The sequence below is a fragment of the Anopheles stephensi genome, chromosome 2 (genome assembly GCF_013141755.1).
Source record: "Anopheles stephensi strain Indian chromosome 2, UCI_ANSTEP_V1.0, whole genome shotgun sequence".
NCBI lineage: Eukaryota > Metazoa > Arthropoda > Insecta > Diptera > Culicidae > Anopheles > Anopheles stephensi.
This window is the reverse complement of record NC_050202.1, coordinates 80,583,233-80,705,128: the sequence shown is the minus strand read 5'-3', so window position 1 is coordinate 80,705,128 and position 121,896 is coordinate 80,583,233. Positions and strand designations below refer to the sequence as shown.

General features: G+C 48.5%; 11 protein-coding genes across 36 annotated transcripts; 3 read left to right on the top strand and 8 right to left on the bottom strand.

Moving 5' to 3' along the window:
- Positions 1–1,254: 1,254 nt before the first annotated feature.
- LOC118505505 lies at positions 1,255–26,353 on the top strand. Of its 7 annotated transcripts, none has more exons than XM_036041381.1 (4): positions 1,255–2,153; positions 3,818–4,171; positions 21,814–25,020; positions 25,430–26,353. In XM_036041381.1, exons 2-3 carry the CDS (start codon positions 3,938–3,940, stop codon positions 24,937–24,939), a joined length of 3,360 nt encoding a protein of 1,119 aa, XP_035897274.1. In that variant the 5' UTR covers positions 1,255–2,153; positions 3,818–3,937; the 3' UTR covers positions 24,940–25,020; positions 25,430–26,353. The 7 variants fall into 7 exon arrangements, with proteins under 7 accessions (XP_035897274.1, XP_035897273.1, XP_035897271.1 ...); XM_036041380.1 differs by having other exon boundaries at positions 3,815–4,171; XM_036041378.1 differs by having other exon boundaries at positions 1,255–2,233.
- On the bottom strand, positions 17,075–28,222 carry LOC118505513 (actin-histidine N-methyltransferase). 2 transcript variants are annotated; one of them, XM_036041413.1, is made up of 4 exons: positions 27,579–28,222; positions 26,395–27,476; positions 18,106–18,393; positions 17,075–18,026 (listed from the first exon to the last, which is right to left on the bottom strand). In XM_036041413.1, exons 2-4 carry the CDS (start codon positions 27,096–27,098, stop codon positions 17,504–17,506), a joined length of 1,515 nt encoding a protein of 504 aa, XP_035897306.1. In that variant the 5' UTR covers positions 27,099–27,476; positions 27,579–28,222; the 3' UTR covers positions 17,075–17,503. The 2 variants fall into 2 exon arrangements, with proteins under 2 accessions (XP_035897306.1, XP_035897305.1); XM_036041412.1 differs by having other exon boundaries at positions 26,395–28,222.
- Positions 28,223–28,835: 613 nt separating this feature from the next.
- LOC118505516 (beta-1,3-galactosyltransferase 5) lies at positions 28,836–30,910 on the top strand. Its single transcript, XM_036041416.1, has 2 exons — positions 28,836–29,374; positions 29,440–30,910. Exons 1-2 carry the CDS (start codon positions 29,101–29,103, stop codon positions 30,345–30,347), a joined length of 1,182 nt encoding a protein of 393 aa, XP_035897309.1. The 5' UTR covers positions 28,836–29,100; the 3' UTR covers positions 30,348–30,910.
- Positions 30,763–32,876, bottom strand: LOC118505515 (acid phosphatase type 7). Its single transcript, XM_036041415.1, has 3 exons — positions 31,923–32,876; positions 31,429–31,849; positions 30,763–31,260 (listed from the first exon to the last, which is right to left on the bottom strand). Exons 1-3 carry the CDS (start codon positions 32,546–32,548, stop codon positions 30,940–30,942), a joined length of 1,368 nt encoding a protein of 455 aa, XP_035897308.1. The 5' UTR covers positions 32,549–32,876; the 3' UTR covers positions 30,763–30,939.
- Positions 32,877–33,103: 227 nt separating this feature from the next.
- On the bottom strand, positions 33,104–55,574 carry LOC118505502 (dynein heavy chain, cytoplasmic). 7 transcript variants are annotated; one of them, XM_036041363.1, is made up of 10 exons: positions 55,144–55,574; positions 53,085–54,712; positions 52,512–53,021; positions 52,090–52,128; positions 47,113–51,351; positions 46,538–46,564; positions 41,719–44,739; positions 41,407–41,647; positions 41,042–41,243; positions 33,104–37,295 (listed from the first exon to the last, which is right to left on the bottom strand). In XM_036041363.1, the coding sequence occupies exons 1-10, from the start codon at positions 55,409–55,411 to the stop codon at positions 33,398–33,400; spliced, it is 14,073 nt and encodes a 4,690-aa protein (XP_035897256.1). In that variant the 5' UTR covers positions 55,412–55,574; the 3' UTR covers positions 33,104–33,397. The 7 variants fall into 7 exon arrangements, with proteins under 7 accessions (XP_035897256.1, XP_035897257.1, XP_035897258.1 ...); XM_036041364.1 differs by lacking the exon at positions 41,042–41,243 and adding an exon at positions 39,893–40,091; XM_036041365.1 differs by lacking the exon at positions 46,538–46,564.
- An 833-nt stretch (positions 55,575–56,407) lies between these two features.
- On the top strand, positions 56,408–59,444 carry LOC118505508 (probable leucine--tRNA ligase, mitochondrial). The gene is made up of 4 exons (XM_036041393.1): positions 56,408–56,558; positions 56,621–58,433; positions 58,499–58,983; positions 59,047–59,444. Exons 1-4 carry the CDS (start codon positions 56,478–56,480, stop codon positions 59,335–59,337), a joined length of 2,670 nt encoding a protein of 889 aa, XP_035897286.1. The 5' UTR covers positions 56,408–56,477; the 3' UTR covers positions 59,338–59,444.
- A 42-nt stretch (positions 59,445–59,486) lies between these two features.
- Positions 59,487–65,464, bottom strand: LOC118505504. Of its 3 annotated transcripts, none has more exons than XM_036041372.1 (2): positions 64,353–65,464; positions 59,487–64,211 (listed from the first exon to the last, which is right to left on the bottom strand). In XM_036041372.1, exon 2 carries the CDS (start codon positions 63,977–63,979, stop codon positions 59,747–59,749), a length of 4,233 nt encoding a protein of 1,410 aa, XP_035897265.1. In that variant the 5' UTR covers positions 63,980–64,211; positions 64,353–65,464; the 3' UTR covers positions 59,487–59,746. The 3 variants fall into 3 exon arrangements, with proteins under 3 accessions (XP_035897265.1, XP_035897266.1, XP_035897267.1); XM_036041373.1 differs by having other exon boundaries at positions 64,509–65,464; XM_036041374.1 differs by having other exon boundaries at positions 65,222–65,464.
- A 5,424-nt stretch (positions 65,465–70,888) lies between these two features.
- Positions 70,889–89,497, bottom strand: LOC118505521. 11 transcript variants are annotated; one of them, XM_036041425.1, is made up of 4 exons: positions 89,428–89,497; positions 87,185–87,412; positions 71,931–72,545; positions 70,889–71,800 (listed from the first exon to the last, which is right to left on the bottom strand). In XM_036041425.1, exons 2-4 carry the CDS (start codon positions 87,191–87,193, stop codon positions 71,612–71,614), a joined length of 813 nt encoding a protein of 270 aa, XP_035897318.1. In that variant the 5' UTR covers positions 87,194–87,412; positions 89,428–89,497; the 3' UTR covers positions 70,889–71,611. The 11 variants fall into 11 exon arrangements, with proteins under 11 accessions (XP_035897318.1, XP_035897321.1, XP_035897322.1 ...); XM_036041428.1 differs by having other exon boundaries at positions 89,414–89,485; XM_036041429.1 differs by lacking the exon at positions 89,428–89,497 and adding an exon at positions 89,102–89,293.
- A 2,423-nt stretch (positions 89,498–91,920) lies between these two features.
- On the bottom strand, positions 91,921–94,889 carry LOC118505514 (ammonium transporter Rh type A). Its single transcript, XM_036041414.1, has 5 exons — positions 94,599–94,889; positions 93,724–94,511; positions 92,843–93,061; positions 92,672–92,765; positions 91,921–92,272 (listed from the first exon to the last, which is right to left on the bottom strand). Exons 1-5 carry the CDS (start codon positions 94,774–94,776, stop codon positions 92,142–92,144), a joined length of 1,410 nt encoding a protein of 469 aa, XP_035897307.1. The 5' UTR covers positions 94,777–94,889; the 3' UTR covers positions 91,921–92,141.
- Positions 94,890–96,127: 1,238 nt separating this feature from the next.
- Positions 96,128–97,661, bottom strand: LOC118505525. Its single transcript, XM_036041437.1, has 3 exons — positions 97,418–97,661; positions 96,549–96,632; positions 96,128–96,479 (listed from the first exon to the last, which is right to left on the bottom strand). The coding sequence occupies exons 1-3, from the start codon at positions 97,461–97,463 to the stop codon at positions 96,316–96,318; spliced, it is 294 nt and encodes a 97-aa protein (XP_035897330.1). The 5' UTR covers positions 97,464–97,661; the 3' UTR covers positions 96,128–96,315.
- Positions 97,468–112,176, bottom strand: LOC118505526 (dynein heavy chain 3, axonemal). The gene is given in 17 exon segments (XM_036041438.1): positions 97,468–98,280; positions 98,386–98,424; positions 98,572–99,195; positions 99,261–99,600; positions 99,663–102,194; positions 102,264–102,393; positions 102,454–105,190; positions 105,263–105,467; positions 105,543–106,096; positions 106,154–107,443; positions 107,509–108,729; positions 108,798–109,326; positions 109,392–110,353; positions 110,420–111,143; positions 111,206–111,303; positions 111,373–111,923; positions 111,987–112,176. Coding segments are annotated over 17 exon segments (12,972 nt in total). The 5' UTR covers positions 112,117–112,176; the 3' UTR covers positions 97,468–97,974.
- Between the last annotated feature and the right edge of the window lie 9,720 nt (positions 112,177–121,896).

The following is a 121,896-nucleotide window of genomic DNA, read 5'->3' as shown; positions in this document are numbered from 1 at the left end:
GTGGCAAAGGGACACATTTCGACTCATTTTTATTTCCCGGAGATTCTCATTTCCTACGCGGTGGATTAAAATAAATATCCACACACACACATTTATTAATCATTACCAAAGGTGTGAAGCGGATTTTTTTTGTGTGTTGGTGTTGAGGTTCGGGAATTCCATTTTGTTTGCATCTCGGTGGCATTTTATTTGCACTCATTCCGTCGAAAGCAATTATTTAAATGACGAGCCGGTCGAATCAGTTAACCCAACCAGTATTCCGCGGCAGGGTGGCGTTCGATATGGCCCGATAAGAAAATGTACGAATAAAATGAATGAGGTTTTCCCACACCAACCCCCCACCTCCACCAGTTTCAACTTTTGATTTTTAATTTAACGGATGCAGTCTCGATGGAATAATGAGCCGAATGATGGATCCCGATAAGTCTTTTAAACCATTGTTGGTTTAATTATTGGAGGTAAATAATAAAATCAATAGCAAAATGTCGTCTCATGTGGAGCTCTGCTGTTCTATTCGAAAGATGTAGAAAAGATAAGCAACAATTAAAGTTGAAAAACGAAAACACAGCAAAGCACTGGTTGAACTCGCCGCTGGATAAGCAACTCAAGCCACAAAACTTAACTGTTTTGATCGAAAACTCCAAAGCTGAGTGTTGGACGAGATTTTTCCCCCTTTCGTCATACCTTCTATATCCCATCGCCTGCGCAAGCATTGAGCCACACGTCAAATAAAATTTGGCACTCTCGCTCTGCCTCACCCCGACTGATAACAAAACCCCGGGCCCGGGCGGGGAAAAGTTTTGTCTAGTGGAAAACGAATAAAACAACCGGCCGGCCAACCCATCAACTCCCGCAACGCGAAGAAGTACAAATTTAGCTTGAGCACAAAACTTACAGAAAAACGCAAAAGGAACCGTACGGCTCTCGGTGGATTTAAATTAATCGTAACGAGTCCCATGGGAGGAGTGCGGAGGGGTGGGGGGGGGGGTGATCCGGGTGAATCCGGTCGATCGGGACGGGTCAAGTCTTCGGTTTCGGAAGTTGTGCACTGTTTTATCTTGTTTTGCGAAACCGAACCAGCTTAAGAATAACTTTCGCAAAACAACCAAGGCAGCCGCAAAGTTGCCGTTTCGTTTGTTATTGCGAGTTGCTTCTATCTTGTGCCGGACAGCGAATAATATCAGCTTGCAGTATGGCGGCGTTTCGCGAATGTTTTGGGCTTACATTTTTCGTTTTTAATTTAAAGCATTTTTTCATGGGTGCACTGGTGGAAGCCGTTCTAACAAGCGTGGCGCCGTTAAAGGAGGAAAACTGGCCAACCTTTCGAAGTTGCGTGTGCGGTTTTGCGGAAGAAACACACACACACACAAAAGTTGGCTAAGCTGTTTTTGAGCACAAAATCAGCTGACGTCGCGCTAATGATGGATACTATCGCAACTAGGGAAGAAAGGTGAGGGGAGGAGAAGAATAAAAATAAGGAAAAATTAAACATCATCACTACATAAAGCGGAAGGATCTACAAACGCTTCCTTTTTTTTTGAAGCCTTATTTTTTAGCGCCCACAATCGGGGACGTGATTCTTCAGGCTTCAGCAGGAAGAAAAGGTTGCTTATGATTCATTTGGAAGCCGGCGAACAGCATCCAACGAACCGAAACCGAGGCCGGCGTCACACGCGACCCGAACCCCATCGGTATGCTGGCACGAGCACGTCCACGACTAAGTGTTTCGCAGCATCTCCGCACAGTGCTGTCGGTGGATGGATGCTGGAGCGAATTCATTAGTTCATTCCCAAACATTTCGCTCCGTTCGCTTGGAAGTTCATCCCAGCCACCATGGCAACGGTTGCGCCGGCATTCCGTCGCTCTCTCTCTCGCTCTCGCTTCTTTCTATCGCGTGCACTTTCGCTCGCTCTTCTATTCACACACACGCATCGGGGAAGAAGCTTTCCCATCATCGCATGCTTCATCCCATGCAGCTAAAGCGAGCGGTGGGAGCACCGAAGACTCCGAAAAGCCGACCGCAGCTGGACGGACCCCGTTCGCCGGATGGACGCACAAGTTTCAGTCTGTTGTTACGCTCGGCCGTAGAAAGTGGTCGATTTGGCAGGGCTTTGCTCCGGCAATCAGACGTCCCCGCGCGTCAAACAGCCAGTGTAGGCGGCAAAACATAACACCCGGCACCGTGGACCGCTGCTGAACTCGGGCGCGGTTTAACGGTCGTCAACACGACGACGTAAATTTTGTGTTTTAGTGTGTGTGTGTGTGTGTGTGTGTGTGTTTTTTAAATATAATTAGAGGTTGACATTTTTGTCAGTGTAAAAGTGGGATAAAATTGCAAACAATCGTCCATTTCACATAAAGTGGCTCGCGAGGCGGACGGTTTCGTGTTGGTCGGTTGACGTTTGGCTCGTTTAGATTATTTTCCGTCGAATTAAATTCTCTTTTTGAATCGTACCGTTCCTTTTGCTTCTTGGTGCGGCCCCAAAAAAAACAGAGTCAAGTGTCCACGTGGAGAGTATGTAGTTTCACCACCGGGGCGTCAAAAGTTGCACGTGCAGATTCAAAATTTCAAAGACAAAAAAAAACACACACACACAACCACTTTCGGGACATCAAAGGAAAAAGTTTTCCCCCGCAGAGTGATATGGCAACGAATGTGTGTGTGTTTGTTGTTTGTGAAGTGTTGTGAATAAGAACTTTAGCAGAGCTTTAATTTTATTTTCCTCTCGACACCTTTCGAAGCCTCGTGTACTACTAGGGTGGGTGAAAGGAGCAGTCAGTGGAATGAAAGAACCGTCGTAACACATTTGTAAGGCTTCGCTAAAACTGTCAGTTTAAAAATACACTAACAATGGATGTGGCTTCTTTGATGCGACACAATGAAATATGTTTGCCCTTGTTGTTTGAACAGTGCGGTGCGGAAACCTAACAGGGAAAACATTTTCATCCCAAAACCAATCATATCAAATCATATCACCCCGTTCGGGGATACAGATTCAATCAAATTTTTTCGTTAGCATTTTGTCTCGAATCACAACAACCACTCATCGTGCTAAACTAAAACCCTCTAAATATGAAACGCGAAACTCTATATTTGTCGATTTTGCCCGCACCCGACCGTTTTGGCGCGTGGTACCAATTATTGGAATAATTAGAGTGCATCGTTGCTGTGGGTGCACCCTAACGACCGTAGTACTACTGGGAGGAAAAAATCAAACCGGCGATAGGGAAATGGTTGAGGTGCTCCCACGCCTCACCTCACGATTGCGGTAAGAACCTGCTCCGTTCGAGGATCCGCTTGGACACCTTCGGCACTGTGCGTCAACCGTGATGCAAGGGGGGGCCATCATGCATATTAGCTGTCCGTCCGGCTAGGGTGAAAACAGAAAACGAAAAAGAAACTCCATCGAATGAAAGTGGCAGGCGCAAAAAGGTGTAGAAACAAAAAAAAAGAATCAACACACACACACGCACGCATTCGCCGCGGACAATTTGGAGAGCATCAACAAGTGAAAACGCATCCACTCGATTGATGCTGGAACAAATGGTTGTTTATCGCGGCGTGAGCCAATCGACCGTGGCGAATATAGTGAAGAAAGATTGACGTGTTGAAGTGTGTTGTCATAGTGACTTCTAATAGAGGAACGGAACATGGGATGGAGAGAGAGAGAGAGAGCGGGAGAGCGAGAGGGCAAAAGTGATCGAGTGTGATTAGCGTGTTTTGTTTTAAAGTTTAATCCTTCCTCTTCACTGGAGAGGGCTTTAGACAGGAGTTTCTAAATCTAATCTTTCGCCCAAAACCCATATCCCTTAGCAGTAGCAGTCCATGTTCGATGGGTTAATTATCTGAAGGAGCTTTGAAGTGTGACGTTTTAAAAGTTTGCTTAGTGAAGATTTGGAACAGTGACAGTTGGTGTGAGTGCTCAAGTCGATCAAAATGATTCCACATCGAACTGTTCTGGAGCGTGCAGCAGGAATAAAGTGCAAACGATCGACGTCGGTTAGTGCACCGTTGACAGCGATGGTGCTACTGTTTGCGACCATCCTGATCGGTTGTGCCGATGGACACAACATGGTGGTAGACAAAATGGCAGACACCCCGAGCAGTAGTGAAGAGACAGCAGCAGCAGCAGCAGCAGCAACAGCAGAAGGAGAGCAACTGATGCCACAGGTAGGATGGAATACGATCTTCATTACAGCAATGTTGTTAATAATTCTACTCAGCGCGCGTTTATTATCCCGGAAGTGGTTTTGTAACGCGGAAATAAAAACTCGCTAGCGATATTAGCGCTTCCCGCGGGAAACTCGTTCCCGACCAAATAACCCACTTGATCCGCCAGTTGATTATCGTCGGAAAGGTGAACTTTTTAACGCAACCATTTTACTGGTAGCAACCGGCAGCCCCGACGAACGAAACTTACCTCGAATGGAGTTGATATTTAATGCACGTAGAAGACAACACGGTCGTGCTGGGCGATCGATCGGTTTCCGTATGAAAAATGTATGACCAATCGAAGTGATGGGGTGGGGAGGATCGGAGGAGCAGCAGAATACTCCCGTGGGAGTCATCGATGGAAAACAATCTCTGCAGGACATAGTGGAGTGGGCAAACGGCAGGAAAGACGTTGGAAAAACCGATGGAATAAATCGGATCCTCCTGGAAACACCCAAATAGACACGGGTCAGGGGTTTTAATTGGATGAACATGGGAAGGTTGGGCATTGAATTTTTAATAATGCGGTCTATTTATTTGCAACCCGGCTGGAACGGGTTGGGGGAAAAATGCTGATATAAAATAAGCACATTATACATACATTGCATGTCCAGTACACGGCAAGTGAGATGCAGTTTGAGCTACAGCCTTGAAGGTTCTGCCTAGCAAGCGTTTTGAAGTGGGGTTTGCTTCAGAATGTTTAACATTTTCTCAATTGTGTTCGACAAATTTTGTTGTTCCATCGGAAGGTTATTTTCTCAAAATTTGAGTTAAAAAAATCATGTTTGGTTTCAAGAATGTAATTACATCCCATTCCAAGGCCAGTCAACCGAAGTGAGTACAAATTAATAATGCCTCCGTGTAGTTGAAGATGCTGACAGAGAAAAGTTGGCGCTCCTCCCCTACCCGGTGGGAAATAATAATTTGATCAACAAAGGCAACGATCGTGCTGTAGTAAATATGCTCCATCCACTCTAGCTCCCGTGAGGTATAAAGTTTCATCCTAGGAATCCTAGCCGACCTCTCCCAGACGAGACAAGTCCTCAAGAGTGAGCGGATTGAATATTATGCCTAGGCAGAACCGAGCAACCAGCAGCAGCAGCAGAAATCCTTCATCTCCCAGCCCTGAATCCGAGACAGATTCTGTCTATAAAACATGTATCAAATTTTCACGTAAATAAAAACGGAACAAGCTCGCATCTCAACGGGCTGAACCACGGCTGCCTCTAGCACGGTAGAAAAGGTTACAGAGATAAGATGAAAATTTAGTACAACTTGCGGGGCGCCGTATGTTCGTCGTGAAGAAAGTGAGCCGTGTGTGTGTGTGTGTGTGTGTGTGTGTGTGTGTGTGTGTGTGTGTGTGTGTGTGTTGATTTCCACCTTTTTCTCGCTCGCCTACCGTCGCACACCAGACACAAAACTAACGGAGTAGTGCCAATCCGGGTACAGAAGGGACACACCACGAGCATAAGCTAAAGCGATATTGATATGAATATTTTAATATGCTCCCTTTTTGCTCACCAGTGGCAGCGCGTTCATCGTCGACCGGGGAATTTTGCACAGCAAAGGTGCCTCACCGATCCTGGTCCGGCTACACATCCGGCCCATCCGGCAGCACACATTTATCGCTACCCGCTGCTAACTTCACTGTTCACGGAAGGCGCTTGCTTCGAGCGAGTTTGGCTCCAGAGACCGCTACCGGCAAGTCCCGAACGCTCGCCAGCTTGCAGCCAACGCTAACGTTCGCCCTGGACGCCCTGGGTGCGGAGAAGTGATGATGATGATCAAATGAACGCCAGTGATTTGGAATATGTATCAAAGCCGGCAAAGCGCATAGCATTTGCATTATGTTTCGGGGGTTTCTTGCGCACCAGATAAAAGAATTCTGTCCCCCTTCCCCCCTCCCCCAGGGGAGATTTTACAGATTCAGAGAGCGATTTTATTTTCTTCTTCTCATCCACTGTTGCGCCTCAGGGACATCCAGTTACCGAACCGAGATGAAGGTAGACGGCTTTAGGGCGAATGGTTGGAATTTCTGTCAGAATGTAAAGCATCGGAAATGGAACAACAGCAGACACATCACACAGAAAAGAAAAAGACTTCGACATTTCCATTTTCAAATGCCTAGTCTCTCGTTCTCTCTCTCGCTCTCGCTCCTACCGTTTGTTTCAATGATTTTTCAATTGATATCTTTTTTGTTTTGCTCCTGAAAAAAAGGACCTCTCACTCTGCCCTTCGCGCTGGTGAGCTGACTTCAAAGGGAGGGAGGCAAATTGGGTTTTATTTTTATCGGCATCGCGTACCTGCCGCCAGGTACGGCACCATGTACGCTCGGGGGAATAATTGTAATTGTTCGCGAAATGTTGATCGTACTGATGTGAAAGCTATTTCAATATACATGCACCGGCTGAATGAAGCTGAGAGTGTGCACGCGTCGGTAGGCATATGGAAATAATCTGGAGTAATGTCTTCTTTCGAGTTGAGTGTACATTAATTCTTGCAAGTATTGTTGAGAGTTTGCTAAGCAATGGTAGAGGTACAGCTTTTCCCCGAATATACTATGTAGATCAGATTATAAGATCATTATCGAGCGGACTGCAAAAAAACAAAATCAATTAGATTAATCACAATACTAGCTAAAGGTCAGCTATTATGAGACAGTATACCCTAATGAATCTTTCCGCGAATTCCTATACACCAGCATGGCAGTACTTGGAAACTTATTGTCTCTGGCCGACCGTCACAAAGGTGATAGGAATTATGATTAAGAAGAGAGCACCGCACAGTAACAGCAATAATCCTGTGGATTGAATTATTTCACGAAAGCATCGGATTTAGATCAAATTATTGGTAAGAGACTGTACGGACCCGAGATGGCTACTTAACTCATCAGCAGATCATTATACTTACCTGTCAGGCGGCGGTCTTGGCCTGCTGCAACAATCCTCGATACCGCTCACGGTTTAGCGCCTTTACGGGCTGGGTCGTCCGGTGTCATTCTCATGACGTGACAAGCCCACCGGAGCCTGGCGAGTCTAATTCGCTGCACGATGGAGAGACCAGACCACCTCCATGGTCCTTCCACACAGACGGGGCCAAACATCCTTCTGAGCATCTTCCGCGACAGATATTTAGAGAGGGAGCAGTTTTCTCAGGCTGTAGTATGACTTGTTGTCGGTGGGCTGACTTTTGATCCCCGATAGGTGAAGTTTTCGACGGCTTCGAAGGTGCGGTCATCTATCTGTACATCACCACTGCGTAAATCAGTGTTTGTTAGCAGGGCCGCTGGTAGTGCGCCACCATCACTTTGGTTTTCGCCTCGGTAATCTCCAATCCGAGGTTCTGTGCCGCACGCGCGATCCTTTGATAAGCTTCTGCTACATAGGAGAGCCTCAAACCTCAACACAAATGTCTCACCAATGATGTTATGTCTATGTCAAGTTTCCACCTCCGAGTCGCGAATGGCTCTCTCTAGCGCCAGATTGAAGAGGAGACAGGCAAGCCCATCTCCCTGGCGCAGGCCCTTGGTGGTAGCAAAGGGCCCTGAGAGTTTTCCATCCACCTTCACCTGGCATGTGATGTTGGCCATTGTCATTCTTACAAGCCTGGCAAGCTTGGCCGGGATTCCAAAAGAGCTCATTGCGTCGTACAGTTTTACCCTGGCTATGCTGTCATATCTCCAAGATTTGTCTCCATCTTCTCCAAGATTTGCCGGATCGTGAAGATCTGGTCAGTGGTTGATTTTCCGTTCCGGAATCCTCTCTGAAAGTTTCCGACTATCTTTGCGACGAATGGGACAAGTCGTTCTTGTAAGATTAGGGAGAAGACCTTGTCGGCGGTATTCAACACCGTAATACCCCCTGTAATTGCAGCACTCTAGCCGATCTCCCCTCTTGTATATGGGATAGATGATACCAAAATTCAAATCACAAGGCATCGATTCGCTATCCCATCATTATGTCGTTCAACGCAGCTATTAGATTACCAACGTTGAAGGTTCGTTCTTGAAGGTCCGTAAAAGCCGAAGCTACTACGATTTTGCAACAACAAAAAATGCTGTGAGTTTTGTATGGAGATCTGTCAAAAACCGACAGCATTTCTTCGCAAAATCTAGTTTGCGCTGCGATGTTTGCGCTGCGAGTTGCGCTTCGTGCCGGTCCGGCCTAACGTTGAGTAGAGCTTAAAGTATTCCTTAAACAGCTTTCATCTAATATTGTTCTCAGAGTACTTACAGTGTAATATGCAATATTTTGCAGCCTGTATAGTGAATTGTTTAACTGTTGATATCGAACTGTATCCATGTTTCCAAAAATGGAGCCTTGTCGCTGTTCTGTTGTTTGATAAGTTTTGCACAATTGCCACAGTTTTGTGCTAAAGTTTCACAGTTTCCATTCAAACAAACGCAGTGTAGTGTCGAGTTGCAACAAAGCTAATAAAATTCTCGTTAGTAACCGGAAGATGCAATATTAATCTATGCAGCATCAATCTTATTAAACCCCTCGCTGCAAAACTCAATACATTTGAGCGCCGGTGATCTCGATACAATACCCCGGCGAAAGAAGCATTCCCGACCGCCTTTCTTGAGCCTCACCGGCACCACGCGTACCCTCAATATTAAGCCCCCTTTCCTCGAGCCTGGCTCGACCCCCTGGCCCGCTGACGCACATCCTGGGGCGATGCTAAAAAACATGGGCGAGCCTTACGGCGAAAGATTCGTACACGTATCGTATCGTTTGCCTTTTATCACTGTTCGACACTCAATATCATTGGCATCTCTTGATCACGTCAGTTCAGTTGCGTTCGGGGTTTGCTCCCGTTTTTTTTCTTCTGCTCCATGTTCTCCTCCTCATCCCATCACCACAGCCCACCCGTTCCTCGTTTCCGTCGTGTTCCTTTATCCTTTCGCAACAACGCGACGCAAGCTAGAGTTGCACACGGCTGCTTCTGTCAGCTATTCTTCGATCGATCACACTCGGGCTTGCGATTTTCTCCCGTAGACGAGTTGGTTGTCGGCTTCTGGTTCGACTCATTTTTAGTTTGCCATGTATGAATGCAGCACGTGTGTTTCTTCTTGCTGCACGGTCATGCATGCTGACGCGCCGTGCATGCAGTCTGGCATGCAACATGCGCCGCATGCATCATGCATCAAATGCTCCGCACATACTCCGCAGCATCCACGCGCTTCACGCGCTTGCCTTCGATTTCCCTCTCCGCGGCTGATTTTCACTGGGTGTCTCTGTCAGCTGGCGAGGAGGACTTCGTTTCCTTCCCGATGCACACCAAGCTTTGAGATGCATAGAATGTGAGTGGGGGGCGGGGGGGGGAGGGGGAGTGCTGGCTTAAGGGGGAGAAAAACTAACCGATTCCAAAACAACATACACCCACCGGAACGGAGCCACAGTATCGCAAAGGGACGCTCCGGCAAGGGCGAAAGAAAAGATTTCTCTTTTTACTTCCACCGAGCTTGATGGAAGCATACCGGAGCAGGAAGATATCACCGGGCGACGTTCGTTCGCAGAGATTTCCTACGCTTCAATGAACCGGTTCGAGTGGAATGCATGTGCCCTTCCCCTACAGGGGCACAGGGAAAATTAACGCGAATGAAAAGAAGGCTTGTGCAAACCGGGTGTGGAAATGGGAAAAAAAGAAAACTCTCCTTTTCGATACACACACACACACACACACACAGTCCTTTACCCGAGAAAGGGAGTTGCCCCCCCCCCCCCCCCCATTCCCTTATTTGGGGGTGTCCGCTCAATGAAGGTTTTTCGCCGAAGGACCAGACGTACGCCGAGTGCAATCGCAGTGGCGAATGAGTGATTAAACAGAATTGATAAGCTTCTTACTTTCCATCTCGTTGCATTCGCGTGCAGCTAATGCTGGGCGAATTGATCTCTGCGGAATTGATCGATGATGTTTCGTTGCATCGGTGCATCAGAAACTGGCATCGATGCTGCTGTTGGTGTGCGCACGGAAAAGGTTGTACTTCATTCGGAGAAAACATATATTCTCACATCCAGCAGCGTGATTTCACGTTTGATGTTTATAACAAAAGATAAAGATAAAAGATAAAAATGTTCGCCAGGCTTGTTTGCTGCTGCTGTTCAACACCACCACACGAGTTTCACTCGTTGTTCCACAAGTTGGCTGAACAAAGGGTTAAACAACATCTACAAACATCCAAACCCCACTGACACACATCTATTTTCTAGACTGGACGATTAAACGCATAATTTCTAATTGAATGTTTTGCGACAGGAAGCTTAAAGCCAATCGTTGTCGACCCTTCATGGCTGCTGAATGACCGACCGAAGGAAAACGTTCTCAGTTTACGGCGCTTTATTACGTTTTCATCATATTGGTTTTGACACCGGCTGATGCATTCAATTTTTACCCGGGCGTTTGGCCGCATAAATTAAACCACAATCAGCATCCGGCATCGATCCGGCAGCTCTGGCCTCCCGGTACGCTCGGCCGTGTCATAATGTACGAAATGTTAGCGCAATGCTGTCGAATAGTTTTATCGGTTCGGCGGCGCTCACACGAATGTGTCAACATTAATCAGCATTGCTCACCCCAACAAAAAAAACCCCGATCGGCAGTGTCCCTTTCCACGTTGTCCACGGATGCAACCCGAACCGATTGGGGAAAAAATGTGTTGTCGTACTTCTTGGACAAAAAAAAAACGACCTCACATCCTAACAATCGGAACATGCAAGTTGTTAAAACCGAACGATAAAACGAACATATTGGCTCCGGGAAGGATGGCGGCACCAAAAAAAGGGGGCAGGTTACAATATAGCGAAAACAATGCGGACAAGTGGACAACATGGATGCGCATCCAGCTGCTACAAAACAGCTCAATCAAACGTCCGCCGGCAGCGCTGGTGGATGGACAAACTACAAATGACAGTAAAACGTGTAAAAATAAAAGACTAATGGTGCATTCGCTGGCAGCGAGAGGAAAACAATAGATAGTGTCCGCATCGAGCTTGGGGGGGGTGGAAGGTGGAACTGGTGCGGCAGATGAGTTGAGTTGGCAAACCCGAACGGTACAACACAGTGTTGGTCGGTTGGTTTGCCGACGAAGCAATAGCTAATGAAAAATGTTTTAAAATGTTGGCTTCTGGGTGAGTTTTCTGACACAACTTAGCGGCTTGGGTGATCCTCATGAGGGTGGGTCTTGTCCCGATAATCGAAATTTTCATCAAGTCAAGGGCTTGCGCCAGAGAGATGAGCTTACCTGTCTCCTTTTCAACCTGACGATAGAGAGAGCCATCCGCGACTCGGAGGTGGAAACTTGGGGACCATCTTCTATAAGTCAATCCAGATCCTGGCATACGCTGATGACATAGACATCATTGGTTTGAGTCTCTCCTATGTAGCAGAAGCTTATCAAAGGATCGAGCGTGCGGCACAGAACCTCGGGATGGAGATTAACGAGGCGAAAACCAAAATGATGGTGGCGCACTACCAGCGGCCCTGCTAACAAACACTGATTTACGCAGGGGTGATGTACAGATAGATGACCGCACCTTCGAAGTCGTCCAAAACTTCACCTATCTGGAGTCAAAAGTCAGTCCACCGACAACAACATTGATGTTGAGTTACACGCACTGGGTGCTGGCTGCCAACCGGTCACACTACAGCCTGAGGAAACTTCTCCACTCCAAATACCTGTCGCGACGGACGACTCACTGTCGCGTACTCACATACGACAGGCGTACTCACATACGCCTCTGAGACATGGACTCTGTCCAAAACTGACGAAGCCGTCTTAGCCGCGTTCGAGAGGAAGATGCTCAGAAGGATTTTTGGCCCCGTCTGTGTGGAAGGACAATGGAGGAGCCGCTACAACGACGAGCTCTACGAGCTGTACGATGATCTCACTATCGTACAGCACATTGGACTCGCCAGGCTCCGGTGGGCTGGTCACGTCATGAGAATCACACCGGACGACCCAGCCCGTAAAGTCCTTTTAGGCCGTCCACATGGACGCGGAGGAGGCGTGGTAGGCCCAAATTGAGATGGAGTGATGGCGTTGATGCGTCCGCCAGAACGGCCGGGATAACGGATTGGCACACGACGGCGGCGCTAAACCGTGAGCGGTATCGAGGATTGTTGCAGCAGGCCAAGACCGCAAAGCGGTTGTAGCGCCTGATAAGTAAGTAAGTAAGCTAACATATTCATCTGGAAATGCGCCTCGGTCGCTGAGCTTGGACAGATTTAATGTCCGTTTCCAAACTGCCGCACGTAGGATTGATTATCCAGCCAAGGGTAAAATAAGTCAAGGAAACCAGTAATGGCAGACCAAGGTCTCTCTATCAACTTCTACTTCTTCTTTGGCCTAACGATCCTCCTGGGTCATGCCTGCCGTTTCTGGCTTACTAGACTTAAAACCTGCCACGTAATTGGATAGTCAAGTCCTCACTATGGGGGGAGAACACGGTCCGAATGGGATTTGAACCCCGGTCTTGCCGTATATGAAGGCCGGCGCTGCTGTTGCCTCACCACCGGGCACTGGAAAACCAACAGAATCGTCAGCAGTTGATTGTTTCAACAGTTCTTCAGCGGCTTTCGCGGCTTAAATGTGGTTTAAAATTCCTTCAAATCTTTTCTATATTATTTTAAATGTATTTTTGTTCGTTATTACCAAAACATCCCCACAGCATGTTGCTGAGCTGGGGATCGTTATCGCTAGCATTTTCCAATCTCTTGTTACTCCCCCGGTCATACGATGTACGCTGCCAATACGATGCCAAATTAATTCCTAAAACGGTCTCTAACCCAAACACCCTCCAACGGTTTGTCACGCACCTCACACAATTTTTTGATCCAATTACACCATCTCCCCCAAAGCGCAGATTGAACCAATTTTCCGTACGCCACTGTACGGTGCGATGCGAAGATCGATGTTGCGTCCAGAGGACATCGGGTTCCAGGGTGGAGCGCAAAATGAAAAGTGTTTTTCAGTGCTGAGTCAGACTCGCACAGACCGCCCCTCCCCGTACGCCCCCCGTGACGTGCTCGCATCATGTTTGCACAGCTGCCAGGGAGACAGTAATAACTGTTAATCAAATTGTGTGTTCTAACGAGTGAAAAACGTAATCTACGCCACTTGATAGCGCACCGTACAGACGTACCCCGGTTGGATTTTGCACCCGGTTGCCCCTTGGCACGTGTAGCGGCGTGGTGAAAAAGGTGAAAATGCTCGCTGTCCGATTACCGATGCCCACGGATAGGTGAACCATTAAACTGCCACCACTCGAAGTGAGGTTCTGTTTGTTTTGCTGGTTTGTTCTTTTTCGCGCGCTGTTATGTTTCCAAATGGTACGTACACCCGTACACAGAGGTGAGCAGCCGTGTTCACTGCTCCTGTGTGGCATTTATTTTGATGATTATTGCATGCCGGTCAGCGAAGCATACGGCATGCCAGGCTCGGTTAAAACTTCAGTGATGAAAAAGTTCCGATGAAGGGACGAGTTAATACATGCGTGGGATGGGGGTTGGAAGGTGAACCACAGGACCCACCGAGAATACCGTGTCAATAATTTTGCCCAAGCCTATCGACTGGCCGGTGGCAAAAGGATAAGGCGCTTGTAACGGGCGCTGCTTTCCTTTTAATCCAATTTCCGGCAAAAGACTCGAGAAGACCCCCCCCCCTAGAATATTTTGTGTAAAGCACTGTGGCCTGTCATTTTTATTACACAGTGGGATTTTTGTATGGTCATAACTCGTTTTGGTAAAAGACTCGAGAAGCCCCCCCCCCCCTGACAAAATTTGTTAGGCACTATATGATATACGCCAAAAAGTATGCAATCTGCAGTACACGTTGCGAGAGCTTCACAGTGAGCTTTCAGTGTGCTTTCAGTGTGGTCAAAATTGGTTGAAGAAAGTCGAATAAAATATTGTTATTATTTGATTAAAATCCCCTCTCCGCTAACCCTACCATTCATTTTGGGTTACAGGAGCTTCGTACTAGTTTTCAGTCGCACTAGGGGTGAACAATCGGGCCTAAAACATGCACGGCGTTCTCGGACGGTAACGGAACAGTAATTCAATGAATACTTGTTACCTTGCATTGATATTCAGCAAAGGAGGAAACATAAGAATATCATAATCTCAAACCACTTGTTAAAATGTATTGTATCAAGTTCTACTCGCTGTCTATTAACAGTATTAAGGAACAATGCACAATGTTTACATCAAATGAGTTTTGACCGTTCAGAAATCCTACTGTACATCAAAAATGACAGGCCACAGTGCTGCACACAAAAGATTCTAGGGGGGGCCTTCTCGAGTCTTTAACCGTGATTTGAAATGCCTTTTTTCCTCCTTTTCTGAATATCTATGCCCGTTAACAAGTATCCATCGAACCATTGTTCCGTTACAGTCCGGGAACACAGTGTATGTTGTAAGCCTGATTGGTCCCTCCTAACGTGACCAAAAATTATTACGTAGCTCCTGTAATCCAATATAAATGGTCACCATTTAGGGGAGGGGGATTTAATCTAATAATAAGCAATATTTCATTCGACTTTATTCAACCAATTTTGACCACAGTGAGAGCACACTGTGAAGCAGTCGCAACATGTATTGCGGATTGCATACATTCAGGCGTAAATCCTACAGTGCCAAATTTTGTCAGGGGAGGGGGGGCCCTCTCGAGTCTTTTACCCAATTTCCCGATATACATAATCCCCCCCCCCCCCTTCCCCCTTCCGATTCAAGGGTGTTCTCAGGAAAATGGTCTCGCTCCGAAAGCTACGCCACTGTTAGAAATCACTTCACTGGATTTCTGGCTGGATAAGGAGCATCAAAATTAAAACGCCTCTTTCGCCGGCCACTTGGGTGCGCGTGTTGACACAGGATCGCTGCTTTTTTCGACCCGCCAAACGCCCGCTAGTGCCCGCTAGCTATCACAAAATCTAATTTTCACCAATCTACCAACGACCAAACAGCAAGAGCCAGAGCAACATCACGGCACTGGACACACACTCACACACACACGTTCGGGAACTAGCTTTCGGGCCGATGATGCGTTTCGCCAGACGCCAGGATGATATTAAACTGTTCGATTATTGGCATCACCACATTGGGAGCATCGTATTGGCCTCAAGCACTTGTGGAAGGCAGTGATTATCGCTGCCGTAGTGCAATGTGCGGGTGAGGAAAGCCATCGTTTTCCAATTTATTTATTCATCTGCGCTCTTATTGTGCCGTCACTAATCGCACGGTACGGCTAACAGCTGTGTAATTGGAATCGAAAATATTACCATTGCAGCTAAAGAGCGGCCGCCGTGACATGTGACGGTTTAATTGGTCAATGCACTTTCTGGCTTAGTTTTCGGCCATTTAAATTAGAGTTGTGAGCGCTGAACTAAACGTCAAGCAGTAGCACCTAAAATGACTAACAAAGGGGGTTTTTTTATACTTATTGCAATAATTAATTAACGAACGACAAAAACACCTGTCTGATAGCAGGTGTGAACACACACTCTGTAACGCTTCACCCCGTCACATTAGTCAATGTGTGGCACAGATTAAACTCATTACCGACACTGTCACTCACCGGACAAAAAAAACCGATTTAAATAGCTTCCGAAGCTCGGTTGGTTTCGGTTGCTAAAAATGTTCCAAAACTAAATGTTTGAATAAAGCTCATCCCTCATCTCTCTCTTTCTCTCTGTGTGTGCCCCGGCACACCACATTTCAATCCATTTTCATTGCTCACCATTTACACCGCTCGAGTGGTGCCGCCCCGAATGCAATGCAATTGTCTCCCATTTGGGGTTTTCCGTCGCGTTCCCCCCCCCCCCCCTTCCCCAATCGACGGTACGATATACTGCCACCGCATGAACGTGTGACCGCAACAGTGGTTATCACTGTGCGGTGATGGGTTTTCGACCTTGCGAACCTTCTAACCCCACCGTCGGCCGAACCCCATTGTGCAGCAAGGACCGTGCCGTGGGGGGGGGGATACATGATACATGGGGCCACCCGATTGCACCGAGGCTTGCATAAATCAGCGGCAATAAATCGGTTCGCGTTTGTAACGCTTTTTTCTGTACCGATCCTGCCCCATATCCTGTTGCGGGCGCTAAACCGGCAAATGCACAGTGCAAAAGTGCGAGCCTTACGGTTACAGAACTGACAATCCCCACTAAAACAGCCACCAACCCTTTTTTTTTTTTTGGTGATACTTTTGGAGCTCCGTTTTTGGATTTAGTTAGCGCTTGGAAGATACAGCGTTGTAAAATGTGTAGAATTAAAATATTGGCTGGCGAGCTATTTTATGTGCTCGGTGGTCATTTGACAGCATTGCCCTGTTCCAGGTTGATTGGATCTTGGAATTGGAGAGGAGATCGGTAAGTGCTTGAACTGAAGCGAAATCATCTACAACTTTTCCCATCGGTTGGACGTCCGGTGTCAATCTCGTAACGTGACTAGATCCTTGCATGTCGTTTTCGGTGCAAAAAGAAATCGTTTTCGGTGCAATTCACTGCCCTTACCTGCCAGTGCTTGACTTACCCACCAGCACAGGGACAGCGATTCGATGCGATGCGAATTGAATTATCGCTGTAGGTGGCAAGCGCATTATTTAATTAGCAGTCACCCCATTTTTTCCAACCCATTCTCCGCTGGGAGCTATTTGATATCAATGTGATAGTTTTATAAATCGTAGCAAGCAAAAAACTGGAAGGGACAGAGTGTTATTGATATAGTGTGTGTTTGATTGTACCTGCTTGATCGCAATGAAGCTGGATAAATCCGGATCCGGCAGCCCGAAAACATGCCATCCATCATTTAATGGAGACCATTTCTTTCAATTTAAAAAAGAAAATTAACACAACTTTGTACAAAGGACAGTTGCGTTTAATGTAACAATTTCACCTGCTAAAAACCCGATCGTGTAGGGTTTTAAACGTTTCTGCAAATTATCGTAAGCGTATACAAAAGGTGCCGAAAGAGGAAACAAAAAAAAACCATAATTTTTAACTTTACGCAACACTCCGAAGTGACAAAGGAAATGATTGCTTTCATTTGTTTGATAGAGTTTTGTTAGCATTGCTTTTTTGTTTTGCTACAATGCAAAATAATACTATTTTATTCCGCCGAAAGCTTACAATGAACGACAATTAGGTAAACATTGGGTAGAGTTTGAAATGTGAAACCAATCCGCGGTACCGCACGTTGTTATCGTTGCCGCGAGTCAACTGTTTGGTGTCGTTAACTGGTAAATGTTAGCCCCATGCGCTTGAAACACAACGTCGCGCTGACTGGAAGTAGCTATTCACCGTCTGTTGAAATTGCCTGCTCACCTGCAGTGTCCTTGCCAGACGTTGCCCAGCTGCGTATCGTTTGCTTCTCCGCGATCCGGTACTCGATCAGCAGCCGACGGATGTGATGCATCTGTCGATTCGCTTGCAGCAGCGTTTCATCTTGCTCGATCGTGGTAGGATAGCAGTTCAGCAAATCCGTTATCATCGCCCTTATCGTTCGATCAGTCCCTTCGCACAGTTTGTCGGGCAGATCAGAGCGATACGAGCAGCACAGCTTTTGCCGTTCCGTTGCATCCAGCGCAATGTAGTGGTCCAGCTCCTGCTCTGCCATGGCCTGTACACGTGCTATCGCCACAAGTTCGGGTGAGATCGGTTCCGGCAGCTGGCTGCCAGTGGCCAAACCAAACGCGAACATACCCGACGACGGTATGCCGAGCAGTTCAAGTAGGTGCGCTTGTTTCTCGACCATCGATCGTGGCACTGTAAAGCGTTTTGTTAGGCTCGTGTAAGGATTACGCGGACAGACGAAGCTGGAACGGGCCGAAACAGAACAGTTTGCATATTAAGATACTCCTCGCCGCCACCAGTACACAACCCCGCCCGACGTACCCATTGTGCACGAGAAATTCAGCATCGGTTCGCTTGCCGTACACGATAAAGATGGGAACCGGCGACGTGGCGCTCATTTCCCGCGTTAGCGCGCACTCCAACTGCCCGTCGGTAGCGTTGTAGCAGGTTTCGGCAACGCACCGGTCCTCTTGCTCCCGCGCGTCGGGGTACGCGTGGTTTGCCATGTCCCAGAACGGAATCAGTGCGAGGGTAAAGTCCATCCCGTCGAACCCTGCCAGATTGACCGGTACTTTGTTCTGTCGGGTCATCACCGTCGAAACAGCCCAGCTGTGGAAAAGGGGGGGTGGGGGGGGGGGGGAGAAGGAGAAACACGCGGCTCATTAATCTAGTGAATACGTTTCATTACACATAATTAGGGAAACATTACTCGAATGCTTTACTCCAAGCCCCGGGCGAGAGAACTTAGAACTTAGAGTTCTAAGTTCAAGAATTAGCTTGCACCAGGTTCCGGTGCAATATCAAAAAGATCTGGACGAGCTTGAGCTTGACCAGCCGAGAGAATAGATCAGCGCCGATCGTTTCGCAATAAAACTTTCACACCGAACCGAGAAGAGATGAGGCGCCATATTGTGTGGTATGACTTGGCATGCACTGCAACCTGCGGCCATAAAGTATATTTTCTCCTGTCTGCATTGCTACTACTTCACAAAGCCAGAAGCGAGATATGCAACAGGGACCAAACGTTCTTGCCATTCCATTCGGAACGGCCCGGCCAGTGCCGGTGGAGAGGCTATTGGCTAGGCAATTTATATCCGATTTTGCTTCCTAGCAACGCCAACGGTGGTAGATAATGTGGAAAGAAGGATAGAGCAACACGTAGCAAACAGAGGGAGAGAGAGAGAGAGAGAGACATGCTAGGCACAGGGTTAAATCAATTCTTGCTCCGGTATCGGAATCGCTAACGCATCGATTGAGCTCTAGCCAAAGCCCGGCTCTACCTTCAAGTACGTGGTTGATGCAAATTTCTTGGAAAGCTACCCCGACACCGAAATAGCCTTTTTGCTGAGATGCAAACCAGCACGACGACGACGACGACGACCGGCTTGGCTTGCACAGTTGCCCCGGAAAACTCCGCTGCACGTACGAGGTGTGCACCGGTGCAATCGATTGACAGCCACTAGCAAACATCCGCACAGCGTTGAGCTTAAAATATCCTGCAAATTAATGGTCAGTTTAAAGCGTAAAGCAGCACAAGGATTCTTATCATTCTCCTTTAAGTTCAACCTCTCTAGCTGGCCGAGGTTTCGAATACCGTGCACCGTACCGTTGGTTCCAAGCAGGCACGAAAATCCTTTTTTGAACAAAAAAAAAAATACAGTAAGAGGGCAAATATGAAATACAAATATGTTCAGGAAAAGTTTCGCCGAATGCCCTATCCCTATCCTCACGGCAGTCCGCATCGGGGATTCGAGCTTCGTGTTTTACTACGGTAGAGCATAAAATGTGAACCTATTGCTAGGCAAGCAAAAAAAAAAGGAAAATCTTTGTGAAAACAACAGATCCACGCTTAGGCGAAAGGTTTTGGAAAAAGGGCAACCAATACAGGGGTGGAGGCGATCAGCATATTTACTACGAGCTCGGTTCGCAGTGCCCTGGGTGGCTAAGCGCTAAGTCAAATGGAAAGAAAAACGCCGGCATTATCTTCTTCACGCCGCGTCCTTGTGCTCAAACGGGGGGGATGGACGAGGGGGGGGGGGGGATGAAAGAAAAGAATGCCCACAATGCGCCTGTATTTACTTCGGGGGGGAGGAAAACATATAACCCTTTTTTTCGGCCTCTTCGGCCTCTTCGAACGACCCGAAAGACGGCGATCCCACGACAACCATGATGACATTTGACGACGATGATGACGATGATGATGGTAGTAGTGGCATGGGGAAAAATCGCCACTAACCCCCTATACTACCCCCCATTTCCCACCAAGCAAGTATCGAATGGAAGAATGTCCTTTTTCTTGCCCGACCCGAACGCGTCCACCGTATTTGAATGCGTTGCGAAGAACATTGCTTCGGACAGGCAGAAGAGATGCAAATCGGACGAGATCAGTCGAGAGTGCGTGTCGGGTTCGGGGTAAATTGCCAAAACGCATGACTGCATTTTATGAGGGTTGTCCGATTTATGAGACGTCCAGCTACGATCCTTGGCACACCAAACACACACACGCATAGCACAGAGCAGGATTTCGGCCAGCTGGCTAATGAAAATGAGGCAAACAGCTGTTACCTTCTATCGCACCGAACCAGGTCCCCGGGATTGTTATCGGAATGGGGAGCTGGTGGATTTGAATTTAATAACTCAAAGTTGCTCCATTGCTGGACGACGGTAGCACTTTCTCCCCTGACTAGAACTCGTTCCTTAGAACACACACACGAACAAGCACAATTCATAGCGAATAGGGAGGAGAGACATGTGTGCCGTAGCTTCGGTTTCGGTCGATGTTTGGCCCTTCCATATCAAAAGGGGATGGACCATCAGGCTAGGGGCGATGCGACCCAGCATTGTTTCTGAAATCGGTTGCTGCAAGTGGTGACATTTGTTTTTCATTTTAAAAACACAACGCCCCATTTATTACGCCGCCGCTCACTGACGACAGCACTGAGAACACGGGCTCCTGGAGATTAAATGGCACTGTGCTGTCCATAAATAGCATTGTCCGAAAACATGTCCGTAAGGCATTAAAGTCAACAACAACAGCACAGCCCCCCCGCCGTTCTCAGGATTTTGTTCTAGCGGACGGGGACAAGCACACTTTGAACACCTTTTTTTTTACTGCTCCGGCCTTCGATTGTGAACCCCGTACGGAAATTCATTCAGAAAAAAGGTTTAATTTTAAATGAATGGCTACCTGACCCGGTTGCTGCTGACCACTTTCTTGACATTTCTCGAAAAATAGCTGAAAATGGATCTGGTTTCGTTATTTTGGGGAGGGGGGTTTGCCCAAAACCCATAAGGCATTGACGTGTTAATTGCTTTTCTATGTCTTTAGCAACATCCACACGTGCTGCACGAATTGTAAGAGCGTCATTTTGGATGTGGAAATTCGTACGGAACAAGTTCCAGCATTCCCCGGGATCCTTAAAACCAGCTTCTCGCTTCTCGGAAAGAAGATTGATACCCATTCTACATGGTTGCGATTGTTTCTATGAAAGTGGATACTATTGCAGAACATACTATGCTTTTCAGCATAGAAACATGTGAACGGTTGCGTTCAATAGCAGCACACTCTAGCATTTGCGGATCCAAACGAAACGATTCGTCAAACCTGCTCGTCGGGCGTTGCTGGATAAACACGCCAATTCCGTGTATTAAGCGTGGAAATGTAAGGCCGGAGCGTGATACCGGAAGAGTAACTCCGGGAAGCACAATCATTTTGCCATTTGATTAGATCACCTGGTACGGAATGCGATCGAATGCTGGTGGCAACGAATCGCTAATGAACCAAAAACTTGAAGAAAGCTTAAAATAGAAAGTATGCCTCATTTGACGTTATGTTTTCCTGCATTGGTTATCAATAAGGGCTAAAAGTTGTAAGCATTAGCTCCCCCATTTTCGATCATTACAATGGCACTAAAAATAGTGAATGCATACTTTCAGGCGCTATACAGCTTAAACGGGAATAATGTTTAGGTTAAAATTATCTTTAAAAAGTAAATCATATTAAAACTATTCGTGTTTTCTTTTCCACAGGCACTCTCGCTAACAACGCTACTTGCGGAGGATCCAACGGCTGCAGCATTGCAACCGGGTCACACCGATGCATCCCTGCAGCCACTGTCAGAGCACAACCCGTCCCCCTCTTCACCGGGCGCGCCCGGTACAGATGGACGGCGGCGGCGTCGATTGGGCAGAAAGCGTAAGCGTCGTCCACTGCAGGACGACTACTGGCCACCGGCCGTGCCGGACGAAAACGACACCGAATCGAACGGTTTCTCCCCCACTGCCACCAGCGCCGGGCGTGCGTCCGATCGGAAGCGTCTACCGTACGCCGGCGGGGCGGCAGCCTCTCGCTGGGAGGAAACGGCAAGACCAGCTCTTCGGTCGAACGGAAACCACTGGACGCACAATCCTTACACGGACGCAATCAGCGTAGATCAACCGCAAACCTCGGTGCGACGGCTCCCAGGAGGGCAGTCGAAAGCGGCAACGGCCGGAAATTTGTCACCTATTGATCCGAATAGGTCTCGACGAATTGCCGACGGGCGACCGACGGAACAGCCGCCGACCAATGGCAAAGCGTACCGGAAACCGTACTCGCAGGCGCGCCGCGCCGAGGAACCGTACGCATCCGGCGACGGTGGATCGAGCGAAGCGGGAAAGGTCTCAACGTCGGCCACCGATCTAAAGGCGCTGCTAAAACAATCGGACGGGCTTAGCCTCAGTGAGATACTGCAGCAGCGTAACATTTCCCTGCAGGATCTCATCAAAGGCAAGCAGATGGCACTGGCCGCCCTTACGCAGAGCCCGCTGGAGGCAACCGCGATGACAGCGATGGGAGACGAACCGTCCACGACCCTATCGCCGACGCTTTCGAGCGTACGGTTTCGGGTGCACGATGACAGCGGTACCGTGCGGCCCGAACTTTCCGCAGACATCACGACCGTAACGACCTCGTCCACGACCACGGTGATGCCGGCTAACGACGTGCTAACGACGTCCGGCTTTAACGGTCATCCGCCGAGTGCGGTGGAGGATGAATCGAACAATGCGGTCGGTGACGATATGGGCCAGGTGGGAAACATTTTTCCGACCGTTGAAATCAAACAGCTTGCGCTCAACCCGGTACTTCCCGTGCACAAGGAGGACCAGCGTGTCCGTCCGATAAAGGGTGTCGCCTCCCGGATACGACCCGACCTAAGCAACACACACATCCGGACCGAACCGGGCCAGGCAGCACAGGTTCGGCTTCCCCTTGCGACCACAACCACCGCCAGTCCTACGATAGGTGCAACGAATCCTTCGCTTCTGCTGATGACATCGACCACGAGGGAAAAGTGGACACCGTCCGCCGCGCTTGTCGGACAGCGCCAAAAGTTTCAAACCACCGGCACGCGGCAGGTCCACTCCGGAAGGTACGGTTTCGGTACGACATTACCCTCCGGCTTTAGCTCACCCGGAGCGGACAGTGATAATTCTGTTCCGCTCACGCTGACGACGACAGTGGCTGGAACGACGACAGAACCACCGTCGGCTAGACGGCTCGTAGGACTTAAGCTTAGCTCAGCCGAGGCCACCTCCATCCTGCCGGAAGCGGAAGCAATGGTAGAGTTATCGCCCGACCGTCCACTGCACCAGCATCTGCTGCGTGTTCCGAAACTGAAGCCCAGACTCGCCATCAAACCGAAGCTAACGAACGTTGTCCCGCCGACACTACCGGCCGAAACACCATCCTCCACACTGCCACCAGCATCATCTCCGACGAAAGCTGCCGCAGAAAGGGATCGCTTTAATCTAGCCGACGTCGAGCTGGGTGATGACGGTGCTGGGGAAGGATCCGTCTCCACGTCCCCTAGCAGCAACAATAAGCAGGGTCGCCAGCAACGATTGAACGATGATTTGGACGACAGTGACGAGCCCGGTTTGAACATTATCGAAAAGTTTACCTCGTTTGCGGATTCGGCCGCACCGGCGACGCAGGAAGACCGTGACTCGGAGCAGGCGGCAGTAGCCGATCTGATTGGACGAATCAGCGAACACACGCAGCGCTCATTTACGGACAGCCTGGAGGACCTGTACCGTGACGTCACCGAAAGCAATCCATCGCTGTTCAACGATCTCTCGCCAATTGCCAGCGCCGACGATCGGCGCGAGCTGCTCGAACTGATGGAGGACCGCCGGATTGGGTCGCGTCTGGCCAAGGTGCTGTCCCAGCGTAACATGACGCTCGAGCAGCTGCTAGAGCATCGCCGTCGCGGTTCCAGCCAGCTGCATCTGGCGGAGATCGCCAACGGCAAGGTGAAACCGATCGACGATAAGATCGACATCGTGACGGCATTCGAGCACTTTCCGCGCTTCAACATCGGCAATCTGCGCAGCATCCGGCCCGATGACATCAAGCTGGACTCGCAAGGTTTCAGCTACTTCACCTCCATCATCAACATCCGGCCCGCGGACGAGGCGTACAAGGAGGCGCGTGCGCTGCAGGATCGCCACCGACCGAAGCGACCGGCGAGCAATCATCGCGGTGAGACGCATTTTTTAGTGAAGGGCGGATCGAAGGATAGGCTGCTCGTGCCTTCGAGAATGTCCGCCGGTATGGAACATGCGTACGGCAGCAACAGCGAAACCTATGACCACCAGCCCGATCCGAGCGAGGTGGGCGATCTGCTCGATCTGGAGCTGTCCGGCCACGGGTTTCAACATCACCGCAGTGCGTCGGTAACGATCGAAAGTACCTCGATGCCTGTCGGTGTCCGGTCGGCCATCGTTGCCAGTTCGGCGATCGTGGGCGTTTCGCTCGCGATCTTCATAGCCATATTCGTGGCCTGCCGGTTACGGCAGCGACGTCGCCAGAAGCTCAACTACACCGAAAACTTCAACATGGCGAAGGGTCGTCTGCCCATTCTGCATGGCAGCGATCAGGAAACGGTGCGGAAGAGCTGCACGCCGTCGGTATCCGGACGTTCGAGCAGCTTGGGGGAGCAAGTGGTGTTCACCACGCATCGAGCACTGGCCGGATCCGGTGGCGCGACCGGTGGCAATAGTGCACCGGGCACGTCATCGTCAACGACCGGGCAGGGCAGACAGCGGGCCATGATGGATCCCAATTCGGTCGAGGTGCAAGATTATCTTTGGGATCGGAAACCGTTCCAGTAAACGGTGGATAAGCACCGACGATGTTTCGTAACCGCATTCGACACGGTTGTGATGACACGCGTTTTTTTATCTCTCTGTTAGGTAAGTTGAGTCACACTAAAGTTAAATAAACTTTTAGGAATATTTTAAATTCCGCTCTTCAATTGGCTTTAACACATATAAACCTGGCTAAGCCAAATTTCGCATTGCACTAACACCACCGATTCATTGAACTGTGAACATAAAACGGGAGAAAGCAACCCGTCTGCATCGGACGTGCAATCGCATTCGCAAGCCAAAAGTTTAAACAAACTTTACCCATAACCACCGCCAGATTCGGATTATGGGGCTAATTTCAGGGGCGAAACTTTTGCCAAAGGATGCAATTTAATTACAACCTCTTCGCGTGCCAAGCATGCGACAGGGGCGTGAAGCACGCCGGGTGTTGGTGAAAAACTTGTCCCAAACCCCGTTCCCTAACCGCGTACTGCTTTTTCTCACACTTCCACAGATTGATCCTATCCAACCGAACCGAGCGGGAACCGAGGCATCATATGCAGCAAGATCTCCCCGAACACCAATCCGGGAATCGAGTTCGATCGGAACGACGGCAGCCAGGTGCGTGGTGCGTGGGACCGTGAGACGGCGTGTTAAATGATAACGATGTGACAAACGAACGTGTGGCTTCCAGTTGCAAACATCTGGCTTGAGAGCGGGGCGAAAGGAATGGTCTTCGTGAGCAAGCCGATTCCTTGAAGCAGATCGAACAAAACGTTGGATGCACTCGATTCAACAAATACGACGGACGGCAACGGTTTCTAACGAACTGCCATCTACAAACCCCGCACCGGAAGAGGGAAGTTTGAATCCCGAAAAGAAAACGGAACAAAAACCAGTTCCAGATCTGACTTGTAAGGACCAAAAACCCGGTGGAAACTTTTGACAAAAGTTCGTTAAACAAGGCACTAAAGCAAAACTAGTAATAGAGGGAGAGAGAGAGTGAAACGTGTAGGGATGGTAAAGACAAAAATCATTCTTCACATATGAATATGATAACAGTGTAAAGGGAGAGAAGAAAGAGGGAGAGGGAAAACAATCTTGTAAGATAGACAAAACCCCAAATGTGCAATATTACGTTCGCAAGGAAGAATAATAAATTAATGTAAAGCAACGTTAGTTTAAAGCGTAGCAAAGTTGCAAAAGCGATCGCAATTAAACGGACGGCGTCAGCTGCTAGTTGTAATTTATAAACTTAAACCTAGTGTAACTTTCAAGGTAGGTGATGTAGCGTACGGAGTCGATTTGCGCTGACGAGAAAACAAAAAGCAAAGGAACAGAGTGCAACGGTGTAGCGTTTGGTAGCAGATCCTAACCGATAGGGAACAGCAGTCCGAACAGTGTCGTTAATCACAATAAATTCAAATATCTTAAACGAGCCAAGGAAGGGCGTGTGTGTGTGTGTTTCGTAGTACTCACCGGAACACGTCGTACGTAAAGCAGTCCCGCAGTTCGTCCACCCTGTCCTGAACGTAGTTCCGAATGAAAATGTACTGACGTGCAATTTGCTTGCATAGCTTCAATGCCGGCAGACTCGCTTCCGTTTCGTGCAGCTCAGCCATGTCCTCTGGCGTGTAGTAGAGCGGCGTCGTGTAGCGATCGGGCAGCACGTCCAGATACGGTTTCCAGAAGCTGTTCGCCCCGAACCGCTCTATAATGAGGGCGAGTGCAAGCATAACGTTACCCTGTTCGCTCATCTTTGCGTTCGGCATCATCGCGAGCAGCTTCCGGTACCGTGGCTCATTTGGGACGTAGAAAAACAGCTTGCGCGGTACGGTAACGATACGTTGGCCGGCTGGGATGTGACCGGTAGATTCTAGCCCGAGCCCACCATACTCGGTATGTTCGGCGACGCGCACGTTCCCTACCTTGCAGCCCTGCTCGATCGCCCACCGGGTGAAGTGGTGCACGTTCTCCATCCTCGATTGACCATTCGTGGTGCGCAGCTTCGGTTCGATGCGTCGGATACGGTCCAGCACGCCGACCATATTCCGGTGCTGGGCGAGCCACTCGGCGTGGTTGCACGGCTGCCCGAAACTGAAATGCAAAAGATCCTGGACGAGTCCGTTCAGTTCTTTCGCCTTCCCTTTGGGCAGCCCTTTACCCCGCGCTCCGTTGTTCATGGTTTCGTGCGTGCGTGCGTGCGTGCGTTCGTACGAGTGATAAGATTCTAGTCTAAGCCGTTTCGATCAAGGTGGCTGTCACGTGCCGGCCGATGGTGTTATATTCTGCCGTTATATTGCTTGTCACGGTGATTTATGTATTTTTGAAAGTTTCACCGCTTCCCTCGGGGTGGTGGTGTGACTAGTCCGCCGTTTTTGGGGAGCAGATATTTATCACTTACGCACGACGTTCACGTTCCACCCCCCGGTGATGAGGGGATAGCATTTGGAGGGACAGTCGTGAAGTTGTGAACCGTTGGCAGCGGGTGGAGTAGTGTCTTTTGATGAGATCTCAGTAAATCCGAACCAAGTCGCTGCTTGCTATGATGGTCGGCCGTACTAAAATAGATTCGAAAAATGGGTCGTGCGCCGTAGATTGACTTGCTTGCTCGCTGATGCAGAACACGACCACGATCTACATGTACCGCGGGGCGTACGTACGGGAGAGTTTTTGCACGGCTTTCCTGGCAGTTATGCGGTCCGGTCGTGGCATAAATTCCTCACGGTCCTGTCTTCGAGCAACACTCGACAATATCGTAATTTTCCGATCAACACACCGAATAAATGAATCTTCCCGATGTTCAAACGATGAATGGATGGGATGGCGATACCACCAGGCTCCTACCTCGGTAAATTGCCCGCTCGTGTACGGGATCACACACACACCCCCGTCTATGTTACCGAGTGGTATTTTGACTATTCGAAAAACTACTCAAACATGCCCATCATCCTGACAAGGTCGGTACGTAAACAACACGTAAATTACTGGCAACACCACCGGAATACCACACAAATCACCGGCGTACTTGCTGCTGTTGCTGGTTACTGCATGCGGATTGCTTCATGCGGGGTTTCTGTATTACTTTCCTGCAAACCTTCGCTTTCACACACGATGTGAGTATTTTCACTTGATGCTATTTATCTTTCGGCACGAGGCACACTTGAAAAATCACGACAATTTGCTTAAATAACACCTTAAAATTGCAATTTTTCCAAGATGCACAGTGACAATGCGGCATGAACTCTCACTTCTTCGCATTCTTGCAGGGGCTGTCACCGGCCACCGCCGGTGGAAGTGTCACGTTGTAGTTATGAAAAAGCTCTAAATAGCGAAAGGAGACAACAAATTATTTGAAAACCCACGTTTCGTTATGTTAAAAAAAATTTTGATAATTTGTCACACAAATTATCGTGGTTTTTGGAGAAAATAACACTTTTTCAGCAAATAAGTTTAGCACCCCTGGTGTTGATGGTGTTTGACAGCAGCAACACACATAAATAATCAGTTTGACAGCTGGGCTCATGGTTTTGTGCAAGGTGTATGTATTTAGAAGGTGGATTTTTATCGATTTGACAGGGCGACATTTTAGTCGAGTTATGTCAGAGTTTGTTTACAAAAACATATGGTATGGGGCTACCAACATGAACAAACAGCCTCGATTCTCAGTCCTTTGAGCAATTTCGCTAATTTATGGGTCATCTTCGCATATTAAGTGTTGTCCCACAGACGATTGACGATATTTGGTTGCATTTTTCGTCAAAAAATCGCAAGCGATACCATCACCGGCGCCTCCTCCGACGCTGCCGTCACTCTTCTCAATACCCTTCCCCTTGATCACCACGGAACTGTTATGTCAGGTCGAGAAATGTCAATTTGCTCTAAACAACTCTACCTTCTATATCTACATACCTTGGTTTTGTGTGAACTGTGCTGAAGGATTGATTTGTTTACACATTCCTTTTGCACATCAGTTACCCACAAAAAGTGCCATCAGCAAAGGCTGTAAAACAAAAACTAGCTTAATGTAATCTCATGTAACTCATACGCGACTCCCTTCCTGCCCGAAGTGCCACACTACAAGGAAAACGCTCGGTTAAGAGTGTTTTGTGTTTGCCCGTGGCCGATGTTGATGGATTCTCCCCGTGCGAGTTGTGTGCTTTCCACTTGTTGCTGCACAGCGCGATGAGGAAGTTTCAACGGTTTGTCGTCTCCGTGGTTGCGTTTGGCGTGCTGTATGGCGTTTATCGGTACTCGTTTCGTACCGATAGTGAAGGACACTATCTATTTCTGCTGCCAGGCGAGAGTGGAAGGTTACCGGGCGTCGAGCAGCAGGCGGTGGCGAGCAGCGAACGAGAAAGAGCGGTAGATCCTTTCCGGTTGGCAAACTTTACCGGATTCGAGTATGTCATTGCCAACGATATCTGCAAGGAAAATAATAGTTTTTCAGAGTTATTAGGTAAGTTTTGTAGTGGTGCGCTAGTGCCTGTAACACCATTCACGGAGGTTTCTTGTTTGTTGCAGGCGTGGTACTGGTAACATCCTACGTGGGACACACTGAGCTTCGTTCCGCACATCGACAAGCCATATCGCAGCAGAAGCTCCTCTCCATGGGGCTGTTGCGAATATTCTCGCTCGGCGTTATTCCACCGACCGAACGATTCATCCGCCAGGTGTCCATCGAAGCCGAACAGCGGCTGCACGGCGATCTGATCCAGGGTAACTTCATCGAAGCGTACCGCAATCTCACCTACAAGCACCTAATGAGCTTGCAGTGGGCAACGCAGCACTGCCGCGGTGCCAAATACCTGCTCAAGATGGACGACGATATTGTGTTCGATCCGTTCTACATCCAGAACTATCTGTCCGATCTGAACCAGGGCGATGAACAGCAGCATACCCACCTGCTGGCGGGATACGTGTTTCGCAATAAGAAAGTGATCCGTTTGCAGGCAAACAAGTGGTATGTGTCGCGGGGCGAGTTCGCGGCCGACGTATACCCACCGTACCTGTCCGGCTGGTTGTACATTGCGAATCGAAAGACGGCCCGCGCATTGGTTGCTGAGTCGCAAACGGGTAGCGGCGGGTTCTTCTGGATCGATGATACGTTCATCACGGGTGTGCTAGCACAACGACTGCAAATACCGCTGACCGCACTGAACCGATGGTACAGTTCGAACTCCGAGTTTCTCGATTGCTGCATAAGGGACATGAAGCGGTATGCGTACCAGTGCGATTACTACGTCGGACCGAACGGTGGCAACGGGAAGCTTATAATGGAGTTCATTCAGGAGCTAGAACGATGCTACGACAATGCGTGCTATCAGCGGCCACCGGGCAAATCGCTTACTGCGACGTGCGTGGCCGAGTACAAGCAGCAGATAAGCCCCGATCACGGTACCGCCATGATAAGTCAGATGAAGCTGAAGTAGGACGTAAGGAATCGTGTGTCCACGGGGTCTGGCACGATACGATACACAAGGTTACCAATCGAAAACACTAGCCAACCCCCACAGTATGTGCCAACGAAAGCAACGAAACCTCCCTCATGACCATTCCAATTCCCATTCACCATTTTGCCATCGACATTTTGTACACGCGTCCGTCCTTAACCGTGCACTCACGACTTAGTATACACACACACGAACGTACTGCCATTAGCTTCATTTTTTTTTACAAACACTTACCATTCGTGTATTAATATAGCAGTAGCAACAGGGGCAATAGTTTGTAGGATTAGTAGCATAAAAAAGTGATTATTTTACCTTCCATACTCGATCACAAACTCTGCGCGCCCCGAATACAACCGATCTGTGATACCTCGGGATTGCACGCACAATGTCCGGATGAATCTCCCTCAGCACAGCGCACAACGAAAGTACATTCCTCTCCGGTGCGTGTGTGTGTGTTTATTGCGTGGTTTCAAGTATTACTTCCGATCCACTAAATAAATTGGTTGAAATATTTACTTCAAAAGAAGAGGTATTTAAATGTATGGTGTAGAAGTGTGTGTGCGTTAGCAGCCTACTTCGTGCTCGTAGATCGTTGCCGTTCCTGTTCGTCACGTTCCAGCAGCTGTTTGTAGGGCAAATGTTCATCCTTGATGATGGTAAAGGAATCAATCACAGCGCCTGCTTTGTCGACGGAAATCTGCTCGAAGTACAGATGCGATCCGTTGATGGCCTTCATGCGTGTGTATCCGTAATCGCGGCTGTGAATGGCACTCCATTCCGGGATCTTGTGGATGAACGGTTCGCGGCCCTCCTTGCAACCGGCCGAACCGGTCACGAGATGGACTGGGGCGCGTGGATTCCGGTACGGTTCCTCGTACGAACCGTTGTACACCTACACGCGAAGGAAGGTAAGAAGCATTTAGTTAAGGGGTGCTGCACAGTTTGCACCGTGTTGCCATCAGCCCACGGCCAACCGGGTCAACCGGGACTGTCCGCACTGGCACGATAGTACGATAAGGCCAGCACTTGCACGAACAGCGGCAGCTGGAACGCCTTTTACCTTGTAGTCGTAGATCGGAAACAGTCGCTCGTACGAATGCTCGTGCGCCCAAATTTCCACATCGACGCCATGCTCGTAAAAGAGATCTTCCAGCCCGAACCAGTGCATGAACGGTAGCCCAACGCGCACGAGCGTTTCGCTGTGCGTGCAATCGTTATCGTTATCGTTGCTGCAGTACATCGGTCGGTGACCGTACGTGATGATCCAGGGGCGCTCACGGCGGTTCTCCGGCCGGTTCGCTTCCTCCAGGTCGCGACGCAACCACTCGTACTGGTTCACCAGCGTCTTGAGCCCGTAGTTCATGAAGTAGTACACCTCGGTCGAGAAGCCGATAAAATGCACCGGCCCAAGGTTGAAGCTGTACATCATGTTTTCCGTACCGCCGGGCATACTGAACCGGGCCCGGTAATTGGAGAAATTGCTGCAAAAGGAAGGAACCGTTTGGCGTGGCGATTAGTAGCGGTCGAATCGAACGCCGGGTACAAGCTGCTCACTATTTCTCCTCGTGATTGCCCGCACACACCATGTACGGTGTGTAGGCGGCAATGGACTGTATCTGGTTCATGAACTGGTCCCCGACGAGCGCATCGTTCGTGTTCATGTCGTACGCAAAATCGCCCACGTGCAGTATCGCATCGTACAGGTGGCGCTGGGTGTCCTCCTGCAGGCGTGCCATCGATTGTGCGTTCTCGTTGCCCATGTCACCGAAGATGGCGAACGACGGTGACCAGTCCGAACCGGCCGGCGTCGTGTGGAAGTAAAACTCGGGCGACCATCCCCACTGGCTGCCGCAGTGGTACTCGTACCGGGACGAGGGCTGCAGATCGCGCAACACCACCCGGTGAATGTACTGCGTGTGTTTGCCCGCACCACCGTCGACGAATTGCTTCTCCGTTCCGGTGGCGCTCAAAATCAAACCACCGATCCCGTACTCGACGATCGACTCGTTCGTGGCCGTCATGGTGCTCCAGGTGACGACGATTTCCAGCGGTGTTTCACCGAAGGACAGATGGACCTGTTCCGGTTGGTAGTAAAATACCTGCCCATTGCAGGCGGTTGCTACGAGCAGCAGCAGCACCGGCAGGCCTTTCAACGGCCCAACGCCTCCTGCGAGCCTCATTTCCTTTGTTTTACGTAATACTGCGTAGCTGGCAGTGACAAACAAAACTTTACAACTAGGCACTCGGTGTGGTCAGTTCTCGCTATGATTTAGCACTATCTCACGGCTGGCCATCGGTTTCGCCGTCCCTTAGAAAGAAAAACGAATCTTCTAAATATCAACAAATAAATGCGTTACCACACCAGCAATCACTCCCGATGCGTGATAAGCCAGCGACTGCTTTGTTTCGGAGATTCAATCGGGTTGGGTTGTAATCGCCTTTGTTTTTGCGTTGCTTTCGTCACAAATGCATCAAAACAATTTGTTGACCTATTTTCACTGCGCAAGTGACGTCAAACGTCAAGTTCAAATTCATTTGACAGCTGCTTTTTCGTACCGACCGTGACCGTTAAATTTAAATTAACGTATCAAAATTTCGAACTTTACCAGGAAGCGTGATGTTTACAAATATTATTCTAGTATATTTATATTAGAATATTTTAATATTATTATATATAAAATTTCGAATTTTATCAGAAAGCGTGATATTTAGAAATGTTATTCGTAACTACTACGTAAACGGTTTAAGTTTGCATGTGAAATATATTTGAGTATGAGTGAATTGATTAAGCGTGCCCGTTTTGTGTCCTTAGAACGAGAGCACTACAATTTTGCTAGCGTACGATAGTCATCATATGCACTACTGCTGCGCTGTGTAATATAAGCGCACTTCAAGATGCAGAAATGCGGTACAAACGAAGACAAATATAGCATGATTCCCAATAACCTTTGCACCATTAGTTTTGCCCAATACACACGATATCATGAGACACACGATTAAAGCAGGAGGAAATGTGTCCTTCCTGATGTTTAGTTTAGTGCGGTCGATGCAAGCACAGCAACGCCACGCTCGTAGAAGCTGTGCGGATCCTGGCCCGGCGCGACTGTCATATCGACCGTGAACAGCAGCTCCACGCGCGTCGAGTTGAGATAGACCGGCAGCGTGAGCTTGGTGGCGCGAGCAGCTTCCGAATCAATGCGTGTCCATTTCAGCAGCGTCAGCGGCAATTCCGTCATAATGGCGGACGTGAGCAGCAGCTGATTGTTCTTGCATTGAGCGCCCTGTAGCTTCAGCCCCGACACGCCAAAGCTGCTATCCTTCAGATTGTCGAAGCTGTCCGAACCGCCTTCCGTGATCGTAACGGTGAGCGTCAGCTCTTCCAGCGACCAGCTGTTCGCCTGTGCCACACACTGCCGCGTGGCGGTGATGTACGCTTCCGGGTTGAACAGTCCACCCAACCAGACGGGGAAGCTTTGCAGCTCCTTGGCGCCCGCCTGCGACACCAGCGTCGACACCTTCTGCAGCTGCTGCACACGCTGACTGAAGTCCGTTATCCACTGGATGACGGTACAGCCAGCCGGCACGGTGTAGCGGCGCCATCCGGCCGGCAGAATACCGCGCACCAGCTCGCTCAGCATCGTCCGATGGTAGTTGGTCTGCTTCTTCTCACCCTGGCAGATGAACACCACGTCCTGCAGATCGCTGACGACCGTTTGCAGCAGCTTCGCGCCACTGGAAACCTCCCGCTCGAAGTAGCGATACAGCGGATCCTTGATGTTTTCCACGGTACGCTTGAGCGTTGCCAGCGTCTTGGGCAGCAGCTCCAGCCAGGTCAGCGCACTGTTGTGCAGCGTCTTCATCCACGACGGGCGCCCATCCTCCTGGCGCGTCTGCATCGTATCGAGACTTTCGTCGTTGCTGTACGCCAGCTCGTCATCGTCCTCTAGCTGCTGCATCTTGAGCAGCTTGCTGATCAGATCGGTGCCGCGCGTTGTCAGCAGCACCTTCTCGGCATTGTTCGGCAGGCCGAGCCAGGACGGGGTTTGCCGGTCGGCCAGCGCCTCGATCCACTTGAGGAAGTGATCGCGGCGCGTCCCATCGGGCATGGTGATGTGCCGCTGCCCGTTTGGTCCACCGGCCACCCCGTCCACGTTGGCGACGAGTGCAAACTCAGCCTCGAAGCTGTGGGCCGTGAACAGCTTCGACAGGAAGGAAGCCAGCAGCCGCTGATCGAAATCGTTATCGATCTTGCCACCGTAGATGCTCTGCGACAGCAGCGTAACCAGCGCATCCCACGGGACCTTCTCCGGCGGGAGATTTGTGCGGCCCATCGCGGTCGCATCGATCCACGTGTCGAGCGTGTCGCAGGCGACGCGCAGATCCGACTCGTTAAACTCGTACTTCTTCGCCCAGCCAAGCGGCACGTAGCGCAGTCGTTCCTGCACGATGGCGTGGAACCACGACAGCAGGAAGTACAGCCGGGCGCGTTCGCTCGGCTGCTTCATCATACGTGCGGCCGGCACGGTTGAGAAGGTGCGCAGCAAATTCGCCCGAATGCCTGGCGGTGGTTCGTACACGAAGATGCGACCCGCTCGGAGCAGATTCACCGGCACCTTCGGATTGATCTCCATCGTGAGGAACAGGCGGAATCCGGAGTGTGGTTGCAGCGAGTGAAGCTTCTTCTCCAGCTGCACCAACCACTGGGGCGCCAGGTGGACGTTCTTCAGCAGCACCCAACGGCCCGACTTGCACGCCATGTTGATGGCCCGCTCCGCTTGATTGAAACCTTCCGCCGAACCGATCGCGATGCTCGATATCTGTTTGTTCAGCTCCGCGGCCAAATCGTCAACGCGCGACGACGCATCGTACCCGGTGACCGAGCACAGCAGTGCCGGCGTGTTGCTGTTCAGCTCCTGCTCCACGCAGGTGGCAAAGTCCAACTCCTTCTCGGCCGCGGGCATAAAGTCCTCCCCGAGCACGGTCGACACGAACAGGTGGGCCGCGGCGATAACGCGATCCGGTCGGAAGGCTTGAATCAGCAGCAGCTGATGCATGGTCGCCGAAATCGAGGACAGGGCCTTCGACTCATCCCACAGCACGGGCACGTTCTGCTCCGGCGAGCCCTGCTGCAGCCAGGCGGTGAGCTCGGGCATGGATTTGATTTTGTCCAGCAGCTTGCGGAAGATGGGCAGCCGGGTGGCCAGCCGCGTGACCGACTCGAGCTGCTCCGCACTCACACCGTCCACGTGGCTGGCAGACGCCACCAGTCCTTCCTTGTTGCGCAGGAAGAAATTGAACTCCTGGTCGAGGTTCGGTTCCGACGTGCCCTTCAGATGGATGCGACACAGCAGGATGGCGAAGGTAAGCCGATCCGCGTGCAGCATACCGCGCGCTACCCGATCGTAACACACCCGGTACAGATCGGACGTGATGATCAGCAGCCGGGCAGTGTGGTCCGATTTGCCCTCCAGCTTCGGATTGTTGTGCAGCACCGTGCTGAATATGTCCAGGAACATCTTCAGCGAGTACTGGTACAGGAAGTGCACCTGGTTCAGGCTGTCCATCGTGAAGTAGATGTTCGAGCAGGCCTGCGACAGGGACAGGTACTGCTGCGAAACCGTTTCAATCTCACCGATCACCTTATCCGTTTCCTCCACCTTCTGCCCAATGTCGGCCGCTTCCTTCTTGAGCGTTTCCAGCGTGGTGATGACCGAATCGTCGTCCAGAATCTTACCCTTGGCGTCGTTCAACGCCTGCAGCAAACTCTTCTCCAGCTGGCGCAGCCGCAGATGGAACTCGCCCTGCAGCTTCAGCAGATCCGACCGCTTCTCGTCAATGTCGGGCCGCTCGGCCTTGAGCACCTGGTTGAGACACTGCGACTGTAGCGAGCTGCGCGTCACGGTAAAGTTAACGAACGTCACGCGGGAACAGATGTCCGGTGGGAACTCGACCGTCGGATCGCGCGTCGACAGGAAGATAACGAACGACGGCGACAGATCGATGTCCTGGTCGCCGAGCGTGATCAGCACGCGGCCCCCGGTACGGCGCAACTCCCGATTCAGCACCGGATTCAGGATCGGATCGTAGTTCTCGACGTCCTGCACAAGCAACGGATTACCGAACCGCAGGGCCGATTCCAGATTTTTACGGAACGAATCATCCAGGAAGCTCGTCTTGGTGATCTTCTTATCCCTGAACTCGTTCATAATGAACTCCGTTGCCTGCCCGGAAGGATCTATGATCAGCGGGTAGCGGTTGAAGCGCTTCAACATGATCGCATTCTCCGTGCACAGGTCGTCGGTCGGCAGCGCGTTCGCCTGCCAGCGCAAACGTTCGTCCGGATTGGACAGATACTCGGTACGGGCAATGTCCGCCCGGAACTGGATGTTTGCCGCCTGCAGATGCTGGCACCAGGTCGAGAAGAGATTGCTTCGATAGTGCTGATCGAAGTAGCCGCCGTACGCGATAAACGCAGCCGACAGCAGCACGTCCCCGACGATGGTGGACATCTGCGAGCGGAACGTTTCGCTCGTGGCCTCCCAGCGTTCCCGCTCGATCACCAAACTCTTCAGCAGCGCGATCGACCGGTCCACCTTCGCCTGCACGTTCTCCAGATCGGTCTTGATCGCTTGGGCCTGCGAGATGAGCTGCGCGTACTCCTCCTTGTACGCGGCAATACTCTGCTCGAGCTGGGCGATCAGCTCCTTCACCTCCCTGCCGTGCTTGATGTTCGTGTCCGCCTGGCGCTCCAGCGAGCTCAGCTCGTCACGCAGCGGCTCGACGCGCTTCAGCATGTCGGCGTACTCGACCTGTGCGATCGCCCACTTCACCATCGGCCCGCAAGCCATCGACGCCCGGTTCACCTTCTCGAAGTTGTAGTCCGGGTTGCTCAGATACTTCGACTTCATCTTTTCACGCACCTCATCGCTGCCGGTGGGTATTGGAGGAGACGCCGAAAATACGATAAACAAAAGTCGGTATTAGAGTTTTGCCACGGGAAAGCGAAAAGCGCAACGGAAAGCGTGATTGAAGCAGTTTAATGCATGCACAAGGTTAGGGTAACATCATTTTCAAAGCATTACGTATGTACAGTCGCCAACCATGAGATCTCGACCGGAATGGCAACCGGACGAGACCTTTGGCGAGCGATTTAGCGATTATGCGTTAGTCAGTGCCGCCGTGCGCCAATCAGCCGATCGGTGTAAAGAAAGCAATATTTGTTTGTTAAATCATGCAGCCTATTTACAGGCGTAAGTAAAAGCCTCTCAGCAAACATTAACTCACTTAAAGTAGTTGCTGTTGGAATGAAACGGAAAGAAACGGTATCTCTTAATAAAACCAAACCGACGACCGAACGCTACAATCGCCGTGTTTCATCATGGTAGTGTAATGAGAATTAAGCAAACAAACTGATAATTGATCGTTGCCAATTAACGCATAAAACAAATGGACTCAGTCAGATAGGAATCGATTTCTCTCTCTCGCTGGTCTTGGTTTAACAACCTATTAAGGCGCTTTTAGACGACAGCAGGTTTCAGTCATGGCTAATTTTCAAATCACATTTCAGCTGAGTGAAACTCAAGTTTTATTTTTATTCATAAAGAAAGGCCTGGCCGTATTGCTGATGAAACTCAAGTTAACACGTCTAAACCAAGGTGGATATGGATATAGGAGGCAGAGTTGTTTTAGAGTAAATTGACATTTCTCAAACCTGACATGTATTGAGAAGAGTGAAAGTAGCGTCGGAGGAGGCGCCGGTGGTGATATCGCTTGCGATTTTTTGATGAAAAACTGTCTTAAAACTTCTGTGGGACAACAGTTGATATGCGAAGATGACCCATAATCTAGCGAAACTACTCAAAGGACTGAGAATCGAGGCAGTTTGTTCATGTTGGTAGCCCCATACCGTATGGTTTTCGTAAACAATCTCTGCCATTTCTCGACTAAAAAGGGTGGGCTGTCAAATCGATAAAAATTCACCTTCTAAACGCCATAAAGCCAGGCTACATGATGCGAGATGCCAAAAAGATTTCGCTAAAAAGGGGGGAATTAGCGAAATTTTTCCGTCAAAATCATCTCGGTTCATCTACCCGCGTTGTTTAGAGCACTTCATGCTATCTCTCTCTTCAACCGAAAACTTCCATGGCAACGCATGGAAAGTGACAGAGAGTGCTAGAGAGAAGCGAAATCTTTCCGAGATTTCAGCTCGAGGAGGCGAAATCATTTTGACGGATTGATTTCGCATAACCCCCCCTTTTCAGCGAAATCGTTTTGGCATCTCGCATCATGTAGCCTGGCTTATACACCTTGGTCTAAACGCGTTGGTCCTGCGGTGACCGAAACGACGCTGTCGTCTAAAAGCGCTTTTAGGTCATACAAGCCATTTTTGGTTAACTGGATTGTACGATACGATGTAGTTGGATACGTGGGAACGGTTGCGATGAGATTTGAACGCCGGTGCTGCCCTTGGCGCCTCTACCACCGGGCCGTCCCAAATTGATTTGCAGCAGCTATTTACTAACTTTGGGGCAGTTACGGTGGCCAAGGCGACAGCGGCACCGGTCTTCACACGGGGCAGGCCCGGAGTTCAAATCCCATCCAGACCGCCTCACTCCGAACGTAAGATTGACTACTTTACTACGGGTAAAATTAAGTCACAGAAAGCCAGAAATGGCAGGCCGAGAGACCTCCTGAGGTTGTAGTGCCAAGGAAGAAGAAGAAGAAGGATTTTATGAACGGTCCGGATGAAATTTGAACCCCGGTCCTGCCCTTGGCGCCTCTACCACCGGGCCGTCCCAAATTGATTTGCAGCAGCTATTTACTAACTTTGGGGCTAATACGGTGGCCGAGGCGACAGCGGCGCCGGTTTTCACACGGGGCAGGGCCGGGGTTCAAATCCCATCCAGGCCTTCCCGTACCCAGGGCTGACTACTCTTTTTTTTATTCATAAAGAACGGCCTGGCCGAATTGCTAGGGTTGATTACTTTACTACGGGTAAAATTAAGTCACAGAAAGCCAGAAATGTGGCAGGTCGAGAGACCTCTTGAGGTTGTAGTGCCAAGGAAGAAGAAGAAGATTCACTGACCAAACAAAGTCCATGTTTTAAGGCATTAGGTCATAGGCGCACGCCAGCAGCGCCTGGTTGGTAAGGACTGATGAGGAGATGGAGGGGGAGATTCGGGGGCGGGAGGCTTTTCTAAATACAGTCTCTACATCCCTCTACAACTACTACGGAGCGAAGTGCAAATCCTCGGACGGTGAAAGATTGCACACTATTGCTACAGGTGGAGAGCAGTGTGAAAAGGGGGTCAACCGGCTCGACATTGCTGCACAAATGGGAAACACATTCAGTTCGTGCGGGAAAAGCTAATACATTTTCAAAAACTAAATACAAAAGTAAAACAACAGGAAGGGAAAACGGATAAAACCAAAACGGGGGAGAGAGCAAATAGAAGAACAAAAAAAAACCCAAAGGGTGCGAATGAAAGAGAGAGGAGGTTCAGGTTGTTGTTGTTCATGCTTACGTTATGTCTTCGGTACTGAAATTCGACACAATCAAGTTGATAAAGTTTTCCCGCATGATAACGGCGCGAATGGATTTCCAGTCCGATGCGTTCTCGCCTAGCAGCAGACAGATCGATTCCAGCGCCAACTTTACCACCGCCGGTGGATTCGCCATCGAACGTACCTCGACGAGATGCTGCTTCTTGATCGACTTTACCGCTGCACAGTGGGGGAGCGCAGCGAGGTAGCATAGAGGGGGGGTTCGAGGGGTTTTTTTTCCAACAAATTAGTGGATTACGAACATGGTGATGTGTGTTAGCAATAGATGACGTTATACGTCAGGTACGACAACGTGTGGGGAGATTATTTTTTTTAGAAGAACGCATAACATGTTAAGAACGTTAAGATTAGAAGAGAGAGAGAGAGAGAGAAAAAGAAAGAAAGATAAAGAGAACATTTAATTCACATTATTCGGAAACATTATTCGGTCCACATTTACGGACGAATCAGCATTTTCTCGCCTGGAATTTAAAACATATTGAACAAGTGTTGCTCCATGTCCGAACATATAAGACTTCCGGCGTGTTAAACATGTTGCCCTGCAACCAGCCCCCCCAGCCCAGTACACGTCTGTCGTTTGCCAGTTATCCAGTTTAGAGGTTCGTATTATGTGTAGCACAGTGCGAACGATAAATAAATCACATCCGAGAAGAACGTTTGCGGCACACGAATCGACTCCGATCGTTGGCCGTCCCGATCGGATGCTGCAAACGTTCGCCCATCGTGTGAAGAAGGAAGGCTAGTGAAAGGGACAAGCTGTTAAACATGGATCACAACACAAATAGCGAGGCTTGTGTGTGGCGCAGCGAAACATTCCGACAAACAACTCAATTGCAATGTTTGAATTTGGTGTCCCCCTTTGTTGCTGCCAAACGCTTTCCCCCTTGTTGTTGTTTGCCAGGTTTTTCAGCATTGCGCCACTGCGGAATTTAGTCACGAAGAGGAGCCCCGCGCAAACACGGTTAACGGTGATGAGTTCGAAGGCAGAATATATATATGTGGTGACAGGCAAAATGCAGCATATTGAGCAGATGGAGCGCTTTCGCTTTTCCGGACGCGCACCATGAAAAGACGCGCTTGTTTTGGCCGATTCCAGCTGAGATAATTACGTAATGTGCGATGTGTCCAGCTTGACAATCGACGCGATGAAGCTGTCCTTCACCATGATCGCACGAATGGCCTTCCAGTCGCCGCCCCGATCGTCCTCGCCGAGCAGCAGACACACTGACTCAAGCGCCATCTTGACCGGCAGGGGCGGATTCGCCATCGTGCGCACCTCGGCAAGCTGCTTCTTCTTAATATTGCCCACCGCTTTTTTTGGCAGGCGCGGTTAATCGTGGCAACAACAACAAAAAGAAACATAAAACACGTTACAAAACGGGGTAAGAGTACGACTCCGATAGCACGTGGCGCTAGAACCTAAGAAGGGAGGAAAAAGAGAGAGAGAGATCGCCCCGAAAGCCACCCCACTTACCGGCCTGCGCGTCGATGACGGCCGGTTCGACCTGCGCCAAATCCGCCACCACGTCCTTGCGCTTCTCCTCGATCTTGACCGTCTGCTCGTCGAGCTGCTGCTGAATTTCCTGCGACTGCACCTTCTTGATTTCGGCCTCCTGCTGATCCTTGAACATTTGCTTCAGCTTCGCGTTGGCTGCCTCATTCTTCGCCTGCAGCTCTTGCGATTTCACTGCCAACGATTTTTGCATTTCCTCCACCTGCAACCGTGGAAGTGTGTGTGTGTGTGTGATTCGTATTATCAACTATTCTGGCCCGTCTCGGCGCTTACCTGCTCGACCGTTTCGGCGATCTTGTTCAGCCCGACGTTCAGATGCAGCTGCTGTTCCTCCAGATCGCTGCGCTTCTCCGAGTACAGCTTCACAAAGTGATGGATAAAGTCCAGATAGTGGCGGGGCGTGATGGCCATCGTGCGGCTGCCCCGCTTTGCCAACCGTGCGTTCGCCTTGTGCAGCGTCTGGTGCACGTACACGCAGCTGTTGATAACCGCGTCGCGATGCGACGGTGTGTTCGAGACGAGTGGACAAACGGCGGGGAAAAAGTCCGGCGCCGACCAGGTCGGTTTCTCCAGATCGACCCGGATGGTAAACTCTTTGCCGACCTGGAACAGGGCCGAATCGGACCAATCGCCGAACCAGTTCAGCACGCAACGGTTAAACAGTGCGGGCGAGGTGGCGGCCCGATCCTTCAAACCGTCGGTGGACGGGTTCATGGTGAAGACGACGTGCAGGTTGCGCATCACCTGCTGCGTGAACCACTTGTACAGTTCGTCGCTCGAGTCCAGCATAAGCCCTTCGCGCTGTGCGCCCTCCTTGCACTGCGTCATGAGCGTCGTGTACTCGTCGCCCTCGAACAAACCGGGCACCTCGCCGTTCGCCAGCAGCGTGTTCATACGCTCGAGGAAGCCCGAATCGAGCACGTTCGATTCGTCCAGGATGAAGGCAATCTTTTCGTCCTTACACCCGGCCCGCCGCAGCACGCACCGCAGATCCTCGTCAAAGTCCTCGCTCGTGTACTTGTTGTGCACCTTGATCTGGAAGATGGACAGCCCGTTCATCCAGGCGACGAAGCGCGACAGTGTCGTCTTACCGGCGCCCGACACACCGATCAGCAGCAGATGGCCCTGCGGCTGGCGGAAGATCCGATCGATGCGCAGCACGTGCTCGAGCACCTCGTCAAACAGGACGAGCGGCACGTCGAGCTCCTCCTCGTAGAACACCTTCAGCCGCGCCTTCACGTAATCGCGCAGCTCGTCCCGATTCACCGGCATGTAGTCCTTCGACAGCCAGTTGCTGTACAGGATCGGCCGGGCGAGCGCCTTGTCACGGTCCACGCTCGGGAAGTGTTTCGTCGCGACCAGATCGATGTTCTCGTTCGTCCAGCGCCGTTCCGACTCTTCCACCAGGCGGTCCTGGAACAGGCGCAGCGCTTCGTGCGCCCACAACCGCACCAGACCCTCGACCGGCAGATTGTCCAGCGGCCGGATTGCCTCACAGATGCCACGCACCCAGCGCGTCATCTCGCGCGGCGAGTACACGTAGTGCGGTTGCATGTCCTGCGTGAAGCGATCCTGCGACGCGAGATAAAACTCGACCATCGCGTTCGTGAGCGGTTCGGCGTAACCGCGCAGATTCGGCATCAAGCGCAGCATCGCGCGGCTGAACGTGCCGTAAATTTGCTTCAGCGAAGTTTCGCCCGGATAGTCCACGTAGATGATCGGTACGTGGCGCAGGAACCGATGGCTTAGCGGTTTGCGACCCGGATCGGTCGGTGGGTTGCAGGCACCGACGAACTGGATGCGCTCGAGCGACACCCACGACTGGTCGGCCGCACGGTAGAAACCCTTATGCTCCACCAGCTGGCGCAGGAAGGAAATGACGCGCTGCGTACCGTACGAGTCCATGTCGGGCAGGTTGATTTCGTCGCAGAACAGCACCAACCATTTGCCGAGCTGTACCGGGGCAAGCACAACGCCGTTCGGCGTCTTGCGGTACTCGCAGTAATGGTCGAACGTTTTCAGCAACAGTTCCGGCGTGGTGGCGGACGAGAAGTTTAACCCAACCACCTCCATGTCCGGTAGGGCACGCAGGGCGGAGAACAGTGTCATCGTTTTGCCGGAACCGGGCGGACCGCACAGCACGAGCGGCTTATGTTCGGCCAGCCACGTGTACAGCAGCGACTCGTGCCGGACCGTATCGAGCGTCGGCACCACCACGTCCGGGGCGGCCACCTTGTGCGTTTCGATCTCGATCACCGGCACCTTGTTCGACCACGGTACCCAATCGCCCTGGATGTTGACCTCGTAGTCGATGATCGGATTGCCGCCCTGGGCGGGCAGCGTCACCGTGGTGATGCTGCGCAGAAAATCACCCAAATCCGACCGGACCTTCAGCTTCGAATCGCCCGCGAACGACCACAGCATCGAGTAGATGAGCAGCTTCGGAATGTACTGTTCCAGCTGTTCCGGCGGCACAGGGAAATCGGGATGCTGCTGGTTGAACGTCAGCACGTTCCGTGCGCCCTGATTCAGCATCGAAAACAGTGAACTGAGTGCCCGCAGCCGGGTAAAGTCCATGATGTGCTCCTGGCCCATCGCGTACTCGAGACAACGCACCACCAACCCGTCCGAGCTGAAGTACGGCTGCAGCAGGGCAGCAATTTCGCGCTGCGTTTGTAGCGCCGGCGTTACCTCATCCTCCTTCTCCGCGCTCTTCGCCTGCCCACCGAAGCTTTCCTCCTCGCCGTCCTCGAGCGGGATGTGGCGCAAGCGGGACATGTAGTTTTCGAAGATCATCTCCGTCGAAAGCACGTCCTCCGAGAACCACACCATACCGCAGCGCGAAACGGTGGCCAGCGTGGCGTACTTCAGGTCCTGCACCTCGAACATGATGCGCACGTTCGGGGGCAGCGATAGCCGCTCGCCGTTCGGTAGCGTTAGCAGCTTGTTATCGTCCAGCACGGAGTTAAGATTTTCCACCCATTCCGGATCGACGTCACCGTCGAAGATGATCCACTGGCGCTTGTTAATCTCGCCCCGCACATTGTCGATGATTTTGCGCAAAATGTGCGTAAACAAACCGTCCGTCCATTCGCGCGTGTTCGGATCGAGCACACCGTACAGCGCCTCCTTCGAGATCGCTTTCGGATCGATCACGTGCGCAACGCCCTCCGTCCCCTCGAACCGTTCCAGCGCCTTCAACAGCACCTTCCAGGCGGATGATTTACCCGACCCGGATGGACCCACCATCATCAGACCGTGGTTAAGGTTCGAGATTTGATACAGTTGCAGCACCTGAAACGCGTGGAAACGATGGCAAAACGATTAGGAAATGGAAAATTCAAGCTACACACGTACATTCAGCCACACGCATACGCACATCGATCCTCATTTTTACACGGTGGCACACAGTGAATTAGTGATGGGCATAACCACTCAGTAAAACCACTCAGTAAGTAAAGCGTGAATTAAATCAGAGTGAATGAGTTATAATAGTGAGTTACATCTTAAACTCACTCTTTAAGAGTTGATTCATAAATAATGATTTAACTCTCCGTGCCGACTAGCCATTCACTCACTGCGTTTTAACTCACTCACCTCGTTTTTACTCACTCACCTCCTTTTTACTCACTCATCTTGTGTTTATTCACTAGAGAGTTAAATATCGTTTTGGCATGATGGGACCGGTTTCAAATCCCATTAAGAGACCGATTCAATACGCAGGATTTTTAATTATTGCCCTGATACGTGTATTTAAAATCGACTAGCCCCAAAATAATACGTACAGGTTGCTTGAGGGTTATATTGTTATAAGAAAAAGACAGTGAACTTTGGGGTGTGTCCGAAATAGTTTTACAAAGCATAGTTAGAGAGTTTGCTTTCCTTCTTCTTCCATCTCGGCATAGCGACCTGTTAAAGTCATGCCTGGCCATTTCTGGCTACTAGATTGTCTGATTGGGGCGGTCCGGTGGCCGAGGCGACAGCGGCGCCGGTCTTCACACGGCAGGGCCGGGGTTCAAATCCCATCCAGACCGCCTCCCCGTACGAAAGGCTGACTACTTTTCTACGGGTAAAATTAAGTCACAGAAAGCCAGAAATGGCAGGCCGAGACCTCTCGAGGTTGTAGTGCCACAGAAGAAGAAGAAGAAGATTGTCTGATACCGCATAATTGGATAGTCAGTTTCCATCATGTTAAAAGTGGCGCATTGGTCGTGATCACACGATGATTTAAGAAAATACAATACGGTAACGAGCCGTAAAGATAGATTGTTCATAAATAAATTATTTTACAAGAGACTATGTAAATTTTTCGCTTGTGTGTACGGCCGATCTTAAATGTTCAGCTATACAGCTCGTCATTTATTATACGACATCGAAGCGATCTTTGGGCAAAGCTTTGTTAATGCAAAGCAAAATGTCAATCAAGCAAAAAAAAAATGTTAATGAGCATCGGAATGAACTCGGAATGAATTAACAGAAAGCCAGAAATGGCAGGCCGAGACCTCTTGAGGTCAATTTTGAAACGAAGATTGGTTGTTGGTAGAACAATCTATTAACATTCTTAACCATTCGTGACCAATGCGATATGCCAATACGATATTTAACTCTCTAGTGAGTAAAAACAAGATGAGTGAGTAAAAACGAGGTGAGTGAGTTCAAACGAGGTGAGTGAGTAAAAAGGAGGTGAGTGAGTTAAAACGAGGTGAGTGAATGGCTAGTCGACACGGAGAGTCAAATCATAGGTGAGTTAAAATAACTCTTTGTGATGATTTAAATCATCTAATTCATTGATAAGATTTAAGTCATTCACTCATTCTGATTCAGCTTGCACATCACTACAGTGAATGAATGAGCTTGAAGCTACCCCAAAACGAGTGAGTATTCGCAAAGCTGATTAGCTCCGTATCTTGGCACAACTAATCCACTGTGTAAAAATGGTTAGAAGGATGTTGGAAAAAGGAATGACGATTAAAAGCAAAAACCAAACAACTCAATAGCAAAGAGGAGCAACACAAAAGCAACAAAGGACTGCAAGGAACTCATCAACAAGCGGGGGTGGTATTTAGTTTGGCTTACGATTAATTGCACTCACTTTGTCGACCCACGTTTCGCCAAATCCCTGTATTAGTTTATGTTTTGTCGGCATGTGTGGGGCACAGATTTGTATCGTGTTTTTTGGTTTGGTTTGGTTGCGTTGATGCGTTTTGCATAAGTAAAGCATCGGATTAGGCAAGAAAGAAAGGCACGTTAGTATACCGTCGTATGGAGGGCCGTTCCGCCGCAAGGCCGACAGGATGTTAGTAGGCATCAACGAATATTATACGTTCGTTTGGCGAAATATTTCCCCCTAATTTATGGCTAAAACTAACTGATGGACCCTAAGGGTGGTTTATAGGGGTCGAAAACCAATCGTCCACTTGGTTAAGGCAAATAGGCGTCTGATTGAAATCCGCCTACTGCCTGAAACCACGAGGACGCTTGCTTTTCATCTGTTCTTTTGCACTCTTGTGTTACATCCCGAACCGAGTCAATTGAAGGATTAAGGTAACAATTTGCGCAAGATTCGGTCCGGAAATCATTCATCAGTCCCGTTCAAAAGCCACGTTCCAGATCCCTTAACCTCTCCGGCTTTACAAACATCTTCACGATCGCGCGATTCGGTCTTACCTTCTCCATCCAGGCACCGCCCTGCTCATCGCCCTCGCCGCACACCAGATACTCCTCCGAGCACACCTTGCGGATCTCGTCCTTCAGTCCCTTCATTTCGGCCCGCGTATAGCCCACGTTCGGGAACACATCGCTCAGCAGCGAGAACAGCAGTGGTATGTCCTCCGCCACCAACTTCGGCACCATCGTTTCACACACCGACTGGATAAGAATCTCCTGCTCGGGCAAATTTTCCGCTATCGACGCCTCGTCAATGTTTTCCTCGCCCTGCTGCTTCTTCGTGTCCTTGATCTTCATAATACGATCCCGCTTCACGTTGCCCGCCGACACGAGCACCGATTTGAGGGCGCGCAGTCCGAAATCGTAGTGCGACTGGTTGGACAGCTGCTCGTCGCACAGCTTAAAGAACGGCACGATCTTGCACGCGAGCTTCTCCGCGGTGCGGAAACCCTGGCTGAACAGCATCACCTCCGCGATCAGCTGCCGGTCCGGTGTGGTCATCGCCAGCGACCGGAACAGCTTCTTCAGATTGTCCGGCAGGTTCGAGCGGCCCGCATAGCCCGGATTCATCGTGATAAAGATGGCCATATCGGTGGACACGCGCACCTGCTTGCCGACCAGCTCGACCGTAATGCTTTGCGCGTCCCGGTTCGCGTCCTGCTGCGATTTGAGCGCCTCCTGGATGGTTTGGATCTGCTGCGATACCGCCGACAGCATGCGCTCCTCGAGCCGGTTAAACTCGTCGAAGCAGCCCCAGGCGCCCACCTGACACAGGCCGACGAAGATGCGGCCCATCGCCTGGAAGTCGAACGTTTCGTCGCAGTTGAAGACGAGCACGAAGCGGCCGAGCTGGTTGCCGAGCGCCTTCACCGATTCCGTCTTGCCGGTACCGGCCGGCCCGAACGGTGATCCGCCGAGCCGCGCCTCCAGCGCCTGCGTCATCGTCAGGTAGCAGCGATCGGTGAGCGGCGTCTGCACCAACCGATCCTGCACGCCCAGATACTCGAAGCCGTAGTAGAAGCGCGCGTTCGCCATGTGGATCGTTAGCTGCTGCAGCACCTCGGTCTGGCGCGGATCGAAGTAGAAGCGCATCTCGCACAGCCAGTGGAACGATTTCGGATTGTTCACGCCGTGCGCGATCAGCCGGCGCGTCACGGTGCGCTTGTGCACGAACTCGTTGATCAGATGCTCGAGCTTTTTGCGGCGCAGCGGCGGCTGCTCCTGCAGCACCGAATCGGCCAACACGTTCAGCGTTGCCTCGACGGTCGTGAGCACACGGTGCAGCGGTGTCCTGTCCTTGCCATTCCCACCATTGCCATTGCCCTCGGACGTTTGCTGCAGCGCGTTTTCCACATCCTCCGACCAGAGGATTTGGGCCGCAAGGACGACGATCTGCGCCTGGTACTTGTCGCACCATTCCATGTACTTTTGCGTGTCGATCACGTCCTTGAACTGCTTGATGTCTTGCACGGCCTGCGCGAGGTAGGAGGCGAGCGTGAAACGCATCTCCTTCTCCACCAGCGACAGCCACTCGTTGATCTTCGGATGTTCGACCGTCGAGACGGGCTTGATGAAGCGCACTTCCTCACCTTCGCGCGACGCTATGCCCAGTATGACGGTATTATCCTCGTTCAGCAGAATGGACGCTACGCCAGCAAACATTTTCTTGAAGTGCTTCTGCAGCCGTGCCACGTTCTTGCTGTTGCCGATAATTTCCAGCAAATCTTCGTCACCCACGAAGTAGAACCGCGGGAAGGAGGTACGCTCGCGTTCGAGATACTCGCCGAGCGCTTTCTGGATTTTGCCCAACAGATCGGCGAGACGCTCGAGCGAGCGCTGCACTGCCGGGATGTTCAGCACGTCCATCACTTTGGGCGATTTGGCGACCTTCTTCATCAGGCCCAGAAACTCCGAGCTGATGCTCTGGAAGCGGGACGTTTCGACCGGGAGCAGCGTTTTAATGTCGGCGCTGCCGGAGAATATACCCTCCAGATATACCCAGCGCCGCTGCACATCGATCCACACATCGAACAGGGAGTTGATGCGGTTCAGCTTCTCCTCCCAGGTCAGCGCTTCCTCCTCGAACACCTTGTAGTACGGCGAGAGCTTCATCGCAGCGACCGAGTTGATGTGTTCCTTCACCTTGTTGAACAGATCGTCCCAGCCGCGGATGATGCGACACTTGTTCTGATAGTTGATCAGATCCAGCTCGTAGTTTTGCCAGCTTTCGCGCACCTGCTTCAGGAACTCCTCCAGCGCCATCTCACCCTGGGCCACCAGTATGATGTCCTTGACGATCGATTCATTCTTCAGCAGATTAACGTCCCACACCTGGCCGAGCGTCAGGTCGGACAGTATCCAGCTGACGCGCAGCTGCTTCGTGAGCTGCTTCCAGTGCCGCTCCTTCAGCGCGTCCGATTTCAGCTCCACAATCATCATGTTCACCTTGATGTAGCTCTGCAGCAGCTTCTTCACGTACTCGTAGCTTTCGTACATGCGCAGCCGGGCGGGCAGCTCCTTCAGCTGATTCATCATCGCTTCCAGCGACTGGCGCAGCTTGCGCGGCTGCACCGACAGCCACGGTTTTTCGCGCGTTTCATCAATCTGTGCCCACACCTTGGACAGTTCGCTCCAGACGCCGCGCAGATCCTGCAATTCCTCCAGCACCACCGACATACGCTCCGTGCTGTTGTTCGGAATGGCCGACTCCTGCAGCTCGAGTGCTTCCTTCGCCTTCGCAACGTTGTCCCGTTCCTCCTTAAGCCGCGAGAACTTGGTCTCGAAGATGTGCAGCTGCTGCAGTGCATCGTCCGGGCGCGTGCGCCCACCGGTCGGTTTGTTCTTCTCCCAATCGTTCAGGAAGTCGACCGTGCGCGTCTCGACCGCCTTATCTTCGGCCACAATCTTTGCCTGCAGGCTGGCGACCTGCGTCTGGATCGCGGAATCCTTGCGCTTCATTATCTCGTTGAAGGCAGACCATTCGCCCTCGATGTTGTCCACGTGCAGCCAGTTGTTCGGAAACTGGAAGCGCTGCCGCTCGAGGATGCGCTGCGCTTCGCGGTACACCTCCACCTGCTTGTCCCAAACGAGCATTTCCTTCTTCAGCGACTGCACGTACGTGATGAAGCAGACCGCGTCCGATGTACTAGCGGCCTCGATGCTCTGCTGCTCCAGATCGCTGCGACTCTTGGACACCTTCGTGTGGAACGTGCTCATCTCATTGCCCAGCAGCTGGCCGAACTTGCTGAGCGCCTCCTTGTGCCAGGAGTCGTACTTGAGCGTTACCTTCGCCTGCACCTTAGCGTAATCGATCACGATCGGCCCGTACGCGCGTCTCGTGTCCGACGTGTCGAACGTGGTGCGCGACTTCTTGATGTCGTTCAAGCACTTGATCCACAGATTGATGTCCTCCCCGAGCCGGCCGTACAGCATGTCGGCCTGCAGATCCCACAGGCTCTGGTAGCGCAACCACTCGTCCACGTAGCTACGCACATCGCCGATCTGATTCTCGATCGCCGCATACGCACCCTCCAGCGGGTCCGGCTTGTTCGGCAGCTTCGTCAGCAGGTTGCGGTACGTCTGCGAAACCGGCTTGTCCAGCCCGACCTGGTACCGCGAGCTTTGCAGCCGCGTCTGGGACGTCACAATCGCTTCCCACGCAAACAGCTGCTGCATGATCTGGAACCGTGCTTCCTCGATCGACGGGTACAGATACATCTGCTGGTTGGTGATGCGAATCTCGTGAATCGCTCGCTGAATCTGCGGATCACCGCCGGGGCGAATGGTGGGCTGCGTTGGAGCGTCCGTGTCCATCGACAGGTCGAGCTCCTTCTTGTTGCCGGTAAGCGCATCGGTCCACGCCTGTATGCCGGCCTGCAAACGCATCGCCAACTTCTTCTCCACCTCCTCGTCCAGCCGTGCGACCCACACGTGCAGATTCGAGTACTGCTTCAGCGACAAATCATCCACGGCATGCTGAATCTTGGACAGAATGTCCGCAAAGGTAGCCGCACTGTACGGGCACGTTTCCAGCGAACGCACATCCACATCCAGCTGCTCCTCCACCACCAGCAGATCCTCCACCTTCTCCTGGAACGAGACCACATTCTCCGAGAGGCGCTGCACGTACGGATCCAGCTTGTAGCTCTCCCAAACGAGCGCAATGCCCTCGGAGATGAGCGACAGTACCTCCTTGCGCAGGCCAGCCACCAGCGGGATGATGCTGGCCCGATCCTCAATCTACAGTTGGGCGGGAAGAGAAAAATTTAATTTTAGAAACCGAAACAAAGTTTTAAAAAGCCATAAAGCGCAATCTCTTTTTGGAACATTTCAATAAAATAGTAATGTAAAACAAACAACTGGATGTAGTCGATTCGTGCAACAATAATGCATTACTGTAACAGAGAAAGCAACACAATGAGAAACAAAACTAAACTTCTAAAATACTGAAGGGATTTTGGCAAATTTTGACAATGAATGATTTTCCTCATCATTTGGGGGGTAAAATTTCAATTAAAAAGGGAAAAAATGCAAACTTAACTTGCAATATCGCAACATAAGTCGGGGTACACAAGAACATAAGAGTAAAAAGTAAGTTGGAAGCAAAGTAAAACACTAAATACACTGTGTTCTGAAGTGAAAGAATCGGTTGGCTGTTTTTCTACCTTGAGCTAAGACAAGTTATAGAACTTAGTCTATCCTTGCATTGAACTATATTAGCTCGAGATAGAAAAAACCCCCGTACGATCATTTCGAAACACACTGTAGCCGCACTTCATTCCGCAAAAAAGCGCAAAAGGAAGCAATAACTGAAAAACGACAACCATTCAATACGTTCGATACGATAGAGAGAGAGAGAGCATTGCGAGCAAACGGAACAGGTAAAGCGAAACGAGTAAGAAGAGCAAGGAAAGCAAAGCCTCCAGAAAGGCGAATAAAAGGCTAGGAAAACTGGTTTTTTTTTTGGCGGTTCGCTACCTTAAATACGGAATTTTGTGCTAATGTCCTATTGTTTAGCTGCATGGAAGAACAAATTAAGGATACGAGATTCTTACTGTGTGATTGACAACGGTAGAGATACGGTGGCTGTGTGTCTGTCTGTGTGAGGTTTTGTTCCGGTTTTTCTTTTGTTTTGGTGCGGAAAAGCACAACACTTCATCACATTTGTGAGAAGCAAAATTTAGCGCTCGGTTTGGCCAAACATGGGTGTATGTGTGTAATTATCATGAGATGGACGCCATACCACCATTTCAAGCGTGGCGGTTGCTGTATGGCTTACGGGCGAAGAATGCTTCACTTCGCCCGCGGGTTGGCAACGGGTTGAAGACTTTTCCTTTTGTTGTTATATAGAATAAATTATAAAATGGTTGTCGAACAGGACCCCCCCCCCCCACACTTACCTTCTCTAGTGTCCGCTCGTACGTGCGGATGCTTTCGATCAGCGAGATCGCGAACGGGTACAGCTGGTTCGCCTGGTGCGCCTTGTTCACGATCGCCAGCGGTACGCGGAAGCCCAAACTCTTCAGATTACGCACCTCCTTGTAGAGGGTGATTATTTCCGGCAGGAAGTTCACACGCAACCGCAAAGTATTGCCCCGTCCCGTACGGGAGCGTGTGGCTTCGATCGAGAAGATGCGCCCGGTGATGCCGGTGTTGCGTTCCTGCACCTTGCGGGCCCAGTCCTGGAACACTTCGGCGGTGGACAGCTTCGCCCGGAAGCTGTCCCCATCGGCCTTCAGCTTTTGACCGTCGATGTGCGATTCCCAGCCACGGCCAAGCACATCCTCGACGCGCTTCAGATACATCGTCAGCTGATTATCGATTTGCCGCGCCCAGATGATCGAACCGGCTACGGGCGGCAGATCGCGCACCACCGACAACCGGCAGCTCTTGCTTTGCGGGTATTGCACCTGCAAACACGGATCGAAGCGATTATTAAGAGACCGACGATTTAGCGTTAAACGCTTCCGTACCTTAAACTTCTCGTGCAGCGCCTCAATGTCGTCCTTGACGCGCTGTATCAGCTGCGTCTGGTACTCGCGGATCGCGCCCCGAATGTGGGGCCGCACGAACAGCGCATTGAAGCGCGAGAAGATGCGGAACATTTCGTTCGCATTCTTCGCCGTACCGAGCTGATCGCGCAGGTGGGCCGTAATGCGGGCCTCCACCCGATCGATGCGCTCCTCGTACCGCTTGATCGCTGCGTCCCACGCTTCGGAGCCCTCCTTCGAGATGTCCAGACACTCGATCTCCTTCACGTTCTCGTACGCCAGATTCACCTCCTCGATCGCGTTTGCGTCGGCCGTATCGAGGCTGTACGGCTGCTTGCCCTCGCCCCCTACCCCACCATCACCGGCCGCCGAAAGGGCGGACGATGGTTGACGAGCCGGACGCAGCACACGCACAATCACCGTGCGCAGCTGCTCGTGCTGCCGGCGGAACTTACGCATATGCTCCATGCGCTGCTGCAGGATCTTGTGCGCCGGCGAAATGCGCCACACCATCTTGATGTGTTCGTCGCGCTTGCGCTTCACTATTTCGCGCAGCGTTCCGAGCAGCTTGTCGTACTCGTCGTCCCAGCAGCTAAACACCTCGAAGCACTGGTTCATTACCCGCTCGAACTCATCGAACGGAATGTGCATCAGGCGCCGCGTACCGAGCACCTTCAGCAGCTGCTGGCTAAGATCGCGCGAGATGGCCTCGATCAAGCGCAGACAGCGCTGGATCGGGTACTTGGTGTTACGGATCTTGCGCAGATGGTTAAAGATCGAATGGACCGCCTGCCGGATCTTGTCGAGCTCGGTGGCCGAAAGCAGATCGTTGATCGGGAAGTCCTTCATCAGCGGATTGTAGTCGGCCACCATCGCCAGCGTCTGCTTCAGCCCGGTGTCCGTATCGAACGAGACGGTCGCGTGGAACCGCTTGCCGTGCTTCAGGATGTTCAGCGTCAGCGCCACTTCCGGCGATTCGCGCTTCTCCTGAATACGATGCAATGCCCGCTCGAGATTGAGCCAGAACGAAATCTCCTGCAGAGCGGTGCCGGAAGATGGATCGCGGTCCAGCTTCGTCACCTTCTGGATCTCCTTGATCCACCGATTCACGCCGTTCTGCAGCGTGTTCAGGAAGGTCGAATCTTGCACCTTATCGCCAAAGTCGGTAATCTTGGCCTTGCGCTGCTCGTCGGCACATTTCTTCACGACCTGCGCCACCGTGCTGTTGATGTTGAGCGTCACCTCCGGTATGTCGATGTTTTGCTGCAGATGCAGCAGTCCCATCTCCAGCTCGGCCAGCTTCTTTTCCACCGACGGTGCCATCTTGTCGCCATCGCGATCGGCACGGCCCGATTCCTTCACGTAGCTCTTGAAGTACGGTGCAAGCGTTTTGCTGATGTACGCGTGCAGCGTCTCGTACGGCGAGCCCTCGGAGAAATTGATCAGCCGCACCTGCGAGTGTATCGACTTGTCCGCTTCGATCAGTCCGCCACGCTTGATGCACACCAACGATGCCATACGCTGGTTGGTGAAGTGCACATCATTGCCGAAGTAGTACGTAATGGAGTCTTTTTCTTCCTCACCTTCGGTCGGTGGCTCATTCTCGTCATCTTCGGAGAGGAAATGGATCGAAGAGAAAGAGAGAGAGAGAGAGAGAGAGAGAGAGAAAAATCAATCAACTGCACTGAGGGGGATGGTTGTCGAAGGTGTGCAACGCAGCAAGCCATTCGAAAGATCATGGCAATCTATGACTAGATGATGGTTTGAGGTTTTAGTTTCAGTAATAACGCATATGAAAAAAAATCTTTGCTGTCCAGTAAAATTTTCCTACTGTCCGCCAATAGCTACGTCTGCAAGAAGGTAGCGCTGTAAAAAATTTGCGGCATACATCAACGGTTGTGAGTCACCGCATCAATCAATTAACTTTCATTCATTCCCCGTCTCGCTCACTCGCATGACACGCCCAGCCAGACTACGTATGGAAGCAAAGATTTGATGACGTGATGCACATACCACCTGTATCATCCTCCCACATTCCTACCTTTGAAACAGTTCCGCTGGATGTACAGTGACTGCGTTTGCGGATCCGAGATGAACTTTCGAATGCAGTCCTGGTTGACGCTATCCTCGAGGGCAGCGTTCAGCGGACCGAACGATTTCATATCGTCCTCCGGCAGCAGCACCGTAATCGCCTTGCGGAGATAGTTGGAAAAATTATCGAAATCGATAATGGCTACGGTCTCCGCCTCCACGGATGGTGGCTGCTCGCTGCCCATGCTGGGCATCGTTGCCTCGAGCGAATCACCCATCGCGCGGTTTTAACGACTGATCAACGTAGCCGAAAGAACTTGTTTGCACTTCTCACACACACACACAATTTGCTTTTTAAACACACTTTTCTCAGTTAAAATTGATAAATTTCCGAACGCGCAGACACGTCCGCACGTCGCAAAAATGGAATCAAAGTGAAAAAAGATGGCGGCCTTGGGATGCGGCTTGCGTGACAGGCCCGATTGTTCATATAACCTTGGCGAAGAGTCGGAATCGGAAGGTGCCGGCTGCGTTCCTCGTACCGGTAAAGAATGATGCACAAAAGGAGCCAGATATTGAATGATTTATTGCACAAATAAAATTGCATAAGCAAATTTGACGTTATTATTGGCGTTTTAACTGTAAAACAAAATTTGTTCGTTCATTGGATTATTGTGAAACGATGAATTTAAAATGTGAATCAGCCAAGTTGGTATAGTAAACGCGTAATTTGACAATTGTTCGCGTCGGAAAATATTGAAAAAATATTCCAAATTGGTATACTGCTAAGGAAGAATGCACTTTTATTTTATTCCTTTCGTTTTTATTGTGATCATTTTTTTCCATTGATTGAACACATTGTTGAACCGCTAGACCATTGAAATTGAAATCAACGACCGAGTGTTTGTTTGCAAAAAAGCTATTTTCTTTCATAATTCTCCCATTATTTGCCCAAAATTGGTACTAAGAAACGTCGTTTTGAATTACAAAATTCTTCAAAACAAATCATTGATTCTTCTGATAGCGCTCCAAGGTGTTTTCGGAAAAGTTTATTGGTTTCAATTTTAGGGTGTTTTGCAATGCCGGTAGAAATATTTTCCTTGTAGCTTTTTGTTGATTGTTGATCGTTCCATTTCACGAGGGAGCGAGATGCACGACGCTGTGTACAACAACAATCGATCAAACTGAACAGCTGATGCCGGTTTCCACGTGGTTATTGGTCGTTTTGTTGTGATTCTCTCATTCGCTTTTTCAAAAATCGATCAAGCAATCCATTTGACGTTTGTCTCGAGTTATGTCATCTTGCGAAAAAGTTTGTTGTGATTTGGCGTGTGATTGTAAAATATGCGTTTTCCTCACATATCATGTTTAGGACGATGGCTAAAAGGGCAAAGACAATTTTGTTCCACCGTGCGAGAGTTGACGGTAACTATTTGCTTCGGCAGCAAATGTAGCTGAATGCTTTAATGCTACCCTTCGCTTTACAGACCTGCCGGGAGTTAACAGCCGAAATGAAGCACGAGATGGAACAGAAGTGGCATAACAAGCTGGGTGATTATCGGTTCGACCCGGTCGAGGCTAACAAACCGAAGCGCTATGTGCTGGCTATGTTTCCTTACCCTTCCGGTAACCTGCACATGGGCCACGTCCGCGTGTACACAATCAGCGACGCAATGGCCCGGTTTTACCGGCTTAACGGTGCTAACGTGCTGCATCCGATGGGTTGGGATGCGTTCGGGCTGCCGGCGGAAAACGCCGCCATACAGCGTCGCATACCGGCAGACACGTGGACCCACCGGAATATAGCCGAAATGCGCAAACAGCTCGAAATGCTTGCGTTCAGTTTTGATTGGGAGCGAGAATTTGCCACCTGCCAGCCGGAATACTATCGCTGGACACAGCAACTGTTTTTGATGCTGTTCAGCGATGGGCTGGCGTATCAACGGGAGGCGCTGGTAAATTGGGATCCGGTCGATGAAACGGTGCTAGCAGACGAACAGGTCGACGATAACGGTTGCTCCTGGCGGTCCGGTGCGAAGGTAGAGAAAAAGGTGCTGCGGCAATGGTTCATCCGAACGACGGCATTTGCCAAACCACTGCTGGAGGGTTTAAATGATCCTGGGCTAGAAGATTGGAAGGATATCATAAAGCTGCAGCGTCACTGGATCGGCGAGTGTGAGGGTTACGCGTTCGAGCTGCCGTTGGATGGAAACCATAAGGTGAAAACTGTTTCCGTGTGGACCCGTGACCCGGAAGAACTTAAAAAGAGCCTTTTCGTTGCTGTTCATCCCGATAATCTCTTGAACAGTTTTAAACGCAACGAATACGTGCTAGAAAATGTCACCATTAAGAATCCTTTTACGAAAGAGGCACTTCCGGTGCTTGTAACGGAACAGGTACCTTACCCGGAAGGATGCGACACTTACCTAGCAGTTGATAGCGAGCAAAATCGTACACTAGCCAGCAGGACTGGCTTAAATTTAGCATTCGAAACAACATCAAAGGAAGAAAGCAACGCTTCCGCTAAGGACATTCTTGAACAAGCGCTCAGCAAAGGAATCGGTGGACATCCCGTCAGCTCCAAGTTACGCGATTGGCTTATTTCACGGCAGCGGTTTTGGGGTACTCCGATACCGATTATTCACTGTCCCAGCTGTGGTCCGGTTCCGGTACCGGAGCAAGATCTTCCGATACGATTGCCCACGGATTCCGTCGGAGTTCCGTTGGCACAGAACGTCCAATGGCTAAGCGTAGCATGCCCGTCCTGCCAGCGGACGGACTGTCGCCGGGAATCCGACACCATGGACACGTTTGTCGACAGTTCCTGGTACTTTCTGCGCTTCATCGATACGCACAACAAGCGGGTGATGTTTGATCGTGCACTAGCCCACCGCTTGATGCCGGTGGATCTTTACGTCGGTGGTAAGGAACACGCCGTGCTGCACCTTTACTATGCCCGCTTCGTGGCTCACTATCTGCATAGTAAGGGGCTGCTTCCCAGCCCGGAACCATTCAAGCGACTGCTCGTACAGGGTATGGTGATGGGTCGGTCGTATCGGGTGGGTAGCAGCGGGAAGTACATTCCAGCGGCGGAGGTTGAAGTGGTCGACGAGAAGCACAACCAAGCGATCGAACGTGCGACCGGCGAACCGGTCACTATGCTGTGGGAGAAGATGTCCAAATCGAAGCTAAACGGTGTCGACCCGCTGGACGTTTTGAGGGAGCATGGTTGCGACACGCTGCGGCTGATCCTGCTAGCGGACGTGGCACCGACTTCCCATCGTAACTGGTCCGAAGCAAGTAGGTAACAACGCGCCAGCCGATTGCAATACAAATTCTACACAGAGCCCGCCTTTCCTTTGCAGCTTTCCCGGGTATTTTGAACTGGCAGAATCGACTCTGGATGACGTTGCACGATTTCCGGGAGCTGAGAGGAAAAATCGATCCCGCAACCACCAAACCTCCAGCAACGGAAGCGTTCACCGATCACGAGCACAAACTGTGGGACGCTCGAAACTATTTTACCGCTGGTGTGACCTTCAATTATCGGCATTCGCATCAGCTGAGTGTGGGCATTTCGAAGATGCAAGGGCTGACGAACGCTATCCGGCGTGTACCGCCGGATGTGGTCATGTTCGGGCGACAGTACGAACGAGCCCTTGCCGCACAGATCATCATGCTCGCCCCAATGGCACCGCATTTTGCCGCGGAACTGTGGGAGCAGCTCGCAACGGCACCGAACCGAGCGGCGCGGGAAGATACGAGCGGTGAGCTGCGATGGGACGGTACGGTGTTCGATCAACGGTGGCCCGAGATCGATGACGAGTTCCCGCTCGATCTTACATTTAAGGTACGCTTTCGGTGCACGTTTTCTTTCTATTGCTTACTTTAATATTTCTGCTCCTCGTTGCAGATAAACGGTGCCGAATGTTGCATACTGAAAATCCCTGCCAAGCGCTTCAACCAGCTCACGCACCAACAATCGCTCGATCTTGCCCTGCGCCAGGAACCGATTGTGAAGCTGATCGGCAAGCGACCACTGCGGACGAGCGATTTCGTGCTGTATCCAAGCTGCGAAGCCATACTGAACGTAGAGCTCGATCGGGCGGTTCTCGAGGACGGTGACGACACGCAACCCAGCAAAAAGGAGAAGAAGGACAAGAGGGCGAAAAAGAAAAAGTCTCTGCAGGTGCTCCATCTGTAATGGGCTGGTGATGTGATAAGCGAAGGAAACCCGCCACACGCGTACGAAGCGCATTTTGTCGTGTGCTTTTATTTTGCATTTTACACAATAAAGACTTGTTCGTAAATGTCGCGTTCAATGTTGGCTGGCGGGATGAAGGGGAATCGGAAGAGTGTGTAAAGTAAAGTGTGTGCCACTTGCTATGCTACTATTGCACAATGAGCTGGTTCAATCAATTTACTAGAAAATCTGGCCCGCTTCGCTTCCCTTTTCGAAGACGCAAAAAGGAGGGAGGTAAAGAATAGCGAACGACTTAGCGATTACGATTACAATCGGGACGAATGTCTGGTGGCCGGGAGTCTGGGGGGCAGGGCACGTCCAGCTGAGCTGATGACACCATTCCGAACAGGCGGCTGAACACGGTGGTCCGTTACTTGAGCAGATCCACCAGCATCCCCTTGACGTACACGTCGATCTGCGAGTAGTCGATCAGCGTGTTGCGGATCATCTCGAGCAGCAGCACCGGCCACATCGTTTCGAGCCGCTGCAGCTTCTCTACCGCGTTGCACGTGTTTTCCAGCATCTTGGCGAAGTACGCTTTGCCCTTGGCCCGCATCACCGTATCGTCCTGGGTGGTGCTGTGCTTCTTCCACTGCAGGGCCTCCTTGCCGACGATGTTCTTGAGCGATGGGTCCGCCTGCATCAGCCACTCCTTGGCGGTCATCTTGGAGGCGTGCGCCGTCTCCTCGAGCCGCAACCGCTGCAGCAGCGGCTGCAGAAGCCCTTCCGGGAGGGACCACAGCACCAGATCGGACAGGCCGGCGTACGTGGCCTCGGCCGTTTGCACCTCCTCGGGCGTCACCTCGGCCCCGTTCACCTGCTTGAGGCCCCAGTGCGATAGCCGGTAGATGGCGTAGCTGCGCCAGGCCCGGGTCGCCAACGGGTTGCCCTCCGGGTCGATCGTCAGCGACGCGATGCCCTGGCTTTCGGCGAGCGCATTGATCTGCCCGAGGCAGGTAATGTTCGTCTCGCGGAAGATGAAGTTTTCCGCGTTCACGAACCGCACCTTGATCCGGCACAGGATCGCCGTGATGCTGTTGAAGTTGATGTAGCTAAACTTGACCGTGTGGACGTCGCACGCCTTCTGCACGTTCCACTGCTTGTCGATGAACCGGAGCGCACCGAGCCCGTACACGTTCAGGTACCGGCCACAGATCTCGATCAGATAGTCGCCGCCCTGCTCCCGTTCGCGTTCGCCCGATTTGCCCGACTTGCCGGTGCCGGAGCTGACGGTGGGTGGTCCGTAATTGCTGCTCGGGATTCCGGCATACGCTGCAGCGGCACCACCGGCGGCAGCGGAAAGCGTTCCACCGTTCGTGCCATTGGCTAGGTTGGACGAATTGGCCAGGCTGGTTGCGGTGGCGGGCAGTGTTGTGTTGCGTGCGGTTTGCGTCCGCGAGAATGTCCCGGTACCGTACCGCTTGATGGGGGTGGTAAGCTTCGTTTTGTGCGCTCGTCCCCGTTCCGTAGTTAGGGATGAGGTGTGTCCATTCGAACTACCTGCACCACCACCACCACCACCACCACCGGCCGAACTACTCCCGCCCGAATCCGTGGTAGATCCGGTGGAGTCGGAATTGGAGGAAGCGATTGTGATAACCGACTCGGAGGCACTTTTGTTCGATACCGTCGATAGGGTGGACAGTTTATCGAGATTTGCTTCATCCGGTGCTTGAGACGAGTCGGGCGGCTGTTCGTCCACCACCAACGGCAACTTTAATTCCTCACCACGCAAAGTACTTTCCTCCTGTACGGGGAGGTCAGCAGACGGTTCAGGATCAGCTCGCTTGTCGGTCGCCTCCTCTACCGCATCGGCAACTACAGACAGTACGGGCACCGGATCGGTGTCGGACTCTTTCTCCGGAGTAGAGTTCGCACTGCACGCCACCAGAGTGGTCTGTTTATCCATCTCCTTCTCGAGATTGAGCTGTTCGTCGTTGTCGGAGCTAAAGCCGCTGGAAACACTCGAATCTGCGTGCGTACCGACACCGGACGTAACTGAACCATCACCATCACCAGCACCCGGCTTGGCGGCGGTCTGTTCCAGAAACGGTGCAAGAATCGGTGGCAATCGGAAGTACTCTTCTCCACCCTGCTCGGAAACTTGCGAGCTAGAGTTATCCTGCGAGGAGGATCTCACCAACGGCTTCCGGCCCGCCGTTCTCTTCCCATTCGCCACCCGAAGCGGTCGTGCCCCAGTGCCATTACCCTGTGCCGTCCCATTCCCTGCGTTTCCCTTGCGTGTCAATTTCTCCCCACCAGCAATGCCGGCAGCCGTACCTTGCTCCGTCAGCAGAGTGCTACTGCCTGCGGTATCGAGCAACAGATCCGCATCTCTCGACACGGTTCCATTGGCAGTGAGTCGCTGTGCACCGCGCGCAATCACGGTCGACTGTTGCGATCTTAGCAGCTCCCAGTTGGTGCGTGCGTTCGAGATGATTTCCTCGCGCCGCATACTCTGGCACACGTCCGACGACAGGTTGGAGTATTTGCTATCGGAGAGTTCCTTGTTTTTGCGCCACGCCGACGCTGCACGGCGCACCTGCTCGGTAATCTGCATCTGGCTGAGTGAGACCAATCCCGGCAGGTAGCTTACCAGAAACGAAACGCAATCGCCCGCCAGCGAGACGGGATTGTTCTCGATCGTTACCTCCTTCAGGTTGATCGCTTTCGCGATCGCCGACATATCCTCCACGCACTGCAGATCGTTGTGGCACAACCACAGCCGCTCGAGATTGTGCAGATCGTCGAAGCCGAATATCTTCTTGATCCGGTTCCGCTTCAGGTTCAGCTCCTTCAGGCTAAACAGCCCGGCAAAGTCTTGCGCCTGTATCTGACGCAACGCGTTGCCGGCCAGGTTGAGCGACTTTAGCTCCTGCAGCTGGTTGATCTTGCCCGTAATGTTGCCGATCTTGTTGCCGTGCAGATCGAGCACGCGCAGTGTGCTCTTGAGCGACACGAGCCCCCCGATGTCGGTGATACGGTTTTTGCCGAGCAGCAGCACCGTCAAACTCTTCAGCCCATCCAGGCAGGAGATCTTCTCGATCTGATTATCGTACAGATCGAGAAAGACTAGATTGCTAAGGTTGTAGCGTGTGACGAGCACGCTACAGCTCGTTGGCAGTGCACAGTCCGTTGGCGGGGCGTTGTTGGTTGGAGTCGTTTTGCCACTGGTTCCCGCGCTTCCGTTGCTGCTGGAATGACCGTTAAAGTAGTCCGGCTCACCGGAACCGCCTCCACCGGCAGGAAGTTCCGTTATGTTGCTCAGGTTGTCAATGCTGAAGGATGGCACGAGCAGCAACTTACCGGCTCGCATCTTCAGCATCCCGTTCGCTGAGGTGCCGCTGGTCGCAGCGGACTGCCCATTCGGACCACCGGTTTGGAACATGCTAGGACCACCGATGAAGCTGTTCGACTTTTTGAGCAAACTTTTCTGTTGGGCCGTAATGGCGATCGGACCCGTGGAGGAAGAAACGGCGTGCGGAGACGGTTTCTGGAGGTGTGGCGAGACACCGGACATTGGGCCGTTGGGGCCTGGCGGGTGCGGTGGCACCGATGCAGTCTGTGACGCGGACTGTTTGCTACCGATCGTTATCTTGCTTTGGATAAAGCTTCCCGCGACCGGACCACTGCTGGGTCCGACTGTTCCCGGTGGACCTAGCGTAGCTAGATTCGTTCCCATCAGTAGCTGCCCCCGGGAGGTCGATTTCTGCCGTAGAAACTGTTTGGCGGATGGTTTTGTGGTACCGTAGCAAGTGGCGGGAGGTACGGCGGGCGCTACGGGCCCATTGGTCGGTGTGCCGCTTGGCGACGGTTTGGTCGGTGTGGGTGGATTGCTGGCGGGGAAGAGTGCGGTAGCAGGCTTTAGCTCACCACCATTGATCACACAATGTCCTCCGGCGATCGGACCATTATGCTGGTGGTGGTGGTGGTTGTGTAGGTTGTTGTTCGGATCAGCTTCCGGTGGGATGTGGAATGAGTTGATCAGGTTGTGTTGTAGCGAGAGCAGCCGCAGGTTCGGTTCGTCCTCGATGAGCGGTATCGAGCTGAGCCCTTTCCGATCGAGATTCACCCGATCCGGATGTTTCTCGCGATCTTTCGGCGATCTTCGAATGCTCGGGACGCCATTCTGTACGATCAGTGTACTGTCCAGGGGAGGTGTTTCAGCGTATCCTGCAAGCAGCTGCTGCCCGGTGGTGTCGAGCAGGGCTTGCGATAGGGGTGGAGCTGCAGGTGGCGGTGGTGATGGTCCATAGCTCCCTCGTTCGTTGATCGGTTCCGGCCGGGCTGGTCCGGACGGATGGATGCGCTGTTGTCGATTGTAATCAGCCGCCGCGGCCGCCGTAACCTTCCGCAGGTAGGACGAGCTCAGTGTACTGTGGGACCGATGAAAGGTACGCAAGCGTGTGGAATGTCCCGAGGCGAGCACAATGTTCGAGCCCGGACCGTTGGCAGCACGGGCCGTAAGCTTTGGCACTACCGATTCGATCTTGAGCAGTGCGTTGTGCTGTGCACCGCCACCGACGGCCGCTGCACTGGACGCACTCGGCCCGATGATGGCATCGTGTATGGCAGACTTTCCCCGAATTTTAGGCGTACTCATTGGTGCTGCTGGCTGTGACCTGCTTGTCTGTGGCGCTTTGCCCCCGCTAACCTACTCTCCTGCGTCCTTGTCTGACACCTCACCTCGGGGTGCCGTACGTTGGCCTCCGCTTCGATGCCGTCTGCCGTACGAACTCGTCACACATACGTCCGGTGGCTGGCCGGGCTGCTGTCATCGTTTTCCGGTGCCGGGAGCCTCGACCAACGTTGGCCCCAATCGTGGACCTCTAGTGCTAGTGCAGCAACAAAATAGCAGAAAGAAAGGAAACGGAACGATAGAATCTTTGGGGCGACAATCAACGCGGAGGCGAGATGCCTTCGATGGCACGATGGTCGATTTGTATGTCGCAGAACGAAGGATAAAAGTCCTTCACCTGATGGTGAGGTTCGGTTCTCCAGCAAGAGGACAAACAAAAAATCCCGATCCCCGTACACAACACTACAGGCACTTGATTTCTCGTCTTCGTTGCCGTCGACGTCTGCCCTCGGAGTCCTTGCCGGTGTCGGTGTAGTTGTGATGCAGTAGTCACCTTTTGTAATTCATACGCTTCATAAAGTTGTTTATGATGACTCCACCCGCGGAGTCCTTTCTCACCAGTTTCTCTCACTCTCTCTCTCTCTCTTTCTCTCTCTCTTTCTCTCTCTCTCTCTCTCTCTCTCGCTTTCCCTTATACACCTGTGCCCCCGCACACGAGCGACAGACAGAGGACGACGGTGATTCTTTCTGCTCTGTCTGTCATCCTTACCCTTCCTCACCTCTCATACACCCTCCCCCCCCACACTTCCGTCACTTGCCTTCGAACTACCCCCACCCCGGGTTCTTCGAAGGATAATGGTGAAAATCAATTGAATGCCGAAAAACTTTCGTGACCGATTTTCCCGACCGACCGAACACAAACTGTGGCGCGGCGCACACTGTTCACGGGGTCTGTTTGTTTCCTCTCCTGTCTTGCCCCCTCACCCCTTCGAGCCCCCTTGCTTTCACTCGGGCTTGTCAAACCGCACGCGTGCGTGTCGGTGTGTACACGGGGAAAGGAACGTTAAATGTCCGTTTACGATCGGACCATCCGCACTGTTTGCTGCACATTTTATTGTCCTGCGGACACACCAGCACTGCAACTTGTTCCGTCCGCTTAAACCGTGCGTGCCGTCACTTGTGTAGTATAATCCAATGCCTCACAACCCCGGTGGCTATCGTTGGGCGAGCGCTAGACACTTTGTATGAGTTGGCCACGGATCGTACCGGAACGTGAAAGAAAGGCCCCAAACCGTATGCGGCGCACCGTGCCTGAGTACATCCGCGCTCGGCAACGTGATCCTTTCGACTGCTTTCGGGGCATGTAATTTCTTTCCCGTCGTGGTGCCGTTCACGGGATGGCTTAAATTTTGATGTTCCGAAGGGTGGCGAAGATGGCCAAAGCTGTATTGGTGTATGTTGTGCATGGGGTTTATGTTGTTTATGATTGAAAATCGGCCACGGAGCATGGAGACTAGGTTTAGGGTCTCGCTCACGCGTTCGTACCGGTTGCGCACTGAAGGGGTAGGGATGGGGGGGGCGGGTAGGCAGACTGGCGCACACCAGGACACCGCGAATAGGACGACGACGATGGTGGTGTTGTGCTGCTGCTATCTATGCGCTATGCTGTATTGAGGTTAGATATAAACAAAAACCTAGTGATTGTGCTGAATGTTGTTAGGGGAATAGCTGGCGTATGTTCGGCTCGGGTTTGTTTGTGTGGTTGCCGCGTAGCGTAGGCAAATGTTGGGGGCTTACCATTCGAACCAGGTACCAGGGGAGGAAAAGCGTTATTATCAGGTATGTGATTTTTTTTAAATATTGCTTTTTAAAGTTCAATGTTATAAAAAAAGGATACAGAAGAGTACCAATCCACATAAGACTGACTACTGGCTACTTCTATTAGACTATGTAGTGACCGGGGTAGCCCGCGTTCTTTCAAACCACTTTTTTATTTACTAAAACAAAATAAAGGACACAGAATGATATGTTCTTCCGTAGAGTAATCCAACTCGACTGCTGTATTTTTCTACCCCGGCTTTCAATCTCATAATCGCTCTCTCTCTCTCTCTCTCTCACACACTTTCTCTCTCTCTCTCTATCTCTTTGTCTTTGCCCTGTCTATCCTATTCCCTACAGACTAGAATCAACGTCTCTTTCTAGGGACCTTTTGGAATCTTATAGAACCTGTCTGCATACCTCTGGCAAGACGAGGTCCTATCAATTTCTGGATTAAAAAAGCCCTTCTGACGACCAGGCCAAGGCAAGGCCCCTCGGACGGCGAGGTCTCTGGAATAACCAGGGCGGTAAAGTGTAGGCTTGGACGACTGAGGCCTCTGGTGGCCAAAAACTCCGCTTTCTGTACCTTCCCTGAAGGATGGCGAAGTTCTTCTGACGACAACATCTCTTCATAGCCGAGTTCTTTTGACTAACCAGAATGGCGACGTGAAGACTTGGACGGCGAGGCCTCTGGTGGCCTGGTATTTTATTTAATACTTAAATCCATTCCCCTGTATATTCTGCAGGGTGGATCGGTATGAGTGTGTTGCTGTGCGGTGATTGTACAATCACGGTTGATAGTCGCTTCACGTGTTGATGTCAGTCGAATTGGCCCATCCTTCGGGTGTCCCGAAATGGTCCAACATCTACTACGACACGACGAATCTGAAGGCTCGGAGTAGTGGTAGTAGTAGTAGTTCTCAATCGGAAAATGGTTATTCGTGTAAGTTTTGCTATGCAAAAAAGAAGGGTCGGTAAGCGATGGGCCATTTCCGAAAAATCTGTCCGAGGCCGACAATGAAACGGTACGTATGTGTTTGTGCATGGCGGTAAGCCACCCGTAGCCTATCAAAACCATGCTCTGATTAGCAGTCGTGTCTGTAGATTACGTACCAGTGTCTAGTCAGTACCGTGGCCATTCCGAACGCGACCACACACACACACGCACACATATGGGAAAGTTCGGCAGGAAAAACCTCTTTTCGCCATGACGTGAAAACGGCACGTCACGGTACTGTGACGTGCGTGCGTGCACGGGGTAATGCAAACTTCCGAGCCGCGTCTGAGAACCGCGTTCCCAGCCATGGCTCGCCCCGGCGCAGGATGGCTGCCGTATGGTGCTTCCGGTCGTCTGCATAGTTTCTCGCATTCCACCACCGTGTGCTGGCCGAAGCGCAATCGGAAAACTTTTCTTGGTACAGTTTTCGCTTCACCTTGCGCGGCGCTTTCCAACAGATCCCGCCAGTCGCTGGGTGTCTCTGGAATTTCCGGCCAAAAGTGTTACTTCCAGGTGCCAAAAGTTACCAGTTCGCAAAACTGGAGCGAGCGAAAAGTGAAAATCGTTGGAAAAGCTGCAAAGTTTTCACCTTACACCGCTGCAACTGCCCCTTTCTGGGTGGAATCCAAGGAATCGTTCTCGATTCCGCATTTCTGGGAAGGTTGTACCGGAAGCTTGTGCGAGTTAGCAATGGGGGGTTTGGGTGGAAAATTCGGCCTACATTTTTGCCATTTTCTATCATTAGCACTAGTGCGGCACCTACTTTCCACCGAGGGTTTCGGGAACGGAGAGCTCTTGGCAAACATTGCCGCCTTCCGCTCGTGCGAGTTATTTTCGTAACACAGTAGGTGACAATTTTTAGCTACAGCTATCGATTTTAACTCTATTACGTTCATTTTTAAAGAACGCTTTTTGTATTGTAGAACAAATTGAAACAATGGACACAGAATAATCAAGACAAGCACCATGTCATTTTATAATTAGAACATGAATTCTATCATTTCCGCCCCGCTTTACCGTCGCTTCCTTGAGCTTGAAGTGCATTGAATTTAGAATTTTGTTTTATTTTTTCTCCACCGTTAGGTCCTTCCGACGGTACGGTACACATCAAGGATGGAAATAAATCGAGCAACGTCCTCCCATGCCCGGCCGATGGATGCGGAAAACGTAACAGTCAATGGGCCGGAGCGAACATTGAGCGTTTGCACCCACGCCAACACCCCATACCAATGGAATGCAACCTTTGGAGTGCCGGAAGTGAGTGCAACAGAAACAAAAACAAAAAAAAGATCCACATCACCAGGTTAACGAACGCTAAATCGCAATAATGGGAAGGAAAAACTGGGGGCGTTCGTTTGCTTCTTCCTCCCCTTACTCCTTCTTCTCCTCCCCATACCGTTTCCCAGGGATGAGTTGAGTGATAATGTGGACTGGAGCACTGAAACCCGACTCGAGTAATTAAGTTTTCGCCTCTGGGAGCCTCCCGGTTGCGTTCCAACCTGGGTACCGATACTGTGAAGCAGAACCCTTCAGGGCAGTGAAGTTAATAAAATGTTGCAAAACTTTTCCAGCGTGTGGTGGAGCTCGCCACAATTGCTCACTTTGTTGCTTTTGATTTGAAAGCGTGGAGTGCAGGAGGGCAGGGCGTAGAAGACTAGCGTGAAGTAGTGGGAGTTTATTTGCATTTCTAACTGGTAGCTAGTTCCGGAATGCAGCCGGGGGTTGAGACAGTTGGGGGTAAAAAAAAACAACCTCAACAAAACAAAACACCGGTAAAGGACCTCAAACCCGATTGTCCCCAATTGCTATGAACCCGATGTCACTATTCGCAACGTACCGGGCATAAATTCATATGCGAGGCACGGTGCAATCGGTCCACAGGTCCGGAAAGGCAAAAACATACCGCACAGCCCGGGACGATATTGGGATCAAAACACCCGGACGTTCGTTTGCTGTGTGTGTGTGTGCCAATGTATGCATCGGTACGGTGTATGGGCAAGTTCAATGGCGTGATTATGCTTGCCAGAGCACATCGCAAATACCACCCCGCACGGTCACGTTTGTTCGATGTTGCATAAAATAAAGGAAGTCAATGACAAAAGTTATTACCGCACGCGAAATATGTGCTGTTTGGGGCTTTTTTGCATTTTCGATTTTGGGTGACAAATTGATTTCGCCATCTGTCCGCCCCACCTCCCCCCCTCACCACCCCTTTACTAAAACCGTTCACCTTTCCGGATTGAAGGCCCTTGGAGGCCCCCGTAGCAAAACGGAAAACGGAGATTGGTTTGATTTAAAGTTCAAGCTGTAGCGTGTGATGTGGTGGAAATGGAGGCAGTGATCATGCATTATGTGTGATCTGGATCTAAAAGGAATATAATTTGATTTGCGATATAGATCGTTCACTATTCTAAACTTTTATTTTTAAGCTCCTAGCAGGGGTATCAAAGGTTCGTAGTAAGGCGTAGTTTGATGATGATTGTCCTGGTGAAATGTATCGAATTTATAATCAATCATCATCAGGCATTTAAAAGTTAGAATTTGAATTATTCACAGAATATTGTTTTTCAGGCACTTAATTTTGAAAATTATTACATTTACTGGTAATCTAGTTGGGGCGGTCCGGTGGCCGAGGCGACAGCGGTACCGGTCTTCACACGGCAGAGCCGCAGTTCACATCCCATCCAGACCGCCTCCCAGTACGTAAGGCTGACTACTTTACTGCCGGTAAAATTAAGTCATTATTATTATTATAATTTATTTCAACGGACCGCATGAGGCCCTTTTGAAGCGGGATTAAACATAAAATTACAAAGTGCACATTACATGAATAAACGCGGACAAAATAAATTAACGAAGAGTGGGTCGCACACCACGAATGCAGTTTAAAAACGCGGTGCGCGACATGTCCGTTTGGTAACGATCACACACGACGTTAAATTCACGACACATACATAAAAACGGATCAGAGGCGCCAAATCGGGTACGGTGATCCTCCACGTCGAGCAACGATCTAGTCCGGAGCGATCTCGGCGGGACGTATAGGTTGAGGTCAGCAAGAAGCCTCGGCGAGTCGATCCGGTTGTCTAGTAATCCCGCAACAAGCAGCCTCTGGGCGTTGCAGTTCCGTTGGTCCAGCGATTCGAGGCCCAGTAGCGCACAGCGTCCAGCGTAGTCCACCTCCACCCTCCAGAAGCGCAGAGCGACCCGAGTGAGTTTGCGCTGGATGGATTCCAGCCGGGCCAACGGACGAGCAGCGGATGGCCACCAAACTACTGAAGCGTATGCCAAAACCGACCGCACTAAAGAGCAGTATAGCATTTTGATGCAAACCGGATCAGTGAAGTCGCGAGCTATTTGTTTTAGTAAAATTAAGTCATAGGAAGATAGAAATGGTAGGCCGAGACCTCTCGAGATTGTAGTGCCAAGGAAGAAGAAGAAGGTCTAGTTGAGCTAATCTTCTTCTTCGGTGGCACTACAACCTCGAAAGGTCTTGGCCTGCCATTTCTGGCTTTCTGTGACTGGTTTTACCCTTAGCAAAGTAGTCAGCCCTGCGTACGGGGAGGAGGTTGGGATGGGATTTGAACCCCTGCAGTTGAGCTAATAGGCACTAATTAAAAAAAACCATTAGTCACACGGCATATTGCTTTCTAAAGTTTTATACTGAAAAGCTGTGTAATTTTTTTTCTCCATGAAACTGGCTTAGCGGTATAGCTTGTGTCATTAGAAAATGAAAATAAACCTTTTACGCCTGAATGTATGCAAATTTTGAAATAATAGCTCATTTTCCTTATTACACGGGTATCATTGGATCCAGTTAAGTCAGTTAAGGTGCAAACCACTTGATTTAGGTACGATGTCGTTTAATATTTTTTAAAAATTTATGTGTGTAATGGAGGTAATTATAAGAAACTTAAAAACTGAACGGTTAAAGGCACATTAAATAACAAATAACATAAAGTGGATAATGATGTTCTATTTTCGAATTTATAAGTGATAATATTACACCTCCATTAGAAACATGCTTTGGATGATGTTCAATGCAGCGACCTTTAAAGTAAATTAACATTAACAATTGGTCGCACACGTGTAGTATCTCGCAGATAAAAAAACTACAATAAAAGTACGCGCGTTTCATATGTATCACAATTGGGCCATTTATTGTACAAGCTACGTATTCAGAACAGTTTGACTTAGGTATAATTTTCTAATCTACTGTAAATGACGCTCGTTAGCGTGGTTCGAAACACGCGTCACAAGCACAGGATGCGATACGATCGACCTCACCGAGTGGACGTGGTTAGCTCTATTTGATCTATTTTAGAAATTACACTCACAAAGGCTACTACAATTATGCTGGCTAAGAAGTTGCCGAACTGGCCAAGACGCGGCACCGAGGGCACACCAAAGCGCTGCATTCCCGGAAGCATTAAATTGAATATTGGACAGCTCGCGACGCGCTGTAACTGACCGTGGACGACGACTCGTTCCCTCCGCGCCAGTAAGCCAATTACCGTCGTGGACGAGGACGAGGACATTTGGCCGACGCTTAAGCGTTCCATCCAAGGGCGGACATTGGTTTCTTGTCGATACACGCTAGAAGGAAATGTGTGTGTGTGTGTGTCTTATGCTATCGATTTGAAAATCTGCCTGAAGTCTTGGTTGGCTGTTTGCATTTCTTTTACCATCGCCACGGCGGCATCACAAAGCTACCACCGGTCACGAGGATCCGTCGGTGTAATAAGGCGTAATAGGACCGGCTCATGGGGCGTACCGATGACCGGACGCGATGGCTTCCAGCACAACCAGGGCAACTGAGATTGGGTCCGTGGGTCCGTGGGTTAGGTGACTGGCGTGCCTTCCTCTATTGGGGCGTCCGTGTCGATTTTGTAGGGCCATTCGCGGTGTATCACAGGACCTATATCTCCGTTGAGGATGGCAATCAGCTCGTCCAGGAATCGTACATCGTCCAGGTCGTCTGAGAGTTTCTTCGCATCGGCTATTAAGCGGTTCGTGGTGGCTTCCAAAGACTGGCAATGAGCGAGATAGAGATAAAAAACAAATGAACTTATTAAAAACTTTTAAAACTCACCATTAATGATCTACCTGAAATACTCTCAAATAAATCACAATGACCGCTTTAAGTTAGCAGAAACTTACCAGTATGTCATTATGCAGCTCAACCGATTTGTACATGAGCGAATGGATGTTGTTGTCGAGCTTTCCAATTTCGTCGATCTTGTCCGAGATGTCATCAATCATGCTCGAAGCAGTCGAACTGCAGCTCGTCTGTCCGGATGAGCTCGAAGAATCGAAAACACTGGGCGTTTTGCGGCGAAAATTTTGCAGCTGGAAGCTATTTAGAATACTGGACTCTAGCAACCCAAACGTCCGGTACCGTTCGTTGCGACGTGTCACGTTTTGGCGCCACCTATCGGAGACTGTGTTGTCACAATCGTACTCCTCGCAGGAACCGGTGGAAATGTGGAAGTCATGGCCCGTATCCTCCGTATGGTGATGATGGTGGCCATGATGTCCGTTTTGTGCACCGTCTTCGTGTCGTAGCGGATCCACCTGAAGGCGACCGGTGGGGCTCGAGGAAGACTTTGGCTGGTGGAAGGGCGAGGTACGCAGCAGCCCACAGCAACAGTTTACGTTGAGATTGGTCGGATTGATGTCCGTCTGCTCGAGCTCCTCGTACAGTGTCAGAGCATTTTCTTCGTCCACCGAGAGGGTGAACTCTAGCTTCGGAAGACGATCTTCTGTTGTGTTCATCTGTGGGAAAGAAGTAAGAAAATCTTTTGTGAAATTCAGACGATAACTAAAAGAAATAAATGGCTGTATGCCAACGATTGCGTTAAATAGGTCTAATCAAATACACTAAATAATGTCCAGACTAATGTCTTTTTAATAGTCAGCTTGGTTTGGATTGGATATAAAAGCATGGAAAAGGTTCTGTAGCTACATCACATTGCAAGTTAGCAAGTTAGCATCAACTGTTCTGTTCAAGCTTCAACCTAACACCCAACCCAACCAACAACAATGAAGGCTACTCTATTCTTCCTGGTAGTCGTCCTGTGCGTCGTAGCGATTTCGGCCCATGACAGCGAGCAACAAGGCAAGGGACAGGGCAAGGGCAAAGGCAAGGAGAATGCCGGATCTGAGGCTGGCCAGAAAGTAGGTGTTGGCAATGGTAAGGGAAAGGGCCAGGAGAAGGGTGACGCCGCCGATCGTGCTGAAGCTGGCCGCGCTCATGCCCAGAATGGCGGCAAGGGCAAGGAGAACCCCAAGGGCAAGGAGAACGGAAAGGGCAAGAGCAAGAACTGAACGGAAGATGGAACTGCTGAATTGAAAATTTCGAAAATAAAGTGATCTAATATGTCGAACATTTGTAGTATTCTATTTATTATGTATTAGTAGAGATAAAATGTTTAAGAGAGTACGCCATGTTCCATTAACGGTATAGAACATATACGATATGTACAGATTTGAGAGACAATATAGATAGTAACATGTATTTGGGGCGGTCCGGTGGCCAGGGCAACTGCAGTGCCGGTCTTCACACGGCAGGATAGGGCTCAAATCCCTTCCGGACCGCCTTCCAGTCCGAGGGTTGGCTACCTTGCAAGGAGTAAAATCAAGTCGAAGAAAGCCAGAAATGGCAGGTCAAGACCTTTTGAGGTTGTAGTGACACCGAAGAAGAAGATAGATAGTTTCATTATTTTATTCATAATTTGTGTCTTTCGCTTAGGCACTCGTAATTTGTCTTTGGTCTTAACGAACCAATGATTAACTAGATTTAGTTTTATCAAATAGACAGGAAAGTTGAAACTACAGAAGGCTTGTTTAAGCGATCCACAACTTATAAGATTTAGTTATTTTTTCTATTCAATGCAAAAACCTTGGCTTCCTTTGATTAAATTTTTCCTGCGGCTGGATAGTCAAATCCAGCGTGCGGGGAGGCGGTCCGGACAGGATTCGATCATCGGTCCTACTGGTTACATATCGGCTCAATACTCTAATTTATACAACGTAGGCAGAATAATAGTTGCTATGGAGAAAACATCCTGAAGCGATATGATAGAGATGATGTCAAATTAAAGATCAGAGCCTATAACACAACAATGCTACGCCAATACCACACATTCTCCAAGGAGGCTTGTCATGTATCCTAAAACGACCCATCTCGAAATGAGGGCCCCGATTGTTCAAGAGTCTCTACAGGGTCCCAATGTGTATAAACATGAAATTTCCTTCATCATACAGCGAAAGGTTACAATGATGCAGTTTATTCTTAAGCACAGCTTCTTCTTCCTTATCACAACAACCGCAAAAGATCTCGGTTGTCGGCGATGGTGTTCAGAGAGGCCGTCTTGATGGGATTTGAACCCCGTTCCTTCTGTGTGAAGATAGGCGCCGTTTTTGCAACGTGCAGCTCTACAGCCAATATTACATAGAACAGGGGAGTTCCAGAAACTTGAAATGCTTCTGGTTCTACTCATGAACAAATATAATTTTATGTAGTTTACGTCTCAATTATGCACGTATCTCAATTTAGCTCGTTTTTGCCTAATCGACATTTAACGATTTGTCGCTTGTGCCAACGTCAGTTTCATACATGTTGCCCACTATATATACGGCAGCCCGAGCATCGAAGTATTACATCAAATCGAAGCTCTCCCACAAAACCATCCAACCCAACTCAGCAACAATGAAGGCTACTCTATTCTTCCTGGTCGTCGTCCTGTGCGTCGTAGCTATCTCTGCCCATGACAGCGAGCAACAAGGCAAGGGACAGGGCAAGGGCAAAGGCAAGGAGAATGCCGGATCTGAGGCTGGCCAGAAAGTAGGTGTTGGCAATGGTAAGGGAAAGGGCCAGGAGAAGGGAGAAGCCGCCGACCGTGCTGAAGCTGGCCGCGCTCATGCCCAGAATGCCGGCAAGGGCAAGGAGAACGCCAAGGGCAAGGAGAACGGAAAGGGCAAGGGCAAGAACTGAACGGAAGATGGAACTGCTGAACTGAAATTTCGAAAATAAAGTGATCCAATATATCGAACATTTGTAGTATTCTATTTATTATGTATGAAGCAGCATCAAAAGAAGTAAAATATTTAAGAGAGTACGCCATGCTTCATTAACGTTAAGGAACATATACGATTTGTACCAACTAACACCACATGGCACAACCTAGATCCCTTTACAAAACTTCGCTTCATCAAGTACAACACCGCATCCTGGGACGATCCTGAATCCAGCCACGTCCAACGAGTCCTTTCCCGCCTTTGCATTGGTCACACCCGCCTGAAAAACTCCTACCTCCTGGAGGACAGATCCAGTCCTCCACTTTGAAGCTTCTGTGGCGTCGACGTCCGCCACTTCCTCACACCAAGCCACCTGCGAACTTGATACCGATCTAACCATCATACTATCACCCGATAAACAGCAGCAGAACCGCCTCATTCGATTTTTACGATTCAGCAACCTGTACCGAGAGATATAAATTCATTGCGGAATAGTTTTTACATGACATGAACCATAAAAGTTAAGCAATAGTTAAGCCATACATTCAATAGTTTTATCACACATGTAACAATAGAAAAAAAGAGACGAATGAGGTCTTAAAGACCCAAAACCTCTATAAATAAACGATTAAAAAATTGTATTGACTAGAGAGACAATATCGATAATAACATTGTTTTAATTGTGATATTTTGGTATTTTTCGCTTCGACTCTCTTTATCTGTCTCTATTTCTAGGTCTTAACGAACCAATGATTAACTAGACTTAGTTTTATCAAATAGAGAGGAAAGTTGAAACTACAGAAGGCTTGTTTAAGCGATCCACAACTTAAAAGTTTTAGTTATTTTTTCTTTTTTTTTATTCGTAAGGAACGGCCTGGCCGTATAGCTTAGTTATTTTTTCTATTCAATGCAAAAAACACGGCTTGCTTTGATTAATTTTTTCCTGTAGCTGGAACGGATCAATACTCTATCAATACGTTGCTATCGCGAAAACGTCTTGATGTTACATGATAGAGATGATGTCGTATGAATCATCGGAGCCGAAACTACTACAATTATTTGTTCGTGAGCACAAATTCTTTTTCTTCTTCTTTATCAAAATTACCTCAGAAGATTTCGGCCTGCCGCTTCTGGCATTCCTTGACAAGATTTTACACGTAGCTGGATAGTCAGTCATGCGTACAGAGAGGCAGTCTGGATGGGATTTGAACCCCGGTCCTGGGTTGAGAAGATTGGCGCCGTTTTAGCAACGCGCAGCTCTACAGCCAATATTGCATTACCAAGGGAGTTCCAGAAACTTGAAACGCTTCTGGTTCTACTCGTGAACAAATAATATTTTATGTAGTTTAAGTCTCAATTATGCACGTGTCTCAATTTAGCTCGTTTTTGCCTAATCGTCATTTAACGATTTGTCGCTTGATCCAACGTCATTATCGCACATGTTGCCCACTATATATTCGGCAGCCCGAGATTCGAATTATTACAGCAATTCGAGGTACTCCCACAAAAACCATCCAACCCAACTCAGCAACAATGAAGGCTACTCTCTTCTTCCTGGTCGTCGTCCTGTGCGTCGTAGCTATCTCGGCCCGTGACGGCGAGCAACAAGGCAAGGGACAGGGCAAGGGCAAAGGCAAGGAGAATGCCGGATCTGAGGCTGGCCAGAAAGTAGGTGTTGGCAATGGTAAGGGAAAGGGCCAGGAGAAGGGTGACGCTGCCGACCGTGCTGAAGCTGGCCGCGCTCATGCCCAGAATGGCGGCAAGGGCAAGGAGAACGCCAAGGGCAAGGAGAACGGAAAGGGCAAGGGCAAGAACTGATCGGAAGAACTGCTGAACTGAAATTTCGAAAATAAAATGATACCAAATACCTCGGAATAATTCTAGTATTCTATTTATTATGGTAAAAGTTACCGCATTTTTAGATACTCAAGATGTAACAATCGTCTTGCTGTTGGATAAGAGCATTCTCATTACTGCTCTTAACAATATTGGAGTGCGTACATCATTTCCAATCATGTTAAGAAACATGTCCGAGTTGTGCGCCGCTTCAATATTTCGATGAGGATTTACAGATCAGTACGTATCTTTTTCCTATTAAGATTATTAGTACCTATGCCTTCGTCTCTATGCATCCGACACGCTCTCTCGCTCTTTCTCTGTCAGTCTTTACGAACAATTGGTCACACAAATAATATAATGATTTTCTAGATTTAGTTGCATCAGGCAGTTTGGACATGTAGGACCTACGGAAGGCTTGATTAGGCATTAATTGATCCATAAGTTTAGGTCTTTTCGAGCAATTTCGAGCTGAGATGGACCACTTATTTCAGTGAGGGCTTGCTGTATTTAGAAAATAGCTTCTTGCCTTATTTCAAGCAACGTTCATTGTATAACATAAGTTTCAACCTGTTGTGCGAATCATTTTTTTAAACGACTTCCTAGTTTAAAAGGTCCTTATATGAACGGTCGTTTTGGATGACTTTAAACTATTTTCAATGCAGTATGTTGTTGTATTTTAGATTATACTAAATCCCTATACCATTCCCGTAATTCCAGAAACACCCGTAGACATTCTTCGTCCTGGGTCAATGTTTTTGCTATGTCAACCACAGATTTATTTGACTGAGTGTGCGAGGTATGTGGGCGACAGAGGCCTTATACTTCAAGGAGTCTTGGTTGTTTGTACAAAGAAGCTATCTCAAAACGAGGTAGTTAAAGCGTCTCATCGTTCAAGGGTCTTATAGTAAATTAGTACCTAGCTATCATCTTCACACGTGGAAAGATATAAATGAAATAATATCCGTCTCTGCTCAGATTCACCACCAAAGATTCACTACCAAGAGCCTTCTAAAATCTTTATCCATCTGTGGTTCTACCCATGAGCAAATAATATTTTATGTAGTTTTCGTCTCAATTATGCACGTGTCTCATTTTAGTTCGCTTTAGCTTGATCGACATTTAACGATTTGTCGCTTGAGCCAACGTAATTTTCATACATATTGCCCACTATATATTCGGCAGCCCGAGCATCTAAGTATTACAGCAACTCGAGGCTCTCCCACAAAACCATCCAACCCAACTCAGCAACAATGAAGGCTACACTCTTCTTCCTGGTCGTCGTCCTGTGCGTCATAGGTATCTCGGCCCGTGACAGCGAGCAACAAGGCAAGGGACAGGGCAAGGGCAAAGGCAAGGAGAATGCCGGATCTGAGGCTGGCCAGAAAGTAGGTGTTGGCAATGGTAAGGGAAAGGGCCAGGAGAAGGGTGACGCCGCCGACCGTGCTGAAGCTGGGCGCGCTCATGACCAGAATGGCGGCAAGGGCAAGGAGAACGCCAAAGGCAAGGAGAACGGAAAGGGCAAGGGCAAGAATTGATCGGAAGACTGCTGAACTGAAATCTCGAAAATAAAATGATACCAAATACCTCGGAATAATTCCAGTATTTTATTTATTATGTTAAAAGTTACCGCATTTTTATATACTAGCGATGGTCTAACACGAAAAACGAGAAATGAGTAGGACGCTTATGGCTTTATTCTAGTTATCAATCACATGCATTCTTATGTCTGTTTCGGTCATTGAAGTGGCTCAGTCCAACCACGACATTCCAACGATGTTAAGTGATCAATGCGAAACGAAACGGTGAGACAAAAACAGTGTGTCATGTCAAGACAATACATGTAAGACTTGAACGCATTACTTTGGATAAGATGTAATGATTTTCATTCCTTCTTTTTGTCCTAATGACCAACTCAAGCTGGCTACGCAAATCGACTTCATTTTAGTACATAAGTAGAGACACTGTGCTTAGACGGATTCAACTAAGAAAGAATCGATTCAAACCCCGTTTAAATGCGTTGTACGGCATGATATATTTTTTCAAATACCTTTCATATTCAATAGCCTTTAGACATCTGCCCAGGATTTTCCATCCACATCGAATAACCGCATGCCTGATACTTGTGAGGGACACATTATCTTAATTGCGCACTGATATATTCTAAAATCAGTTGGGTATACATGCATCTGTTATGACAAGAACACTTCTGTTAAAACGATCAACTGTTATCATAATATACTCCATAACTAATCACTCTCGATAGTCCTAGCTCATCAGTCTCAATGCCAACTGAAGTCATTTTCTCAATTTTACTTATTAGCACCTTGTTTTATTTGCAGACGGTACATACTGCTACCGTCATGTGACTATTCCATTACATACATTATTCACGTGCACTCAACAATCAATTTAGTTCACATTTGCTTAATTGACATTTAACAATTTGTCACAAGTGCCAACGGTGCCATCACCCTTGTTGTGTACTATAAATGCAGCTGTCCAAGCGTCGAAGTATCACAGCAAGTCGAGCTTCTTCAGCTAAACCATCCAAACCAATCCAGCAACCATGAAGGCTACTCTCTTCTTCCTGATCGTCGTCCTGTGCGCAGTCGCCTTGGCTGCCCCGCCGTCCGAGCAGAAGCGAGAAGGAAAGGGCAATGGCGATGGAAAGGGTAAGGGCAAGGGCAACCGCCAGGAGATGGCGGAGTCGGGATCGCAGGAAGATGGACAGGACGAGGAGAGCCAAGGTGGACGGGACAGGGGATCAAGGACCGGCAAGGGTGGAAAGGGAGGCAAGGGAGACATGGAAAGTGAAATGCGCAACTCCAGACGTCAAATGGAAAGCCCGCCGGGAAAGGGAAAGAACGAGCAGCAGAAGGGTCGTGACAATGGTCCCAAGCCCAAGGAACATGGCAAGAGCAAGAAGAACTGATCTGAAGATCGACCCAAACGCTGACGAGTAATAAAATTGAAAATTAAAAAAAAAATCGTTCATTGAAAAAATGCTAGGCGTTTTTTGAGAAAATCTTATATTTATCTGGTTTCTGAGTGCTGGCGTGCCAAATTAATTCCATTGTTTTAAACCCATTTTCTGATCATCACAATTTATCAGTATCTTTTTATTGTATACGTTTGTTGTATGTTTTGTACTAAATTTTTTTTATCATAAATCGTCAATTATGTGGACAATTTTTTTTTGCGGAATCCATTAAATGTATTAATCTCACTGTGTTGTACGGTGTCCGTCCATCCTGAGCCCGGATGTCTAACAGTATTTGTTATATCGTCCAGAGTTGTGCAAAGTTTCAAGTAATCTGAGGAGTATTTGATAATATTCAAATTTGTCGAAAAGCTATTTGTCTGTGAAAAACCATTCTTTGGCTTAGCAGATTGATGTAATCCCATGCGAAATGCTTTCCTATAGTGCAGTGGCAGGTGTAGTAACCTCAATTAAACTCAGGTAAAGTCATGCAAGTTATTTAAGATACTTGATATTAGTGTCAAATCTTTAACAGTCCAGTGAGCTAATAGTAACAACGTGCACCGTTCATACGGCAGAATAGGGTGTCGCATCCCTTCTGGTCCGTTTCTACGTACCAGAGACTGATCAACCGGCTTCAAGGTCTCTGCGACATGATCTGACAGGTCGTTTAGCCAAGCACAAGACAGGTATTTTTAAAAGTAGAATGTCGGTAGTTCGTGTTAATAATATCTTGTTGGGTATGACATTTCCTGTTTTCCAGTTCCGAAGTCTTCTACATATTTTATTTACTCTACTCTACATATTTATACAGATTTACCCCAACAGTTTTGGCTTGCAGAATATAAAATGAATATAAGACATTGCGTGTTGTTGGTATTGGTAAAATGAAATAAAGTCAGTAAAATTGTTTTTCAATTTATAATTTTATTACTCTTCAGCGTTTGGGTCGATCTTCAGATTAGTTCTTCTTGCTCTTGCCATGTTCCTTGGGCTTGGGACCATTGTCACGGCCCTTCTGCTGCTCGTTCTTTCCCTTTCCCGGCGGACTTTCCATTTGACGTCTGGAGTTGCGCATTTCACTTTCCATGTCTCCCTTGCCTCCCTTTCCACCCTTGCCGGCTCTTGATCCTCTGTCCCGTCCACCTTGGCTCTCCTCGTCCTGTCCATCTTCCTGCGATCCCGACTCCGCCATCTCCTGGCGGTTGCCCTTGCCCTTACCCTTTCCTTCTCGCTTCTGCTCGGACGGCGGGGCAGCCAAGGCGACTGCGCACAGGACGACGATCAGGAAGAAGAGAGTAGCCTTCATGGTTGCTGGATTGGTTTGGATGGTTTAGCTGAAGAAGCTCGACTTGCTGTGATACTTCGACGCTTGGACAGCTGCATTTATAGTACACAACAAGGGTGATGGCACCGTTGGCACTTGTGACAAATTGTTAAATGTCAATTAAGCAAATGTGAACTAAATTGATTGTTGAGTGCACGTGAATAATGTATGTAATGGAATAGTCACATGACGGTAGCAGTATGTACCGTCTGCAAATAAAACAAGGTGCTAATAAGTAAAATTGAGAAAATGACTTCAGTTGGCATTGAGACTGATGAGCTAGGACTATCGAGAGTGATTAGTTATGGAGTATATTATGATAACAGTTGATCGTTTTAACAGAAGTGTTCTTGTCATAACAGATGCATGTATACCCAACTGATTTTAGAATATATCAGTGCGCAATTAAGATAATGTGTCCCTCACAAGTATCAGGCATGCGGTTATTCGATGTGGATGGAAAATCCTGGGCAGATGTCTAAAGGCTATTGAATATGAAAGGTATTTGAAAAAATATATCATGCCGTACAACGCATTTAAACGGGGTTTGAATCGATTCTTTCTTAGTTGAATCCGTCTAAGCACAGTGTCTCTACTTATGTACTAAAATGAAGTCGATTTGCGTAGCCAGCTTGAGTTGGTCATTAGGACAAAAAGAAGGAATGAAAATCATTACATCTTATCCAAAGTAATGCGTTCAAGTCTTACATGTATTGTCTTGACATGACACACTGTTTTTGTCTCACCGTTTCGTTTCGCATTGATCACTTAACATCGTTGGAATGTCGTGGTTGGACTGAGCCACTTCAATGACCGAAACAGACATAAGAATGCATGTGATTGATAACTAGAATAAAGCCATAAGCGTCCTACTCATTTCTCGTTTTTCGTGTTAGACCATCGCTAGTATATAAAAATGCGGTAACTTTTAACATAATAAATAAAATACTGGAATTATTCCGAGGTATTTGGTATCATTTTATTTTCGAGATTTCAGTTCAGCAGTCTTCCGATCAATTCTTGCCCTTGCCCTTTCCGTTCTCCTTGCCCTTGGCGTTCTCCTTGCCCTTGCCGCCATTCTGGGCATGTGCGCGGCCAGCTTCAGCACGGTCGGCGGCTTCTCCCTTCTCCTGGCCCTTTCCCTTACCATTGCCAACATTACCAACTTTCTGGCCAGCCTCAGATCCGGCATTCTCCTTGCCTTGACCCTTGCCTTGTCTCTTGCCTTGTTGCTCGCTGTCACGGGCAGAGATAGCCACGACGCACAGGACGACGACCAGGAAGAAGAGTGTAGCCTTCATTGTTGCTGAGTTGGGTTGGATGGTTTTGTGGGAGAGCCTCGATTTGCTGTAACACTTCGATGCTCGGACTGCTGTTTATATAGTGGGCAATATGGGCGATAATGACGTTGGCACAAGCGTAAAATCGTTAAATGTCGATTAGGTAAAAACGAACTAAATGGCAACTTACACGTGCATAATTGAGACGTAAACTACATAAAATAATATTTGTTTACGAGTAGTTCCCGTGGCAATGCAATGTTGGCTGTAGAGCTACGCGTTGCAAAAAGGGCGCCAATATTCTCAAGCTAGGACCGGGGATCAAATCCCATCAAAACGGCCTCTCTGAACACATGACTGACTATCCTTCTACGGGAAAAATCTTGTCAAGGTATGCCAGAAATGGCAGGCCAAGATCTTTCGAGGTTGTTGCGCTAAGGAAAAAGAAGAATTTGTGCTTAAGAACAAAATGCATCATTGTAACCCTTTGCTGTATGATGAAGGAAAATTCATGTTTATACACTTTGGGACCCTGTAGAGACCCTTGAACAATCGTGGCCCTCATTCCGAGATGGGTCGTTTAGTATACAAGACAAGCCTCCTTGAAGAATGTGTGGTAGTGGTGTAGCATTGTCGTGCTACAGGCTCTGATCTTTCATTCGCCATCATCTCTATCATATCGCACCAGGATGTTTTCTCCATAGCAACTATTATTCTGCCTACGTTGTATGAATTAGAGTATTGAGCCGTTATATGATCAGTAGGACCAAAACCAGGAAAAGTTAAATCAAAGGAAGCCAGAAATGGCAGATTTTTCGAGGTTTTTGCATTGAATAGAAAAAATAACTAAATCTTATAAGTTGTGGATCGCTTAAACAAGCCTTCGATAGTTTCAACTTTCCTGTCTATTTGATAAAACTAAATCTAGTTAATCATTGGTTCGTTAAGACCCAGAAATAGAGACAGATAAAGAGAGTCGAAGTCGAAATATGCCAAAATATCATAATCAATATAATGTAACTATCTATATTGTCTCTCAAGTCTGTAGAAATGGTATATGTTCCTTAACTTTAATGGAACATGGCATACTCTCTTAAACATGTTGTCTCTATTAATACTAATTCATACATAGTAAATAGAATACTACAAATGTTCGACATATTTGATCACTTTATTTTTGAAATTTTCAATTCAGCAGTTCCATCATCCGATCAGTTCTTGCCCTTGCCCTTTCCGTTCTCCTTGCCCTTGGGGTTCTCCTTGCCCTTACCACCATTCTGGGCATGAGCGCGGCCAGCTTCAGCACGATCGGCGGCGTCTCCCTTCTCCTGGCCCTTTCCCTTACCATTGCCAACACCTACTTTCTGGCCAGCCTCAGATCCGGCATTCTCCTTGCCTTTGCCCTTGCCCTGTCTCTTGCCTTGTTGCTCGCTGTCACGAGCCGAGATAGCCACGACGCACAGGACGACGACCAGGAAGAATAGGGTAGCCTTCATTGTTGCTGAGTTGGGTTGGATGGTTTTGTGGGAGAGCCTCGAGTTGCTGTAATACTTCGATGCTCGGGCTGCCGTATATATAGTGGGCAACATGTATGAAACTGACGTTGGCTCAAGTGACAAATCGTTAAATGTCGATTAGGCAAAAGCGAACTAAAATGAGACACGTGCATAATTGTGACGTTAACTACATAAAACATTATTTGCTCACGAGTAGAACCAGAAGCATTTCGAGTTTCTGGAACTCCCGTGGCAATGCAATATTGGCTGTAGAGCTACGCGTTGCGATAACGGCGCCAATCTTCTCACGGAAGGCTTCTAATCCCATCAAGACGGGCTCTCGCCATCGCCGACAGCCGAGATCTTTCAAGGATATTTTGATAAGGAAGAAGAAGCTGTGCTTAAGAATATATAGCATCATTAGAATGTTGAAGGAAAATTCATGTTTATACACCTTGGGACCCTGTAGAGACTCTTGAACAATCGGGGCCCTCATTTCGAGATAAGTCGTTTAGGATACAAGACAAGCCTCCTTGGAGAATGTGTGGTAGTGGTGTAGCATTGTCGTGCTACAGGCTCTGATCTTTCATTCGGCATCATCTTTATCATTTCGCACCAGGATGTTTTTTCCATAGCAACTATTATTCTGCCAACGATGTATAAATTAGAGTATTGAGCCGTTATATGATCAGTAGGACCAATGAACGAATCCTGTCCGGACTGTCTCCCCGTGCGCTGGACTGACTATCCAGCTACAGGAAAAAAATAATCAAAGGAAGCTAGAAATGGTAGATTTTTCGAGGTTTTTGCATTGAATAGAAATAAATAAACTAAATTTATAAGTTGTGATCTCTTAAACGAGCATTTAGTAGTCAACTCAAGCCTTTAGGAGCCAACTTTCCTGTCTTAATGATAAAACTTAATCTTGATTCGTTTTGACATCATTGATTCGTTAAGAGCCAGAAATAGAGACAGATAAAGAGAGCTGAAGCGAAAGATACCAAAATAACATAATCAATATAATGTAACTATCTATATTGTCTCTCAAGTCTGTAGAAATGATATATGTTCCTTAACGTTAATGGAATATGTCATTCTCTTTTAAACTTGTTGTCTATATTAATACTGATTCATTCATAGTAATTAGAATACTACAAATGTTCGACATATTGGATCACTTTATTTTCGAAATTTTCAATTCAGCAGTTCCATCATCCGATCAGTTCTTGCCCTTGCCCTTTCCGTTCTCCTTGCCCTTGGGGTTCTCCTTGCCCTTACCACCATTTTGGGCATGAGCGCGGCCAGCTTCAGCACGGTCGGCGGCGTCTCCCTTCTCCTGGCCCTTTCCCTTATCATTGCCAACACCTACTTTCTGGCCAGCCTCAGATCCGGCATTCTCCTTGCCTTGGCCCTTGCCTTGTCTCTTGCCTTGTTGCTCGCTGTCACGGGCCGAGATAGCTACGACGCACAGGACGACGACCAGGAAGAAGAGCGTAGCCTTCATTGTTGCTCAGTTGGGTTAGGTTGTTGGTTGGATGCTGGGCAAAAGAAGCTGTTAGCCTTAACTCCAAATAGTTGATTGCGAGTAATATGGATTCCGTCCTTTCGTTGGCTTATATACTACTGGTGAACGGCGTCAAACAATTATTGTTCCATTAGGTTAATGCTCGCAAGGGGGAATTATTAAATCGCACCTTATTATATTGCAATCGGATGTGTTTGTTAGGAGGATATATAAAAGAACAGTTCGTGAAAAATAGTTTCAGTACATCGTATCGAATTCGATGAGTAACTGATTTCAAATGGGAATGATACGGGTCGTAGTGCTTCAGTTGTTAGTAATATCGGTCGTTCTTGCTGCGCCAAACTTTAATTTACGGATCTCGGAAGATTGTTCGAATGAAAGTTCCGAGGAGATTGCTAATACCCGGGTCAAGCGATCCTTGGCGAGTACATCTACGAATGCCCTCAAAGTTGGACCATTAAAAAATGATACTAGAAATATTGTTATTAAACCCGGTCCCAACGTTGCCGTGCCAATTAAACCGGTAGAGCCGCTGAAACTTACTAAGAAACCCATTGAACCAAACGTTCCACATCGTTTAGAAGGCCCTACACCAGCGAAACCGGTGGAACGCATAGCTAGCTATGGAGATGATCATCAAACGGGCAAACCCACTCGCAACAGCCCAGGAAATGGGAAGAAAAAAGGCCATGAAAAGAATGGCAAAGCGAATGGTAAAGGCAATCAAAAACACCGTAGAAATGGGAAAGATAACTTAAGCGAGGAAGAGAGTTGAGCGTTTGGTGTGCGCTAGCTTTGATATTTGCTGGGTATTGCTGTTGAAAAAAAATGCGGCAGACTCATTAAAGAACTTTAAAATTTAAAACAAAAAACCCCAAACGTCCTAAAAGTACGGAATGGAGGTTTTTTTCCCCGCCAAAACATCTGTTTAGAAAAGATTATTCAACAACAACCGTAATCTATAGCAATTAGCAGCTTCCTTAGCAAGGCGTAGCTGTTATCAAACCAGCAAGAGAATTATTGGTACATTCTTATCAGTAAACCGTTAAAAGACGCACCCGATTGATTGCGGTTAAACTAAAAATTTAAATTTGAAAAATTTAATTGAAACCTAATAAAACAATCCAATCTTGAACTTGCAGTACTGAAGATGAACTTACGCGTCATAAAACATTCTACATCGTTAGTGAATCTTACATGAACACAGGGTGAACATCCTCCGTCGGAAGATCATCCATTATGTATGCTGCTATAAAGCGTGAGTCATTCACAACAAAAAAACGCAACGATTCTCAAATGGTTGGTTAACTGCTGAAAATCATTGATTTGTTGTTTTGCTTTCGTGTGTGTAGTAGATAGAGGAACTAAAACTAGCGAACCATGCCACTAACTAATTGCCCATATCGCCCAACGCTGTATGCGGGATCGATTAGGAACCCTCGGCACGAACCAAACAGCACCTAACTTGGTGGTATACGTGACACGTGTGTCGGACGGTGTTAACGCATCGCATGCTGGCACACTGGCCCAGCCCGTAGTGCGTGGACACTGGTGGGCTGTACGCGAGAGCGAGGTGGTAAATTGAATTATTAACAGCAGGCATTAGCAAGCGGCGGGAGCACATCAGGGTGATTGTGCTCGCAGAGTGGGATCTTATTCGTCTTAGCTCGCAGGTTCTGATCTAACAATTCACGTCTTAGTCTGGTACAATTCCGATTGCATCAGTGAAATAGTATAATCAACATTATCTTCTTTATCACTCATCATTATCTATTCTAAGGAATACCTTCAAAGGGGGAATCGGATTGTTAGGAATATAAATATTTTTAGCGTACAAATTTGCTCTAATATTAAATTAAAGGAAGTCTGTTTATAGACAAAATATTCAGAAGAAAAAACTATTTCTGTAAAGATCACCCTGTGTCAATGCAGTTTCGTTAATACGTACCGTATCCATTTAACGATGTCTGATGGTCAAGTTTACGGACGGCAGCGGATGTGATCAGTGTGTGTGTAGCAAACCGTTGACCGGAAGCATGACTCTCTGTTGCAGCAAGTTGATCGTATGGGTGGTACAGTTGTCCACCCTTAAAACTCTCCACCAACACTTGCTTGATACACTGCTAGGCAATAAACCATATTACACGTCGCTTGACAGTTGCACTATTATTGTACTCTGTAAATTGTAGGGAAATGTATAAGATTACACTGCACAACGGTAAGCAGGGGATAGAACTTCTTAAATCAAGAGCACCATAACAAAAGAAACGAGCGTTTTGGAGCTTTTCCTTTGTGGTGTTTCCATAGCGGTGTAGGATTAGTGCACTTTTTTACGGAACGCTGGCGGAACACACTGGCGGTTGCAACGGCGCGTGCAATGACGCACAATCTCGGGGAGCGTTTGAGATATCCACGTAAGGTAGGCTTTGTCCGTGACTGGGGCAGAGGTAGACGGATGGAACGGTCTGAACACAATTTTCGCGATTTCACTCCGTGACCTCCTCGGTTTGGTTCCTCCGAGGGTGAAGGCATTGGGGTCGCACTATAATTTGCACGGCTGTTGTTTTCGGTTTTGCGCGCGCGTGTGCGTGTGTGTATGTGCAAAAGTTAAAGAAGTATTACGCAAAAAGGCGCTTTTAGAAAGGAAGCTTCTTATCCAGCTTAGGGGTTTGAATTACCTAGCGGATATGTGCACATACGGCGCTGGTTGGGGTGTAGTGAGATCGGGGGTGCGCTTGATGAAATAGACACCAGCAGTTTTGTTTTTGGTTTTGGGAACTAGAATCAAAAACCAGCTGCACCTGTGTGGGATTGGTGCGAGCGTGTAATTGTACCACTGGATGTACCACTAGCCCGCACCGACACATCGAGGTGTCGGCGATGATGATAACACGCCCTTGCGGATGCTTAAGCCAATAATAAAACACATGTCACTGTTGCAATCAGCACTCATATCCACTTCCTCGTATTAGCGCGCTAGTTGTTGTTTACCACTAGGCCAAGTTACTTCACATGTTACGAATTTTACCACAAAGTTGCGAAAAAACAAACAGAAACCACCAATGAACACTACCAGCCACTACCATCCGCCGTGCCAGTACGGTACACCATGTTGGGACAGCCTTTTTGAGGTTAGTTCGACGGATCGCGCTCGATGAGGTAGAAAGGTACGCACAGCATTGAACGATCCATTATTGCGATGCCGTCTTCATTGCCGTTCTTTGCACACCTCCATCCAACCACACACTGGAGGTGGGCAGACGGTACACTCCGGCCACCGGACGTACGCGTTGCGTTGAGCAAACAGGGGTGAGATCACGGCGCTGTAGTCATCATCTCACAGCGCCACTTCACCACACACTACACCGACACGCTGGATGTGGTTGCGCGTGTGATGCGCGGTGTTATTTTTAACCACTGGCCTACAACGGCGCACCCAATGTGCTCTTATGCTCTCACCGAAAGACGGCGTGCTCGCGCCGTACGTTCACAACGCCCGGGTTGCGATGCTCGGGACAAATTTAATAAACGATTTTGCGAATCGAACTCTTTCCTTATTGGCACAAAAAAAAAGCGAGAAACAAATGCGTCTGAACGCGTAACTGGTCGTTTAGAGGCAATGGAACTGCGAAAATTCACGTAACCGTCGCAAGCGAAGAGACAACTTACTCCGGGGAAGAAAATCACCCGGAGGCTTTTACTTTTCTCTACTATTCGTTTCACTTTCCTCGATCGTGTTTGTTTTTCACTACCTGTTGGAACAAAAAAAAAGGGGCCCTGAAGTGGACCTACAGACACAAACGTGGACACACACATACACACATAGACACACTCGAGAGACCGTTCACCGTTGATTAGGTTTCACCTGATGGACGGCCGGATCGATTTTCCCTTCGATCGCATCCAAAACGGCTACCGCTACCGTTCGTACCGCTAGCAAACGACCATCCGACCGGAAAGATCGGATCCGAAAACACACACGCAACCCACTAGCACGACACGATATCCGTGGAAAATGGTTCACCCTCTCCCTCCCGGGAAAAAGCGTAGGTCCACACTTTTGGGTTCTCTAGCTCCAATCAACCGGCTTTCTTTAATTTCTAATGCGGTAACCAAGAGAAACAAAGAGAGCGTGTTTGAGAGGGAGAGAGTGCAAGTGATTAGGGAAAAACCAAACCTTCGCTAACGTACAGAAGTTAACACACCGAACGCGCCCTGCTTCGATGAGGACCACTAACGAAATGACGATGGTCGCAGCGGTTTGGCTCTGTAGCAGTTGCGGTTCTAATTACTGCGCTCTGCGATGCGCGAGTTCGCTGGGAGAGTAGCGTTTGCTTCTTTTTTTGTCTTTCCCCACCGTGCTGCGTTAAATCGTCGTTTTCATTTTGTCTATGAAATGGGTCGGTTTGAGCACACTGAGACGCGTTCAGTGCTGTCCGAAGACAAGAAGGAGACTTATCAATAAATCGATTTGTTTCAGGATGTTTCTGCAATCCGATGAATAATCTTTAAAGAATCTTTAAAAACCTCTTATTACATCTTGGTCTTTTATGCTTTTTTCTGAATTTTCTGAAGGTTGGATCACTTCTTCTCGGTCGATTCACATTTTGATTGGTCATCTGAGAGATGAGAACGCGAAATTGTGCCTAAAGCAGGGATGTCTAAAATGCTGCCAAGGGCGAAAGTCTGACATCCAAGGTAATCCTGTCCAGGAGAAAATGTCGATCAAAGTCAGCCATGTTTGAGTCTCATTTTTAGTAGCTACCCGGACAGTTTCAAGTTAGGCGGTATTAGAGCGAGAAGCTCCCGAATGTGTCGGTGTCATTCTAATTACTTGCAAAACGCTTATGAAAAATCATTGTTAGTTTTAAATGAATTTCTTGTTTCAAAAGTTGTTAGAGAATTGTGGAGAAAGTCCTTAAAAAAGCTTGATTTGTAAAGCAAATTGACGTCTTTACAAAGCAAAGTGCATACCTTGCAGGCGTTTCTTCAACAGTTAAGCCTTAAAGTATGCAATCCACTAGACAAGCCTTAGGCACTTTTCATTAAATTTATCACCGTTAAAAACGCATTACTATAATTTTAACCATTGCAACAATTTAGGCACTTCTACTGTTTTCGGCATGAGCGAGGTGCGTTGTTGGTCAGGACTCGGTGAAACGACACACACCGTTCCGAGAATTGTTACGAACCGAAAACACGCGAAACTCCTGGCATGCGTAGCGCGTGAAAATGAGCCCCTGTCCCTTACTATTCTTCCGTTCCGTTTTTTTATTTTGTCACACCGTTCTCCTAGGCTCCTATGGCCGCCTGAACCTAGTTACGTGGGGCTTCGTTCATTATACTTTGCGTGTTCATTTGCGGAAGTCTGGAAGTGTGTGGCTCGCCCCGGCTTGTGCCTATCGCCGGGACCTGTTGGTTCCGAGTCCGAGATGACCGACATTACATCGCGATTGAGATCAATTAGCAAGCAACGAGTAGAGTGGGACCGTTGGTCCGTCGGGAGCGCATTTGGTTGGCCATTTTAAAACGCCCGGCGAAGGATTGAAAGTTCGCTAGCCTTGGTATGTGGGTCAGTTTTCATTGCATTAGAAAGCACTCCTGAGATTTTCGTTCGGTTTCGAGCAGTGTCGTTTGGATTGGTTTGTTGCGAAAAATTGTGACCGGTTGGAAGCGAATGTGACATAATATCGCTAACCACGTCCAAAGCGTCCGTAACGCTAATCGGATAGATTTTGGGCCGCGCTGGTTTCACTCGGCGAACCACTGGCCGTACGAATTCCTAGCTGTCTGAAGAAGTGACATCAGTGCACATTGGGACACATACCTCGGGTGGCATGACATCGTTAATTGGATTGCTGGGAATAGAACAGGCTGGGCCGGGAGACTAATGCCACCATTCTGCTGCTTATAATTTATTCTATGCCCCAGCATAATGTTTGTAGCTTTATTTTTCCCTCCGCTTCAGTTTAATGTGTTTGTTTTGATGAGTTTTAAACTAATGTTGAAACACACACACACACACACACACACACACACACACACACGGTGCAGCGGTTGGTCCTTCTGACTTGTCGAAACAAACGTGAGGGCTACCGTTTTACGCAAAGCCCTGGCAGCCAGGTGATACATTTCACGCTTATTAAAGAAATGGAGAGTATAAAGCCGGCGCTCAGAGTCATGATCGCGTGATAAAATGGCAGCTTAGCGTGACCACCGCCGGCGTGTGTGTGTGTACGGTGCGTGTGTAGCCGAGCGTGCAAGAAAATTTGCAAAACCATCCAACACGATCACGGGGTGAGATTTAAGGTAATGACGGGCGAGAAAGGGAGTACGCGTGTTGGTAGACATGCGAATGAGTGTGACCATGTGCCCGTGCTGAAGCATGTAAAAATTGAACCGTTTCGATTTCGCGGCTCAATTAGCGATCCGGAATGTGATCACGGTGCTGTGGCGATTGAGCCGGTTGGCATGAGAATGGGATTTAAATGAGCACACAACGAGAAAAATGCCTCTTCAAACAATCGTGTTGCAAATCAATTATATCTATAAAAAGATTGTGCTGTTATGCGAGAAGATCATGATGGAATTCGTTCGGTTTTTCAGTTTTTTTAAATTTTGTAATGTTGTGTGATGTTATATGAAGATCTTTTCTAAATTGCAGGTCTTTGTACAAGAATGGGGTTGATATTGCTAATGAATATAATTGACAATTCTGTAGTGGTTACATACTTTCAGGCGTAGGATAGTCACCAAAGGCAACAGTTTCACGGATGGGTCTAAAATGTGCAGAAGCTCACTGCATAACTGAATATAGCTAAGGCTTATTGTAGTTCGATTTATTTGCAGAAATCAAATGGGTTAATACTGCCAGCCGACGGGGTCTCGCCTTTTGGGAACTTTGTCTACTGATGTATGGAGTCGTTTGTGTCTGCAGTATTTTTCGAATCCTCCGAAGGCGTTTCCCAGAACGCATCGTCTTTGTGCAGTTCATGTTCTTCCAACTGACGAACTGAGGGTGACTTGAGTATCAATCCTGAAAGTGAAAAACAAGGAAATGTAAAGGTTTTTTACTGACTATATAGAACTAAAAAAGTAAACATTTCCATCAACAAAAATGTGGTGCACGGTGCGAGTGGTGTTGTACAGCTAATAGACCAAAATTTCGAATTTGAAAACAACCTTTTCAGGGCACGACTAAACAGAACGTTCGCTTTCAATGTCATGAACGGGTTGGTTCCGATAACAGTTTGGGATAGCTTTGAACTATCGCTCGGCTGTAGTAACCACCAGCATTCGTCGTTGTGCTGTTCCGATACCGGTACGAGGCCACCGAACGTTTTCATTCGAATGATAGCTCCTTGATAGGCGGCAGTAGGTAGTGTAGGTATTCAAGGTATTAAAAGCATCTTTCGTACGACCGTAATGTACTTACCCGTTAGCAAACCACCTACTATAGCAATGGCCATCGTCAAACCGATCGCCATCAGCTGGAATGCTCCCTGTTTAGCTCCGGAACGACCGTAACCCTGTGTAACCGGTGTGTTTAAATAAGAACGTTAACTCATGAAGTTCTCTTCCTGTGGCTCAAGCCGAGACGACTTACTCCAATGACGTATTCGAGGGGTTCCATTTCCGACGAATGGTGGGTGGCATTAGGATTCTGCATGGCGGGGAAAATCGTAGCCAACGAGGTTCCGTACGTGTCGGCACTGGCAAACGTGGCATAAATGGCGGAGAAAATGGCCGAAAGCACGGCGGGCATTCCGTGCAGGTTGTGAACACCACACGTGTCCGCAATACGCAGGTTGGACAGTATGGCAGGCTGGAAGAGTATTTTAATTTAGTTCAAGAATCTAGCGGATGTTCATCAACTGTACGTAGTTAGAGTAATCATTAAGTTATTAGACAGGCCATCATTTAATAGACAGTCCCGCCTAGATGTTCGTGATCGTATCAGATATTTCATTATAGTGTCAAGATTTTTGTTTACTGCAAAAATGCCTATATGATAAACCCAAAGATGTAAAAATAGAATTGGTTTTCCCTTTTCTATCACGACCCAATCCCATTTGCTAATGAAATAACCGCAACCGGACACCCGTAATTTGTATCACCCTGCCAGCCATGTTTGTTGATTGATCAAATCGTTACCGAGTGCTAAATGGAGCACTTTGAGATGTCTTTTTATCACGCTGGTGTTAAAATGTTCCGAAAACAGTCCGTCGATCTGGAGATATTTGAAAATTTAAACAGTTGCTAACAGTGACCGGCGTGGAAGAAGAATTCGTTAGCAGCATTTACCAGCTGGCCCTACCGTCCGGCTGGTGCTGCTGATAAAACACTCTGCTACCATGACAACGCTCTCGTAAGTACCTAATTAGAGTTTGTTTTTGTTTTGCATAACTCGAGAGCGAGACTGATCGTCGGTAAGATAGCAGCGGGCAAACATCACATGAGTTCTACAGTAGATAGCACAGCACTTACCGTGAGGTACCGATATCCGAGCACCGAAATGACTCCTGCAATAACACCGACGATCAGTGCACCGAACGGGTGGATCAGCAGGTTACAGATCGATCCCACTGCAACACCGCCCGCCAAGGTAGAATTTTGCACATGCACCATGTCCAGCTTGTGCTCGTGGGATACCAGCGCCGACAGTACGAAGGTGGTCACCGTGGCACCGGCAAGTGAAAGATACGTATTGATAATAGCACGCTCCTGATCGGCTCCATCTACCAGCGCCGAATTAAAGCTAGGCCAGAAGATCCACAAAAAGATCGTTCCGATCATGGCACTGATGTCCGAAGTGTACGACGAGCCTTCCAGTGGGCCCGCCTTTGCCTGGTCCTTCTTGGGACGCAGCATAAAGCTAACCGCCAGCCCGAAGTAAGCCCCAAAAGCGTGCACCGTTATTGAACCACCAACATCGGCCGCCTTCACGAGCTCTATCTGCAGATACTCATTGCCCGCGAAGATCGCGATCTCCACGATTCCCATTATGAGCAGCTGGATGGGTGTGGTGCGACCCAGCAGGGCACCCATACTGATAAGTACGGCTGCAGCGGCAATGTCCGCACCGATAAGATTCTGCAACGAGATCGGTATGATGCCATCCTCCATTTCGTAACAGCCGCGCATAATGATAGCCCACTGGACGACGAGCGAGGCCACCAGCAGATTAAGCCCCGATGCGCTAAATCCGTACCGCTTCAGGAACGTCATCAGAAATGCAAAGCCGGCAAAGATCATCACGTGTATGTCTTGGAAATCTGGAAGATGATAATTCGAGGGAAAGGAAAAACACAGCGCATAAGGAAAACCGGCGACCATAAGTCACACCGTGCTGTGGATATTACGGGGATATTTGCGAAGGTTCGACTCGGCGGGCTCGGACGTGACGGTTCGAAGCGTTTCATTTTTAACGGGCAGCAGCTCTTTTGCATAGTCGGTACAGAATCCGAACACGATGATAAACACCACCTGGACGATCAGTAGCAGCGCGTAGCCGGACGTTGATGATCCCGGCGTATGCATGGTGGAGTGGAGTCACTTAAACTTTTAAAGAGAAAACTTGACCAAGACTGGACTGGTGACAAACCCACGGAGCGCTAGCCGTGGCACATTTTTATCCGCGAACTGTCCAAATGGAACTGATTTCGGCGGCAGAAGCGTTGATGGATGATGGCTAGGATTTCGAGTGCGTTGTGGATAGAACACACACACACACACACACACACACATACCGGGGGAACGGGTTACTAAAGCGCGGTGGATGATAATGATGGTCAGCACAGCGGGAGTTAGCTGCGACTGCATGGACAAAAAAGGTGTGCAGAAGCTTACTTTTAGCAAAAGGAAAAAAATATATAATTTTTAATCAAATAAACAAATTATGTACCGAAGTAATTTATTGGTTAGTTGAAGAATATCGAATGGAATAAAAAAGATCTATTTTCTCCCACTGTGCATGTCAATCAAATACGTTGCAGTATGGTCTGCAAAATATCTGAAGTGGTTCAAATTTAACCGCAAACGTTCATAGGGACTGTTTTGCACCGACAGCCTCATCCCGCTACATACTTGTTGTCCCCAGTATTTCAGATTTGCCACCTAACACATGTGAGCGATCCTGTTGGACGCTGATTGAAAGTGAACATTTAAATTAGGAATAGGGGGTAAATGGATTATGTAAATTTATACAAATCGTTAACCCTACCGTCGTTGTACCCCAGTTGATTCAGTTTGTGACCGTGACCATGGATTAGTGCAGCGCCGTCCAGAGGAACTGGGACAGAACATATCCGGCGTGATGCTCTTGAAAATTTATGAACCACTTCACCGGTATCCCCACCGAATTTGGAAACCATCCTCGATTGCAAACGGTTTCGGGTGTTCTAGCACTGTGGAACCTGGCGTGCTTGTGAGTGGATTTAATTTGGAGTGGATGTACGGATCGATCCGCTCGTCCAACGATTGGAAGATGAACGTTCGACGGGTAGATTGATTTTCCAGACGTTCCGTTGATGGAGAGCGTTCCTATCCCTTGAATCAAGTATGGAAACGGGGTCGATTACGTTACCGCAAAGTCTGCTTTCGATTTTCGAGTCAGCAATCGAAATGTGCCGGGGCAATGTGTTCTGTTCTGAGGGATTTCCTATGTCAATAAAAAAAAACCTAACCGTAACGCCTTCGGTCACGCAAAGTCAAATGTGTCCCTGGAGACTGGAGGTGACATGGTAATGCGGTCTCTTAATTATAGATGAGAAGTTACGGTGAGGAATGGAAGTGAGGAATGTGCTGTACCGCAAGCTGAATGACAAACAACACACTACCCAGAAACTGAGCATTTACCAGAGGTTCGAAAACAGGAAGTATACCGGTTCGGTAATTTGGTGAAACTGAACTGGATGTTTATTGATTTGTAATCCTGGAACAGAGGTTAATGACAACTGGGGCAAGTGCTTACATTCTACCGGTAGGATTCAATTGCGCCATGGTGGAGCGGAATTTGTGGACGAGTCGTTAAATTACGGGAAGGGTTTTTGTGTGTTTTACAGAACAGTTTTCTACCGCTCAGGAACTGTACTCGTCCTGCATGGCTGGCGTGTACGAGGTAACGTTCTCGATCGGTGCATTGAGCACGACCTTTCGGAATATTAGATAAGCTATACCGCCGATGAGTAGGTTCACGATGGCGACTATCGTAATGATGGCCCATGCTGGAATCAACGGTCCACCTGTAATTGAAAAGATGATTAAACTTGAACCAAGTAAGAGCGTGTGTGCGTGTGTGTGGTGTGACTCACGTTTGAATGTTCGGTTGATGGTACGGCGTCCACGAAGAATCTTTCGACGCGCTTCCGTTTCATCTAAACACATGCTCAATACAACTGCATGGAGGAGGGAGGAAGAAAGATTGTAAACAATAAGAGAGAGGATATATTAGGTTAAGTAAACAAGGGTTTGGAAGTGTTATCCAGTTTGAGTAATTCATTTTTGCAACATTTTGACTCTGCATTATGTTATGTCTTGTTTTACGAGCTGGAGGACGTGATTAAAATTCTGATCCAATTTAACGACCTAACTGTTTGTTACTGCTTAAAGTTAGGCCACAGTTTCGATAAGACACCATAGCCATCATGAGTAAGATGCCGCTCCTCTGATAATCTCAGTTCGAGAGATTTATCTGATTGGACCTTGCACTGGCCTAGTCTTAACACGAAGAGCACATAGTTGGTATGCAAATGGATCACAGCACATTAAATACGTCTCGTTTGACTCGACAATCGTAAAAATGTGTTGCATTTCAGATGTTTCGCAATATAAGCACGACACACGGTGAAGTACACTGAAAACAAGGTGAAGTAATGGTTTCGTTCCAGGAAATATTCTAACGATGAATCACTCGTACCAGCTTCAAGGCAATTTGACACCACCCTGTACCCATTACGCGAGTTAGCAACGAGCGTCGGTAATCGCTAAATCAGCATTGGGAGTGTCGTGTTGTATCCAACGCGACGAGTTATGCTGATGCGGCGATCGCTGCTGGGCCGTTTATGGGCCGATAACGGAATCGGCTGAATTCAATAAAATAGTTAATTTCAAGACACCGAACTGTAAAAGACTCTTTCTATCTATTCAGAAAGAAAAGTTTTAACTCGCGTTTCATAATTACCGAGCATGAGCGTGAAGTACACTGCTTTGTTCTTAATGAGATGCATTTTGTTCCTCAAACTACGTTAGGGCAACTACTGTTTATATGCGCAAATAACTTTTTGTACACTGCTGCAACTAAATGCTTTCTTTAGCACAAACTGTTTTGGTTTAGGTTTGTTAATGGATTCAATCCTCGTTGAAGCGTTGGAGCACAATAAGACCTGTTCCAACGAAACGGGGTACACCCTAACGATGTTCTGTAATCAGTGTGCGATTGGCAAACGCACGGCGGATAGCGTTACAGGAGATAAGATAACAAACCTCTCTAACCCATCCGTGGGTACGATGCGTTCTCGCTTAGGGTACCTGTTACGCCGTTTAACGGACGTACGGAGTACCCTTCCCAGGTAACGGCGGTTGTGATAAGATAAGCGAAGTGTAGCCACAAGAGCTCGATCAAACGACTACAGATTTATTTTTTAGGTTAGGTTGTTGTATATATGCCACAAAAAAAAACTGCTGAATGAATGATAAAGATGATTAAAAGCACACTAGTTAGTATTGGTTTCGTCGTCTTCAGTCATCCAGTTGACAGAGACATGCGGTTCCACGAAGAACCCAATGCTCCTGGGGCATAACAGTGTCTAGCTCGAGGAACATGACGAAGTTTGTTGAGTGGCCGGTGGTAGAAAGCACACCACGTCGCTCACTAGTCTTGTAGATGGGACAGTCGTAGCGAAGTCGTAGCTCTGGGCCACTCTTTTCCGTCTTCAGTGTTGGAGACATCGAGATGATGGGCAGTGTGTCGTAGAGGATGCGTGACAGGGGCTCGTCTAGCCGCATGCTTTCCCGATTCCAGCGTGCACCCTCCAGGTAAAGACCCTGTGGATAAAGTTTTACGAATAAGGTTAGTCACGGTTTAGTTAGTGGATATATTTAGAGGTTTTAAAAGAAACTTGACAGGCCTAATCGATCCATTGTACTTACGTCGAACATTACGTAGTCTACGTTGATGCGTCGTTTGTCCTTGTGTAATGCGAGCGTGTTAAATGCAATAGTTTATGTCGATAAAAAATGTTGCTTAAAATATGTCTTATTCTTCATATAGTATCCAACAATGACTTCTACTTGATTACTACAAATTTTCGTTACTGTAACTTGGGAGTTATATACCTTAACAAATGTAGCCACTTCCGAGGAATCTTTCACGGCTTCGTCCGATTCAAAGCTGGTCACATCAAAATCCATAACCAGCTCGTCGATGCGTAGCTTAAATTTGCGCGAGTGGTTCTGCATAATACCGGTGAGGAAAGACTGAGTAAAGTAGAACCCACTCATCCAGTACACATTCGGTTCTCCTTCGTCGATCCAACGCTGGAAGAATGCCAGCCGTTGAACGAAATCGTTCACGTAGCTACCGAGCGGCTTTAGCGAAGGATAGCTCTTCGATAGCCAGGCCTTTGGTACACGCGAGATCTTCATCGCGCGATAGATGTTCTCCAGCTCCGGTATCATGCTAATCTGACCCTTAATTGCACGCTGCACGTCGACCAAACTGAGCCTAATGTACTCTAGCAATCGATTGAAGCGCGTTAGCTCTTGGCGCAGCACGGTATTCATAGAGTTTTCGTACTCGATCGGGTACAGTTCGGCGACGGCATCCACATCGTAGAGGTTGGGGAGCTTTTTGGCAATTTCGGTACAGAGCAGCAGGACCGGGTCCTCTTTTTGTTCCGTATCGGATGAAGCTGTTCCAGCGAAAAGGTGTGTTTGGGTGAGCAGAACTCGATCAAGAAGCTAAAACGAGATGAAAGGGTATTGCAATTGTTCGTTCGGGGTTTTAATCGGTGGTTCGTACATACCGACGATGTTTCATCAATGTTGCGTGTGATGTCAGCGTTTTCATGCAATCCAAACACCTCTGGATGAGCGATCATTGGCAGTGTGGAGATGTAGGCTAGTGCTTCTTTTGCAGTCGGCAGTTCCGGTACTTTGTAGCGTCCCGACTCTGTCAGCTGGAAGTTATCGATGTCGATGGTGTCTTGGTTGTAGATCCGATTCAAAAGAGCCATCAACAAGCGTCGATCCTTGTCGTCTGTTACACGCCCTCCATAGTTACACTCGCCCGTAAGATAAATGTGCCCCTCGAACGGGATCTTGTGGTACTGATTAAGGAACATCTTTAACTGCATCAGAGAAATTCTGTAGAATAAAGGTTGAGGTTAGTAATGGGCTTGAATGTAATGGGCGACGCAACTCCTTACTTAAGATCCGACTCGTTGAACTCGTACGGGATGTTCCAACCCAGTGGACCGAACTTGCAACGTTCCTGTACAACAGCATGGAAGAATACCAACGAAAAGACACCACGCAGCCATACCTTGCCGAGATCTCCATCGAACGCATCCGAGTAGAACGTATTGTTAGACAGTGGTTCCGTGGTGAAGATGCGTGTCATATTATTTTTCACACCTTTCGGAGCTTCGTTTGTCATTTTCACGCTATTTTGCAGGATGGACACCGGAAAACGGCGGCTAGGATATGACGTGCACCATAGCCTATACTTTGGATGCACCGATTCGTAAAGGCTCGAGTCCATGCAAATCTTCTCCAGCTCGTCCATGTACGACTCCGCTACATGGCAATTCTGCAGCACGACCCAATAGCCTAGCTTGATTGCGTCGAGAATAGTTCTGGTGGCCTTTGGACCCTGACCTTGTCCAAGTGAGATCACCCGGCAGTCGTCACTCATGTAGTGAGCGTTGGCGAACGTAAAGATGTTGTCCATCGGATCCGAACCGGGTGATAGCATAAATATTAGAGGGATTCTGGGAGAACTATCCCGGTACGATGTTTCCAAATTGAACTGTGGCGGTTCGACGTACGTTTTGCCAATATTTTGTACGATAAAGCGCTGTAATCCAGGCACTACTTTATCGGGCCGAAGACACTTCAACACGATCAGTTTGACAATGTTTTCGTGCCTATCGAATGGTTCTGGAAGTGGTTGTGCATCGGGATCATTTTGATCGTTGAAAGCTTTCCATTGTTCGATGTTGCGCATAAACGATTGTGGAAGTTCTTTGAGAGAGGGTAACGATCCGGCACGCACTATTTCCGACCAACATTTATCCGTGAGCCATTCTGGTGCGGGGTTTGGGTAGGGGTTGTCCAATGCTAGTCCACCGGCCAACAAGAAAGACAGTTCTGCATCTTTGATATCTCCCCGACCTCGCATAATCCCCAGACACAACACGAACGAAAACATTAGCTTATCCTTCTCGAACAACGAGCGACATACGTTGCTGTAGATGGCCATGGTAAAGTAGTCAGTGAGGTGTTTTAAACGCTGCTCCAAATCATCAGATTTAGGTGAATTAAGGATCGCCTGCACAAAGATATTCAGGAACCAGGTTAAGTTGAACTGGTACATGGGATCAATGTTTGCCAGCTCAGCCGTACAGAAGAAGATCACAGCCGAATGACGTGCTACCGGTATGTACTGTTGTCTAGCGGCATCAATCTCCGCCTCAGTAGCGACGGCAACTATCTGCTTCGCCTGTATCTCTTCCGACAGCTGTTTGCTCGAGGTGAGTATGTCGATCGCGTTCTCATCGTCCAGAATGTTTCCTTCGGCAGTTGAAAGCACCTGCAGGATCTTAGCCTCGGCGTTGTACAGTGCCTCCTGGTTTTGAGCCGATTCTATGATGAGCGACTCCTTTTTCTCCTGCAAATCTGGACGCTCCTGTACGATTACCGTACCGAGCAGCTGCGATCGCAAGCCCTGTTCCGTGATCATGAAGTTCATCAGCGTCACCATGACGGCCGTTTCGGGCAGATAGTGCGGATTTCGCAGGTTGGTCGTGATGTAGAAGCGGAAGTTGTCATTATACTCAATCATACCATCACCAAACTTAATATTGTACGATCCTTTCTGGTAGATGATGTTTTTCTCGAGAATCGAGTTGAATCCGGAATCGATGTTCTCACCGACATTCTCTAGCAGCACCGGGTACCCGTTGATAATAGCATTCTCCACGATGCGCATATAGTTGGCTTCCATTTGTTGGATGATCTTGAGGTTGTTCGCTTTCTCCATGTTCTTCACCCACTTATTCGCCTGTCCCTCTGGATCAATCATGAGCGGCCAGCGACGTGCATGCTTCACAATAATTCCATTCTCGACGGAAAAGTTATCGGTCGGCAGGCCCCAATTAGACCAGCTACGAATTTGCAACGGATTGCCGAGCGTCGTGATCAAGGAGAAATTCTCGGTGCACGGTATACGACGCGTGACCGCTTCTGCGTTCCATGCCTGAACGATTGTCGAGCGGAACTCGGTGGTGAAGCAGCCAAGATAGGCTACACATCCGGCGGCCAACAGCACATCTCCCACCACGTTGCTAAGCGATTGGTGCAAATTGAAAGCACACTCGGACCATCGTCGCTTTTCTCCACCAAGACCACCGATCAGCTGCTCCGCTCGGATCAGCTTCTTTTCGCAGCTATCGATTTCGTCCTCGAGGCGTTTCTTTTCTCGCGACTTTTCGGCAAAGAAATCGTTCAGCTTCTGCAGCTTGTCGAGGATTTCCTGCAGCTCGGCACGCTTCGAGTTGAGCTTTTCCATCTGCATTGCCAGCTCGGCTTCTGCTTCGGCTAGAGCGATCTTTTTCGGTGCTACAATTTTGGCGACACGGTCGTAGATCTCCATTGCACGCACCCAGCGACAGAGACCTTCACAGGCCATTGAAATGCTTTTGATTTTCTCCGGCACAAACTCACGATCGGCAATGTATCTGTGGAGTGGGAAGGCATTTAAATTAGGTGATCCCTACTAAGCGACAATGCAAGCGGAAGCTCCTTACACTTCTCTGATTTTCTTCATAACAGGTATGGGGATGTTATCCTTGTCGAAGGTCTTCAAGCTGTCCAGAAATTTGAGGTCTCCCAGCATCTTTTGCGAAGGTCCCCAGTAGTCTTCCACCAAGTGACCATCTGGAAGGGAATGCAAACTTGTGTAAAGGGAACATCTTCACCACCACCAGAAATACTCACTCGGATCAGGCTTCCTATCAGGTTTGATGCCTCGAATAACGCAAACCGCTTCCAGTACGAGCTTCACACCCGACGGCGGGTTTTTCATCGACTTCACCACAGTAATATCTGCCGGTTTGAGCGTATCAAGGGCAGCTAGAGCGGCCTCAAGGGCCGGCACCGCTTCCTGCAGATCGCTTTCACAATCGTCCTTAATCGCTTGTGCGGATGCGGCGGCCTCGTTCGCTGCCGTTTCATCAGCTCCCACGATTTCCTTCTTCTTTTCAGCTTCCGCCGTTTCGCGCTCGATATTGACCATAATTTTCTCCGTTTCGTCGGACGTTTGTTTCAGCATCGGTTGCAGATCTTGCAGCTGGTTCTGCATGACCGATACCTGGCCGGCGGCAAAGTCTAGCTTTTCCAATCCGGTAGTGTAACGATCGCGTTGTGTAATGGTTTCCGAGTACTTTTTGTGGTACAAGTCTTTGAACGAGCGTAACATCTCCAGATAGGAAGTTGGAGTTACGTAGTTACGACGACCCAGCTCGTTAAAGAAGCGGTTCGAATTATCGACTACAGAGTCATTGAAGACCAGCACACAGTCGATAAGCTTGACCTCCAGCTCGGTGAGCTTGCGTACCTTTGGATCCTTTTCGTCCGCTGGCTCTACCACCTCGACGCTCGATGACTCGCGTGACATGGACAATCTCTCCTGACTGCTGACGAGATCCATCGAGCGAATGAAAAATTCGGCCACCTTCTGCAGCGCATCATCGGGCCAAGCCGTGAACCAATCGATTGTGCAGCAGTTGATGAGCGAGGGATAGATACGAAGCCGCTTCTTGAATGAGTCTCCAATCGGCGAGAACGCCAGCGCTATGTGAAGGTTCTCGCGGACACGTTCCACGAAAAAGCTGTAGAGTGACAGCGCTGTCAGATCGATTGGTTTGTTCGTGGCCTGAACGATGATTTGCATTTGTTCGAGGATCACCGCCTTCTCCTCGGCCTGGAATAGATTGGGCAGGTCGGCAGTGTTGAGAAGCGAATTGATGTCCTCCACGAAGGCTTCCTCCTTTGCCTGCGAGTCGTTAAACAGGAAGACGGTTCGTTTCCCTTCGCAGCCCGCATACATCAGAAGCTTTTTCATATCCTCGCGCCACTCGTTGAGTGTGTAGCTGCGTGTTACTTCTACCTGAAAGACGAGCGAGTCGCTCATGCTGGACGCTAGCTTCACGGTGCTCCGTCGTCCAGAACCTCCGAGACCTACCATCAGCAGGTGTCCTCGGGGCATCTGGAGAACTCGTGACACGCGGGATATGTGTTCGATGGCAAACCGGAACAGGACCAAGTTCATGGGCGATTTCGATCGTTCGTTGTACTCCGACAGATAGAAGTTGATGTTCTTTTCCAGCTGTTCCCAGTTGTCAACCTCGTCGTAGATCCGAGTTACGGCGGCAGGTTCCATGTAGTTACCGAACAGCAGATCGCGTATATGTTTATCTGATACCTTCTGGCCCGGTTCGAGACGATCACCAAAGGCTTGCTCAAGCTTCAAGCGTAGATGTGTAACGCACGCATCATCGACTAGACGAAGTAGCTTCAGCTTATCGTCATCTTCTACTAATCGATCGCAAAACACGCGATACGTTTCGTGCACCCAGAGACGTACCAGCTTCTCCGGATCGGGTAGCTTTTTTGAGGGTAGAAGAACGATCCCTTGATACACGCGGGAAACGTCCCGTAGAGAGAAGAGATAGTGTGACTTTGCCGGTGTTGGAAGAAAGTTTTCGATCGCTCCACGATACACCGCAATTGCTGCTTGGCTGAGCAGCTTGCTGAGTCGGGCGACGGGCTCCGGAAACCCTTTCGCAAAGTGCCAATCACCGATGGATGAGAATATGCGCATCAGGGTGGTATCTTCGAAGGAATCTATTGACATCACGAACATGTGGCGATAGAGTCGCTGCGGGATGTAGTTACTGCCTCCGATCGGTCCCATAGCCGCGATAAGCAGTAAATCGATCAACTCGATCTTGGATGTATCGCGCAGATCGGACCATATACGATGGTCGAGCCAAGTGCGTACGAGCTCCAATGGTGGCTGTGAACCATAGTCGTCACGAGCCGGCATGGCAAGATCGTCGATGAAGTTGACACACTCCTTTCCGACTGGTGGCCCGTACACGCCCTTTCGTCGACGATCCAGTTTGCTCATGATCGTGTCTTGCACCTGGGCGGCTGTGCTCCGTGCGGAACAGTTAATAATGTTGGAGATAAATTTCGCCTTGGGTAGTTCTCGAATGTAGTTAGAAATGGTAGCACTTTTGCCTGTTCCGGTTGGACCGGCCAGCAGGATCGGAATACCGTTGCGAACGCATAGATTGGTCCAGTAAAGAATGTAGCCAGTTTCTTTGGTAGGAATCATCAGCTCCGAAACGATGCACGCTTCCGGAAGCACGAGCTCTTCGGTTGTTTGCCAAGGCCACCAATTTTCGTGCTCATCGAATCGATAGTCCATGAAGTTCATCTTTTCCGGGTACATCTGGCCACGGTTAAGGGAGAAGTGTTTCGGCTTCGGGTGATCTTCATTGGCACCGTACAGTATCTTCCGCAGCAGGGGATCTATCATTTTGCGTCCCTCGTTGGTGACGGACGAAAAATAGCCCCAAGCGAAACAGAAGAGGAAAGTCTGCTGAAACTGTATCTGTGTGTAGTTTGGTATGCGTGTGCAAAATATGTAGAAGAACTTGGAGAACATCTAGAACGAAAAGAGATTAGAATTGCGGTGAAGCTGTTTCTGGAAAGTTTGTGTCACGCATATCTCTAGTACCGAATAGCATTGCATCTCGGAGATTGGTAGGACGGTTTTAACCATCTTCAGAAATTTCAGCGATGGAGGTATCAACCACTCTACCAACTGTTCGAACACACCGATGCTAATCTCCGACACTCCTTTCTCTTCTAGCACTAGCAGAAAAGATTTGTGTAGAGCGATCCATCCTAGCTGGTGTGGCTCCATGTAGATCATACCGCATCTAGAAATGAACGTGACATAAGTAAACTTAATCTTCATGCCCATAAATATTACTGAAGCAGTCTACTGAACCTACCTGGATACGGTTGCAGGAGACGCTTGCTCCAGATCAACTGGTTCGAACACAAGATTCATAAGTTTTGTCATCTGAATAATTTCTCCTGACATCAAGCACAGCTTCTTGTTGTCATCGAGCACCGTGTTTAGATTCTCGATCCATACCGCATCAACCGGTCCGTCAAACAAAATCCACTGCCGCTCTGGGCTCGTTGTGTTTACCATCTCTCGGAAGGTGTTCGCTAATACCCCGTCCGACCATTCATGCGATGCTGGATCGAAGCTACCGTACAATTGCCCCATAGAAATGGACTTTGGATTTATGATGCGGTACTGCACACCTTGCTCCTCACACTTTGGTCCCTTCTCGACACGTAGCTCACGTAGCGTTTCCGCCAACACTTGATAGGCCGTCGTTTTACCTCCCATCGATTCGCCAACTATCATTAAACCGTGGCGCACAAGCATCATCTCGTAGATCTGCATGATCTTATCAATGTACCAAGCGGTAGGCTGTAGCTTCCTTTTCACCAACTTCACCAGCAATATGCGCACAATGTCGTCTCGAGCAGGCTGTAAATAAATAGTGTTGAGCAACAGAGGAAGAGATAGCAGACGAATTTTACATACCGGAGGAAGATTGACGCCAGGAAACAGATCCTTGTAGATGCCTTCGAACAGAGGTATATCCTGTTGCAAGAACTTTGGTAGATTCACATCAATAATAGCACGCAACACGATTTGATCCTCTGCCAGGTGTGGTTGAGTACGCCGCAATGAACCTGCTGCCATTAGGACGGATTTGACCGCCCGCATACCGTAGTCGTAGTGGAACTGCGAGGACAGCTGTTCCGAGCAGAGCTTGTACGTGTGAACGATCTTCTGCGCCAGCACACGAGCATTATCAAACCCGTTGGAGTAGAGTGTGATCTCACCGATCATGGCATAATCGGGTACCATCATGGCTACCGTGCGGAACAACACCTTCAAGTTATCTGGCAGCTCCGTACGTCCCGCATAGCCAGGATTCATCGTGATGAAAATGTTGCACGTAGGGTCAAGCTTCAGGTGCGTATCTTCGAACGTAAATTTGGCAATCTTCTGTGCGATGGCATGTTGTATGGTGAGAATCTGTTGTGCTACGACTGAGAGCACCTCTAGCTCGATACGGTTGAACTCGTCGAAGCATGCCCACGAACCGGACTGGGCGAGACCCTTGAAGAATTTACCCAACGCTTTGTAATCCAACCCATCGGAGCAGTTGAATACGACGCACTTCTTTGCAACTGCTTTGGCAAGATCTTTACAGGTTTCTGTCTTGCCGGTACCGGCCGGTCCCTCAGGAGCTCCGCCCAGGTTCAGCTTAAACGCACCCATCAGAGTGCGGAAGCATCGATCGGTGAGTGGTGTCGTTACGAGCCGTCCCGTATTGCCAAGATACTCCATGCCGTACTTAAGGTCTGTGGTGACCATACTGACACCGACGTAGCTTTGCTTGTCATCGTCGTCAATACGCCAGTAGTACCGAAGCTGTGAGAACCAGTTGAAATCCCCGACGTCGCTTATCTGCTTCTCGACGAGCAAATTGACAATGTCCCGAGCGTGTACATCGACGACGATCAGAGCCTCGATGGTGATCGTTGCTCCAGTGCTGAGATTTCCTCGCACTAGATCCACCAACTCTGCTATCTGATTGCTACAGATTTTTCCAAACTGCGGAAGCTGTCCTTGCTGTATCGCTTCTTCGGCCTCCTCAGTCCATTTCAGACACGATACGACTTGCACGGCCTGACCAGGCCAGTTCAGTACCCACACTTTGCGAGGATCGTTCGGGTAGCGCTCGTACGACTGCCAAATCTGTTCCTTGACACTTTCCAACATTACTGTCTCGACCTCCTTTAGCCATTTTTCAACTAAACCCTATTGAAAATGAACCAACATATGATTAGCAAGGTACGCACATACCATTCATTCCCCATACTTACGTTGGCAAGATTGGGGTTGACCTTTCGTACGCACGGAATCACTTCCTGTTCAGCAGAAGTAATCGCCACGATCTCCATCTGCTGATCGAACTGCAGCGAGTGAATGCCTTCGAAGCACTTCTTCAGATGTGGCTGCACACGTAGCGGATCCTTTGTTTCGGACAAAATTTCCAACAGCTCGTCGTTTGAGAGGAAAAAGAAGCGGGCAAAGAAGAGCCGCTTCTTCTCGAGATACATATTGAGACCCTTCTGGATCTCCTCCAGATCGGTGTACGCCTTCCGGAGCGTGTTCAGCAGCTCTGGATAGTCTGTCGCCTGGATGACGTGCGCATCGGCCGTGGTGTGTTTCATGATCTTGCGGAATACACGGTCGACAGCCTTGAAGTGGCGGCCCTCGGTCGGCATCTGACGCAGGATGTCCTCGGAGCTGAAAATCGGCTCGAGATACATCCAGGTCGCCTGCACCTGCAGCCAGGTATCGATAATGTCTTGCATGGAAATGAGCTTGTCCTCCCAGTTGTTTGCTTTCGTGCCGAGTGCAGCAATATATGGGGATCCTCGCATCGCCTGCGCCTTCAGAATGTGATCGTCCAGCAGAGTCTGTATCTCGTCGACGGAGGATAGGATGTACATATCGCTGTCCCGGTACGGCACGCAAACGAATAGCACGTCGGTCCACTCTTCCTGCATGTTGACAAGCTGAATGTTCAGCTCGTACTCTTTGCCGGCCGCGTTGGAGATCTCCTCGAGACGCTCCTGTATCTTGACGATATCGATCTCCACCATCTGGCTGAGCGAATTGTGCACGGCGGGGTTCACTTCTTGGCCCAGTTCTTCCGAGATCTGCTTCCAATGGCGATCGCACAGCCCCTGGCGGCAGACAGACTCCAGGATCGGGAGGTACACCTTAAACTTTTCCACCTTCATGCGTATCTGCTCGGCGACACGCTTCGCCTGTGGGCTACCGGTAAGCTCCTTCAGCAGTACCGAGATCGCTTGATACATCTCCTCCACCGCGTTCCGTATGATGTCCGCATCGAGATCTTTGAAAGGCCCAAAGTACCACACCTCGTGACAGGTGTCAAACTTGTACGCGGTATGCCACAGCTTCTCAACCGGTCCCATCTTTTCGATCATCTCATTAAGCGACGGGAAGAAGGAAAGATCGATCTGCAGTAAGTTCTCGTTCGTGTTGATTTCCTTTGCCTCTCTGCTACAATCCTAAAACAAGAGTGATCGAGATGTGAGTAGCTCGAACGCAAGTGAAAGCAGGCCCCGTTGACAAATACTTCTAAAATCTTCATCAACCCATCCACCGTATCCACTTTATCGCGCAGATCGTCCAGCGAGAGCATTTCGCGTATTTCTCTCGTACGAAAGTGATCCATCTTTTTCTTTTCCGTCATCAAGTACTGTTCGAATTTGACACGACGTTCGCGTAAGGACGTTTCAAGGTTTTCACGAACCACTGATAATCGGGCCCCGCTAAGGTCGAGCACCTTTTCCAGCTCTTTGGGCCACAGGAACAGCCGGGAGTTGAGATTGATGTCTTCCTCTGATGGAGAAAAGGTAGTTTAAAAATAGAGTCTACTAAGAAAGCCATACGTTTGGAACGAGAACATAAATGACATACGATCAAGAATGGCATGAGTGAGTAAGAAAATAACTCGCTGTGCGACTTGTTTGATTTCGCTTGTAAGCTGGTACATGCGCTCCTCCCGGCATTGGGTAAGATAGTTCTGCAGGGCGACGACTTCCGGCGTCTCTTTGGGTCTTTCACCAGCGTGCAGCGACATATCCTCGAACTCGTCACAAATTCTAAAAATATAAAAACCCGTCAATTTAAGCTGAATAGAAAAGGATTCTTGTCCGCAGACACTCACCTTCTATTATCCACCTGATTGAGCGTGATGAAATAGTTGATGACAAAGTTCTTGAGATCGTTCACAAGCTTTTCCAGCACCTTGTTCAATCTGCTATTATCGAGCATGAACAGATTGAGCGGTATGAAATCTCGCAGGTAGTAGATGCCATTCAATAGGTCGGTAAATTTTTGAACCAGCTCTTTGAAAATGTCCAGTGGCGGAAGCTCTAGTTGTGAGAAAATGCCCTCCGTAATGAGCTTCATCTTGTTTGCCAACACCGGGAAGTAGTACTCGTACATCGGATACAGGTACACCGTCGGACCGGTCTGGTTGGCAATGACAATCCTCTTCACACGCTCGTACAACTTCTGCATGTCATCGTTATCGGTGCGTATGAAGTGCAGATAGCCCAGCTGCTTCTCGTCCTGAGTGAGATAGTACTCGAGCCTTGGGATCTTGTAGCCCACCTTCAGTATCTTGACGAAGTAGCTTTTGAACAGGTCGGGCAGTTCCTCCATGTACGGATAGATGATGATCTTGCCGCTGCTCTCCACAATGAAGGAAGTTCTTCGTTCGTCACTGTTGGTCAGCACGAAGTCGTCCGACTCTGAGGCCAGTATGTCAGGATCATCGTCGTCCACCTGGTACAGCGAGAGGTCACTTTTCTCAGTAGTTTTTTCGATGTCTGTGTGGTGTTGCCCAACTACCGAGACGGTGAGAGTCATGAAGGGTTTCTTCTTCACCTTTGGCTCCTCTCCGGCAACATCGCCCTCCCGATACACTTCCAACGCTTCAACAAGATGATCCAGACTCTTCTTGATGAGTTCCTGCAGATGGTATGAGGTGAGCGCGTGGATGCAGTTGAAAAAGATAGTGCCCCGTCCACCGTGGCTGGAGTTGCGCGGTACCAGATCTTTCCAGTATTTGCGCATCACATCTACCAGATCTGCTACTCGTGGCATCCAGTCGTTGATCAAAATCTGGAAGAAAAACGAAAACCATTAATGATGGTGTTTGGTGGAGAGCAAATGGTGGTTGAGTCTTACGTCTCTCGTTATTCGACAGCTGTTGTGTATCATTTCAGTTATTTTGTCAGCATGCATCGGTATGTCGGTGCTGTAAAATTTCACCGAATCGACCACCAACAAATTGCTGTACAGCTTGTGCCATAGCATATTGATCGCTTGCAGCACTGGGTGGTTAATCATGAGAACCTCCTCCAGCCGATTCTTTGCTATCTGTATGGAACACTTCCACGGAACTGGAGCGACCATAGTGGCGATCGGGAACTCGGGTGGTTCGATCGCAAGTTGAAGGCGGGATCGTTCCGCTTCCGAGCGTAGTATGTACCGTAGAAAGGCACGCTTAACGTAGTACCGGTAGTCTTCCTGCAGGTCCATGAGCAGTATGATGAAGAAAACGGCCTGATCTCGTGCCACACCGTGATCGGTATCGAAGAGGTAGTCCATCAGTATCACCTCGGGATAAACGTCGGGCCACAGCTGTTCCTCTTCCAGGATGAACTTGTACGCCTGCTTGAGATGGTTTAGCCGTTGATCTACTCGCGGCAGTATCTTTTTGATCAAATGTGAAGGATAGTGGTTGATCTTCCGCACATCCAGCTGATCGAGCACGTTCAGTGTGCGCTGCTTCATTGCGTCGTCGAAGAAATACATTGCATGGCGGAAGTTTTGCTCGTATCGTGAAAGTATTTTATGCTTTTGCTCATCCGGATGGACGGGCAGTAAGGCTTGAAGATATTTCAGTTTCCTGGCAGAACCAAGAGGAGGTTAACAGGTGCTGGAAAACGAATGTTTAGTAGAAGAACTTACATGCTTTCCGATTGCTTGAGTTTCTTGATGTACTGCTCATTGGTAAGTCGTTTATTTTTCACCTTCACCTGATAAACATTCTTGCTCTTGGAGGTGCACTGCAGGAGGAAAGAAGGAAACATAGAGTGTAAGACTAATATTGAGATGTACGGTGAAGATGAACGTACAAACTGAGGTCTTCGCTCTTGCTCTTCCTTTTCCCGGCGTCGTTTTTCCGCCTCCCGTATACTCTTTGCAATCATCTTATCCAGATGCTTCTGTATGCGACGCAACGCTTCCTCGTTTTCCTCCGGCGTACGGTATGCGAACTCGTCAAACTGAAACTTTTGAGGGCGCTTCTTTCGCCACAGCGATGGTAACTTCCGGCGACCGTCATCATCGTTGCGACCATAGCGACGGAAAAACTCGTTGCCCCTAAGCACCGGTTTGGTGAGCGCTAGGTCGTGAAAAATTTTCAACCGGAAACGCTTGTACACCTCAATCATACGATCGGTGGCGTCTTTGTCTTTTCCAGCCAATGGACCACGCACGTCTCGGGCAGGTTCACCACGACAGTAAATCTTCGATGTCGAGGGACGCGGGCTAGGGTCGGGGTGAGGGAACGATGTGGCACATTCGGTTGGCAGTAGTTCGGGGTCAAGCGTACCATCACCGCGCGGAGTACGATGAAGACTGTAGTCCTTGGTGAAGCAGCTCGATTTGGTGGAGTGAATTTTCCCTAGAAAGTGTACAAACAGTTGAAATAATTAATATATACATGCTTTCGTCGCTCTTGACCTACCGATTTGTTCCTCTATAAAGGTGCGTGCCGGATCCAGAGGAAGCTCATCCTTTCCGTGGTTAAATTTGTAAAATGGAACATCTTCGATATGACGCTTGAGTTTGGGCTTGGGTTTCTTCGTTCGTCGCATTGTTTTGCTCAAACTAAGAACAAATCTTTAGAGAAAATCGTTTTAAACGCACAGCTTGTACAAAACGATCTGCACAATTAACTGCAGCCTGCTAAGAATGAAAAATGGCTCAAATTGTTTACTACCGGTAAACGAAAATGAAGCAAAGTTTTAGTTGCCGAAGCAATGATCTCCAACAGCAACCGACAGGCCAGCGAGCACGTGCCGGATGTGCAACAGGTGTTTGGTTGGGTTGTGAGTACAGCAACAGGAACTTGTTGCAAGGTTTGTTTTGGAAGGAGTTTGTTGAAAGCAGGTAAACATCAACAGGTGGCAAAATAAAAGTTTTCAAAACAAAAACATGTTTCCATGCCATTTTATGAATGTGGGTCACACGTGCGAATGCATTCCACCACATTTTGTTAAGTTTTGTGTTGTTTTTGTTTACTAAACAGAAGGGAGCAAAAACTCTGATAATCGTAAAAGAAGTAAAATGACGCATACATAGAACAAGACATTAATTTGCTCTCACAAGGAGTACAGAAAAAGGGTTTGGATAAAGGAGCACTAAGTTACTTTGACCTTGAACCAGACCTGCTGCCTTGAATGAGCTTTCTTTCATTATTCTCAAAGCATCAGATATTTTGGCCACATTATATCATTCCATTTCAGTCTCAGGCTACCTTTCTTCCTATTTGGCACTTCAATCTCGAAAGGTTTCGGCCTGCCATTTCTAGTTTTCGGTGATTTAATTTAGGCCAGTAACAAGATAGTCAGGCTTTTGTATGGGGAAGCGGTCTGGATGGGATTTAAACCCCGGTCCTACTGAGTAACTTTAATATTCGAAACTACCTAAAATATAAAAATAAAATGTGAAGAAAAAGCGTCGTGTTTGTATCCGCTATTCCCATAGTGTTGATAATGGCATACAAACTTGTATTGTGCGCTAGCTTGTGTGTTCAGGTAAATAGATGGTAAAGCGCCATCTATGAACGAATAGCGAAAGTGTGCTACCTCTTTTTAATAGACCATAAAATGCTTTTAATACTTTATTTAAAGGAATTACTTAAACAGAAAAAAGGATGGTAATTTAAGTTATCAAAAAATCTTAAAATACACGAACTACAATATCGCCTTGTTGTATAGTGAAAAATATGTTTAATGAAAGCTCAAAAATCGTGTCACGAGATTTTGGATTGTAAAAAAAAACTGAAACACACCTAAAATAAGTTCGTTGATCAGTGTTATGATAATCAGTCTAGAAACAAATTAAAATTTAATCTTCCTCCAACAGCAAGTAATGATTGAAATTAAGAAAGACGAAGTCCTTAAACGGCACATGGTTGCCCATTTGTAACGGAAGGAAATGGGTGGTTGTTAAGTTTGCTGAAAAGATTTATTTCCACCAGCGCTTGTACGAAACCACTTGCAGCTTTAATAACAGTCCATTTAGGGAAATCGCTTGACCTGTCAAAATAGAAAATTTATGAACTCAGTCACCCAGCTCGATCCCCGCGAGCGAATTAAGCACACTCGTTCCCTTCGAACGAGCGGCGTAAATGAATTTGTATTTTAAAACCCCGTAAGACAGAGTATTCGGCTCCCCTCTATTAGCTGTACAAAACGCAACCCCGGTCACGGCCACCACCGGCACCTTGATCGGACCGAAAATTAACTTCCAAAGTCAATGAATGCAGTCCGCGGTGCCAGCGAGGGTCAGCATTTTTATCACCCCTGGCCGAGGTGAGCCGGGTTTTCGGGAACGGACGGACCGAACCCAGGGCTATAACTTACGCGCGTAATCCACCCTTCATCCGAGGCGGGATAAGAAGTGTTCCGTTCCGCCCACTCGTGGGTGCCCGCTCAGTGCCCGCGTAAGTATCAATTAGTGCGAGAGTATTCCGTGCAACTAATCAACATCGGGTGGACAAGCCCCTCGATTCGAATGCTCGAATGATGGTGGTGTGCTGCGGTTCGTTATCTCCGGGGCCAGAATTCGTGTCGAACCCAGCTGTCCTGCGGACCCTTGAGCCCGGTTGGATCACGACCAGGACGCGCGCTCCCACAGTCCACGTATCCTACTGGAGCTATTAGCAGTCATTTACGTATCCCCTGGGACAGGCACAATTGCCCATCGTCTGCCACTGACTCCAGCAAAGCAACTTTGCCCATTTTATCGAGGGGATTCAGGATTCCCCAGGTTTTGCCCGTGCACCACGTGCGTTCTTCCACGATGCACCGCATCGTCTCCTCGCTCCGGCCAATCGTAAGCAGAATAATGTCGGAAGCAATTTTCGTGCCTGAAGCTATAATTAAACGAACGAGCGCACGGGCTCATGTCACTCGGATTAGATCGCGAGGTAGACGTTAGAACGCACTCCACTAAAAAGCGGCGAAGGTTTTAGAAGGTTTCGGGGTGGCCAAAACGGGCAGAACGGTGATGATTCGTTTGAAATTACAATGACATTATTCGGGAACGGGGCGGGCACTTTGTAATGGCTCGGAGCAGTGCTTTGGATGATTCATTTTTGCGCCCAACAGGTCGGATGCCTGTTGCGATGGTTTACGGTTTGATATAGATTTTCCAGCAGCATAGAAAGGGGGTTCAAATATTTGGAAAATGTAAGAAATTGTTGCGCGACAGAGAGACAGCGGCCGTTAGGGAAAAAATGCTTGAAGCTTTATCTCGGTCAACGTATCCATGGTCGCTTTGGGGTAATGGTGAAACCGAATTGCTCGGTAACTTAATTTCCGAAAGAATTTATAAAGAAATTGCAGTAACAGACACTTTTCGACATTTCGCGTTTCAGGACGCCTGAAAGTATGCAATTCGTGATCAATTGTAATTTGGTTCATGTGGTCCACAATCTCTAGTGAAGTCTATTTTATTTGTAATCAAAAACGCCTTAAAGTATGCAAAAAATAAGTCGTACAGCCTAAATTCATGCAATTTACACTGCTCAATCGTCTATGATTGTTCTAACGAGCGCATGGTTCATGCGCTTCGGTGGAAAGAAGTACTCGTACGAGATTAATTGAACTTGATGCAACCCAAAACTAACCATTTAAACACACATCATACCCGCGTACAGCAAATTCATCGAGCAGCACTGGGTGCAAATGTTTGCATTAACTAAATAAAAGCTTCCGCCTTATCCCACCATCCCATCGATTCGCGCGTTAGATTGAATAACGCTCGTATTGATTCAGTTGCCATTGACCTCGGGGGCCATCGTATGCGAATCTCCAATCGAGCCTAGTTCAATATCGCCGACATGGGCCAATATTTGCATGCTGGTACGGCCGGACGTAGAATGCGCGATTCTATTTGATTGGCAAAAAGCTTCGGCAAGGTTCGTCAGCGCACCCACTCGCACCACATACGGGTGCTTTCATCGTAGATTTGCACCGAATAAAAACGAGGCCCCATTTTTACCTCACAAAAGGTCTGGTAGGAAAAGGGAGATCCACTGATTGAGCCGATTAATTGCTTCGTCTAGCGTTAAGAGTCAATGGTGGCAATTTGCTGTACAACAATTAGACGAACGCTTTGCCGCCGAAACATGGCCGAACGGAAGCGCAGCATAATGAGCATCTCGTGAGCGTTGCTATTAAATGCTGACCAACCAATAGTTGATGCTCTAATCTATTGCTGTGGACAACCCGTCCCATTCACCCTGGCACCGTCTGAGGGGGCTCGGCACGAGTGGACAATAATTTTGCATCGCTCCAACCGTATGGCACCGTAGTACCGTACAAGGTGTACAAAAGCCTGTCAGCTTTGGGAGAAAAATCTGCTCGATTGCGCGAATAATGCGCCCGCATTGCCAGCTGGCGGAAATGCAGCCAGACGCGAACCGACGGGCGCCCGGACCGAAGAATTAATTAAATGAGCAATTTACACATTGCCATTTATTTATTGTGTAAAAGTGTGTGCGATAATGGGACCCATTCGCGGTGCATTTGCCGGATGGCATTCGCGTCGGTCCGGGTCCGTGCGACAGTCGCGTGCTGAGTGAGATAAAATAATAAACAACTGTTCCTTCCCATACTTCCCTTTTGTCCTTTAGCATTAAAAAAAAAACAGGAACGATAACAGGCACAAGAAGCACAGGGGCGAGGCGAATGAAATGCAACGCATGGCACGCACGGAAATCGTCAACATATTTGGTCGACCGCGGTGCCGTTTCAGGTGCAGTATGCTCTTTTCCATTGCACAGTGGCTTGCATTTGTTTGGCTGCATTTTAAAGCAGTTTGTTTTGTGAAGTGGATTTTGTGTGGGTATTTTACTGAATGATTAAAGTGAAGCAGCGTAATCGAAAAGCATAAACAATCAATAGCATAAAGCAGTGAAAGAAAAATCTATTTATAACAATTGTGACAAAACAGCGTAAAGAAATCAAAACAAATATTTGCATACTAACAGGCGCAACGTACAAAAATTGGCTTAGGAACATCATCATGTTTATCGTTTTAAAATGGAGAAATATTGATCTAAGTATTCTATGATTTCGTTGGACATTTTACATAAGCCAATGAGCGATAAGCCACAATAATCAATTACAAAAATAGAAGACCATTTATTCAATGCTAGATTATCGGTTCTTCGAAAGGGTCTTAATCGAGATTTACTCTTGTTAAAAGCTTATTGTGAAGCTGTCCGATAGGATCAGCAAATTAATGCGAATTGTTGGTTACATGGAGTTAATATTTTATTTTACTCTGAATTCATTTGCACAAAAGTTTGTGCTCAAAAATTCTTTTGTAAGTGTAATTAATAATTTAGATGACAGTGAAACAATTTTTTCCCCAATGGCTTGATGCTTTGATATCAAATATTTTATAGCTAAAAATACCTTTCCAACTACACACACACAAGTAAAGCATTGTGACTGATGATGAAGCATTAAGCATCGCATGAATATACATTCTGTTAATTCTTTACTTCGGTATGCATCAACTGAAAGCTGCACCGGTATCATTCCTCCTACAACGATGCACCGAACATTTGCTGCGCTGGCGCTGGAGATTATGTCGCGCGAGCGCCAGCAACAAGAAGAAAACAATCGAAAAATAAGCACACGGGTATGGATAGGAATGCATATAGTAAAATGAAAAACAAAACACAAAAAAAGCAAACCAACAAGGCAACAATCCGATAATAATCAATAATGAATGGTTTCAATTTGGTACGTCTCGGTGAGCATTGTTTCGGGGCACGGGGAACGGTGGCGAAGATTGGCGGGTTGGTCGGGCATTAAAAATCGCAGTCGCACCGTGCTGGGAATTAAGTGAAGATTTATTTACGAATCGAAATGTATTGTAAGCTTGTTTTATTATTTTCTTTCTTTTTTGGTTTTGTAACCAAATTGATGGACTTTTTTTTTGGTTGGTTCACACCGGTACAGAATAATTGTTGAACCTGTGATTAAAGCAGCAAGAGCAAACATTCATTTTGCAGCGTTTATTGTGTTTAATTACATGTTTTTCTACATGTGGTAATTCAATACAACAATACAAATGCGTTTTTTGTGGAACGTTTGATTGCAAACGGGGTGATGTTGGTGGTTGTTTTTCTGTGGCAGATATTTGTTAAGCAATTAAATGTATTATATTTCTGTCCCTTTCGAATGCAAAAAAAAAAAAAACTGCGAATAAACAGGATAAAAGCATTGATTTGCACCGACATAAGATAAATTTGACAGGCGTATTGCATACCTTTGGTCGCCCTCGTGCAGGGAGGCAACGGTGGGATGTTAATATTTGGGTAAAAGACTCGAGAAGGCCCCCCCTAGAATCTTTTGTGTGCAGCACTGTGGCCTGTCATTTTTGTTGTACAGTGGGATTTCTGTATGGTCAAAACCCATTTGATGTAAACATTGTGCATTGTTCCTTAATACTTTTAACAGACAGCGAGTAGAACTTGATACAATACATTGTAACAAGTGGTTTGAGATTATGATATTCTTATGTTTCCTCCTTTGCTGAATATCAATGCAAGGTAACAAGTATTCATCGAATTACTGTTCCGTTACCGTCCGAGAACGCTGTGCATGTTTTAGGCCCGATTGTTCACCCCTAGTGCGACTAAAAACTAGTACGAAGCTCCTGTAACCCAAAATGAATGGTAGGGTTAGCGGAGAGGGGATTTTAATCAAATAATAACTATATTTTATTTGACTTTCTTCAACCAATTTTGACCACACTGAAAGCACACTGAAAGCTCACTGTGAAGCTCTCGCAACGTGTACTGCGGATTGCATACCTTTAGGCGTAAATCCTACAGCGCCTAACAAATTTTGTCAGGGGGGGGCCTTCTCGAGTCTTTTACCAATATTTGTTTATTTATTTACGGCTCAAAACAAACATTTTTGCAATCCAGTTCGATGCATTACTTCAAGCGATTACTGATGCTTCTGAAATGTACTCCAAAAATAAGCAATTAAAAGACAGTGGTTGTGGACACTAGACACGTAGCTCTTGCATCCGGTTTGGGTTGATTAAATGCTTCAAAAGCAGGCAAAACAACTCTTTCTTTACTGCAATCAACGTGCAGTAAAGTAACGTGCAGGTTCGTCTGAAGGAATACACAAACAAGCACGGCAGCACAATAGTGTCGCGAAAAGGGAACCCAGAAAGCTTTACAAAACGGGGACTCATCAAACGCTTTGCCCCAGGAGCAGTGAACAAAGGAGCAGAGAGCCAAAAGGAGCAAATAACGTGCAAAAAGGGGTAAACAGCTTGTACAGACGTTCCACGCGTTGGACAATACCATTGAAGGTGGTCCCGTAGTGCCGTGTTGCAAATTCGTGTCCACGTACAGACAGAGCGTTAGCGATGGAGATTCAGCATCAGTAGACGGGTGCGCCGTGGGTAGAGGCAGTGGTAGTCACTGCGTCCAAGGACGCAGTGAATTACCATCCTTCGTCGGGAGTGAAGCCTTCGACCAGCCATGCTAACGTGTGCTGTCTTTCTCAAGCGTCACACTGTAAGGAGCCTACCGCCCTGGTAAACATACTTACAAACACGCACACACACACACACACACACGCCTAGTGCCCACTTGAACGTGCTTCCATCCGTTCAACTTAACAGCGATCCTTAAGGGGCTTCCGGGTGTGAAGTCCTTTCCCGGGGTGGAGTGTGTCTTCATCAATCATGCCCCGTACCGGTCATGACCGGGGGTCCCGAGGATCCGGCTAATGCTCGCACATGGTGGCCGCATCTTAGCGACACCTCAGCGTTCGCGTGCTGCCAAACTGGGAAGCAAAGTGTCCCTCGTCTGCTATTAAATGCAAATTAATTATCCAACAATTAATGTAAATACCACTTGTTGGTGCAGGTTTCCCCGGGAAGATTGTGAAGCAGCCGGTCGGTTGGTGGAAGAGCTGAGTTGGGGGAAAGAGGTAAGGAACGGGGAGGGGGGCGGGGGAAATCATTAATCCAGGCATGGTTTGACGGATGGTTGCCTGTATGCAGTGTACTTCCGGACGATTTCCTTGAGCATGGATGACGTTTCTGGTGGCGCCCAATTGCCCGTCGTGAGGAACTTTAGCTGCGCTCTTGGTTGCTGGTGTACAGTAGGCTCCCTTTAGAGTAAAGGTTAAGTTTAAATGGTATTTTTTTCATATTTTTATTTCTTAAAGAAAGGAGTTTCATCCTTAAGATATTTGAGAAACAAAAATAATTATAAATCATTGTAATGCGTGTTGCCGAATTTTAGGCGTTTAGCCATGATGAGTAAATTCAGAATTTTTTAATATTTTTTCTGATCTATTTAAATTAGTTAATATATTTGGCAAATTAATACAAATTTCATTTTCCAAAGGGAATAGTAAAACTTTAAATTCAATTTTACAAGTTTTCTTGTCTTTTATAATATTCCTCATGAATTCGAAGTGCGTTATTTCTTTTATGTTCCGCACTGTACGAAAGGAAGAACCACAATCTTTGGAAAAAATGAGTTTGTGTTGTTACGGGCGTCTACTCACCCGAACTCCCCATTCCTCACCCAATCTAAACAACCCACTAAAATGGTGTCAATTTTTGCGACACTATGAATTTTAAATGTGCCACTTCCGCATCCGCATTAACACTCTTCGACCACAGCCGGCACGTTGAGGACAATCTCTGGAGTGTAAAGTGTTGGTAGGGAAACATCGTTCGTGTGCAAACACACACACGCACACATGGGTCGATGATCCGGTACCAATAGGAGGAGCTGAACATCGTCTCCCACCTTACACTACGCTAAAGGTACAAGAGGGCAAGAATTAGCTCACAATGGGTGGGTCAAAGTGGGTGCACTTCACATCCGGGGAACATCCTTCCCAGGGAATGGGGCCTACGGAAGGAACCATGGAGTAAGGATAATGGTTCCGTCAGGAGCCACTCATCTAATTCAAATCACCGCAAACTCACACTGCAGTGCGGTGCACTTTGTGTTGGTTGGAAAAGCGCTGGTCCTAAAGTGCACACTGAATGCACCACCGGATGCAAACAATTTCGTTTGGTCAAGATTTTCGCACACCCTTCTCAGACTCGGTTCTAGTCTTTGGGATGGGTCTTTTAGTGTGGAAAGTTTTCGTACCGCCGTAGACCCACCACCACGGTCCGTATAGTAGCAGCAGAAGAAGACGACCCAAAAAAGAAACGAACGTTAAGAAGTTAAAATAAATGAAGCACCGTCGAGGGAAGACAAAAAGTGCGGGAAGAAACAACGTCGTGGCTTAAGACTTGGCGGGAGGCAATCCTGCCGGAAGCAAAACCAAATCTGCTGCATTAACAACCGTGTCCATTCGGTGATTTCAAAAACCCACCCCGTACTGCGTTCGGGAGGTAGCAAAAAAAAAGGGGAGGAAAAGACGATGTCTTTCGCGTTGATGCGGGGAGTCTGTCCATCCGCAGGATCAAAGTACGCCTCATTCTAGGAATTGTGTTGCAGCGTAAAGTAAAAGCGAATCCACTGCAACAGCACCACTCCACTCGTCTCATTATATTTTAATGGCTCGCGCATCTACGCGCGAGCAGAAATAATGACATGGGTTTCGGGCGGAAACTTTTGTACGGGTACGGGGCAGTGCGTACGGTGCGGCACGGTTTGAAGCTGCATTACTTGGGCGGATATGGGCGGATAAACAGGATTCCGGTACGGGGCTGAAAGTGTAAGTAAATTTTTCATTACGCTCCCAGATTATCACGCGCGCTTGGCGCCTTGTTTTGATCATTTCGTTCATGATAGCATTTTCCATTCCCATTCCATTTTATTTTTGCTGGTGGCGGTTCCACTTGAAAGCCAAAGAAAATGGGAACAAATACAACACAAGTCAAACAACATTAACTCCTGGGAAAGGGAAATGATGGGGCGGGATAGGGAGAAGATAGTGATTTCACTTCAAAAAGGTGTGCAAATAATTTAAAAGCTTTGAATGGAGGATGCCTCAAGTTTTACCACGCGGTTTGGTTTGGCCAAAGATGGTTAGATGAATGCACTTGCTTTTGGTAAGTTTGTATGTAATGTTTGCATATTTTACGATGGTTGAATTGTTTGAAATTTACCTGTTTATTTTATATACTTTGAATCTTTTTTTCTTTTTGAGATTGATTTATAAAATTCGGAATATATTAGTAATTGTTATTGTATTTTTTTCTCGTTTTATTATTTACTATCTTTATTTTGTACATCTATTGTATTTGTTCCGTTCACATTATTTTTTCTAGTTTTTATTTTATTTTTTAGTTACTTCATGGGTTTGTTTCCTCAAGACTGTTTTTCTTTATTCAGTAACACTATATCAATT

Coding starts and splice junctions, on each gene's coding strand:
- LOC118505508 (XM_036041393.1), top strand. CDS start 56,478: ATGCGTTTTCCTCACATATCATGTTTAGGACGATGGCTAAAAGGGCAA. Junction 58,434..58,498: donor TCGTAACTGGTCCGAAGCAA/GTAGGTAACAAC, acceptor TTTCCTTTGCAG/CTTTCCCGGGTATTTTGAAC. Junction 58,984..59,046: donor CGCTCGATCTTACATTTAAG/GTACGCTTTCGG, acceptor TCCTCGTTGCAG/ATAAACGGTGCCGAATGTTG.
- LOC118505516 (XM_036041416.1), top strand. CDS start 29,101: ATGAGGAAGTTTCAACGGTTTGTCGTCTCCGTGGTTGCGTTTGGCGTG. Junction 29,375..29,439: donor TAGTTTTTCAGAGTTATTAG/GTAAGTTTTGTA, acceptor TGTTTGTTGCAG/GCGTGGTACTGGTAACATCC.
- LOC118505505 (XM_036041381.1), top strand. CDS start 3,938: ATGATTCCACATCGAACTGTTCTGGAGCGTGCAGCAGGAATAAAGTGC. Junction 4,172..21,813: donor GAGAGCAACTGATGCCACAG/GTAGGATGGAAT, acceptor TCTTTTCCACAG/GCACTCTCGCTAACAACGCT.
- LOC118505521 (XM_036041425.1), bottom strand. Junction 71,801..71,930: donor AGCTGCATAATGACATACTG/GTAAGTTTCTGC, acceptor GCTCATTGCCAG/TCTTTGGAAGCCACCACGAA.
- LOC118505525 (XM_036041437.1), bottom strand. CDS start 97,463: ATGCATCTCATTAAGAACAAAGCAGTGTACTTCACGCTCATGCTCG. Junction 96,633..97,417: donor GTACTTCACGCTCATGCTCG/GTAATTATGAAA, acceptor TCCTCCATGCAG/TTGTATTGAGCATGTGTTTA. Junction 96,480..96,548: donor CATCAACCGAACATTCAAAC/GTGAGTCACACC, acceptor TTTCAATTACAG/GTGGACCGTTGATTCCAGCA.
- LOC118505515 (XM_036041415.1), bottom strand. CDS start 32,548: ATGAGGCTCGCAGGAGGCGTTGGGCCGTTGAAAGGCCTGCCGGTGCTG. Junction 31,850..31,922: donor GGCAATCACGAGGAGAAATA/GTGAGCAGCTTG, acceptor TTCCTTTTGCAG/CAATTTCTCCAATTACCGGG. Junction 31,261..31,428: donor TTCCGATCTACGACTACAAG/GTAAAAGGCGTT, acceptor CTTCGCGTGTAG/GTGTACAACGGTTCGTACGA.
- LOC118505514 (XM_036041414.1), bottom strand. CDS start 94,776: ATGCATACGCCGGGATCATCAACGTCCGGCTACGCGCTGCTACTGATC. Junction 92,766..92,842: donor CCCTCGAATACGTCATTGGA/GTAAGTCGTCTC, acceptor CCGGTTACACAG/GGTTACGGTCGTTCCGGAGC. Junction 92,273..92,671: donor AGTAGGTGGTTTGCTAACGG/GTAAGTACATTA, acceptor TTTCACTTTCAG/GATTGATACTCAAGTCACCC.
- LOC118505502 (XM_036041363.1), bottom strand. CDS start 55,411: ATGGGTGATTCGCTCGAGGCAACGATGCCCAGCATGGGCAGCGAGCAG. Junction 54,713..55,143: donor CCAGCGGAACTGTTTCAAAG/GTAGGAATGTGG, acceptor TCCTCTCCGAAG/ATGACGAGAATGAGCCACCG. Junction 37,296..41,041: donor CTGGACACATCGCACATTAC/GTAATTATCTCA, acceptor ACCCACCGGCAG/CGATGAGGTGCGTGAAAAGA.
- LOC118505504 (XM_036041372.1), bottom strand. CDS start 63,979: ATGAGTACGCCTAAAATTCGGGGAAAGTCTGCCATACACGATGCCATC.
- LOC118505513 (XM_036041412.1), bottom strand. CDS start 27,098: ATGAACAACGGAGCGCGGGGTAAAGGGCTGCCCAAAGGGAAGGCGAAA. Junction 18,394..26,394: donor TTTACGTACGACGTGTTCCG/GTGAGTACTACG, acceptor CCTTTTCCACAG/CTGGGCTGTTTCGACGGTGA. Junction 18,027..18,105: donor GAATTTCTCGTGCACAATGG/GTACGTCGGGCG, acceptor GGCCCGTTCCAG/CTTCGTCTGTCCGCGTAATC.